The 113,122-nt window shown below is 47.1% G+C and overlaps 10 protein-coding genes across 19 annotated transcripts in view; 5 read left to right on the top strand and 5 right to left on the bottom strand.

Moving 5' to 3' along the window:
* Positions 1-11,383: 11,383 nt before the first annotated feature.
* On the top strand, positions 11,384-16,886 carry mmp9 (matrix metallopeptidase 9). Its single transcript, XM_018746924.2, has 13 exons — positions 11,384-11,655; positions 13,034-13,272; positions 13,415-13,563; positions 13,651-13,779; positions 14,016-14,189; positions 14,275-14,448; positions 14,620-14,793; positions 14,882-15,037; positions 15,192-15,402; positions 15,504-15,643; positions 15,843-15,993; positions 16,156-16,259; positions 16,416-16,886. Exons 1-13 carry the CDS (start codon positions 11,524-11,526, stop codon positions 16,538-16,540), a joined length of 2,058 nt encoding a protein of 685 aa, XP_018602440.1. The 5' UTR covers positions 11,384-11,523; the 3' UTR covers positions 16,541-16,886.
* A 4,817-nt stretch (positions 16,887-21,703) lies between these two features.
* On the bottom strand, positions 21,704-30,045 carry LOC108931246 (transmembrane and coiled-coil domains protein 2-like). 6 transcript variants are annotated; one of them, XM_029249934.1, is made up of 9 exons: positions 29,500-30,044; positions 29,305-29,376; positions 28,608-28,848; positions 27,467-27,991; positions 26,216-26,566; positions 25,583-26,133; positions 25,351-25,486; positions 23,341-24,483; positions 21,704-23,216 (listed from the first exon to the last, which is right to left on the bottom strand). In XM_029249934.1, exons 3-8 carry the CDS (start codon positions 28,797-28,799, stop codon positions 24,184-24,186), a joined length of 2,055 nt encoding a protein of 684 aa, XP_029105767.1. In that variant the 5' UTR covers positions 28,800-28,848; positions 29,305-29,376; positions 29,500-30,044; the 3' UTR covers positions 21,704-23,216; positions 23,341-24,183. The 6 variants fall into 6 exon arrangements, with proteins under 6 accessions (XP_029105767.1, XP_029105769.1, XP_018602426.2 ...); XM_029249936.1 differs by having other exon boundaries at positions 29,812-30,044; XM_018746910.2 differs by lacking the exon at positions 29,500-30,044 and having other exon boundaries at positions 23,341-23,761; positions 23,900-24,483; positions 28,608-28,884; positions 29,309-29,325.
* Positions 30,046-30,060: 15 nt separating this feature from the next.
* Positions 30,061-33,788, top strand: uqcc2 (ubiquinol-cytochrome c reductase complex assembly factor 2). Its single transcript, XM_018746913.2, has 4 exons — positions 30,061-30,254; positions 32,339-32,413; positions 32,989-33,058; positions 33,156-33,788. Exons 1-4 carry the CDS (start codon positions 30,117-30,119, stop codon positions 33,263-33,265), a joined length of 393 nt encoding a protein of 130 aa, XP_018602429.1. The 5' UTR covers positions 30,061-30,116; the 3' UTR covers positions 33,266-33,788.
* Positions 33,349-37,801, bottom strand: tspo (translocator protein). The gene is made up of 4 exons (XM_018746912.2): positions 37,613-37,801; positions 35,646-35,820; positions 34,851-34,989; positions 33,349-34,732 (listed from the first exon to the last, which is right to left on the bottom strand). The coding sequence occupies exons 2-4, from the start codon at positions 35,816-35,818 to the stop codon at positions 34,559-34,561; spliced, it is 486 nt and encodes a 161-aa protein (XP_018602428.1). The 5' UTR covers positions 35,819-35,820; positions 37,613-37,801; the 3' UTR covers positions 33,349-34,558.
* Positions 37,802-38,347: 546 nt separating this feature from the next.
* On the bottom strand, positions 38,348-53,679 carry LOC108931251 (bcl-2 homologous antagonist/killer-like). Of its 3 annotated transcripts, none has more exons than XM_018746916.2 (6): positions 53,348-53,679; positions 46,402-46,503; positions 43,496-43,631; positions 42,916-43,059; positions 40,563-40,743; positions 38,348-40,454 (listed from the first exon to the last, which is right to left on the bottom strand). In XM_018746916.2, exons 2-6 carry the CDS (start codon positions 46,478-46,480, stop codon positions 40,350-40,352), a joined length of 645 nt encoding a protein of 214 aa, XP_018602432.1. In that variant the 5' UTR covers positions 46,481-46,503; positions 53,348-53,679; the 3' UTR covers positions 38,348-40,349. The 3 variants fall into 3 exon arrangements, with proteins under 3 accessions (XP_018602432.1, XP_018602433.1, XP_029105647.1); XM_018746917.2 differs by having other exon boundaries at positions 53,353-53,679; XM_029249814.1 differs by having other exon boundaries at positions 40,372-40,743; positions 53,348-53,678.
* A 4,217-nt stretch (positions 53,680-57,896) lies between these two features.
* tomm6 (translocase of outer mitochondrial membrane 6 homolog (yeast)) lies at positions 57,897-59,755 on the top strand. Its single transcript, XM_018746898.1, has 3 exons — positions 57,897-58,025; positions 59,097-59,231; positions 59,631-59,755. Exons 1-2 carry the CDS (start codon positions 57,928-57,930, stop codon positions 59,191-59,193), a joined length of 195 nt encoding a protein of 64 aa, XP_018602414.1. The 5' UTR covers positions 57,897-57,927; the 3' UTR covers positions 59,194-59,231; positions 59,631-59,755.
* Positions 59,756-63,797: 4,042 nt separating this feature from the next.
* On the top strand, positions 63,798-74,600 carry LOC108931237 (uncharacterized). 2 transcript variants are annotated; one of them, XM_018746895.1, is made up of 7 exons: positions 63,798-64,015; positions 67,052-67,123; positions 69,052-69,319; positions 71,408-72,023; positions 72,135-72,198; positions 72,325-72,559; positions 73,541-74,600. In XM_018746895.1, the coding sequence occupies exons 2-7, from the start codon at positions 67,097-67,099 to the stop codon at positions 73,609-73,611; spliced, it is 1,281 nt and encodes a 426-aa protein (XP_018602411.1). In that variant the 5' UTR covers positions 63,798-64,015; positions 67,052-67,096; the 3' UTR covers positions 73,612-74,600. The 2 variants fall into 2 exon arrangements, with proteins under 2 accessions (XP_018602411.1, XP_018602412.1); XM_018746896.1 differs by having other exon boundaries at positions 63,798-64,023.
* A 1,465-nt stretch (positions 74,601-76,065) lies between these two features.
* c2h1orf74 (chromosome 2 C1orf74 homolog) lies at positions 76,066-79,189 on the bottom strand. 2 transcript variants are annotated; one of them, XM_018746902.1, is made up of 3 exons: positions 79,043-79,189; positions 76,907-77,096; positions 76,066-76,810 (listed from the first exon to the last, which is right to left on the bottom strand). In XM_018746902.1, the coding sequence occupies exons 2-3, from the start codon at positions 77,072-77,074 to the stop codon at positions 76,271-76,273; spliced, it is 708 nt and encodes a 235-aa protein (XP_018602418.1). In that variant the 5' UTR covers positions 77,075-77,096; positions 79,043-79,189; the 3' UTR covers positions 76,066-76,270. The 2 variants fall into 2 exon arrangements, with proteins under 2 accessions (XP_018602418.1, XP_018602417.1); XM_018746901.1 differs by having other exon boundaries at positions 76,066-77,096.
* A 12,684-nt stretch (positions 79,190-91,873) lies between these two features.
* On the top strand, positions 91,874-97,061 carry guca1b (guanylate cyclase activator 1B). The gene is made up of 4 exons (XM_018746900.1): positions 91,874-92,074; positions 93,739-93,888; positions 95,753-95,867; positions 96,934-97,061. The coding sequence occupies exons 1-4, from the start codon at positions 91,874-91,876 to the stop codon at positions 97,059-97,061; spliced, it is 594 nt and encodes a 197-aa protein (XP_018602416.1).
* A 13,051-nt stretch (positions 97,062-110,112) lies between these two features.
* LOC108931238 (G-protein coupled receptor 37-like 1) overlaps positions 110,113-113,122 on the bottom strand; it is a 3,504-nt gene continuing 494 nt past the window's right edge. The window contains exons 1-2 of the mRNA XM_018746897.2: positions 112,833-113,122; positions 110,113-112,573 (exon numbers count right to left, since the gene is read on the bottom strand). The exon at positions 112,833-113,122 is cut by the window's right edge and continues 494 nt beyond it. Of these exons, the coding sequence (XP_018602413.1) occupies positions 111,704-112,573; positions 112,833-113,122 (1,160 nt within the window). The 3' untranslated portion in view covers positions 110,113-111,703. The remainder of the gene's footprint in view (positions 112,574-112,832) is intronic.

Here is a 113,122-nt window from a genome sequence, read left to right as displayed (position 1 = left end):
CAGAATATATAAGTGACGTAAGACTCTTTTTAGCTGGGGTTCAAGGTATAGTAATGTGGGCCTTGCAGGCTTTAAGGGATGTACCTGCCACGTGTTATAATCAATTCTCAGCTGATGTCATTACTCAGATATAAAGTTTATTCCACAACTATATGAATGTTATTATTATTATTATTGAGGGGGGTGCAGTGGTGCAGTGGGTTGGACCAGGTCCTGCTCTCCAGTGGGTCTGGGGTTCGAGTCCCGCTTGGGGTGCCTTGCGACGGACTGGCGTCCCGTCCTGGGTGTGTCCCCTCCCCCTCCGGCCCTACACCCTGTGTTACCGGGTAGGCTCCGGTTCCCCGCGACCCCGTATGGGACGAGCGGTTCTGAAAATGTGTGTGTGTGTATTATTATGGAGAGGGGGCACGGTGGCGCGGTGGCGTAGTGGGTTGGACCGCAGTCCTGCTCTCCGGTGGGTCTGGGGTTCAAGTCCCGCTTGGGGTGCCTTGCGGCGGACTGGCGTCCCGTCCTGGGTGTGTCCCCCTCCGGCCTTCCGCCCTGTGTTAGCGGGTAGGCTCCGGTTCCCCGTGACCCTGTATGGGACAAGCGGTTCTGAAAATGTGTGTGTGTGTATTATTATTATTATTATTATTATTATTATTGCATCACATGGCTCTATAGCAAAGCAGCATGGCAAGAACATTCCCATGATCACACCATTTTGTATTACTTTTTGCCTGTTTCCACATAACATGAGACATGCTCATTTGTAAAACATCAAATCTCTGCTTTGTCCTCACCCTAAGACTTCCACCTTGGAATCATACACACATACACACACACACACACACCATCTGAACCGCTTGTCCCATACGGGGTCACGGGGAGCCAGAGCCTAACCCAGCAACACAGGGCGTAAGGCTGGAGGGGGAGGGGACACACCCAAGACAGGACGCCAGTCTGTCAAAAGGCACCCCAAGCGGGACTCGAACCCCAGACCCACAGGAGAGCAGGAGCCGGGCCAACCCCCCGCGCCCCCGCGCCCCCGCACCCCCCCTAAACAACAGACACATTTTCTACTAAAAGGAAAAAGATGTAGAAAGATGCACAAACAGACACATAACTGTTACCATTAAAAGCTGCTTTGGCTCTATTAATAGTCAAGCTCACCAACTGTGGCAGTTCTGCACTCTGCTTCTCCGCACACAAAGGTCACACAGTGACCAGATAATGGTAACGGGCCGCACCACAAAAACATCCCAGAAATACACCATAGTGTCATTCATATCAGCAAGTCCTTCATATATATTTTAATCGCATTTCAGGATGAAAACCTCTGATTATGTCAAATGTTTTTGATGGTTTACAAAATATTGAGTTGCTAAGAGACTGGTTTGCGTGCAGTACATGAATGTGTGTGTGTATTTCAGTTCCTTTAAATACCCTATGTGTGCAGATAGCAGGCTGACAGCTAGCGTCTCTGAAACCCTTTGCTGCGGTAAGGTGTTCATGATTTACTTCACGCAGTATCTTGAAAACTTCTTCAAACAGCTGGATATTGTATTCAATGCATTCATGCTCTCTATGAACCACAAGCAGATCATATGTAGACCGGTAACCATCAAAGCGCATCAGCTGCACAGTTGCACACGTTACCTGAAGGTGTCTTGGCCTCTGTCCAGTCATTTTGACATACCTCACGTGCTTACCATTGACTCATGCTTTTTTTCTATCTGAAGGAAGTGGCAAAGACATTGCAAAGAGAAAAGGGGCATAATAGCCAACGCCCTGCATATCCAATGCTCTTTCAAATCAGTCGTGCCGACAAAAGCGCACTGCGCTTGGCATCCTGGCCGGGGCTCCATTAATTGTATGGATGATGTTGCCTTGGAGGTGCACCGGTTCATCTGGGCCCATCCCTTACTGAGGTCCAGTCTTCCGCAGTCATACACGAGCAGAGTGATGCTGTCTGTTCAATCAAACGTCATCATTCTTGCTTTGACCAGTTTGACAACATGAAGCACACAAGGGTCTTCATGCACCCATGGCAAAAGTACTTCCCCAGCTGTCTGGTCACAGGGTAGTGAGTAAATGGCAGCACTGCATGTCAGAACGGCTATAACTGCTCCTTCCTCCTTGGGATGCCCAAAGCAGAGCCAAAAACAGCATTAGAGGAAGGAGCAGTGGAGTCAGAGTGGAGAACGACTGAGACTGACTAAGTCACAGTACAGCAGCACCGCAGCCATTCTGTTAGCAAGGTCAGCTTGCTCCAATGCTATTATTAATAAGTTCATTTGCAATGTGGTTTTAATGTTTCTTTGGAAATACTGTCAGCTTCCTTCAAGTTGTCCTGTCAGAGAAAATGGTGTCCAGTTTATTAAGGAAAGAGTCGGGTCGCACGTTTCTTGCGTTGCTCAGGTGAGCAGGAGGACAGGAGGGCAGGTGGGCAAGTGGGCAGGAGAACAGGAGGGCAGGTGGAAAGGTACGCAGGTGGGCAGGATGGCAGGAGGGCAGGAGGGCAGGAGGGCAGGAGGGCAGGAGGGAAGGAGAACAGGAGGACAGGAGACCAGGAGGGCATGCTGGAAGTGCCCTCAGCAGCAGGGAACCAACCCCAGGGTGAAGGTGGTGCCTCTCCAGAGGTGTGTGGGAAAAGACGGCAACTCAGTTCCCTGACAAGCCTTAACGCCTGCCGAGCCCAGGTGTGAGTCAGCGCCTCGCAGCTATCACCTGCCTGTCCTTTCCGGAGCTGGGGCTTTCCCATTGGCTCCATCCGCCCCCCGTGAACATTCCAGATCCATCTAGCTGCAGGAACAGAGAACTGACAGACAGTGTGTTTCTTTCTCAACATCCTTTCTTACACATCTCACAAGAAGTTAGTGTAATTTTTCACAGTCCAGCCTACCAGAAAACCTGGTCTGTACAAATACGCAAAAACACACGAACACTGCGTGACTAAGTGACCGACAGCACGTAAACCTGAAGGATTTTGATTATATCTACATCACCACTGATAACAGCCACCCGAAAGCAACGTCTGCTTCAGTGGAGACACACAGCAGTGTTGGCTTTTCTGACTCTGGCTGTAATAACTTACAGGAAGAAGAATTCTTAATTAGAAACAGGCTCTGCAGGCGTGGTCCCACAAACCAGTTTGCAGAAGCAGTAATATCTGGGCCGACGCGGTCTGTCTGCCGAGTGACACCGTGCATCCCACCCCGAGTCCAGGAGCAGCCGCTAGCACAAGCACCATAGGCCCCCCGAGTAGTGTGCTGACCCCATTGGCCCCTTCGCAGAGCTGCACTGGCGTCACAGTGAGGGCCCAAAGTGGACTACAGTGTCATGTACGTTTCAAGTGCTGGCTGGCTTTTTTTTCCTCTTATCCTGTGACTCCTTGCATTAATTATGCAAAGCTCTTATTGCTTTTAATAGCTAGGTTGCTTATTAAAAAGGGTTGTTTATGGCCTCAATCTTGTTATTATTATGTAGTGGTGAAACACACCGCAGCTGCTCCTTCCTATGAGGTATTTGGGAGTGGAGGACATTGTGTTTAGAAGAGTTTACTGCCACTACTGCAACAAACCCCTTTATAGTGAAGGACTTAGTGTCTCTGTGCCAATGGCATGTGGAACATTGTTCCCCCTTCGGGGCAAAGAATGGACAGTCCTTTCCTCTATTCCATCACTGCAATGGATGCCAATTCCTGAACTGAAGTAAAGAACTGTCCCTCCTTTCATTGGGTCCATCAGTGTGTTTCCATTTTGCAGCAAAGAACACACAGTCCCACTGTGGTCTGTCATTTCTTCTCCCCCTCCACACCCCCAGGTAAATCCTAGCATTTTCTCGCAATTATGTTTAGTAGGACAGGATATGACACAGGTGTCTAAGTTAGAGCTCATTTACAGTGATGACATCACTGTGTTGGATACTGCTTTCTGCTTTGGGGTAAAGAACAGTCGGTCTCTTCCAGACCATCACAGCACTAGGTACTGTTATCTTTTGGTCAACTACTCTGCTGGATGCAGAATTTTTTACACTGATTCCGGTTTGTCTGCTCTATATCTGCTGTTTATCTGCTTTTCCCCTGCTATTTAACTATTACTTATTCATATCATTTATTTTCATATGGCATACTTCAAACTGATATATTAATTCTCTTGTTCATTTGCATATGCAAATTATTAACATTCTGGTGATTACATTTACATCTATTTATTTAGCAGATGCTTTTCTCCCAAGCGACTTCCAATGAACTCTATGTAGTGTTATCAACCCACACACCGTATTCACCAAGGTGACTTACACTGCCAGATACACTACTTACACTGGGTCACTCATCCATACAGAGATTAAAAAGTATCCATAGATTAAATTCATAGAGTAAAAAGTAGCTATATTTTATTTTATAGAATTTATGTTACATATATATGTAACACACATGTAAAAATGTATATATATAGACATATACATAGTATGTCTGTGAGTGAATAGGTGCAACACCCCTAGGTTACTGTCTAGTGATTCTGGGACAGGCTCCAGATTGCTGCAACCCTAATATCTCTCATATCTGTACATATTCCGTGCTTTTCACTTCAATTCACTTTTCTCATGGACCACATTCATTCTCAGTGAATCTTCACTAGAACATTGCAACCATGGACCTTCAGTAGGAGCTTCAGGAAATTAAGACAGTGGTCCTCATCGTATTCCCACTGATGACTTATCAATGTTGTGTGAGGAACGATTTCATAATTCAGTGGTCCTAAGTCAGACAAGGGAGCTGGATCCTGACTTTGGGACTATGATAAGAAGACTATTGTAACACAGAACATAGTTTCATATCTGAGCGGCGAACAGATCCTCATACAACGAACCGTAGGGGATTTCCCTATGATGACACCATCACCACATCCCATCTCTGCTTGAACCCACTTAGCCTATTTTTATGAAAGTCTACGTCTTTAAAACAGCCCCAAGTGACACATTTTGACAGGCTATTTTCAGCACATTCTTTCCTCTTTGTTTTTGCAAATAATAGGACATACGTCTGTCACCATTCTGCAGAAAATCTCTGTTAGGCTTGAATTAAATCAGTACAATCAGAGTTAATTAGAATAAACGTATAACAGAATATATGAATACATTACATTTACATTTACATTACATGATGAGTGACCTGTTGCAAGTAGTGTATCTAGCAGTGTAAGTCACCTTGGTGAATAAGGTGTGTGGGGCTAGTAACACTACATAGTATCCATTGTCGCTTTGGAGAAAAGCATCTGCTAAGTGAATAAATGCAAATGTTAATATATGAATAAATGTAAATGTACATAACTGTAAATACTACAAATACTTTTAATTACATTTACATTGACAATTATTCATTTATCAGATACTTTTCTCCAAAGCGACGTACATCTCAGAGAAAATACAATTTCTGCATTACATTAGGAGAAAGAGACATGGCTGCAGACGTGATTCTTAAGTAAACCTAGTTTGTTACTTTCCACTTTATGCACCGATGTTCATCGCTCAAGTAGGTGCACAAAATGCAGGATAGATGAATCCTGATAACCTTCCTCCAATTTTTTTTTAAAGGTACACAAACATTTACATACAGTACAGGAGTCAGAGCTGTGTAAAGGCTTATCTGGGCATGATCATAAAGTTCCGGTGTATGAACATTTACACCATAAATGAGCTTGAGAGATCATGGGTGAAGTCAGTCTGAATAAGGTGAGTTCTCAGACCCTTTTTAAATGTGAACAAATATTCAATAGTTCTGAGTGAAGAGGGGGAGAGGGCGTTATCAACAGTTATCTGGTTCCTGGTCACATTTATGTACCTCGCTACTTCGTGAAGTACCTAGGGCCAGCAGGTAACGTAGTGGTTGGAGGTGCTGCTTTGGGACTTGAAGATCACAGTTTCAGGTTCAACTTGAGCAAGGTAAATATACTAAAGTGTTACTGTAAAACTGGCCAGCTGTTTAAATGAGTAAACGGTTACAGGCAGCTGAACACTGTCACTCACTTTGATGAAAAACATCAACTAAATGAATAAATGTAGTGTCTATAAGCCTACTCTGAACACAAAGGCCAAATTCCACTGAGAGACAATCTTTATAATTTATTAATGTAAACACCATGGGCTTGAACTCAAACCATACAGTTCGATGCCATGGCAAATAGCACAGTAAATACTGTTTATAAACGTTTACGTTACAGTTACATATATTCGTTTAGTAGACTGTTTTTCTCCAAAAGCGACTTGCAGTGAGTACATTACACCAACAGAACAAGAGATTTGGAAGCAGAAACTTCCTTCTTGATTGCAGTATAGTGAGGGAGGCAATCGAGATAGAGAAGCACCCCAACAATATCAATCGGGAAGAGGGCTTCAGACTTTCAAGTGCCTGGACACCACTCATCTGACGTCTTCGCGCCGGTCCGACAACAACCCGACCGCCTCTCATTAAAACTCGGTTCAGCGAGCCGCCCTGTAATATGAAGGAAACAGCGCAAAGGGAAAAGACAGCGGGGGTACCACCTATTAGGGCAACCTGCTATGACCTCCGACCCTGTTCCCGCTTATAAATACACCTACCCTCGTCAAACACGCCATTTCACATTTAACTTCCACAAGATGTGGTCACACCCTGACGATGCTTCCAGCAAGAGAAGCGAAACGTTGGAACCAATGTCCCACACGCGGTTTAATCCAGAAGAACAAAACCTCCAGTCAGAACTGGTTTTGCTACTTTGAGAGAAGGACAGACTTGAGTCAATCATTACTTCCAGTCTCTTAGCCAATGAGGAAGATGAGGGGATTTTTTCTCTGATGAACAAGGCAAAATCATCAGCAGTGAGAGAGGAGAAGGAGGAGGAGGAGGAGGAGGATAGCGTAAAGATGAGAAGGTGGCGAAGAGTCTGTGCATTGTTCAATGCAGACTGCAGTGTGTTGTGGAACAAGGTTGTCTTAGCTGAGGAAACAGCAGAATACAAGGTTGCCAGGAGTTCCTTGTAAACTTCCAGTTCTGTGAGAGTCTTTGAATTCTGCCATCGTCGTTCTGCAGCCTAGAGCTTGGTCCTGTTGGCATGCAGTGCATCATAAACACTGTTTCCTGATCCCAGTTTAAATATGAAGGCTTGATCCCACTGTCAATACCATGTTTTGGTTCCACCATACACATCTGGGCTTGATCTTACTATGAACACCACAATGAGATGCTGAGGTAAACACCAGAGTAAACACTGCTTATCAACACCGTTTCTCAATCCCAGTTTAAATATGAGGTCTTGATCCTACTCTGAGTATCAGGGCTCGAGCTCACCATAAACCGTACAGTTTGACCCCACTAAAAATAGCATGGTTTAATCTCACCATAAACATTAACACTTGCTCTAACCATAAACATCAAAGTTTGATTGTTTACATAGACTAAGATGTGGTTTAGTTTTAAAAAGTGTCTCTGTCCCCATTCTACAAAGTCACAATGTTACTTGATCAGCATCTACATATTCACCTCTGGCAGTTGTTACCATTGTTGAAGCAAATCTCCGATTGGTTTGAGTGAAGTTGTTGATTGTAATAAACAAACTATCTGGACTATCTGTGCTGATCAGAATATTTAAGTGCACTGACAATAAATGATCAATGTCAGTTGGACAAGATTGTTTTAAAATCGCTGTTGATACCGTATGAGTCAGCATGAGCAACTTCCTTAAGGGCTCAAACACTGACACTGGTTCCCATCTCAGAAGTGGAGGGGCATGTGTCAGCGAGCACTCGTAACTTTCCTCCACACTCCTCGCTGCATCCCAGAATCAAGGCTACATTTCCACTCTTGTGTTTCAGTGTGGATTTTATGGCAAAATATCAGAGACACAGTGGGGCTTCAGGTTGCTGCTCTCCGCCCATCTGCCTCTCTGTAGCAAGACCCTTCATCGGTCATCATCTTTCTGTTTTTCTTGTTTTGCAGACTTCCCTCCTCCCATCCTGTTATTTCCCATATAATGTTGTCAGTTCCAACTGTAATATTTTGATGTTTTTCATGTTACATCTACCGCAGGGCTGTTAGCTAATAGTTGGGGGCATATCCCCTTTTCTTTTCTTATTTCTTTTTCAAACTCTCATCCAACTGAAGCTTTCTCTGAGAAAATGTGTTTCCAAAATATCCTTCTTAGCAATGAAAAATTGGAGGTGCAGTACTGGCATGGAAAGCAATGCTGATTTAAGTCTCCAAACTGTGTTCTAATGGGACGTATTGAGTTTGGGCACTTAGACATTCTGCATGTAGCAACAGTCCCATCCGGTCAGCTTGGACAGTGTGTGTATATTTTGTGATATTCTGGTTTGTCGTCATGTTTCTAAAAAGGGAAGCACTGATGCTGGAAGTGGACTCATCAAAGCGGACGGATGGTTAGCCACATATTAGCTGTTTTCGCAAGGAAAAAAGTCCCGCTTTGAAATCGCTGGTTTTCGTGTGGCCACTGATGTCTGTGCAGTTGCTCGGGCGAGGCCTGGCGCACGCCGCACACTCTGTTGTGGTCCTACAGATACCATGGGAGTGTGTTTTGGAGAGCCACCGCTGGGCACTGCCAAGCAGAGAACGTTAAAAGGACAGTGCCACAGCCAGTAAAAAGGCGTACCTCGTGAATTTGCTTTTGTGGGACAAATTACCCCAAAAGTTGCTTAATGCAGGGCTTGAGACGAGACGACTGCGCCATAAAGGATGTGTGGTCAGAGTGTTTGTTTTCTGGGAGCAGAGCCAGCCAGAGTGTGTAAGCCGCTGTGTCTCTTTGGTGTTTTTCACCGAGGCGGCTGTCCATCGGGGAATTGCGGTTCCACTTTGAGCAAACGTGGTAAAATGTAAGACTTGGGTCACAGAACTGCAAGCACTGTTTTCATACACATATTTTTGTAGCATTTTTACTCTGTGTATCCTCCTCTTCAGGCGATGAAAGGTTTCTCCACCGCCGTGCACGATTCCTCCATCAGTCTGACCTGCGGCTCTTGCACTGCTCTAACATTAATCCCACAAATGCTTGAGAGCACCAAAGTGCCTCTGCTGACACTGTCATCTTGCTGTCACCCGTGGACCTCTTGTCTCCCATGGAAGGAGCTCCGCTTTCCTGACACACAGACTCCCAGATATTACTGATCTTTATTAGTGACACCATTGCTTTCGAAGCTTAATGAGAACGGCCTTAGATGAAGTACGGTACTGCAGTTCACTCACAACCAGCCTGGAAGAAGTGAATAAAAAATAAGAAAGACAATGTCAGTCTGAAAAGGATCAACCTTTCAAATCATACTTGATCAGTATATTACAAAATTAAGGAAAAGCACAGTGAGGCAGTCGTGTTTGGTAAAGGGTGACGCAGTAAACAGAGGTATGTATTCTGTATTATCGCTGTTTTCTATGTTTGTCTCTTTGTTTTCATTTGTTTTCTTAATAAATGCAATGCCATGTGCAATGAGTGTAAATGATTGCACAAAGGCCACTCATCAGGACATTTGGCTGCTTTTTTATGACACATCAGGATGTTTCATCAGCGGACAGTGATGTTATAATTTAGTTTCATCATTTCTTTTCTCAAGATCGCAAATGATGCTTCATTGACAGCTCTGCGGTTCCCACACTGCAGAAGCTGTTATAGAATCGCGGAATCCAGGGGAAGCAATGTGCTGCAATAGGAAGTGATATAGCTCACTTGCCATTTGTTTCCCACAAACATTGAGTACATGGCGTGCGTTTCTTCACTAAAATTGTTTCTCTCATGTCTCAGTGTAGGTGGATAAATGGAAGACAAAATAATAGTGGGTTAAATTACACTGCAGAACACCAACTGCTTGGGAACTCGGAGCACATGAATACAAACCCGTCAGTGAGAAAATATTGTATTCAGCTGCAAACATGAAAAAGATAGAGTGAAAATGACGATGCTGTATTAATAGGTGAATCATTGTAAGTTCTCATACCAGCCTCACTTTGGGTGAAAATACTACACTCCAAAGGACCCAGGTTTGAATCCTACTTCCTGTAGTAACTCTAATCAAAGTATCCCCCCTGAACTGATATTGTCAATGTGACCCTACTCAATGGGTAAATCAGTGTGAAGAACCTCACGCTGTAGTTCATTTACATTGTATTTATTCATTTAGCACATGCTTTTATCCAAAGCGACATACATGTCACATTCAGTTCAACTTGGAGAAAAGCATTATAGAAATGAGTTATTTTTTTAAAAAAAAACTACAACTTTGTGTTTTTTAATCCATCTTTGACCGCTTTCTTTTAATTGTCTCCTTTTTTCAAGTTTCCCACTGAAGCAGAGTTCACTTTACCACTGTATGAGGACAGATGCAAGCAATGATGTGTTTTGGGTTGTAACACAAGGACACAGGTTGCGTAATGTGAAATCAGTGCATCACGGTACATCGGACCAGAACTAAGCGGTACAGCCTAGTTGTGGTATGGGTTCGGGCAGCTTTGTCTGCCCATCATGGGATAACGAGACCATTTATGTATGTGTCACAAGTGATGTGCGAATGTGAGCGCGTGGTAACGTGCGCACTGTGACGGTCCTTGTCTGACTGATGACTAAATGCTGCTCCGGGGGATGAGCTTTGCAGACGGACTGACTCGAACCCTGGTTGCTGCTGGTCCCTGAAAGTTCCAGATGCGCAGACGAGACAGTGGATGAGAATGTTGCCGTGTCACCGCTCTGCAGCTCGGCGCAGTCACCTCTGTCCTCTTTTCTCACCCAGACTTGTACCCTCAGACCTGAAGATATTCTACGTTTATTCTTCTGACACTTGTTTCCAACGTGCCTTACAGTGTGAGGTTTGTACACTGAGCTACTTACACTGATTTACCCGTTTATCAGCTGGGCAATTTTTTACTCTATCATTTCAGGGTAAGTACCTTGACTGAGGTACTACAGCAGAAGGTGGGATTCAAACCTAGGACCTTCTGATTACAAAGGCACAGATCTAAGTACTAGGCCACCTGCTGCCATCAGAACAGCACAGTGTAATTGTAATTTTCTTGCCCTCTTTTATGACAGTTCGTGTCTTACTGTGTCTCTGCACTCCACAGGTAGTTGGGCTGCTTCACCCACCTGTAAACAGGTGCCCCGCTGCCCCCCACACCTCCGGATGTGCTCCTCAGCTTGTGAAGTCCATTCCTTTTCCTCAGCCCTTCTTGGACCCTGACCTCAGTTCCTTGGAAAGCCCCTTCTGCAGAGTATGGGCCGGTTTGTCAAAACATGTGTACACAGGACTTCCTTCAGCCCCCTCCGCTTTCCACATCTAACCGCAAGGGAGGCTTGGCCACTGACAAAGGGGGCGAGGCAAAGTGACTAAGGCTCTCCGGAGTGTTTAAAAACTCACTGCAGCAGCTGTAGAGGTATAGCAAAGGGAGAAGCGAGCATCTTCAGAAAAAGGACCCCTTCAAAGGTAGCTCCAGCTACGATCTGACCGTCGCACCTCCGTGTCTGCGTCCTCCTCCCAGGTCCGCAAGAGCCCTTCACTCTGCTCAGGATGAAGTTAGAACAGCTGGCACTGCTCATCCTGGCCACCTGCTCCATAGGCTTTGGCCGGCCCCTCAAGTCCGTCTTCATCACGTTCCCTGGCGACATCATCAGGAACACGACCGACAGGGAGTTTGCTGATGTGAGTAGCCCATTCTTGCTTTTCCGCTTCACATTTATCTGAGATGTCAGAGCACCAGTTGTGGCTCTGCAGCTCCATCCCTTCACTGCCCTTCCTGAGGCTCAGGACTGGTGGCAGTGAGTGGGAAATGTGCACATTAGTGCGGTGCTGTGACATCTCTATACGTCTGCTGAGCGTCTCTGTGGCTCCAGCAGTCAGTGTCAGTCAGTGTGTCCAGTAGCTGGGCACAGAGCAAAGCCCTGAGAGATGATTATGGACATTATGATCCTGCACTTGCAAGATCAGCAAAGAATCAGAATCAGAATCCAATTTATTTGGCCAAGTATGCACACACATACAGGGAATTTGGCTTCGGTTTCCAGTGGCTCATAGTACAGTGTAGACAAGAAAAAAAACAACATACACATACACACATGCATACACACACACACACACATTTTCAGAACCGCTTGTCCCATACGGGGTCACGGGGAACCGGAGCCTACCCGGTAACACAGGGCGTAAGGCCAGAGGGGGAGGGGACACACCCAGGACGGGACGCCAGTCCACCGTAAGGCACCCCAAGCGGGACTCGAACCCCAGACCCACCGGAGAGCAGGACTGTGGTTCAACCCACTGCGCCACCGCACCCCCCCACATGCATACAGTGCTGGAGAATAAGAGAAAATAACGAGGGATGGAATAAATAAAAAGGGATGGAATAAGTAAGGGGAGACAGATTGCACAGACTAACAAACAATCAGCTGTTCATGGACATAACAGTGTTGGGAAAGAAACCATTTTTGTATCTGGTTGTTTTGGCGCACGGTGATCTGAGAGACCTGTGGAGTCGCGGTAAGGGCAATGAGCTGCTTGTGTCTGAATTTCTGTGTTAAACCTGCAATGGTTCAAAATTCACTTACATTTACGTCCATTCAGTTAGCGACTTTTTTCCAAGGACCGGGATTTCCATGTGCCATTGAGCTGGCACCTTCATCGACGGTGATTTACAGCACTAAATACAGTACAATAACAAATGCAACCCCCTGGTCACAATCTCCTGGCTTACGGTCACTTAACCATCTATATAGGAGAAGCTCACTTCCACTGTTTTTGTGAGGTTACGACATGTCACTTAGCAGACACTTTTCTCCAAAGCGACTTCCAATGAACACAAAGTAGTATTACCAATCCACACCTTATTCATACCTTATTTGTGCTGCTGACAGATATTAAGGTCAAATTTTTATAAGGTTTATGGCATAATAGGTATTTCTCACACACACACACACACACACACACACACACACACACACACACACACACACAAACACACACCTATTGGGATGGGACTCACATCTACATACCTGACAGCCTTGTGCAATGCTGCTTCCTGCAGAGCTACCTAGAGCGCTTTGGTTACCTGAGTGTTCAGAAACGCAGCGGTCTGCAGTCGGCTACATCCACCTCCAAGGCCCTGAAGCGTTTGCAACGGAATCTTGGACTGGAGGAGACAGGCCAACTGGATGAAGCAACCATCGAAGCCATGAAGCAGCCGCGCTGTGGCGTCCCAGATGTGCGCAACTATCAGACCTTTGAGGGAGACCTTAAGTGGGACCACACAGACATCACTTACAGGTGGGCCATGTGCTTCCTGCGCAGTGTACAAAGGTGTAGATGTAGGACGACAGCTGTACTGTGCTCAGTATCAGTATGTTCTTGGATCAAATATTTGCATTTGCATTTCCTGACAAGTGTGGCGTGACACCGTGTTCTGCAGAATCTTGAACTACTCGCCAGACATGGAGGCCTCACTGATTGATGATGCCTTTGCTCGAGCCTTCAAAGTGTGGAGCGATGTGACACCGCTGACCTTCACGCGTCTCTATGATGGGACAGCCGACATCATGGTGTCCTTTGGAAAAGCAGGTAAGCATGGAAACTGGCGCGATGGACACCGGCTGAAGTGTGTGCAGCCGTGGCCAAGTAGTGATCAGGAGGTTGCATGTGTTCCAGATCATGGGGACCCCTACCCTTTTGACGGCAAGGACGGGCTTTTAGCACATGCCTACCCCCCTGGTGAGGGCATGCAAGGTGACGCCCACTTTGACGATGACGAGTTCTGGACCCTGGGCACGGGGCCTGGTGAGTGGGGCTTCCACATTTATAACAGTTTTCTTAAAACCATATAATAGCCAGCGTATGATGCCCAAGAGAGGCTCTTTGAGTCTAAACAAATACTCTGCACTTTCTGTTCTGCTATAAGTGTACCTTACCATGGTACTATGGCATCCTCTGCACTATTGTCACTATTCTCTGCAGGTTAAATATATAGTCCGCTGGGCTGCCACACATTCACACTTGTGTCTCTTGTCCCACAGCGGTGAAGACTCGCTATGGCAATGCTGAGGGAGCTATGTGCAACTTCCCATTCATATTTGAAGGGAAGTCTTACTCCAGTTGTACCACCGAGGGGCGAACTGACAACTTGCCCTGGTGCGCCACTACAGCCAACTATGACAAGGACAAGAAGTTTGGCTTCTGCCCAAGTGAACGTAAGTTGGAGAGAGACGATTTCCAGTAACTGTACCGCTAACGTGGGGTACGTCAGACCCCCTCATGGGGCTCTTCTCTTTGCAGTTCTGTACACAATTGGCGGGAACTCGGACGGTGAGCCATGCGTCTTTCCCTTCGTGTTCCTTGGTGAAACCTACAATGGCTGCACCACTGACGGCCGCTCAGACGGATATCGCTGGTGCGCCACCACCAGCAGCTTCGATAGCGACAAGAAGTTTGGGTTCTGTCCCAGTCGAGGTGAGGCCAAGTCACAGAGAGGTTCCAAGACCTGGAGACCCTTTCGACAACAAAACTATAACGTATGGTTTCCTTGCGCTCAGTAACTATACTTTGACAGTAATGTATCGGAAACATGCGAGACTGACCGTTGGAGATGCTAGTACTGACCTTGTTTCCCACATGACACAGACACGGCCGTGATCGGTGGAAACTCAGAGGGCGAGCCATGTCACTTCCCCTTCAAATTCATGGACGAGACGTACCACTCCTGCACGAGCGATGGCCGCAATGACGGCAAGCTGTGGTGTGCAACCACTGATGACTACGATGATGACAAGAAGTGGGGTTTCTGCCCAGACCAGGGTGAGGAGCACAGCCTGACATGAGGCACCGCAGTCATCATGTCACCAGAGTGTCCACCACTAATTGTATGTGCCATTGTGTCCTGCAGGCTACAGTCTTTTCCTGGTGGCAGCCCACGAGTTTGGCCATGCCCTCGGCCTGGAGCACTCCAACATCCGAGAGGCCCTCATGTTTCCCATGTATAAATATGTGAAAGACTTCTCTTTGCACAGTGATGACGTTGAGGGCATTCAGTACCTCTATGGTAAGAGAAACCTTCATGGGAAGTTGCAGAGTTGAAATTAATTTTCTGAAAATAAGCTAACATGTTAACAGGTGCCTTTTGCATCATCACTCATCGTACATCTGCTCATCATACCATTTCTTCATTTGCCCCAACAAATGTGGCTCTCTTCCAGGGTCCAGACAGAAGCCAGACCCCATACCTCCACAGCCCACAACTACTATAGTCAGTCCTGTCACTGACGAGGAGACTCTGGAGCCCACAAGCACCCCCACCCCTCCTCCGGTCACTACAGTCCCCATCCATCCTTCCAGTGATGCCTGTCAGGTGGACAAGTTTGACTGCATCACTGAAATCAAGGGAGAGCTGCATCTCTTTAAAGACGGGTAAGATGAAGTAATCCTGTGGTGAGGGTCTCTCTGCTCTGTAGCTCTTTGCTGAGTTGTAATGCTTGTACCCGGGCCCGTGACCCATGCTTCTATTGCAGGCAGTATTGGAGGATGTCTTCTGAGCGAGACGGTGACATTCAGGGCCCATATCGCATATCGGAGAGGTGGCCCGCTTTGCCTGACACCATTGATGCTGCTTTTGAGGATCTGCTAACAAAGAAGATTTACTTCTTCTCAGGTACTGAGCTCAGCACTGGCCCCCCAGCACTCAGATGAGTGCGCACACACACACACACACACACACACCCACCCCCACACACACCCACACCCACACGCACATGCACATGCACATGCACACACACTACAGCTCCCAACGATCACTGCCAGTCCCCAGCTCTTTGTCAGGCCTAAGCGCTTGAGTTTTCCTTGCCCCCTAGGCCGGCGTTTCTGGGTGTACACAGGGCCAAATGTGCTGGGGCCCCGCAGTTTGGAGAAGCTGGGCTTCAAGAGCAATGTGGAACGCATTGAGGGGGCCCTACCAAGAACCAAAGGCAAGGTGCTGCTTTTCAGTGGAGAGAACTACTGGAGGTGAGTCCAGCCTGGGGTCATGTCCTGGCTGTGTACATTTAGCACTTTGCCCAGTACTGCATTTAACTGCTATTTATGGTCAACTTATGAACCTCCCTGTATTTTTACTTCCCTTTCATTCACACTGATTGATTTCTGGGCCAACCTTATCTCTGCCTTCAGGCTGGACGTGAAAGCACAGCTCGTTGACAGGGGCTACCCACGCTACATAGACCTGGCTTTCGGAGGAGTTCCCGTTGATGCTCATGATGTCTTTCTGCACAAGGGTGAGCATTTGGTAAACTCAACATAGTCCTAAGCTGTCACCATCGATGCCCACTCGCCCAGGACAGAGGAAAACACTCTGTAATAAGAGGAAATGTTCCATGGCTTTCCTCTTTTACTGCTTTGTAGTAGTAAAAGAACCTCTTGTTGCGCTGCAGGAAACATCTACTTCTGCCGTGACCGTTTCTACTGGAGGATGAACTCGCGAAGGCAGGTGGACCGCGTGGGATACCTGAAGTACGACGTGCTCAAGTGTCCAGACTTCTCGCGTCACTCATTCTGAGTGGAACAGCCTGGCTCACTGCTGGCCAGCAACCGACATTGGACTTCTTCCTTTAGACAACATTCGTCCCACAGTGCGTGAGTAGGACCAGAGAAGGGCAGGTCACCTCGGAATGAAGTGATGTCCTGGTCATGGTCTGGGTCTGAGTGAACTCACCTTAAGACATGAAATTCTAATATTGGCCCTCTTTGTAATAATAATCACAGCCAAGCACTCGAAAAGCATGTTCTCTATTTTTTCCCTTATAGTACAATGGTTTCTTGTGTTATGAACGATGTAGTTACAAATTTTCAAAGATACAAACATACACACACACACACACTTTCAGAACCACTTGTCCTATACAGGGTCGCGGGGAACCGGAGCCTACCCGGTAACACAGGGCGTAAGGCTGGAGGGGGAGGGGACACACCCAGGACGGGACGCCAGTCCATCGCAAGGCACCCCAAGCGGGACTCGAACCCCAGACCCACCGGAAAGCAGGACTGTGGTCCAACCCACTGTGCCACCGCACCCCCCTTTTAGATACAAACATATTCCATCTTATTTTATTTTTTAAATGAGATTTTCTTCCCATATTTACTAACTTGATAGGGGTAAAGAGCACCAAGACAGAATAGGAGTGTGGAGCCACCTTAATTCATTTTATTTGCAGTGTTCACAGCTCATAGTTGGTGTTCCTGAGTGTCTGTCATAACAAGATGAGGAACATTCTACACATTCATGGGATGAATGAATTGACAATCAGCATCAAACAGGAGTTTAAAAAGAGAGTCTGTAACTATATATTCATTTAAATTTTTTCCAATATAGGTCAAAGTGAAAATGAAAATATTTAAATATCTTACAAAGTATTTTTATTTATTATAAACAACATTTTTACAAAACCAATGCAGGGAAATCACTGACCTTCCATTGACTGTGACTCAGTAGGCAAAATGAAGTTAAAAACAAAACGAGTTAGAGACTTTCGGTCGTAGTTGTCTTCATACGCTGAGGGAGCCCATTTCAGGAAAATGTGCTTTTCGAGAAGTCTGCTGTGAGTTTATTTATGACACCCTCTTCAAGTTTCACTCATTCTTGCTTTATGTAAACAGTTGTTTCACACATGATTGTACTGATAACCTTGTTTTTGCATCTGCTACAAAGCCAAGGCGTGCTTTATAATCACAGATTTTCAGAAATCAGCCACTTACAGATACTTTTTTGTATGTTTAAGTAAAATAGGGGTCATTGTATAGTGGTACATAGTGATATAGAGCAGAGGGGTCAGAGGTCAGCCCCCATAAGTTCAGCAGGTGCCCCATCTATCATATCAGGGTATTGTTTCTGACTTTAATGGAACTGCACCACGGAGAGAAGTGGTGAAAAAGAGGGAATGTGCTGTGTGACAATATTGAATGGCGAATGAATATCGAATGAAATGGGGAAACATGCCTCTTATGAGCAGCTCTGGCCAAAGCAAAGTTTTAAACGTGTCGGCTTTCATCCCTTTTGTCCTGTATCGAGCTGCATTCGCTTGCCTGAAGCGGACCTCTTCATAGGAGAAATGCGTTTGCTTCAAATGTAATGATCACTTAAATTAATGTTTTATATTGTTAATATTTTTTTGTTTCTATTTTAAAATGATGTGTTTGTGTCATTGGGTAAAACCAATAGAGAGATCATCACTTTGCACTGGAAGACCAATTCAAAGCTTGCGATTATTTAAAAACTCTGATGTACATTCTGTCTCAAGTGCACTAAAGATACAGTCAAAGAGAAGTGTTGTCTCGTGTATTTTATGCACATTCATTTGCTAATTACCACATTTTCCACTATTTATGACTCGGTTGTTAAAGCTGTACATTCTCAGTGCATTTACAGCCTTACCAGACTTGAATATGATCACATACGTAAGTCTAATAATCATTAAGCAGTACAAATGTATGCATGAACTAAATAGCCCCAGTCTTTCAGTCACATGGCACACATAAAGCAGCCACTGCCAGTATTTAATTCATTATAGTCATTATTTTAACTTTCACGACAATGAATTTTCTGTAATCCACCTCCAACATGTCTCAGCATCTCCATCGTGTTATAGACTTGGCAACAAGATGACTAAAAATTTATAACAAACCAGGCTAAATCTGGTCTAAGAAGGGACCAGGTGACAGATGGCAAAGGGTGGACAGTCTTCTTTTGGCCGGTTGCAACAATGACCACGTGACAACATGAGTGGGCAAAGAAAAAGAGGCAAAGAGCACTAGGTGACGCCAAAACTGAACTGGTGTGTTTCATCCTGATGGAAAGTTTTGCAGTTTAACTGGCTCAGGTTGGGAGCCTAACAGGGTTTTCATTCTTGCAACGAGAAGCTCTGCTTGAGTTCATGTTTGTATTGTACTTTTCCATGCTTGACAGGCATGCAAGATCTGAGCGAATCAAATGTGTTGATGACGAAGCCTTTATAAAACTTCAAATAACGTTTAGAAGTTTGAGGGTAAGGCAAATAAAGTGACCTCAGGTAGCCCCCATTGTCACATCAGAGACAGAACAGAATATCACTTTGTACCTTTTATGGTCATGTACTGGGTCCGTATGTTCCGATTGGCCACGCCTCCTCACGTCACTCCCCGAATTGGCCACGCCTCCTCACGTCACTCCCCGAATTGGGCACGCCTCCTCACTTCACTCCCCGAATTGGGCACGCCTCCTCACTTCACTCCCCGAATTGGGCACGCCTCCTCACTTCACTCCCCGAATTGGGCACGCCTCCACTCATCACTTCCTGAATTGGCCACGCCTCCGCTCGTCACTCCCTGAATTGGCCACGCCTCCACTCATCACTCCCTGAATTGGCCACGCCTCCTCACATCACTTCCCGAGTTGGCCACGCCTCCTCACATCACTCCCCGAATTGGCCACACCTCCACACGTCACTCCCCGAATTGGCCACGCCTCCTCACGTCACTCCCTGAATTGGCCACACCTCCACACGTCACTCCCTGAATTGGCCACGCCGCCGCACGTCACTCCCTGAATTGGCCATGCCTCCACATGTCATTCCATGAATTGGCCACACCTGTGTGTCACTTCCTGCTAGGTGCCAACAAACAACAAAAAGTAACAAAACCAGTATAAAAATCCAGCCATGACTTCAAAACTCTGTTCAACTTATATGTAGAGTGCTCTTCTTAGCTGAGTGCTGAACAATGAATGAAACAGAAGTTATAGAAACACTGATAATTACATATTTTTTAAGGTCAACTGCAACATATCTGTGAAAGAACATAAAAGCATAGGACAGTCAAATCATCAAAACAAGTGATGAAAATAAATCACATTTAACTGCATATGGGACAGTCAGGCTCTCAATTCACATTTCCTTCAACACCTGTTGTCACTATTACTACGTTAAGAAAAATCAAATTCATACCAAATAAATATCTAAAATTCACTCAAATCACAGCAAATCCCACAGCACTCTAAGATCAATATTAAATATCAGGAAGTATCAAAATTAAATTAAAATCCAGTTAAAAACCAACAATCAAGTAATTTTTCCAAAAAAATAATTCCCCTTCCTGCGCAGCTCCTAGGTGGAAGTCCATTTCACTAGGTCGAGACAAACTGCACCTAGGAGGGGACCTCCAGGACAAATCAATCACCAACGGACCTGAGTGATGTGGGGACTGATCGACTTTTCTCAGGGGGGCCCGTAAACACTGGACCCCCCGCGTGCAGAACCGGTGATTGGGAGCCTGCCTCCTGTGCCTCTCCTTCATCCTGGTTACCTTTATGCAGTCCTGTTCATTGTCCATGTGAACGGGAGCTTCCAAGTCCTCTTCTGCCGGGGACAGTACCGAAGTGTCGGGTGACAGAGAGCCGTCTGTTAACTCGAGCCCCTAGATGACAGCAAGGTCCTTCTGTCATCTCACGACGGCGTAAAACAGCTCGCACTGGGGACAGCTGAAGGAGAGATGTCTCTCAAATACACATGGTCAGCAGTGAAGGAGCAGAAAGGAGGAGGAGAAGGACGGGATGAGACAGGATGGGACGGGAAGGGAATAGGACTGAAGAGCTTGTGCAGAGCGCACACCGTACTTGATTCGAGAAGAAGGCAGTTTTCGCTGCCGAGATGGCCGAACGGAAGGACCCAAGGAGCTCTTTGTAAACTGCTGACAAGAGTAAGTAGAATAAGAGTAGCTTTATCTCAATCTCCAGCTTAACTGCAGACAGCAGAGATCACACTGAGGGTTCGTTTAAATGGTTTTATTACACATTACATTCTACCCTACAGCACATGTGTAGCCTAAATTACAGCCATGAGAGCTACACTGGTACAAAGTGGTACATTGAGAAGACTACAGGATTTCTCCACATTCCTCTACATTGGAAGCAACATAACACGAGGCACGTGATCATTCGGGAGGAACGCAGTACCTGCAGTACCAGTAAAAGTACCATCACTACCCCAGACATCAGTGATGCACCAAAGAAACAAGCTGAGAACGTTATCAAATGCGTGACACCGATACACCACATCTGTTGACTTTTACTTCCTTTCACCAGTAGTGCCTACATTCTTTCAGTTGTCTAAAGAAAATGTAGCTGCATTTCCAAGAAGGACAAGAAGCAGTAATGAAACAAAATGCCCCACATGCACTGTATGCTCGAGTGCAGCTGAAACTCACTAATAACAATGTCACTTCACAGACTTTTTGAGTGCTGAGGTCTGGACACAGCACAGGCGTTCCCATGTCACGGGGCCCGACTTCCAACTTACTTTCCAGAAGGCTGCAGAGCTTTAACCTTCTACTGACTTTCTAAATGTGTTTTTATAGACAATTCATGTCATTGCTAAATGACAGCACGGTGGCATGGCGAGTAGCGCTGCTGTCTCACAGCGCCTGGGTGATGAAAGAGGACGTGGGTTTGATCCCCGCTCAGTCTGCGTGACATTTGCATGTTAACCCCGTGTCTGCGTGGGTTTCCTCCCACACTCCAAAGAGATGCTGTTCAGGTTCCCCCATAGTGTGTGAGTGACAGAGAAAGTGTGTGTGTGTGTTCCACTGATGTATGGATGAGTGACCCAGTGTAAGTAGTTTATCTAGCAGTGTAAGTCACCACAGTGAATAAGGTGTGTGGGCTGATGACAGTACATTGGAGAAAAGTGTCTGCTAAATAAATGTAAATGTTGTACCGGAGTATTCTAAAGCAGCTTTTTATTTTCACTGTACATTCGCAGAAAGAAAGGGCTGTTAGAGAACAACAGTCGGGAGCAGTTTCCCTGAAAGCACTTTCAGCCTATTGCAGTCATTCGTTTTCACTTCTGCAAAGCAGCTGTGCACGTCAACGACTTCTATCAATACTGATATTTGCCCAGTCTTAAGCCGTACAGATGATGCTACCTGTCATTTTTGTTCACGTTGATACATGTGATTTTTTGTAAACTGTGGCCCAGCTCTCTTCAGCGCTCAAACTACTACCTGTATGGCACGTACTTTTTTCCATTTTGCCCATAATTTAAGAAGTTAAAATTAAACAATTCTGTTGGGCATGCTGAGAGGGCACAATTCGAGTCCAGCTGGGTGTCTGGATTGTGTATACGGACAGCGCCACGCATGTAACTCGGGTGCGAGGATGTGTTAAGGTTGGGGGAAACAGAACCCTTTGTTCCCGCGCCTCGTACTCCTCATGCCTCACTTACACATTAACTCCTCTTTGGTCATATAGTGTTGGTCAACAAATACAAGTATAAATACATTCAAAATAAAAATGCTGTAAGTGCAAAAGAGGTTCCTGTAAGATACCAGAACATATCCAAACAACTCATTAACATCAGAGAAGAACAGATAAAACTATAAATCTGATTCAATTAGTCTGTTGAACTCGATGCGTGACTCTGGTACCTTGTCGTCCACCTTCCCGCGTCGTCCTTACTGCATTCAAAGTGTCCTGTAGCAAAGCGCCCTTTCCACAGGCTACTCCTTGGGCGGAGCGCTCACCAACTTTGGCGAAGGAAGTAGCCGTGAGCATCTTCTGTCATGTCGTGAGGAATTCCTACTAAAGCCTCTTCTAGTGGAACGCATCACCACTGTGGACTGAGCGAGTCGAAGGGAGGCAAAGATGGAGGACAACAGACAGCGCTTAAGCAGAAATGCCAAAGAGATGCGGTGTTCCATGGACGAGTGAGACTGGGAGGAGCGATGCAGAGGAGGAGAGACGCAGGAGTGAGATCAGAAGAAAGGATCCAGGAGTGAGACCAGGAGGAGGGATGGAGGAGTGAGACCAGGAGGAAGGATGGAGGAGTGAGACCAGGAGGAAGGATGGAGGAGTGAGACCAGGAGGAAGGATGGAGAAGAGCACCTTACTGCGTTCGAGAGCCCAGTTCTACGAAACAACAGCTGTTGTCAAGGAAACCACACAACCCGTGGGACTGAAAAAGTGAGAGAGCAGCTTGGACAGGGTGGTATCAAGCAAGAGCATGATGCACAGTAGTGGGCGAAGCGAGCAGACGCCAGCAGCTCCAGACATCAAGAGCTTGCAGGGGGTAACACGGCGCTTCACGCGGGAATCCTGCCAGCGGTCGTCTTCGTGCAGTTACCGTTCTCGCGGTGTTTCCAAGGCACTCTGTCGGCCACATTCCTCACACTGCACCTCAGCTCCTCAAGGGGTTCATGCTGGGTTGAGGCTTCAGTTCAACAGCACAAAAAGCACATTCATCACAGATGGAACATTAATCCTTCCTGTGACAAGAAGGCAGGTTTATAAAAAAAAAGAAATTTTTTTTAAAAACACCTTCCGAGTGCTCTCACCTGCAGGGCCCCTCCCAGAAAGGCACCGACCACATTTGAGTTTGAAACCACGGCACCCGGCCTTGGAGAATGTGAGCCGAACGTACGTTCTGAAAGGGAACGAGCTGCAGAGCCCCAGTTGAGTGCCGCTCGCAGCTCGAAGGGCTTCGGAGTCAGGAATCGGAAAGGAAAACCTACATGCTCTGTGGTAAAGAGGCACAAAAAGTCCGCTCCTTCATCAGCGTTTCCAGCGACAGCTGTGTGGTCACCTCCTGGTGCAGGTCTGTTCACAAGTGCACAGCGTATTGCCAGAGCAGGGGCAACTTTGTAAACATACTCACTCATAGTCACTCACTTTCATCAACCACTTGTCGCGGTCAGGGTCATGGTGGCCCGAAGCCCGTCCTGCAATCGCTGGGTGCTAGGCAAGGAGGAGTACGCCCTGGACGGAACGCCAGGCCATCACAGGGTATGTAAACGCAACAAAATACGCACTGCATTAAAAAAATAAATAAATAAGTAAAATAAATACAATAAATACAGGTGGGCAGAGGAGCAGTTGGCATCAGCGAGCTGCAACCTGGGAGATGATCGAAGCATCGAAGCATCGACAAGCCGCACACACTTCTGTTCAAGTCCAAGACAGCGCTCTTCCTCTTGTGGGTTCCCTCCCGCTGCTGCTGTCCGTCTCTTCTGCCTTCCCATCACTCGTTAACTTAAATAGCGCATGCTGATGACCCTGACCCACGTTCGCTGACTGAGGGACCGAACACGCCGTAAATTATTGCACATGTTTAGCTCAGTTCTACACGTGAGAAGCCTGTCCTGACGTTCTCGTCTAGGTCTACCTTGCCACTCGTGTTCTCAGTTGGCCCAGAGCCACAGCTGCACGACGTCCCAGTGCTTCCAGAGTGAGACAAGCAGCAGCGCCAGCAGCACGCTGGCCGCCACACGCTCGCGGCTCTTCATGAGCGGCGTGATGAAGCTCGCCATAGTGGACACGAACACAAGCAGCACGGCCATGAGGGCCAGAATCACGTTAATGAGTTTGCCCAGCAGGGCGCGAGCTCCTCCATTCTCCACTCCCTCCAGCTGTACCACCTGCTGCTGCTGCTGCTGGAGCTCAAGCTTCGTGATCCGGGTAAGACACGACTCCACTGCCTCCTGTGCAGGAGAAGGACACAGGCAGAATGAGGCGGACGAACTCTTAGACACAGGCTGTGCTCGCAAAACGAGCGTAATTTTTTCCTGACAATGCGCCCACAGCATGAATGCGCAGGACAAGCTTCGTCAAAGCAAAAAAAAAAAAAGAAAAGGATGCACCCATTCTTTCGGCAAACGCGCACAGCTTCCTGCCTTACCTTCTGAAAGCTGAGAAAAAACAGCTGGAAACAAAGCCAAAAAAATCGTAGCACTAACATGGCAATTCTCACAAGGCAATGAGCACTTATCGCCCAGGAACAGTTCTGCGATGACTCGTAAAATATTAAAGAGAACATAAAGAGACGAAAGAAGAACACATAAAAACCACACAAACTCACTTGAAATGCTACTGCCTTTCAGGAAAATTCTCAAGAGAGAATTCAAAACAATCTCTTTTATTGCACCAGGTTTTAAACTGACAGGTAGGGCTTTCCTTTGCCTTCTCAACTTCTTGTAGCCCATCATGTAAGAAACTTTCTACATGACTGTTTTACGCCATGATAAAAAGCACCGAGATTTCTGGGGATTCTTGCATAGCCACACCAGCTATGAGACGACTGAGATGGAGGAGAAGGAGAACACCACATCAATCATGTTCGACGTCCCCAAGGCCAGTATTCTCCAGCAAAATCTTTCTTCTCAGAAGGCGATTTAGGGCACAATTTACAGGAATTAATTATTAGTGCTTGCAAGACCAAATTTTTATAAAACGAACGTTCTTTGTGTGGGCGAAGGCTGCACAACTACCGCAACAGATTGTTTGTCTAATGTCACAAACCAGTAGAGACGAACCACAGAGAAGCCCAGACTCTTCTCTTCTCATCTCACCTGCACATCTCTGGCACGCTCGTAGGACTGATACGCCACCTTCTCCTCCATGCTAGCCAGCTCCTGCTTCAGATTGCTCATCTCGTTCTGGTGCAGCTCCGTCAAGTCGTTCAGCTGTTCTTCCAGACGTTCATACCTGCAAAAACGTACACGGGCTCCGTGCACCGCCCTCTAACTTCGTAAGCATTCACACACATAGAGGAAGGATACACTCACAGCCATGCATTCTCACCTGTAGCGCTCCTCCTGCAGCCATTGTGTCATGTAGGAGTAGTCCCTCTGCAGCTGGGTCTTCATGTCCTCCATGGCGTCTTCCAGATGCTCCTGCCCAGCCTTGATGTCCCGCAGCTCCTCCAGCAGAGTGTCCCAGGAGCTGTCCATCACGTGCGCTCTCGGGCTTCCCATGGCCGGCCCAGCAGGGCTGCCGGCAGCCGAGCCCGACGTGGCGCTCGAACAGTCATCCTCGCTGCCATACTTTGGGCTGGACACCAGTGTGGCGCTGCCACTGAGGGGGCGTGGGGCATCCTCGGCCCGTGAGTCATCCAGCGTGTCCTTCAGCTGCGCGATGTTGTCCGCGCTGCCAAATTTGTTCCGGATGAGGCTGGCAAACTCGCGTGGCTTGGAGACCACAGCTGTGTGGGACAGGGCGGACACACCCCCCTTGACGCCCTCCACCACCCCACCCCCAAAGCCACTGATGCCCGCTCGCACGTTGGCACCCACATCCTTCAGACCCTGCTGCATGTCCCTGAGCACATCCTTGGGCTGCCGAGTTGGGCCGTTCTGGGGAGACACGCCAAGTGAGTTTTCTCTTCACATACACACACGCACACACACGCACTATATACAAAAGTTTTAAAGTAACCTGCTCAATCTCCTTCAGCTTCTTGTGGTAGTGCTCCAGCTTCTTGTGCAGGTGAGCGATGGTCTGTGCTGACTTCTGGTTCTTCTTCTCAAACACCTGCTTGATGCGTGCAGCCTGCTGCTTGTCGGCGTTGTGGGCCAGCTTCAGGTACTCGGCCACATGGCCGTCTCGCGCCTCCTGCTCCACGCGGATCTGCTCCGTCACCTTGAGCACCTTCTGCTGCAGATGCTGCACGGCAGCGCGCGTGCGCTGGGGGTCGCCTGCCTCGGGAGTATCTGTGCCCAGGCTGCCATCCGAGCCACCGTGACTGGCGGGAGCAGGGAGGCCCAAGCTCCACTCGCCTTTGTCCACCTGCAATGGCCATTAGCGCCTGGTGAAGCCTAAAAATATTAATGACTTTTCCTCGCAGAACATGTGTCAGCTGTTTGCTAACTGCAGATGGACATTGGCAGTTACAGTCATACTAAAGCCCCTTTGTGGATGAACTGCAGAATTTCACCATTCCTCTTATTGGGATAGACTTCGCATTAGCATTAACACCAGTTTATCAGCATGCCCACACTTGCATCGATACATATTGTAAACAAGTAGATGAAATATCTCACTAAACGTGAAATTTGTACACTCATTTTACCCTTTTATACAGCAGGGAAATTTTCACTGTCTTCAACGAGGTATTTTCTCACTGGCAGGTTTGTCCTTATGTGTTAGTGGGCAATACATCGATGGCAGGGGCAGAGCTGAACAGATGGACAGCCCACCTCAGCCAAACTGTTTAATGACCACCAGCTATTACTGACAAAGAAGTTTTAAGCAGCTGGTCTAACAACCTGGGGACTGACTGCTGTGGGGGTCTGCGTTGGATTTATGTGTTTTACTTACTCATTTTTTCTGTTCTCCCAGAAAAGGGCCACGACTCTACCTTACATTCTTTTTTCTTCTTTTTTGGTTTTTGTTGAGAAATAAACCATTTTGTCAGACAATCCTGCTGTCTGTGCCTTAAATCTTGCCCACGTGGCCACCTCCGCCCCACCATCGGGCACATTCGTCTTTACTTAACGTAGCAATTTCACGAGCACTTGTGTGTTCTGTAATTTCATTCACCACCAATTCAGGACAACGGCACTAGAGCTGGAAGTGGATTCGAAACCGGACACTTTGCCTGGACGGCTCTCGCCACCAGGCTACCCTCTGCCTGGCTGATGAAACTTTTCTCTCGGGAGGCCTTAACAACAGTTGCTAAGTGCTCACCCTTTCGCCTGGACGCTCAGACTCTTCAGGGCCCAGGTGCAGTGGCACTTCGCTGGCCAGCAGGGCGGCGTCGGTGGTCGAGGAGGAACGTGGGCGACTGTGGTGGGGCATCAGCCCAGAGGGCCCATCCTGTGCAGTGCGACGAGCTAGGTGGGGACTGCCCCCGCGGGGGGCCTCTGAAGCCGGGTTGCTCTTAGTGCGGCGACCGCTGGCATGCAGGCTGGCGCCTCGGCGGATGGGAGGGCGCGCGCGGATCTGCTGCAGCACGCGGTTGAACGCTGTCGGCCGAGCGGGCAGGTCGTGCAGTGACACAGCATAGGACACTCTGTGCATCTCTGGAGAGCGCTCCTTCTCGTCCGCGGAGTCGTGGTCCGAGTACGTGGCCCCCGCCGCTAGCCCGGCACCCAGCCCTGCCCCTGGCTCCTGGGGGCTCGGAGCTTCCCGCTCCCGTGAACGCCGGCGACTGTGGAACAGGTGCTTCAGCCCATGACCGAACATGGAGCCCTCGGACAGCTGCTGGATTTTCTGAGCGAGACAGGATGGGAGAACGGTGAGTGCACGCTCTACAAAAGCTCGCTGGCATACTGGGAACATTCTGCAACTGAACGTGTACGTAGAAACCGTGGGACGATTCAGAGCAAAACACTGCGTGTGTAAGACACAGAAAAAAGGCAGGTCTTGAGCAGGTCAAATTAGCATGTGAGAAATATAACAGACACAGTAATCATGGTGTAGCATAAGATGTAACTGTGGCAGGCAAGAGCCCATCCAGACCACAGCTCTTCTCCCAGACTGATGACAACATCTGGGGCGATGCCCGTTATGAGAGAACGAGCACCAGAAGCGGCCAAGCCGAGAAAAAACCTGGGAGTCACCCCAGAGAGCTTATGGGGGTGGGACTATTCCCAGAAGGCATCGTGACTGGTGGCAGAAGTGGCGTTGCGAATGTTAGGCATGTCTGTGGCAGCGGCCGAGGCTCCTCTTGCTGAGCTCCGTGAAGAAGTAAGCAGCGGGAATGTAGTTCGGGGACACATCTGGGCCTGGCGGTAAGAAAGGTGTACGCAGTGGCGTCCACACAAGGGCAGAGACCGCATTGCATGAGGAACCACCAAAGTGCAAACAGAAGGGTGTAACATTGTACCTTTAAATCGGGCGGTTTGTTCCTGGGACCTGGAGCGTGTGGATTCTGGATGGAAGAGTTCATCTCGGGGTTGTCGCTGGGCTTCACCTCCACGACGAACACGCTCGGCGTGTCGTCCTTCCCCGCGCTGCACAACGTCGGGCTGCCGCCGTCCTCCGGCGCACCGAAGTCATCCGATTTGCAGCGTTTCATGCTCACCTCTGACCCGTGTAAGACAGCGTGTGCGGCACCAGTAAATGACCTGGCGAAGGGAAGCGGCATCGCAGCAATTCATCACCTTCCCAGAAACGGAAACTGGGCTCATTATTTGCGATTAATAAAATGGAAAATGCAAACCTGGAATGCAATAACAGATGATTAAACTGACATCATTAAACCTTGAACTGGTGGGATATAACTTGTCAGCATCAGCACTGCACACGTGCATTCACTATACTGTATGTATCATGCACTGTACTCGCTAGAGAAACATCTCACGTAAGACCATGTTGTGCTTGTTCTATGTGCCAAATGAACTTACCACACATATTCACTACCGCCTGCACTCAGTATTTTTACCATATTGGTCACACAGGTAGTGCTGTACTGACTATAGTATATGTTCACCATACTGGCCAGGTACTGCACGTACTGTAGTAACTGCACTCCCACAGACAAACAGTTCATACTCAGAACACAGTAAATTCATGGTACTCACTCACTCCTGTGTCAGCAGATCTTAGATGAACGACGCCGGTGAACTGAAGTCTGAACGTCGCCTGAATTTCGGCTGAAACAACAAGACTCACTGCTGTGTGTGTTAATACTAGTACTAGTAACTAGTTGTTGCAACGTTGCATACACTACAGTGCGTTACAGTGTGTATTTGTTAGTGTATATTACTGTCACTCACTGTGTGTTACTATATATATCGTGTTAGTTCGTGGTGCTCTGTCTGTGTTTGTCTGCCTGCCTGTTGTTCGCTGCTCCGGAGCCCAGCGGCTGCCGCGCGACTCACTCCCGCGCCCCGTTTTCCCCGCTACTCGTGTCCGTTAGCCGCGCCGCTAACCCTCTATTTACTTCTCTCCATTTTTAGCATCCTTCGCTCTCAACCCCAGTAGCCGGCGCAAAAAAAAAAAAAAAAAAAGCGGCTGCTGGTTTCGTTCTGCGGGAACCCGTCCAGCTGCCCCACTCGGACCACGAAGTACAACGTTTATTTCCACACCTTTTAATCCCGAGCTCCCGACGTGAGACAGGAGCAGCTCTTCACATCTGACACCGTCTCTTAGCGGACTCAGGTGCCGCTGAGGCGGGGAACCAATCGGTAACGAGCGCGATGCGCGCCACAACCATTCGGAGCCCAGTGCGCCTCCTATGTTCGCCAATCAACAGGAGCGCGTAGTGCCATCGGCGAGAAACACAACTACCGCAGCCTAACATCCGGTCCACGTGAACTCTGACCTTCTACATCCCTACACTTCCGGTCGCTCGATAAGGCGGCGAAGCGCCGGGTTGCTGCGCCGTTGAGTCATGGCAGCCACTCGCTACAGAAGGTTTCTGAAACTGTGCGAAGAATGGCCTAAGGACGAGTCGAAAAAGGGACGCGATCTGGGTACTTTCCTGCGGCAGAGGGTGGCGCTCGCCTTCCGAGAAGGAGAAAATACCCAGGTGGGTTTGAAGGAACCTGCAGTGCCTGCAGTCAGTGCTGCCGCCGTCGCATCGGGTGTCTGACGACGTCAGTGACGTCTTTCCCGCAGGACACGTTCCCGTAAGTTGTGTCTCAGTTGGAGAAGGACCTCGGGCGGAACGGTGGTACAGTAGCGCTGCTGTCTCGCTAGGTGGTGCGAGAAGACGTGGGTTCGATCCCCGCTCGGTCGGTCTATGCGGCGTTTGCAGGACGCCTCCCTAGGGAGGTGTTCCGGGCATGTCCCACTGGGAGGAGGCCTCGAGGCAGACCCAGGACACGTTGGAGAGACTACGTCTCCCAGCTGGCCTGGGAACGCCTTGGGGTTCCCCCAGAGGAGCTGGAGGAGGTGTGCGGGGAGAGGGAAGTCTGGGGTGCTCTGCTTGGACTACTGCGACCCGGTCCCGGATTATAAGCGGAGGAAGATGGATTGATGTTAGATGGTCACTTCCTAATGCTAGTGATAATTCTTGCAGCCACATTTTCTAACAACTGTAGCCTGGAGGCTGGATACAGTCTGGTATGGACAACCTGATATTAAAGCATTAGTCCAGCCTGCTTGAAACAAAAGAATGAATCGATTTCTCAGCATCCCGCCTGCATAGGAATAGCAGGAATTTAGCGATGTTACTTAGTCAAAGCATTTACATGAGATACAAATGACAGCTCTCCGTCCAACAGGACACCTAAATCCTTGACACAATCTATACGCTTGAAACTAATACTATTTGTGGTAAAGATTGGAGTGATTGTGTCAAGGGTTTTGGCATCACCACCCACCACAAGTACTTCTGTTTTAGTGGCATGTAGAGAGAAATTTTTACTCCTCCATAGTTTCATATTGGTTAAACAATTAGCTAAAGACACCACATGTGATGGATCATCAGGCTTAAACAATATAGCTGTGTGTCATCGGCATACGAATGAAAACTCGCATTGTGACTGCGAATGTCACCCAGTGGTAACATATAGAGTGAGAACAGTAATGGACCCAACACAGAGCCCTGTGGCACACCATACTGAGTCAGAGTTGAGATGGAGGGAGTGCAGTCATCAGATTTCAGTACAAATTGTTCACGGTTACCGAAATACGAGTCAGACCACTTCAGGACAGTACCCCTTAGTCCAACTGGGTTTTCAAGTCTATTCAATAAGATACTATGGTCTACACATCAAATGCAGCAGTCCAGATCCGATTTCTTTAGTAGGGGTCTAATAACGGCGATTTTGAAAGCTTTTTGAACACAGCCACTAAGTAACGAAGTATTAACGATTGTTTCTGCAAGTACAGAAACTGCGGCTTTCAGTAATTTAGTGGGGATTGGGTCTAAAGGACAGGTAGTACCTTTCATAGAGTGAATTAGTACGGTAATTTCCTCTACAGTTACTACGTCGAAGATACTGAGATGGTGCGAACAACTAATTATCATCATCGGGACCGCTATGGGTCTATAATTACTTGGGTTATTACAGTCCAGATCCAGTTTCTTCAGTAGGGGTCTAATAATGGCTATTTTAAAAGCTTTAGGGACACAGCCATTAAATAAGGACATGTTTACAATATTAACAATGGGTTCCCCATGCACGGAAACTGCAGCTTTCAGTAATTTAATGGGGATTGGGTCTAAAGGACAGGTAGGAATAATATTTACATGAACATCTACACCCTAGGTTATGACGAGATCAAGCGTATAGTTACAGGAATGAGTAGGACCGTTAACAACTTAAGTAAAACTGACAGAATTTAAGACATAAAACTGTTAGCAAGAGTATCCAATGATATGTCTATATGAATATTGAAATCACCAATCAAGATAATTTTGTCAGGAGTAATGACTAAATTGGTTATAAAGTTACTAAATTCCTCAGAGTAGTATGGCCCAGGTGGATGAATTGAGATGGAACATAATTATGTTGGATTTCAACTTAAATTGTAGTGGTAGACATTCAAACAAGGTAAGGTTACCAGAATTTCTGGGGGTTATTTGTCATCTGTTATACACAGCAGGACATTCTTTTCAATGGCTCTTAAGTCTTCACCTTGCTTCTCTTTTCTCTTGCCTTGAAGATCTCAGATCCAGAGAAGTGTGACCAGATGTATGAGAGCCTGGTTAGGATCAACAGCAACTACTACAAAGAGAAGGTGAGTCACCATGAGCATCATTAATGTTTCACTTCAGCGTTTCCCTTCATCTGCTTACAGATGTCCACAATGTGGTCAGTACTCTGTCTCATCAACTTACCAGCACAGCTGGGACTGGATGTCTGTTTATAAATCGGTTTGATTGTAACTCCAAAGTCCTTTTTATGATTAAGTAAATATAAATGTTTGCCATCTCCAGACACCAGCAATGCTGATTGTTGAACGAATCAGCCAACATGTGAAATATTCCCAATCTCTTTCTTGATCACCCACGCTCGGGCACATCCCACACAAGCTGTACTCACTATTGAAGTGAGTTGAATTAAGGGAGCCCCACACTACTATTGTGTTTGGGTGCTCTTTACTGCCATGTGTCAGCTTGCGGGTACATGCGGGTACGTGCAGGTTGCCTTGACACTGCTATACACAGAAATTTTTAGAAAACGCAATAAAAATAATCTTTGGAATAAGTGTTGGTAAACCACTCATAAAATTAAGATCCAGTGCGTTTTGAAACTGAGTTTGATTTACATTAAGGAAAAAACACACAACTATCTCCATCGTACATCCTGCAGTTCCCTCGGGCCAAAGATACAAGTTTCACCGGGGTGACGGTGGAGGAGTGCCGAGTGCTTCTTTCCAGTGGTAAGGATCAGGGGGCCCCCACCCTCTGCGCAACTAGCAAGGGCCTGAGTCAATGCAGCTTGTGTCCAGTGACACAATGTCACCCTTTTCATGGCAGGGAACATGCAGCAGATGGACGAGGAGAAGAGAAGCCTGTGGAAGACAGTGATGCAGCGCTTCTCCTCCAAAGTACCAGAGGAGGGTGCTGAAAAGCAGCCTGAGAAGTAGCAGTGCTCACTGACCAAAGGCTCTGCTCTGTAAATAGTTCCACTTTAGTGATCACATTAACCAGTTTTTTTTTTTTTCTTTCTCCCCCCCCAGTGGTGGCACTTGTGTTTGACATTGAAAGTTAATGGGGCAACTGCCATATTGTTGTATTTTACAGTAAAATGTATGCCATTTTATGCTTCATCTCTGTGGCCATTTCCACATTTTCTTTACACAAAAGTTTGAATATTGTTGCACTTAGTTTGATTCTAGTATTTAATGAACACAATATAAAAATACAGGCTTCCCTCATATAAAAAAAGTAATTTGAAGTGTAAAATAAACCTCATTACCATCACTATAAATGCCTTTGAATATGGGGGTCTTGAGCCTGGATTTAAAGTCACATATTAGTATGTTCCTCTTTCTATTTCCTTTAGGTCACCATTTACCTAGTTTTCCTATTTCCTTTGTCATTGTTTTAATGCTGTTTATTGTAAAGCACTTTTATTCTGTATCAAATTACTTAAAACATTTTTGTAATGTAATTACAAGTTTTGAAACTCCTCCCTGCTGCACCACTCCTATGCTATCAGTTGAGGGGAAAAAAAAGTAAATGTAATTGTACATAATGCATAGTGATACTGCCCTTTCAGAGGATTCTATGCATTTATTAGATCAAGTTTTAAAGTGAGCAGTAAGGCTTTCCTTTGCCTTTGGGTCTTTTATCGCTTTAAACTTTACTCTAGCGTTCATTATTATGATAGATGATGGTTTTATACTAAGTCACAGGATTTCTGAGACATTCATGTAACACACCTGAGTTGCACAGGGGAAGCCATGCCCCATGAAGGACAGAGGCTGAAGTCCTCATGTGGTGCTTTGTCTTTCCAAGGCTTGTGTTTCACATTGAAATTGTGTTTGTAAGGCTTTTCTCTCAGATGTGAGGCCAGAGCTCATTATATAAAATTTTAGGTGCACAGGGTATTTGCTCAGAAGTATCACAGTGTCCATGCTCATTATACAGGAGAAGCCTGTTTGCTTGGGGTTCAACACCCAGGACCTTGAGCACTCTTAATGCCGTTCTTCCAGGAAATGGTCATAGCTCACCTGTAGGGAAACCGGAAACCTTGTCATGTCCTTCTGGTCAGCAGAGATGCACGTACAGAGTCTTTCACGCTTCAGCTACAGGAGGTAGTAGTGACTCGCCAATGAGGAGACACACAGAGCAACGGCATATAGAAAACTTTACTGACGTTGGAAAACTGTAGTGACAGGGTACAAAATGTTTCCATGGCACCTGTGTGGAGATCCTTAGTCCCGCTTGGGCTCAGGGTTGTCCCTCCAGATGCAGTAGTTGAGCGTTGTGGCCAGTCCGAGCCACAGGAGGTAAGGCACCATGAGCATAGTGGCCGGGCGGCTGATGGGGTACCAGGAGAGCATGGTGGCGCCCACTGTTCCGGTCAGGAGCATGACCTCAATGAGTGCCTGGGCAGGACACAGGGGGCCGCATTCTGTCAACACGCTGTCATGCTGCAGAGGGTGAAGGACTGAGCAGCGAGTGGTGAAGAAAGGGAGGAGCTTAAACAGGTCGAGAGTCACTTACCAGCTTGATCCTGTGTGCTCCGAAGAAGATGGGGGTCCAAGCCCAGTTCAGTGCCAGCTGTAGCCCGTAGAGGCCCAGGGGCACCACAGCGTCTTGGTTAAATCCTCCCAGCTCCTTCCACACCAGGTAGGAGCCATAGCTGTGATACACACACACACACACACACACACACACACACACACAATGTAACACTGGAGCAGAGTTAACGGTCTGAAAAAGTGGTGAAACTGCATCTTGCACAAGACAAGTGTTAAGTCACACCCATCTTGTGATTGTAGATTAGTGTCCATTTTCATGTAGCTCCAAGTTAATAAAAATATTGAAAGTATTTTTACATATTGTAAACATGTAGGTACAAAGTCCAACCAGCAAATGAAGAGGGATGTCCGTAGTAACCCATTACTATGGAATTAAAAAAAATTCAAACCGCATTCAAAAGGTGTGTGTGTGTGTGTTGCATGTCATGTGCCTTAGTATGAAGGTGACGTGCACCGAGTAATATGTTAATGATCAGTCTATGTTGGAGTCTTTTGGACTACCAGCTCAGAACTCCATTTAGTAGCTGATGCTAAATTAACTATTACTAATACTGACTGTTAGTCATTTTCTACAAAGAGACTTACAGAGTGAGGTTTGTACATTCAGCTACTGACACTGATTTACCCATATATAAAGCAGGATAATTTTTAGGATATCAGGTCATGGTAAGTGCTGCTGTAACCCCAGCTGCCCCTGAAGAAAGAAAGGAGGGAGTGAAAATGGGGGGGGGGGGATAAAACAGCCCCACTCACTGACCCCATGCCAGTGTAGAGGCCCGTCCACACCACGGGAAAGGCTGCGTTCGGGGGCCGCCACGATGGCTTGGTTAGGGTCTGGTACCAGGTCTTTACCTCCCTGCGGGTGATGAGGGCCCCGGCAAACCCACCCAGGTGAGGGAGGGCAGTGAAGCCAAGCACGTGTGTCCACATCACTGGAGACAGAGAGATGTTAGCATCCCTTCAGGTCCTTGCAAACAAAACACGTCGCTGCACACGTATTAAATCAACATCCCGATGCATTTTAAACTTGGTGCCGAGGCTGACAAAAGGCTAATGCATGTTTTAAAGACTAACTGGAATTGCAGTCTTCAGTGTCAACAAACTCAAACACATGGATGTGTGTGACACGCCGGGGGAGTGGGGAGGGAAGGATTCGCCACACCTGGACCAAAAAACAAACCGTATTTCTAGTCCTGTGCTTGACAGTGAAGAGAGGAGACGGAGAAGGTGGCCCAGAGCACGAGACGACGACGATAATCTCGCCCAGCTCCGACCAAACCCGAAGACCCCCCCCCCCGTCGTACCAGTTCCCACCTTTCCACCCTGTGATCCAGTGCACTGTTGGTCTGTCTCCCGGGACCAATAAAAGAACACATGATCACGCACCTGGTCTCTGGCATCTCGTGTTACAAGGTGCCTGAACAAATTTCCTCTGAAATGTGGATGCTAAAGTGCTCAGGCACTAATGGCCTGTTCATCATTAATAATTCCTGTCCATATTCATCAGACATGCAGCGTGCTCTGGGAGGAGTGTGTGTGCAGGCGCCACGACGAGGGCGGACGCGGCGAACGGTGCACGCAGACGCTACCAAACGCAGAGCCTCCTCCACTGCTGACATCCAACTCCACCCCAGAGCCACGGTGGGACAAAGTGTCCGGTACGAGCCTATCAGCCGCGCACAGACTGGGAGGGAAGGAGCTACGGGTGACTCAGCGAGGCCGGGCCGCACACGAGCGGGAAGGGCTCTTATCAGGGTACGAGCCTCGAGCGCGGCGGTGGCACCAGCGGGCCGAGTCCCAACGTCCCACCGTGAGCTCAAGTGGAAGAGGAACCCGTTTACCGTGTTTCGGAAGAAGGCGAGCGAGAGGCTGCGAGGAGGGAAGAGTCAGTCAAGAGAGCAGGGTCAGGGAAGGCTGCACGTGGAAAGACACACCTCAGAGAGTGTGTAGTCAGTGTGTGTGATCTGAGCATGCGAGGAAACCGCTGTATTGATGAGCAACATACAGTGACTGAGTGAGTGGGAGCAGAAGAGTAAAGAGTAACATGATTTGGTGTCCACCACGCATGTCCAGCGTTCACGTTAACATTGCAAGAAGAAAGCATCACTACTAGTAGTAGTTTCTTCCTCATTACTGTACAGCTGCTGAGCAAATGTGACTTTTTGTTTACGTTTACATTTATCAGACGCTTTTCCCAGTGAACTCTATCTCTATGAGAGGTGTTATGAGCCCGCACACCTTATTCACAAAACGTGACCTTACGCTGCTAGATACACTACAGTACTGACTACTACTTACACTGGCCTGGTGGGTCACTCATGATCCAGCCATGATGATGATATACACATCGGACGTGGTGGAACACCCTCCTCACGCACACCGCACACCACACACCCCGTCTTCTGGGAGTTAACCCACGCAGACGGACACAGCAGGCCAGCAGGGAGAACACCAACATGCAAACTCCACACAGACTGAGCGGGGATCGAACCCACGTCCTGTCGCACCACCCACCCGGGCGCTGTGAGACAGCAGCGCTACTCGCCGTGACGCGCACTTTCCTCCCTGCTCGCTCACTCGAGTCATGATCATGTCCTTCCTTTCATAACCGTCCCCGGAGAGACTCATTCCGCAAACCGGACGAATGAGAAGCAACGAGGTAAAAACGTGTTAAAGTGTGCGCTTTAAAAAGTGGAAACTTATCTCCACGTTTCGCCTTCTTACCTTCTGAGAGTGGAGCTGCAGAGCCTCGCGCGCCTCCAGTCTCTACTACGAAGTCACGAGCGCCGTAGCTGCGAGTGACCCTCAAGTTCACGCCTGCTTCCGGTCCGCGCCAAAGCGCGTTTAAAGGGACAGCAGCACATGGTTACGTCACTTCATAGCAGAGTAATTACGAAACACTGCAGACACTGTAAGACAGCTTTAAAACAGAGGGCAACAGGTAGGTCGAGCTGCCACCTTACACTGCGTAGATCCAGGTTCAGATCTCACCTCCTCCTGTAGTGCCATAGATCCAGCTATTCTAGCTTTGGCTAGAAAAACGTCATGTATAGAAATATGTCAACCTTAATTTTAACATTAAATCAATTCATTTGAGTGGCATAATGAGTAGCACTACTGTCTCACAGCACCTGGGTGGTGCGAGAAAACGTGGGCTCGATCCCCGCTCAGCGTGTGGAGTTTGCATAGGTTTCCTCCCACAGTCCAAAGATATGCTGTTCAGGTTCCCCCATTGTGTGTGAGTGACAGAGAGTGTTCCACATGGATGAGTGAGCCTTTGTAAGTAGTGTATCTAGCAGTGTAAGTCACCTTGGTGAATAAGGTGTGTGGGCTGATAACACTAGAGTTCACTGGAAGTCACTTTAGAGAAAAGGGTCTGCTAAAGGACACTAATTTCATCCAGTTCAAATTATCCCAGATGTCTCTCTATGGATACAAACTGAGCAACGGACACCCAGCATCATTTAACAGGATCCGATTTTATTTGGATACAAAAACCTTTTGAAAACAAGTGGGACATTTGTGCCTGAGCACAAAATTTGTTTCCTTAGAACCACACAATAGATACATTTCTTCAAGATGAACACAAGGTCATTTAAAAGTAAAGATGGAGGACACAGGGAAGAAATTGCTCATTTATCACTTATAAATCACTGCATTTTACACAACTTCTGTTCATTTTAGTAAAAAGGCATTTTGCCCTGGATGTTTCCAAAATGAGCCTCAATGGACACAAGCTGGCTGAACAAAGGTTCAGGCCCTGGCTGGCAGCTTCCAGGGCAGCTCAAACCAAGTCTTAGTTACATCTATGCACAACTGCACTGAGCCTCCATGGAGATGAGCCAGGAGAATAAACAGAATAAAAGAGCTGGAGCAGTTCTAGCAGCTCAAAAAAAAAAAAAAAATGCTGTGTAGGACAATGAGAGAAACTGCCAAATGAAACAGGCAGAATTCACCAGACACAAAACTGTTCAATAAACATTCAGAACCAAATGACTGAGGCCTTAAATTCTGCTTGTTTTCATGCTGCAGGGATTCCACACCATTATAATAACAGTAAATAAAAACATGATAGTCAAGAACTGCAAACAGGGCAGCACCACATACCACCACCCCCCCCCCCCTTCCAGACTAATATAATCAGGAAAGAGCAGGTAGGATATTATTGTAATGTCCTGTTTACAGGAAAAGTACATATAAATATCTCATTGGAATTCTTACAATCATGGAGTTTAGATCAAAACAATAATACACAAGGAAAGATGTTCAACTCCTCGTGCCAAAATCAATAAATAAAACACTATCCCCACAAGTCCTTAGAGTTTTCAGAAGTTCCAGTGGATTTTTTCATGTCTCAGAGAGAGAACGAGTAAGATCCCATCAGGGGACGTTCGCACTGAACCAAGAAGCCCCTGAATTAGTGGTGGTTCTGAAGGACAGTTCTACAGGTCTTCAAAAAAAAAAAAAAAAAAAAAAGCTCTTATTTTAGTTCATTTAATTTCTGTTGAATAAATCCAAATATTGCACAACTTCTTTTCCAATAACCATAGTGAGGTCAAAGAGACTGAATGCTAATGTGAAAAAGGGAAATGACTAACAAAAAATACAGTCCATCCAATTTTAAAGCAGGGAAAGATAACAGCCCTCTGCAGCTACTTAGTGATCGTTGCATTTTCAAATTATTGAAGAAAAATAGTTTATTTAAAAAAAAACCCATCAAATGATAAATCTGACTTTTCTCCACAAAAAGAACAAGATCCTAAATGCCCTCACATATTAAAGCATTTTACTACAGTACAACAACAGAGCAACTATGTGAGGTAGTGGTGGAGACTAGACGTTTCACAACAAACAGGAATAAAACTCTTTATAAAAGTATACCAGAGTAAAACACCAATTTGTTACACCACCCCATCCCTAGGTCCAAAGTCACTGGGTGCAGCCCTAATGCACCGGACTGGGAGGGAAGTGGACCGACCGATCTGCATGGTTCTGGCCACTGCAGACAGGCCAGACAGTGGTCCAAGCAGTCCACTTCATTGTCCAAAGTGCCAAAGTGTCCAGAGTTCTTCCTGAGAGTGAGACACACCCTGCTGGGCCTTGAGCAGACAGGGGACCATTGTTGGCACTGGGAGGAGCTGGTGTGGGTGGGGTAGGTCCCCCATAGGGGCAGAGATTAAGATGAAGGCTCCACCCATGTGGGGGACACACAGGAGCTGTGGTACTGATGGGATAGGGGAGGTGCTGGGGCTACCTCACATCTGTGAAGGCTGGGGAGAAGCTGTGTCAAGATGCTGTCTGGAGCCTGAAGGACACTGACAAGGTCAAGTAGAGGTGAGCAGGTGACACGTCACCAGCACAACATGTGGAGAACATCTGGCTCTTCACTCGCTCAGCCGCCTCAAACACCTCCCCACCTCCGCCTCCTCACCTCCTGGAACGCTGCCTGACTCCTAATCCCTTAGGAGCCAAAGAACCTGCGGTAGACAAACTGACCGAGGAGCAGCACGGCCAGCAGGGCCAGCATGTAGTTGACATAGACGTTGTCCAGGTCCAGAGCAGCCAGCTGGGGAAGAATCAGAGAGGATGCAAATAGAGTCAGTATGTGTCACTGAAGAGCAGTGTGTATAAATGTAGGTGGGGAGCATTTACACCAGTGCACCGATTCTTTTACCCAGCCGCCCTGCTGTGCAATCCACTGTGCAATGCGGTTGCGCAGCAGGAAGTCACAGATGAAGCGCACGATGCTGGACAGGAAGCCGGTGATGCCCTGCTGGAAGACGTGCAGCGCCATGCGGTATCCAAAGCTGAGCAGCGCTATAACACGCCCCCAGTTGATCCCCGAGTCAAACAGGCTGGGAGGAGACAAAGACAGGCTCAGATAGCACCCACTGCAGGAGGATACCAGTAGTGGCTGTAATGTCCACAGACTTCTCGTCCAATATCCGGCACCATGAGTACGAACTACACAGCGGTCACAGGGGCACAAGCTGGTGAAGAGTCTACATGACTGCACTGTTTGAGGGGTGGAAGGAACCAGCAGCTAAACGAGAGGGATGCGAGCTGATCCTTCCCACTCACAGATACGGGCTCCCTGACACAGGCCTGATTTGTTATGAAGATCCGCTTTTAAAGTGAATTCCTGTACAATAAACTCTGACGTTCATTTAAATGAGAAAAACGCGAGGTCAGAAAGATTCGAATTCTTTTCCATAGAACATGCAAAACTCCCACCTTAAGTCAAAAAGAGAACAAATTGAAATCCAAGTCCAGAATGTCAGAACTGCTCTAGCCTTTAAATCCAGAATTAAGACCCATGTTCCAAATCATTTTACTGAATCTGGTGAACCAATAAATGTAAATGCACAAAACACATTATGTGCTGTTTTGTTATCTTGATTCCCCACTCAAGACTTGTGTTGCCATTTTCTCTTTGCAGACTTTACACCAGCTCAACTTATGAACCAGAAATTTTATATTAACATGACATGCTTGTAAATCCAGTCACTTTTAACAATAAACTAATGATTAACAATGCAGATACCCTGCTTGTTCACTGTTTAAAATCTCAGCCTTAGGCAGAAAATTATCTGTAGCATTTTTATTAACTTGGAGCTACAAATGAATACAAATTAAAACTAAAAGTGAGAATAAAAACAAGTCATCTCTACAAACTTCTCTTCAGAGGCAATTCTTCACACTTGATAACATTGCCCATCTTGTTATTGGGGTGGCACGGTGGCACAGTGGCACAGTGAGTAGCGCTGCCATCTCACAGCGCCTAGGTGGTGCAAGAGGACGTGGGTCTATGCGGAGTTTGCATGTTCTCCCCGTGTCTGTATGGGTTTGCTCCGCGTGCTCTGGTTTCCTCTCACAGTCCAAAGACATGCTGTTCAGCTTCACCCACAGTGTGTGAATGATAGAGTGTGTGTGTTCCACTGATGTATGGATGAGTGACCCACTGCAAGTAGTGTATCTAGCAGTGTAAGTCACCTTGGTGAATAAGGTGTGTGGGCTGACAACACTACACAGAGCTCATTGGAAGTCTCTTTGGAGAAAAGCATCTGCTAAATAAATAAATGTAAATGTATTGATGACCGAAACTCAGGAACACTAGAAACAACCTGTAAACACTGTGGAAGTGATCTGAACTGAGAGACCCACATTTCAACTATTTGGAGAGTAAACACAGGTCATACAAGCACACCTACAGGCAAATTTTAGAAAAGACAAGTGAAGAAAATGCTATTAAAAATAAATCAAGTGGAAAATAATTATCTTTAAAAAATATGTAACTTTACCATTCACAAGTGTAGATGAGCATATAGTCATGGCAAAATAATGTCAGGGATTTTCTGGCATTACAAATTAAAACTGCACCCCAGTTGCTATGGGACGATTACACAACAAAGTTTCTACCTATTATTATGAAGCTGAAGAAAATGCTCTTACTAATTTATTATGTTTGTAATTCATGAACTTCAAATTAATGCCAGGCATAGCCAATTTAAAACAGAGCCATCAGGGAGTATGGCACTTCTCAAGCAGCACCTACCTGATGAGTAACACTTGGTGACTGAGTAAGTTGGAGACACTAGTCTGAACTGTAATTTGTGTTAATTTTGTAAGGTTGGTGGTGATGTTCCATCCGAATGCGTCAATTCCACCCCTCACACAGCAGCAGGCCACATGACATGTCTGAGACGACACACCGGAGTACTTCTGCTGGACATGTGTCTACGCTGAGCACCTCCCATGTGATGTAACAAAACATGTTTCACAGTGAGTGGGGCTACATTCAGCCCTGCTCCTCCACATGTGTCTGACCTGAGCATTTACCTGCACCTTCATCCCACTAGAGCAGCGGAGGCAGGAGAGAGAAGACAGAAAGAGGTCAAAGTGAGCAGAGAACGCACAGTTGAGGAGACACACCCATCGTATGGAGGAGCCTTGGGTAACGCAAGGCCAACACAGCCCAGATGAAGGCCAGGAAGTTCCGGAGACGTGAGCCCAGGTCCAGCACTAACCTGTTGGCGATCTTGCAGAAGTACTCGTAGGCATTGTCTGGTGTGAGCGCCAGCTGTGACAGCATGCGTGTGAAGTTCAGGTCATAGCGCCGGTTGATGTCGTCACCAATGATGGCCAGCTGCTGTCCCACACGGCACATAGGGCTACAGGGAGAATCAGTGGGCTGAGAGAGCAGCCTGAGGGAACCGTGCTCAGCCGACAACTGTATGCAGGAGGACCGCTCGCCTTCCGCTCACAGTCAGCACACGTACACACAGGCATGAGCAAACATGTCAGAAATACGGAGCCTCCAGTGAAAATGTCCGCAATTTTGCCCAGAAGAGAAGTACCGGAGAGCAAGGCAATGCAGTTCTTGCACTGTATTTATATTATTCTACATTAGTGGCATTTTAACATGAATAATATGCAAAATTAGCAAAAATATGATGAAATCCTATTGCACAATGTAGCAATGCACAATAATTTTTTATAGATCCATGTGTTTCTTATGATACAACATAAGGGGATCTGGAACTTATGGTACCTGTACTGGAGAGCTCTAAGTACGTGCATGCATGCGGCAGGCGTTTCTCTGCTCACTTTCTCTCGTTGGGCTGCAGTGCCATAATCTCAGGGTCAGGCGGCGGCTGCTGCTCGCCCTGCTCCATTTCCTGGTGGTATCGGTACCGCACGTAGCTGTAGAAAACCTCCGCTGTGTCCTCCAGCACGTCCTCTTCTGGTTGGGGGAGCAGACATGTTACAGGTGTATTACATGTTTTCACAGCTCTAAAGTCAGAGAGTGAGCACATGGCAGGACCCACCAAAGCCCACATGGGGATGCCACTGGGTGGTTTGTGAACAATGCAGAAAGGGGAGGATGGGGGAAACATAAAAGATAACCGCAATAAAGAGCAGGCTTGAGGAGCCCTGTGTAAGGACTGGCTAAAGGGCCGATGTATTACCCGAGAGTCCGAGCAGCAAGGAACAACCTTCATAGAGAATTAAACTGAGCAAAACACCATGCCTGGAGCAGGAGTCATTAAGAACATCTGCACAGGATTGTGTCACAGTGACAACTCATTTATCAAGTGTACCTCCAAGAGGACTTAAGAAGACATCCCTGCTGTGTGCAGTGTGTGCGTTTACATTTACATGTATTCAATTAGCAAATGCTTTTCTCAAAAGCGACATACATCTCATAGAAAATACAATATGTCTATTACATTAGGAGAAAAAGACATAGCTGCAGATGTGTGACTCTTAAGTACAGTTAGTTTCCCTCGCCATATGCACTGATGTTAATCACACAAGTAGCTGCATAAAACTTTACCAGAATATTGCCTATTCCTAATCACCTTCCTAGTAGTTTTTTTTTTTTTTTTTGAGATACATATGAACATTTACCTTACACCTGTGGACTCTGAACTGCTCTGCACATGCCCAGTTGGAAAAACCAAAAACAGCACATATCACACACTCCATTTTCACTCTAAACCAATGGGAATTTAAATTTGGAACCTCCAGTCTGGAATGTGTGCAGTGACTCCGTGATAAAGTGACTCGACACACACGCCACGTGCAACAGCAGTGTCCCCTACAATGCAGACACACACTGGGGTGTTAACAATATGTCGGCACGGGTGTGTGTATTCATGTACCACCCATGCTATCGTTTATCAAGCTCACCTGTGGTGTCATAACTGCCAAATTATGCCAAAGTCCAGCGAACTCAAAGTCCTCACCACACGTGTAAAAGCCACAGTGTAAATGCCAGTGCAGGAGGCCTAAATGAGGGTTAGTCACACTGCCGTTGAGGCCAAGTTCCACAAGGAGCAGGAATGCTACCCTAAGTAAGAGGTATATGTGGCCATTTCAATTCACTCATTTCACACAACACTGACTCACATTTTTCCTTTTTTATATGTAAATAAAGCTTGAGTGGTCAGAGGAAGCCTGATTTCACCTTTCCAAAGCAAGGAAAGACCCTGAAAGTGCACAATGTGATGGAGTCCTGTGCTGATAAAGAGGAACAGCAGCAGGAAGGGCTGGATATCAGCACGGACCCTGTGTTATTTTTCTTATTCACTTCGCACACATTCCTCCAAGGAGACATACAATGGCAACTTTGCACACTAAGCTGCTTGCACCGATCTATCAGAAACCCAGGTCCTTTGACTGTAACGTGGCAACTTCAACCACTACGCCACCAGCAGCTCCACTTACACTACCACATTATCATCATCAACGTCATTAGTATGTAATCTGCCCTAAGGTTTTATTCTGTTAGAACACGAGATGCAGTGTCATTCCTGAGGGCTCACGGTGCATGGAAAAAGCTGCTCCAGTACCTTAACTAGTACTGTTCTCAGGTTGAGCACAGTGCACATGTTAACTGCTCAGACCTCACATCTCAGTGAGCAGCTTCAGTGTGAGGCCACCAAGTGTGACCCAAGACATACTTTCTGGACACCAAAGAGCACATCTGATCATTAATATCTGCAGGAAAATCAGATTGTCTATCTTCATCTCAAATGAGGAAAGAGAACAAGGTAGCTGTCACAGTATGACTTGATGACCTGCAATGACCGTGTTCCTTTCCAAGAGCCTGTCACACAACGTCAAAAAGGACACTGCAGGTTACTCAAGTAGAAAACAGGCTGTATACACATTTAATGTTGCCAACAAACTATCTGCACACTATCAATTTCTGAAACACTAGAAATGTTGGAACAAGATTTCCTTGTTGTTCAGACCCCTGTGGTGGCAGATGACGGAGCTCCGTTTGCACTCTGTATGTGGGCGCATATTTCAGAGCACCACAAACAGAGGGAGTGCGTGAGCGCCTGTGGACTAGCGCAAGCTGGAGACAGCTGCCAAGAAGACTGCCATATATGGCACGTGAGCTGCAGCCCGTTGCTCCTGCATGACAGAGGTGTGCTCAGCTTTGCACTGCTAAACACAGCTAGGAACCCACAGCAAGCGGAGCGGCCACTAAAACCTCGCACAGCAGTCAAAGAACGTCCCACTGACACAGGGCTTCAAACCGACCCGCCTCACAGAACCGCCGCCTTGCGCACACCTTTCTTGGCACTACTTCCAACACACTGCCCTTCACACCACCTGCTTTTCCAGAAAAGTGTTCTCTTTAATGCACAGGTCCACTTAAACTGTCATATAAGAATTACAATTGCATCAGAGCTTGATTTTGCATAAACCACCAAATCACTCAATGTGGCACAACCAAAAACACACGAGTACGATTTATTTCATGTTTCAACCCTAAATTCCACAAAAAAACCCAAACATAGATTACATCTTTCTGAAAAGTTTTGGAGAATGACCACCAATTACTGGAGTAACACTGGTCAGCTCACATAAATCTGATTGAAAGGTTTCATTATAGCTTATTTGAAAAGAGCAGTTCCCAAATGCGCAGCTCTTTTCCTTGACCAGACAGGATATTAATTTAGTGACATGGTTAGAAACACACCAGAGAGAGGTCTTACCAGTGTTTGGGTGCTCATGATCCTTGCTGGACCCCCTCTCACTGGGCTTTAAGGGGTCATCTCCACCCCCTGTTGCCATGGCTCCACCCAGTCAGGTCTCCCCTACCAAAAAAAAAAAAAAAAAAAAAAAAAAAAAAAAAGCACACAGCTGTAATGATGGCATCCCCATCTGCCACTGCTGGTACAAGAAAATAGAGCTAAGATTTATAATACCCTACTTGAATTATTTATTCAAAATGAGGACTCACAGCCACTGAGATAGTGTTTTGATAAAGATGATCAGTGATGCTGAGTATCAGGCATCAGGACACTATTGTCACTCATGTATTCACTCATTCATCAACACGGTTTGTTGTATGCCCTGTACTTCTATTTCGGTTCAAGGCATCGCAAATCCTTTACCATGGTGTATAAAACAAAGGACATGTGTAAAAAGCAGTAGCGCTGCTGTCTCACAGTGCCTGGGTGGTGCGAGAGAATGTGGGCTCGATCCCCGCGCAGTCTGTGTGGCGTTTGCATGTTCTCCCCATGTCTGCGTGGGTTTCCTCCAGGTGCTCTGGTTTCCTCCCACAGTCCAAAGACATGCTGTTCAGGTTCCCCCATTGTGTATGAGTAACAGAGAGTGTTCCACTGATATATGGATGAGTGAGCCATTGTACATAGTGTATCTAGCAGTGTAAGTCACCTTGGTGAATAAGTGTGTGGGCTGATAACACTACACAGAGTTCACTGGAAGTCGCTTTGGAGAAAAGCATATGCTAAGTAAATAAATGTAACTGTAATCAAAGCTTCAGGGGTCACGAAACAAAAAGAGCATTACATAATTTGTAAACAACACTGTTACTCCCTACGTACCATACACAAGCACAAACTGACACACTCAAGCTACACAACAGTCTACTGTAGTAACTGAACCCATTTATACAGCCACATACTTTCTCGGATGTATCCAGGTCTCTCTCTCTCTCTCTCACACACACACACACACACACACACACACACACACACACACACCAGGGACCTTTGGAGATATGCAAAACTACAGTTTAAAAAAAAATTATAGTACAGCAGTCTTTGGCTCATGACAGTTTTGTACTGATGGCATCATAAGTATAAGACACCATCTGTACTGTGTTATACAAACCATAAGGATATATAAAACTTTTCATTCTTTAGATGTGGGTTACCTTAAAGTACCTGTGATCAATAAGATCTCAGTAGGAGGGAGTGCTTTAGCTATAGACTCCCTAAACTGTGGAATAGTCTACCAGTTACTGTCAGAAATGCCCCATCTGTCTCAGTCTTTAAATCCCGGCTAAAAATTTACATGTTCACTAGCATATCAGAATCAGAATGAGTTTTATTGGCCAGTGTGCCAACACACACAAGGAATTTGCTCTGTTTCTAGGTGTCTCCAGTATTTCCAGACAAACAGCTGACAGAATTACAGAATAAATAACATATTTAGAGAGTATACAAACACTAGAGTATAAATATTCTTCTGCCATCAAACCTCTGCAGCTGAAAGAGAATGCTGCTGCATGAGTTGTGTTTGACTTGCCAAAACATTCCCATATATCTCCTCTATTTGTTTCTCTGCACTGGCTTCCTATAGCTGCCTGGATCAAATTTAAGACCTTGGTTATTGCCTATAAATGCATCAATAGAACTGCTCCCAGATACTTGCAAGACTTGATCAACCGCTACACCCCAACCAGACCCCTTCGCTCATCTACTTCTGCCCGCTTGGTGGTTTCACGCACAAAAAGTAAAGCACGGGGGTTCTTGGTTTTGGCTCCCTTGTGATGAAATGACCTTCCCCTCTCACTCAGAACTGCTAAAACTCTGTTCACATTTAAGAAGTATCTGAAAACTCATCTCTTCCGGACTCACTTTGCCCATGATCTCTCAAGCTCACGTATGGTATAAATGATCATGCCCAGATAAGCCTTTACACAGCTACTACTCCTGTACTGTACGTAAATGTTTGTGTAACTCTCTCTCACACACACACACACACACACACACACACACACACACACACACACACACAGTCTGAACCACTTGCCCCATCTGGGGTCGCGGGGAGCCGGAGCCTACCCGGCAACACAGGGCGCAAGGCTGGTGGGGGAGGGGACACACCCAAGACAGCACGCCAGTCCGTCGCAAGGCACCCCAAGCGGGACTCGAACCCCAGACCCACCAGAGAGCAGGACCCGGTCCAATCCACTGCGCCACCGTGCCCCCCCCCCCGTCTGTGTAACTTTATTTAAAAAAAAAAAAAAAAAAAAAAAAAAAAAAAATTGTAGGAAGGTGATCAGGAATCGTCTATTATGAGTTTTATGCACCTACTCGTGCAATAAACATTGGTGCATAAAGTGGAAACAAACCAACTGTACTTAAGAATCACATCTACAACTATGTCTCTCTCTCATAATGTAATGCACAAATTGTATGTACATTTACATTTATTTAATTAGCAGATGCTTTTCTCTAAAGCGAAGTACATCTCAGAGAAAATACAAGGTTTTTTCCCTTCAATTTCAGTTGGGAGTTATGTTCCTTTCCCCCATAGCCAGTAGACATATAACTGCATGGATAATGTATTACTCTAGTATACAGTCAACTATCTTGTTTGTCTTATCCCTTTGTTCAGCACTGGGTCACTGTGTGAGGAGGGCCCTCTATAAACAGAATTAAATTGAATAAACAAACATTCATGAATGCTATGTTGTATAAGAGCTTTTTTCAAACTAATTTCACACATTTTTCATGTTAATACTAATATAGAATCATAATATAAACACTACAAAACCATACACTGAATCATGCACAAAGTTTTGTAAACAAAATACAATGGCTGCTGGACACCCAAATAAGGCAGATACAATACCTTGCAGCAACTACTGATGTTATCTCACAGCAGATTGAGCATTCGTTATTAATTTTAAAAACAAGTTTCTACAAGTGTGCGATATAGTGTATTCAGAGGTAACGGTTTACAAAGTGAAATGTCCCGAAACACGGAATGCGCTAAAATACAGACAGCAACCACAAAGGCCAACTGTTCAGACAGGTGCCAGTACAAGAACACTGCCACGTGACAGTAACGCCACGTTTCTTTCCATTTCATTCTCACCTTTGTAACATCACCTGTTCATATGAATAAAGTTTGTTTTAAATTATACCCTTCAGTGTGGCCACAAGGAGTCCAGTTCTGACGTGCCATCCTGCAGAATCCCCTGGGGCCCTAGTTTTGTTTCCATACTGCATACGAGCTCCAGCCACATTTACATAAAACCCTCTCGTCACAGGTTATCTCAATTAGGCTTTCCATAACACGCTGTCATCATCATCATCACCACCACCACCACCATAACATCCTACCTATGACAGGTAGGTCAACCTAGGCACCTTTATGTGGCTGTCTGCATTATATTTACATTGACATTTATTTATTTAGCAGACTATTCCTCCAAAGCGACTTCCAGTGAACTCTATGTAGCATTATCAGGCCACACACCTTATTCACCAAGGTGACTTACGCTACTAGATACACGATTTGCAATGCCTCACTCATCCATACATCAGTGGAACACACTCTCTCTCACTCACACATTATGAGTGAACCTGAACAACATGTCTTTGGACTGTGGGAGGAAACCAGAGCACCAGGAGGAAACCCAAGCATACACGGAGAGAACACAAACTCCACACACAGAGCGGGGATCAAACCCACGTTCTCTTGCACCACACAGGCGCTGTGATACAGCAGCGCTACTCTGCATGAAGAGGAGAAGACCGCAAGGAACACCAGGAAACCTTTCATTCACTAGAAGTGTGAGAATAAGTACACCCAAAATTGCCCAAAAAGGAGAGCGCTTGTTCGACTGGTCTAGGACACAAGACATGACAGACACAGCTGGAAAACACACTTAATGTCTTCCACTTATTACAGTTACTGCACAAAACTCAGCCCTTCCAAAACCAAGTAGCCAAAAACTAAAACAAAGGTTTGACGTACAGAGCCCAAACACTTACAATTACATTATTAACATTCATGTGAAATGTGGGTCTTAATCCACATTAACCAAGTAAGAGTGTATGATATCCAATGGGGGGAAAGGGGGGAGAAAGTGGACGATACTAGTGGACAGAAGTGTCAGAAACGCTGAGATGCAGCTAGAGGAGCCTCCTTTGGACTCAGAAGTCCCATTTTGAAAGCTACCTCTCACTGTAGTACCCCTGAGTAAAGTACTTACCCTGAACTGCTCCAGTAAAAATTACTCAGCTGTATGAAAGGGTTAATATTAAACAATTAATGTGTCTTCACACCACAGCATAATAGGACAAAGAAACACTAGGAGAGCACCGGAGCAACAGGTATCCTTTCAGTGTTTGTTTCCAAGACATTTCCTTCAAATACTCACGGGTGTCCTTTCAGTGTGAGCCAACTCAGCTCATTGACCATTTGGCAGGGAAGATGATGAGGGCTCTTGGGGGGGTGTCCTACACCTGAATGCCAATGTGCAGGTAGACAACACCACACAGCACGCACTACTCACCGTGCCACCATGCTGCCCCTAATTACATCTCTGAGTTACAAGAGTTTGCCTTACAAAAGATTTTTCCAGGAACGCATTAGACATTTTTTACACACATTCATTTAGCAGATGCTTTAGTCCAAAGTGATCATACAGCTCAGAAAATAATTCAGAAGTGCAGACATGTTGATTTGAGTACAATTTGTCTCATATCACTGTATAAATGCACATTCATTACACAAGAGGATGAATATAGCTTTTTTAAACAATACAGTACATTTCTATTGAGCACACAGAAGTACAGAAGAGATGCGCTTTGAGACCCTCAAGGCTTGAGTGACCAGGTCTTGCAAGTGCTCGATCGAATGAGCACTTGCTGTAGGCAAGCATTCCATTTGTAACGTGGGGGAGGACTGTACTCCACAGTAACCTAGTGCACACTGAGGAAATGTAGGGAAATGTACTCTAAAGCTTTATACCCCAAGTCAGGGACTCATTGGTACCTTAGGTACATGGAGTGCCAGGGATCCCACGAAGCACAGGTCTAAACTATTTAAAGTTTAGAAATAAAATAAACATTTTACTGTGCTGTTACCATGTCTCACCTCATTTTGTATGGAAGCACTCAAGTTTCAGTGCAATGAACGATGTGCAGTATCTTCTCTGAATGTATTTACAGACATTATTCCAGGAGGCTTGGCTTCAAACCTCTGATGTAGAGGAGGGCTGTCTCCCTACATGAGACTTGAAGAGGCCGGTGGTCACAGATGAATCCCATGCTGACTGAAGACGATGACCAATTGCCATGATGGACGAGATGTACCATGCTGAGCTGCGGAATCAAGCTACCATATAGCAACAATATGATTACTACTTGTAAACTGTCTTAGAATTGCTACTTAATCTAGAATGCCCAGGGGGGCAGTCACTGGCCACCCAGAGGTTTTTTTTTTCCCCCCCTCTCAATTTTCAGTTAGGAGTTTTTTTTCCTTTCCTCCGTGGCCAGTAGGCATACTTATAGCTCTATAAAAGCTTTATGATAGTTGGTAGTCAACTGTCTTCTTTGTTTCTTTATCTGATGCGTTTGTTTTTCTTGCCTTATGCCTGTGTTAAAGCGCTCCGTGTCACTGCGTGAGAAGAGCGCTCCATAAAAATACACTGAATTGAATTGACGTTCCGTGGTCCAAAGTAAAACTGAGTGTACGGCAGGGTACAAGAGTACGACAAAGTAGAGCAGGGTACAACAGAGCAAGACCCTACAAGCGAGTTGTAAGAATAGCTGAAAAGCTCATCGGAGTCCCTCTACCCACCATCGACACCTCATACAAAAACCACTGCATCCATAAAGCCACCAGCATGTGGATGACCCCTCTCATGGGACTCTTCGCCCTTTGCCATGTGGCAGGAGGTACAAGAGCATCCGTGCCACCACCACCACCAGCAGACTCCGCAAAACAGTTTCTTCCCTGAGGCAGTCAGATTACTCAACACCCTGCTGCCTCCTAACGTTCACCTGGCACCGTCAATCAGCAAACCCAGCATGACTCCATACGCTGTTAGAGTTCACAGCCCATGTCCGCATCCACATCCTGTCCTCAGTCCTGTGTGTGTTTATTTACTGCTCTGTTCTGCGTTGCACCGTGGTCTCTGGAGAAACGACATTTCGTTCCACTGTATTATTATAGCTGTATAGAGGAATAACAACTTGAACAGAGTAGGACGACAGGGTACCACAGTCTACAGAGCTAGTAGTAGGGCAGGGTACCACCAGAGTACAAAAGCTAAGCAGGGCAGGGTACCAGGCAGTATGGCAGAGTACCAGACCAGAGAGTACTAGTAGCTAGCCTAGGCTAGGGTACCAGAGTACAACAGAGTAGTACAGAGCTAGTAGGGCAGGGCACCATGGCATGGCATGACGGAACACCAGCACCGCAGAGTAACTAGTAGTAGTCGTCGTTGTTGGCAGCTCGCAGTCAGTAAGTCAGTCAGACACCTCTCTCTCTGTGCTCAAGAGTCAAGTGCGCAGCAGGCGGGCACTGACTGACTGAGGCGGGCAGACTCACTCTGACTCATGGAGGCCGCAGAAACACCCGGCGGTTTCCGAGCAGCACGGAGGAGCGACAATCCTGGACAGGCCACACACCGGCTCCACGGAACAAAACACGAGGTGGGCTGTGCCGCACAAAGGCGTATTTACGACGCATAATTTAACGGTACTACATGATGGCTGGCGGAACGGGACCTCCCGCGAACACAATCATCATCATGGCGGCTACAAATTCGCCCAATTCCTCAGCAGGAAAAGAGCGTTCCGACCTGAGGCTCTACTACCGTTCGAACTCGAAGCGCTTCGCCTTCAGGAAAAACTTCAAGTAAATGTAAATCACTCGAGTGCGACTCACCTCACCTTCGGAGTGCCGCCTTTCAACAGCAGTGAACTTTGAGGACGTCAAAAAGCAAGGGGTACCAAGCTGCACGACGAACCTCCACCGTTGCACTTCCGCGTGGCGAACCGGAACTCGCGCTCGCCGGGATTCCCGCCGTGACCCGAGCGCCGTCTGAACACCAGGCGCCGCCGTACGGTGGAGCGAGGGCGCGCGCGCGCGCGCGCGAGTGAGTGAACGTGCTGCCTACGTCACAGGGCTAGCAGTGAGAACCGAACTGTGGCGAAAGGGCCTGTGGGAAGAGTCCGTGTTCCCGCCTCCCAATCAAGCCCAAAATCGGACGAGACTTCTGTACTCTGCTGTACCGTACAGCGTACTACACTGCGCATTATGTACAAGAGTGGTTCACCGCTGGGCTCAGTAATTACACTGACTGATGGCGACGACGGCAGTGCCTGAGCCGCGGCGAGCTTAGTTTTGAGATCGGAATGGATTGTTGATTGCCAGAACTTTCTAGTGTCTGTTACCAGTGTCCCTCTCCACAGGTAAAATTTCTCCACTCATCTGCATTCAGCCGTTTAATATTTCTTTTGAATAAATAAATAAATAAAAAATTCCGAAAACCGTCATGCAAATACTGCAGTAATATCAATAAAAAACAACTGATGCAGAAGTCAATAAACGCTGCTTGACGGGATCTTAAACACTAAAGACTAACCCCAAGGCTGAAAAGCATAAATAATTAAAGTTACCCAGCAACTCCAGTAGCTCAAGAGGGGCGGTCCCCTGGCCTCTTACCAGGTATTACCATACCCCTTTTTACCTACTACTGTTCTTGGGTGTTTTCCTTTTCACAACACATCTCCCCTACTGACATTTCAGCATAGCAGGTGAATGGTACAAATACATATATACACACACACACACACATTTTCAGAACCGCTTGTCCCTTACGGGGTCACGGGGAACCGGAGCCTACCCGGCAACACAGGGCGTAAGGCCAGAGGGGGAAGGGGACACACCCAGGATGGGACGCCAGTCCGCCGCAAGGCACCCCAAGCGGGACTTGAACCCCAGACCCACCGGAGAGCAGGACTGCGGTCCAACCCACTGCGCCACCGCACCCCCCAAATACATATATATTAAACCAAATATACAAACACCATTAGGAAAATTAATATTGAATTCACACACACGCACTTTCTGAACCGCTTGTCCCAAATGGGGTCGCGGGGAACCGGAGCTTAACCCGGCAACATAGGGCACAAGGCCGGAGGGGGAGCGCACGCACCCAGGAGGGGACGCCAGTCCGTCGTAAGGCGCACCCCAAGCGGTACTCAAACCCCAGACCCACCAGAGAGCAGGACCCGGTCCAACCCGCTGCGCCACCGCGCCCCCGTATATTGAATTCAATTAAATTCAATTTATTTTTATAGAGTGCTCTCCTCATGCAGTGACACAGAGCACTTTAACACAGGCATTAGGTAAGAAAAACAGATACAAACAAAAAAGACACGTTGAATGACTGCCATAATGTAGTACTTTTATAGAGCTATAAGTATGCCTACTGGCCACCGAGGAAAGGAACAAAAACTCCCAACTGAAAATCGAGGGAGAAAAAAATCTCTGAGGGTCCAAGTGCCAGTGAATGCCCCCCCGGGCATTCTAGATTAAATAAGACTTCTGAGCCAGTTTACAAGTAATAATGATATTGTTGCTATATGGTATCTTGAATCCCCAGCTGAGCATGGAACATCCTGTCCATCATGGTAGATGGTCATCATCTTCAGTCAGCATGGGATCCGTCTGTCACCGCTGGCCTCCTCAGGTCTTATGTAGCACAGCAGTGCTCAACAAAAAGAAAGAATAGAGTTAGTCATTTGTAACTTAAGTCAATTTAATATGCATTTGTATAAACCATCAACCATCAAAAAGGCCCATCAATGTCTCCACTTCCTTCGGCATCTGAAGAAAGCCAGGATGTCCACTACAGTCCTCACCACTTTCTACAGGTGTGCTGTTGAGTCCGTCCTCACAGGGTGCATTACATCCTGGGGTGGCAGCTGCTCCATACAGGACAAGAAAGCCCTACAGAGGGTGGTCAAAACGGCTCAGGAAATCATGGAGACATAGCTACGAGCAGTCCAGGACACCTATACCACACGCTGCATCAGAAAGATGATGCACATCATGAAAGATCATAGTCACCCCGCACAGGCACTTTTCTCTTCCCTGCCATCTGCAAAATGGCTCAGGTCTATTCGAACCCGCACAGCTAGGTACAGGAACAGCTTTTACCCCACTGCTATAAGAGTATACAACATTAACCAATGTGCCTCCTTTAGTAACTAGAGTTGGACTGCTCCACCCAAGCACACTGATACATTACACTGCCACTGCCACTTTAAGCATTCTCATTCTCATTCTCTCGTTCTGAGTTCTCTGCCTGTCAGCTGGTATTGCTGTTACCATTATTTATTGCTATTACTGTCAAACTACTCACTGTTTTTGTCATTGTTTTGTTTGTGCAGTATTTCTATTGTCTCTGTCTTTGTCCATAGTCTGTGGAGAAGCATTCGGGAAGAATTTCATGATACTTGTACATGGTACTTGTACCTATGACAATAAGCTTGAACTTGAATTTAAAGGTGGCAAAAACAACCAAAGCAAGTGGAATTAAAAAACACACGCTAACCTACATTTATTTAGCCGATGCTTTTCTCTGAAACAACTTCCAATGAACTCTATGTAGTGTTATCAGCCCACACACCTTATTCACCGCGGTGACTTACACTGCTAGATACATTACTTACACTGGGTCACTCATCCATACATCAGTGGAACACACACACTCTCTCTCTGTGTCACTCACACACTGTGGGGGAACCTGAACTGCATGCCTTTGGGAGGAAACCAGAGCACCTGGAGGAAACCTATGCAGACACAGGGAGAACACACAAACTCCAACAAGGCTGAGTGGAATCAAACCCACGTTCTCTCGCACCACCCAGGTGCTGTGAGACAGCAGCATTACTCACCGTGCCACCATACCGCCCACATGAAGTCCATCCCCAAAACCCGGCCAGCATAAACAGGGAAAGGCCCTACCTTATCAAAGGCGCGGTCCCCAAAAGTATCCCCATGCCAGTAGAGTGGACCCCACATGTGCTCCAGTAGGACTCACCCTTCCTCCATTCACGAGAGAAGAGAATCACTTCGCGCTGGTGCTGGAGGTGGACTTCCTGCAAAAAACACAGGTTGAAGGCATGGGACCCAAACTGATTTAACAAAGCAACTCTTTTTACTTTGTTCTGAAGCCCCCTGATGTTAAGGGTTACAGTTTTAAAACCAGGCATTGGGGTTCATTGTTAAAAGAGTAAAATAGTGAAGTAACACAAAAACAAGAATAAAACATGGCCATTATTTAGTCTATTAAAAGCCTCCTTCCTAGAGGACTCAGCCCCCACTGCCCCACTGGAGTCCCCCACTGGCAGTTACGCTTCCAAGTTTGGCATCGCCCATCCTCCCTTGTTATACGACCACCGACTCGGAGATGTTGACGGGGAACTCTGCAGGGCCCGCATGGTATCTATCTCCTTCGGGGAGGAGGCTCGCTCTCGGCCGTCTTCCAAAGAGGACCCGGCCAGCAAGAAGCCCCCTCCGATGCCGCAGCCTCCCTTCTGGAATCTTCCTTTTTCGCTTCAGGACATCCACCAGGGTAGGGGCAGGACTTGCTCCCACAAACTCTTCGACCTCACCAAGGGCCTCTTCTTTGATTTTGAAATGTTAATTTAATTTTTAAGAAAAGAAGGCCAGGCTCTGAGGTTCTAGTATTGTGTTCTTTAACTGTTCATTTCATTTTGAAAAGGACGGCCAGGCTCGTGAGAGCCTGCAAAGTGGGACTTGTGAACCTTTACAATAGTACAAAAGGCAAAGCTCGGAGGTTCTCGGTTCTGGGTCCGTTGTGGCGGAATGACCTTCCCCTGTCATTCAGAACTGCGGAAACTCTGTCTACTTTCAAGAAGGGTCTGAAAACTCACCTTTTCGAGATCCACTTTGCCCAAGATCTCTACAGCTCATTTACGGTGTAACTGTCCACACATCGTAACTCCATAAGCATCCCCAGGTGTCTTATGCACCTACTCGAACGATGAACCTCGGTGCAGCAAGTGGTAGGGAACAAACTACGTTTGCTTGAGATTTTCATGTCTGCAGCTATGTCTCCTTCTCTTAGTGTAATGCATAAATTGTACTTTTGCTGAGATGTACGTGCCTCAAAGCGTCTGCTAAATAATGAATAAATGTAAATGTAAATGTACAAAAGACAGCAACAAAGAGGAGAGCAGTACGGCGATACTGTATTAATTAATAAAATCAAATAAGATTAAATAAAACCAAATTAAATTAAATTAAATTAAAGAACCAGGGAAATAGAACTACTGTACGGGCTACGGTGAACCGCCAAGCCGGTAGGTGGCGCTCATTCGCGATCTGGACACTTCACGCCAGTGAAGACAGGAAGCGTCTTTCCCTCGCTCTCTCTCGCGCTCTCTTCTCTGGCTTCCGGTTTCCGGTTTCCGGCTTCCACTGCCTCCACGATGAGCGGTTCGGTGAAGAAGCCCAGTACCCCGTCGGGCTTTCTGGACTGGATGAGCGCCGCGTACCGCTTCGCCACCGACCGCAACGACTTCCGAAGGTATCGGCAAAGAGACGCTCTTTTGTTAAGGGACTGAGGTCACGGAAAATGTGGGACGGATGATGGTCATAGTATAGACACATACTCATACATTATGATTAGTTACCCACACCGCCACGCGCGATCATACATAATACACACAAACACAAACAAAGTCCCCCTTCTCGTGCCTTAATCCTCCGTTATTCTTGGCTTGTCTCTCCGCAAACCCGAGAAACGTCTTCAGTCAGTGCCCGTGCCGTGTGTCCTCGCGCTCGCGCGGCCCTGCCCGGCGGCGTCATCGATCTCTGCGCACTAAGTCTTAGTTCCCCCCACCGGCGCGGTGTTGGCACTAACTGTTCTGTGTTGCACTCTGGGTTCACTTTTCCAAAGTGATTTGTGCGGGACGGGTTTACCCTTGTAGGGGGCAGGGTAATTTTTACTCTTACCGCTTCGGGTCGAGTACCGGCTTGATCACAGCAGGAGTGGGATTTGAACGTGCGACCTACGCGGCGGATCTAACTGCTGCATCCCTGTATTCCCTTTTCATGCTGTCCGCAGTGGGGCTCCTCAGTGAATAATAAATGCACTGTAATATGTTCTGCACTTAGAGCTACTGCCTTTGGACCCAAAGGTTGCAGGTTCAAGTCCCATCTGACCTGTGAACGTAGTGCACGTGACTGAGTAAGGTACTTACCCTATTGCTCCAGTAAAATTACCCAGCTGTGTATTTGGTAAATAACTAAGTGACTTTGCACTGTAAGTTGCTTTGGAGAAGTGTCATAAATGAATAGCTAAATGTAAATTTGCATGTCTGAGGACTGAGCACAGTGATCACAGTAAAACAGTGAGTTGGTGGGAAATCGTGGCCGGAACCTGGATCTTTGAACTTTGATCACTGATTATTACAGCGATGCCATGATGGTGACTTTCTGTCAACTCAATGCAGAAATGAAACAAAGGTTTTGGGATTCTTTGTTGGACTGAGTTCCTTAGCGAATGACCCTCCCACACACACACGCTGGTAAAATGCTCCAGTGGACCCAGCTGAAGGTGTTTGTTCAACACTTATGTCCCTTTTCTGTCCCACAGGAACCTGATGGTGAATCTGGGTCTCTTTGCCGCTGGCATCTGGGTGGCCAGGAACCTGTCGGACTTTGACCTGATGGCTCCGCAGCCAGGTGCCTGAGCACACACTCCACAATGCTGACGCTGCCGCTGCTGCAGGTGGGACTCACACAGACACACACAGAGTTGTCATCCACCCACCCCCCTTCCTGTTGTTACATTGGAGGTCATCATTGTAGTAATGCGATGTTACTGCGGTACTAGCAGATAGTACCCAGTGTGAGTCATCAGCTCTGCCGTGGCCTCTGTTTTCCCCCGTGTTTCACAGTATCACCCCATGTCAGGGCTGCTTCCTGCAGTCTTTGGCTGTTCCGGGGAGCCAGGGACGCTGCCGGCCCTCTCGCAGACCCCTCGCAGGGCCGGTGCCGTCTCGCAGCCCGGGCTCCCTGGATACAGCAGGTTTTAGAGAGGAATGTGAGTGAAACGGGAGTGTGCGCAACACCGAGACAGTTTGCTGCCTCGATCTGCACTTTTACTAACGATGCGTTTAATCTGCAGGCCGCTATGAGCGGAGCGCCCTGGTGAGGAGGACCAGCACTCCTGAGCACGAGGAAGAGGAGGAGCCTGCACCACGTTTCACCACAATACAGCTTTCTATTAACAATAAATGACGACTTAATGAATCCTCTCGGTTCTTTAATGTGAACCTGCTAGAGATGTAAGCGTTAATGTTACACTTGTGAAGCGCATGAATTTGTGTTACCATGACGATGGCTGCTCAACTTAGACATAAATAAATGAAGGAAAAGAGAAAACCAGCACTGCTGGTATTGGGTCTGTTCATGCCAAAATGGTTGTTTGCAGCTGAAATGTGTGAATTCTGCAGAGTTGCAACAAGGTGCCATTACAGGTTTAAGCAGAGTCAAAATGCTCTGTAATGGGGCAGCAGCTGCTGAAGCTGCGTGCTCTCGGGACAAAACCTCCTTAACAGCAGCTGACCACTAATACATGCAGAACGCCATTTACGCTCTAATTTACCACATTCTACCTTGATTTGTTGAACCATGGCGAGTTTCTTATACTTCAAATAAGTTTAGTTTTTGGCAGAGCCGCAGAACCTAAGGTGAATTTTAACACTGAAGTATAATGAAAAGCCATTTGATCAATATCTGCACTCGTTCCAAAATCAGAGTTTCAATCGATAATTGTAGCAGTAGTATCTTCATCAATATGCCACACGATTTTGGTCTTACTGTGGCCGAATGGTACGGGCAGGTATAGATAAAAGGTTAATACGTAATGATCAGAAATAATCTCGTTTACAGGAATAATATTTACATGATGACCATCTGTGCCGTGGGTTATGACAAGATGGAGCATGTGGTTACCGGGATGAGTAGGATCAGTAACTAGAGTGAAACCGATTGAGTTTAAGAGACACATAAAACTATTAGCGAGAGTATCTGACGACATGTCTATATAAATATTGAAATCATTCATCAAGATAATTTTGTCATGAGTAATGACTAAATTGGTTATAAAGTTACTGAATTCCTCAAGAAAAGAGGAGTACAGTCCAGGTGGACAGTAGATAAGTAATATTATTTTGGGCTTCAACTTCAAATCTAAATGTAGAACTTCAAACGAAGCAAAATGATCACGGTTTCTCCGTGTTATTTGTAATGTATTATTGAAAAGAACGCCGACTCCACCTCCATGACGTACAGAATGAGATTTATGGAAATAATCATATCTGTCCGGAGCGGCTTGTATTAGGGGAATCGTATCGGACTCACCGAGCAGATTTCAGTGAGAAAGAACAGATCGGACTTGTAACTTAGTATTAAATCATTTACTAGAGCACCTTTACTTGTTAGTGAATGAATATTTCACAGACAGCATTTTATACTACAGTTTGTCCTCGGTGGTAACTTCAGAGTATTTGGTTTAATGTATTTTAGGTTTCTGGTGCAAGCGCTCCTATCACTGAGTCTAGTTAAATGCCGCGGCCTTAAAATGGTTTGTATGTTTTGGCTGCACTTAACGCTTTTATTTAAAATTTTGAGGCCCACACTGGAAACGACACAAGAAACCCCATCACATGAGAAATGACTACTGGTACCAGAACGAGTAACAGACCCATCAATACACACACACACACACACACATTTTCAGAACCGCTAGTCCCATACAGGGTCACGGGGAACCAGAGCCTACCCGGCAACACAGGGCGTAAGGCCGGAGGGGGAGGGGACACACCCAGGACGGGACGCCAGTCTGTCGCAAGGCACCCCAAGCGGGACTCGAACCCCAGACCCACCGGAGAGCAGGACTGTGGTCCAACCCACTGCGTCACCGCACCCCCTACCTTAAAGTACCTGTGATCAATAAGGCCTCAGTAGGAGGTTGCACCTTTAGTTATAGAGCACCTAAACTGTGGAATAGTCTACTAGTTACTGTCAGAAATGTCCTGTCTGTTTTTATTTTCAAATCCAGACTAAAGACTTACATATTCATTCATGCATTTCAGATTGAAATGTAATTCCACTTGCCTTGGTCGTTTTTACCGCCTTTATAGATCTGCATATGAAATTGACTGAAATTACAAATTACTAACCCTGTTCTTTCTTCTTGTTGAGCATTACCGCGCTACATAAGACCTGAGGAGGCCGGTGCTGACAGACAAATCCCATGCTGACTGAAGATGATGACCAACTACCATGATGGACGAGACATTCCATGCTGAGCTGAGGATTCAATATACCATATAGCAATATCATTTTTGCTTGTAAACTGTCTTAGAATTGTTACTTAATCTAAAATGCCCAGGAGGGGTGAGCAACCACTGGTCCGTGGACCCCAGAGGTTTTTTTCTCCATCAACTTTTAATTGGGAGTTTTTGTTCCTTTCCTCTGTGGCCAGTAGGAAAACTTCTAGCTCTATAAAAGTACTATGCTATGGTAGTCATTAGTCAAATGTTTTCTTTGTTTTTTATCTGATGTGTTTGTCTTTCTTACGTTATGCCTGTGTTAAAGTGCTCTGTGTCACTGTGTAAGAAGAGCTCTATGAAAATAAATTGAATTGAATTGAACAGAATTGAATTGAAGAGTCCAGGTGAAGGACCAGACACTATTAGATTCCGACATCTCCTTCTGGCTTTATTACATATCGAAATAAAGCAGCTAATTCTAGAAACAGCATCCTGATCTCTGTAAGTGGTGATCTGGGGCCTCCGTGTTTGTCCTTTTGGCCATTCCTCTTCATCTCACTCCTGTTCTCCTCAGAGGCTTTTTGTCGCTGTGGCTCCATCCTGACCTGCTTTCGAACCTGGTTCCTCTTGCTCTTTGGCCACCAGTGACCTCTGTTTGGTATTACGCCTCTAGAAGCGACTGTCAGAAGGACTTCTTTTACCGCTAAGGAGGCACATCCTGCTTTTTCGTTTGGTTCTTCACCAGACACTTCTTGCAATTCCTGTGAAAACTTGCAAAATGACCACAGCAGCACACAACATAAAGCTTGCACATTTACATTTACATTTATTCATTTAGCAGACGCTTTTGTCCAAAGCGACGTACATCTCAGCAAAAGTACAATTTATGCATTACATTAAGAGAAGGAGACGTAGCTGCAGACATGAAAGTCTCAAGTGAACCTTGTTTGTTACCTACCACTTACTGCACCGAGGTCCATCGTTCGAGTAGGTGCATAAAACACAGGATAGACAAATCCTGATACCCTCCCACCATTTTTTTTAAAAAAATATTATAATATACACAAATTAGCAAGTACAATGTCAGCGTAAACGGCTGAATAAAGGTTGTATCTGGGGAATTGACCTTTACGAGTTTATCAGACGCTTTTCTGCAAAGTCACGTGCAATTCAGCGCTTCAGCAAGGGTTGAGTTATAAATGCAGAAACGTGGCTGTTGAAGCACTCAGTGGGTCCAGTACCACTCATTAGCAGCTGCCTGTAGCACTGAGTCTGACAGCAAATCCACAGATGATCACAGGAGAAGGTGTTGGACTCATTGATGGAGCTGTCACGAGCTCAGGAGACAAGTGGCTCTCAAAGACATGGGTTTGAAGGCCTTCTGGACAGAGGGAGTAGGGAGGTAATTATAAGCATATTCATATTTTAAAATAGTGTAACGACCCCGCGTTACAGTTGTAAATAATTGCATTATTTATGGGGGAATAATGTGAAAGGTGGGTGTGCAACCACTGGGGGCACTTCTGGGGAAAATGATGGGGTGACTGTATGATATCTAGAAGTCTCTCAAAACAAGAGAGCCCAGGAGGCCTAAGCAAGCGGGGAAGGATGCTTGTGTGTTGTAGGCTCAGGTCCTGAAGGAAACGGGGTCCTCAGACCATCGAGAGCACTGGCTGTTCAAATAAATCGTTCATGAATCGTTCAACGCTGCCTCTCCGTCCCTCTTCACCCTATCCAAACCCACAGCGCTGCGCGCCCCAATAGATTATAATTACTTTTCATCAGTACAGTTACTGGAGATTAGGCAACTGAAGTGGAAACATCTTTTTTTTTATACGTTTCACCACGGCGCGAGGTGCGTTCTCACCAGTTTTACCACAGTATTTGCTATATCTCAGCCTGTATTTCATTTCGTTTTACCACTGTACACCGTGTATGTGCGCACATACAATTGAACTCTTGACCATCTCGTGTTCACATGTTCAGAAGACCTCGTTTCCTTTTCGAAAGCGAAAGGAAAGGGTCCAAAGTTCGGCTCCGTCGTCGAGCTCATGTCGACCGGGGTAGAAAATCCGAAAAGTTCGTTTCACCCAGAGCAGAGGCGATGACGGTGGCTGGCTCAATAAATTTTCAACGTTACTAGAGAGTAGAGGATTAAAAAAGTGGAGGAAAGAAGAAATTCGCGAGCTGAGTGAGTGCAGAGATGGACATGACTCATGAGGTGGAGCGCGGGGTGAGTGAGTGAGTAACGTTTAGATTTAGTGTGAATAAATAAAGAAAATGAAGTAGCCATACAAAACAGGAAAATAACGGTGATGTGAAGTGAAGTACAGAATATAGTACATGATACGTACATGGAATAAAACTGGCAATCTATTCAGACCGTTTAAGTTCCTGCTGTCTAACATAATGAACGTGACACTAATATTACTGCACATAAAATATTAATACATACAAATGACACTTCTGTTTGAAGATCAAGATCAGACAAGGTAGAATGAAAGCACTGCATCCATCCATGTAAATAACTGAATCCACTGGCTGAAGCTAAAAAGGTGAAACTTCCGTGTTTTTTTGGTAGAATTCAAGCACCTGCTGCTGCGTGTTTGCAGGTGAATGATTGACAGCTCGCTGAGGTCTCACTTGAGCCTCTTTCCTCCTGTGTGTCCAGCGCCCGCTCTTCCTCATCAAGTTACACTGCCAGATACGAGTATAACTTGATTTACAAACTATCTTTATCCAAGATTTTCATATTAAAGCACACAGTCTGAAACCGCTTGTCCCAAGGTTGCGGTGAGCTGGAGCCTAACCCGGCAACGCAGGGCATGAGGTTGGGGGACACACACACACACACACACACCCAGGACGGGATGTCAGTCACACCCGTCACGAGGCACCTCAAGCGGGACTTGAACCCCAGACCCGTCAGAGAGCAGGATGCAAACAAACCCGCTGCACCACCGTGCACCACCATGCCCCCCCCCCCGTTGAAGCTCTTGGCTTGTGGAATTTATACTAAACATATTCAAAAAATGTGAAAAAGTTGCTAACGAAGCAGAACTGCAGGGACATACTGTAGGTGCCTCTGCGTTCAGATCTCGCCTGGCTAGTGGCGTGTTAGGAGTGTGAGAGTGTTGCTTTCAGAAAGAGGTGCATTATGGGAAATGTATGACATTGCATAGGGCTGGCTGGCAGCCATATTGGCTGCGTTCTTTCATTGGATGGCTGCAGAGACAGCAGGGCAATTAGCAGGAAGAGTTCAGCCGATGGTTTTTTGGGAATGCGTGTGCAATTTTGCAGTGGTGCTTTGTTTCATAAAGTCGTTTACAATAAATTTAACATACTCAGCGGAATACTGCCTCTGTTCATTGCTGGGAATTACTCTGGAGTAGTAAGTAGTAAGACTTAATCAACCGCTACACCCCATCCAGGCCCTTTCGCTCGTCTACTTCAGCTCGCTTGGTGGTCCCGCGCGCGAAAGGTAAAGCTCGGAGGTTCTCGGTTCTGGGTCCGTTGTGGTGGAACGACCTTCCCCTGCCACGCAGAACTGCAGAAACTCCGTCTACATTCAAGAAGGGTCTGAAAACTCACCTTTTCCGGATCCACTTCGCCCAAGATCTCCCCAGCTCATTTACGGTGTAATTGTTCACGCATCGTAATGTCATGAGCATCCCCTGATACAACCTTTATTCAGCCACTACACCAGCATTGTACTTGCTTATTTGTGTATCTTAGAATATTAAAAAAAAAAAAAAAAAAAAAAAAAGAAAGAGAATTGGTGGGAGGGTACCGGGATTTGTCTACCCTGTGTTTTATGCACCTACTCGAACGATGAACCTCGGTGCAGCAAGTGGTAGGGAACAAACTAGGTTTGCTTGAGACTTTCATGTCTGCAGCTATGTCTCCTTCTCTTAATGTAATGCATAAATTGTACTTTTACTGAGATTTACATTGCTTTAGACAAAAGCCTCTGCTAAATGAATAAATGTAAATGTAAACTCTAGAAAACTGCCCTGATTTTTCCAAGCATGGTCTGGATAAAAGACAGCAAAGATAACAGGTGTGATGTGTGTCTGTATTGTTTTCTGAGATTTACGTTGTGGAGAGAAGCAACTGCCAAATAAAATTCAATGCAAACATAAGTATTTTATTTCATGCTGAGACTATAGTCCGATATATTTGTGGAAATTTGTGCGGGGTTCTCAGATTGGCTGAGAATGAATTATTATTTTTCACATTTAAGATAGAGGGTTGGGCTTAGGGTTGTGAACCCTAATTGTAACCGTCTCGCCACCTTGTTGGAATTGCACTATGGGGGATATTCTCTTCAGCAGCTTGTCTGTAAGCCACCATGAAGAACGACTCTCTCAGCAGGTCCCGCTGTGCTTTCAGCTGTTAAAGTCAGTGTGTGTTCAGCGACACTCCTGTTCGGAGTTTAGACACACACCCTGGGCAGTCAGGCATCCTGCTGCATTAACCTGCACCTCACACGAGGGAGGGTGGCCTAGAGCATTATTGGAATTTTAAGGGTAAGTGCTACGGGGTGGAAGTTGACTCATAGCGACCGTTGGTGTGGTGATGGAGGGTACGGATGGGGTTTACAACACCTCTGGTCTGTGGGAGGAAAAACACGTGAACACGGGCAGAATGAGCAAATCCCACACTGACTGAGGGAGATTCAAACTCCTGCCGGGCCACCATGCCCCTGTGGGAACTTTATAAGGTTCCCTTACAAGCTGGGGAAGAGGAGTTCCTTTGGCCGTCTCCCCATGCACACAAAGACCGTCTTGGAGAAAATGAGGAAGATCAGCCTGTCGCCAGAGGACAGTCCTCCAGTGGGCCCACTGGCATCCTTCATAAGCTCTTCTCAGACAATTAGGCCTTTGTGCAGAGCTGGGAAGGGAAAATGAGGTGTGCCCCTTGCAGGCCACTGGGAGTCCATTTCTTTCTTCAGTGTCAGTGGAAGCCAGGTCAGCCGGTGCTTCAGGTGTGTGTCACTCACAACCTGGAAGTAAAACCAGTAGCTTCTCTACTTTTTCCCACCACTTGAAGACATTCCCCTTGCTAAGCTATGGAGTCACGTGGAGCCACTGTAGTGACACCCAGCTCTTGACTCCACTGACCTTTACAGAGATTAACTGCTGTTTCTGCACTCACACTGTATTTTTGTGTGTGTGTGTGTGTGTGTGTGTGTGTGTGTGTGTGTGTGTGTGTGTGTGTATACGCTCATGGCCCCCTGACTCAGAAGTGTTTCTCCCTCTGTCGACAGGGCTCATCTATACTAAACGCCTGTCTCTGATCTCCCTGGGCTGTCATGGCTGAACACGGCGAAGCCAGAGAGGTATTGAAAGACATGTTGTTACTGTAGCATGGTAACCCCGCTTTCTCCAGTGCCAATGAGGGTGCTCTTCAAGATGCTTTAGTTTACATGCCTCTATGTCAGACCTGGGCATGATGTAAGCCTCCGGGTCGCATGCGGCCCGGTGAAAAGTCCCATTGAAATTTCTTTTAGGTTATGTTACTGAGATCTTAAAAATATTACAACATTCCGTAAACTAGTTTCTCCCTAAAATGAATGTGTCTTTTATTTAGAAATGTACATGCACACAATGTAAGCACATGCGACTGCACGACTGAAACCGCGTCGTTTAATGACGCTCCGTGTGGAAATAGCGATCGCTGGAGTGCTGCAGTAACAGTATAGCCTCCAGAACGCTGCACCTTACAAAACGAGTGGCAAAAAGAGACAGGTTGGTGCGGAATGCGGGATATGTAACAGCAGCATTCTGCCCAGACAAGGAGGAGTCATTTGAAAAAATTAATTCGGCTTTCGAGACGGACTGAAATGAGGCGGGTTCAGGAAATGGCAGCAAAATGTGGACTCTGGAGCAGCAACGAAGAAGCACCTGGGACAGTTTCACTTACTGCTCATTGGGCCTGGATGAAAGTCGCGATGTTTGTGCGCGGCACAGCCCAGCTTCTCATCTTTGTACGAGGAATAACGGGAAAGTTTGAAATAATTGAGGACCTCGCCTCTGTGCAACCAGCACTGAAAGGCATGACGACTAGGAGACACATAGAGTATATACGTATTAAATTCATGCAGACAACATTTCGGACTAAAAGCTGGTGTTACGACTGATGGAAGTCTGAGTTTGACAGGAAAAAAATATGGGTCGGTTTGTTGAAAAAGATGCAGGATGAAGTATCTGAAATTAATCCAGGACAAAAATGAATATTTTTGCATTGCATTGTTCATCAAGAGATGCTTTGTAAGTCAGTGCCAAAACTTAACCATGTAGTTGATGTTGTGACCAAACTAGGTACCTTCATTAGGGCAGCAGGAACATTAAAGCACCACAGACAGGCAGTTTGCAGTTTTTCTGGAGGACCATGACTCTGAACACAGAGCTGCTCTACCACACAGCTATGAGATCGTCGGCTCAGCCTGGGCACAGTGCTGGAAAGAGTGTGGCACTTAAGCTCAGATGGAGCAGTTTGGGATGGAACGGGACAGGAAGGGAAGGAAAGGAAACGCCTGGACTAAGCAATGATGGCTGCTTGACTGACTGTCATTTGCTGTCGCTGTGACCAGCCTCACGAATGCACTGAACTTCAAATTACAAGGCACAGATGTACTCTATGTGCTCACTAGTACACTTGATCAAGTCCAGTAACAGAGAACTGAGGAGGGGTCATTGTATCTCTAAACTCCTATACACGTGTTCTTATTGTTTTTGTTCAGAAAATGTATTTCCTTCAACGAGTGCTGTAAAGTGGCAAAACAGGGTTACTGAAAGCCTAACAGCAAAGTACCTTTCACACATTTGGTGCAATAAACTAAGTAACCAGATTCAGTTTGACATGTTTTTTGGAATAGAAATGTAGGTGCTATGTAGAATACAATATTTTCCACGACAGAGCTCACAAGATGTATAGTATCTGCATGTGTTCAGCCCCTGATACCGTGGCACATTTCTGATGTAGTCCTCTGTAAAAAAAATTATTGCCCACGCCTGCTCGATGTGAAGCCACACATTCCAACTTAAACAAGGCTATTTAGTTATCTACGCTGATCTGCGCAAAATCATGTTACCATTGTTTTATAATTACATTATATGTTAATATGAAGTTAAATTCTTTGCTAATGACATTCTTATTATTCGAATACATGAGCAGTGCTTGGTGATTTTCTTTCCTTCCCCTCGGAACTGATACTAGAGGACGAGTTACAGTTGTGTGGATTAATGCCCATTGCATTGTCTTCAGCAGTGGCTTCCTGCTCGCCTGCTGCGCTGCCTGGAGGACTGCACTGAGAAGGAGCTCAAACGCTTCAAGTGGCACCTGTGCCAGCGCTTGCGAGACTGTTGGGAACCTGTCCCCCGAGGTCGCTTGGAAAAGCTGGACGAAATGGATGTGGTGGACGCCATGGTGGAAGCGTACACTGTGGAGGGCGCCCTTGAGATCACTCTGCACATCCTCAGGAGGATGGATCTAAATGAGCTTGCATTCAGACTCTGGAGAGACGCACTATGCCGTAAACATGTTTAACATTTTTTCCTAAATTTTCGAGAAACCTGGTTCAGACATGTCCAGTGAGACAGTAATGATTCCCATTATATTCAGAAAAGATATTGTATATGCAGTTTATGAGCCCTTTGGAATCATCAGGATTTCTGCACGAATGGCTCCTAAAACGTGCTTTGTCCTTCATCTAAGTCACAATAATAGATGAACTCTAGTAAAGAAAGTAGTCACCACAAGACTACTGAAAATACACACACACTGGCTGAAACCGCGTGTCCCGAGTGGGATCGCGGCAAACTGGAGCCTAACCCAGCAACACAGGGCATAGGGCTGGAGGGGACACACCCAGGACGCGCAAGGCACCCCAAGCGGGATTCGAACCCCAGACCTGCCAGAGAGCGGGACAGCCCTCCGTGCACCCGTCCCCCCATAGAAAATATTGTTTAAATATTTACATGTTCAGCAAAAATGTGGTTTCCCCATGAGCTATTTGTTTTATCAGGGAATATCTGAGGACAAGTGACTTAAGTGAAGATTAGACAATTTTAGGTACTATTCATGAAGAAATTCCCTTAATTCCAAAGGGTTTACAAACTTTTTAAATAACTGACTGTTTTAGCTCATTGTCTGATTTGCCAAAACATGTAAATACTGCACTTCATGGCCAAAATTATCTGGACACTTGACCATCATACTTATATGAGCTTGTTGGACATCCCATTCCAAAACCATGGGCATTAGTATGCAGTTGCCCCTCCCTTAGCGGCTATATCAGCCTCCACTGTTCTGGGAAGGCTTTCGACAAGATTTTGGAGTGTGTTTATGGGAATTTGTGTCCATTCTGCCAAAAGAGTATTTGTGAGGTCAGTTACTGATGTGGGACGAGAAGACCTGGCTCGCAATTGGCGTTCCAATTCTTTCCAAAGGTGTTCAATAGGGTTGCGCTCAAGTCTCTGTGCAGGCCACTGGAGTTCCTCCACACCAAACTCGTTAAATCATGTCTTTATGGACCTGGCTTTAAGCATAGGGGCACAGTCATGCTGGAATGGAAAAGGGCCTTGCCCACACTGTTGGCGCAAAGTTAGAAGTGCCCAGTTGTCTAAAATGTCTTTGTGTGCTGTACCATTAACAGTACTCTTCACTGGAACTAAAGGGCCTAGCCCAGACCTGGAAAAACAGCCCCAGGCCATTTTCTTTCCTCCACCAAAGTTTACAGTAGGCACTATGCCTTCCGGTAGGTGCGTTCTCCTGGCATCCACCAAACCCAGATTCGTCCATCAGACTTCCAGATATTTAAGCATGATTTATCAGTCCAGAGAACACATTTCTCTGGAGTGTGTGCAGCCTGCAACACGTTGCTCAGAGTCTAACGGCGGCGGCGTACTTTACACCACTCCAGCCAACGCTTGGCATTGCACATAGCGATCTTAGGCTTGTATGCAGCTGCTCTGCCATGGAAACCCATTTCATGAAGCTCCCGACACATATTTCTTGTTCTGATGTCGCTTCCAGAGGCAGTCTGGAACTCTGCAGTGAGTGATGCAATAGATTTCTGCGTGCTACATGCTTCAGTACTCAGCAGCCCCGCTCTGTGAGTTTGCGTGGTCTGCCACTTTGTGAATGAGCTGTTGTTTCTCCTAGATGCTTTCACTTCACAATAATAGCACTTACAGTCGACTGGGACGAAGCAGAAATTTCATGAACCGACTTGCGGCAAAGGTGGCATCCTACGACAGCGTCACGTTTGAAGTCACTGAGCTCTTCAGAATGACCCATTTTACTGCCAGTTTTTGTCAATGGAGACTACATGGCTATGTGCTGTAGTTTATGCACCTGTTAACAATGGGTGTGGCTGAAACATCTGATCTTGATTTGTAGGACGGGTGTCCACATACTTTTGGCTATATAGTGTATATCCCTATAAAGTGAGGAGGTATGCTTGGATTGTCCTTCCTATTACTTTCCCGATATCCGTACTCCCCCTGAGCACTGGAGAATTTCCATTAAAGACAGATGTTCTGTTGATTCCATGTGTCCACCGCCCTACCTGACTGCGGATCATGCAGATTCACACCGAGTGTTCCCATTGTGTTCCCAGCCAGCACAGAGCACAAGCCCACCCTCACAGCAGAAGCGGAAGAAGCGGATCAACAAGAGTTGGCTGAGGACTGCAGCAGTGACTCCGAACACAGTGTGTATTGGGATGCGGAGGAAGGAGATCCTGACTCTCATCCAGCCCAGGATCAAAGCCTCGCTGTGGGATTTGAGGAGGGAGGAGCTGCATCTCGCACAAGTTTTTTTGGCAAGCAAGAGGCGATACAGGCTGCACCTATCACGAGTCTTGCTGCAGGTCTTCACAAGGAAGATGCTGTCTCTGAACAGCATGAGAATGGATGTTCTGCCTTGAGACTCTGTGAGGATCCTGTAGAGCGAGGTGTTCCCCCTGAAAAGGGTCCCTCTGTAGGACATAAGAATGAACATGCTGCAGCTGCCATCAAACTCCTTGGAGATCCCGAGGTGCAAGATGTCACCTCTGAGACGAGTTTCTTTGGTGAGCAAGAAGTGGGAGTTGCTGCCTCGATCTTGAGACCCCCTGGAGACACTGAGAACCAAGATGTTCCCTCTGACAGTAATCTTTCTGGAAAGCATGAGGAAGGGAACAACAACTCAGACAGGAGTCCTCTTGATGAGGCTGTAAGCTGTCAGAGCGAGAGGTAGGAGAAGCCCGTATGACTTTGACCAGGCTTCACTGAGGCCTTGTGGGCTCATGATTGACATGTGAAACATGTACCTCACACTAGCTGTCCTCTGTCTGGTCATCGCAGGGTCCTAAGTTCAGCAGAGCCCAAGAATTTGTTAGAGGTTTTGACCCTGGAGTTAACATTCAAGGTGAACTCGGTATTTCATGCACCTTTTTCTAGTCATGGCTATTTGAGCAGTAAAGAGAACCTGTTGCTTCTCCCTTGTATTCTTCTGTGTGTTTGTTCCAATAAAGTTCGCACTTTTTGATTCCAGATGCTGTGCAAAACGCTGGAGCAGCTGCTGCAGCGTGAGCTGGAACGCTTTAAGAACCGTCTCATTAAGGACTACCCAGAATTATTTGATAGCAGCCTGGAAGAAAAGCATGCACTGGATGTTGTTAAAATGCTGCTAGAGGGTACATCCAGATCAGACTCTCTGAACATCACCTTGCAAGTTCTGAGAAGCATCGATCAGGAAGCACTTGCGAACTCACTAGAGAGGGAGAAGGGTAAGTGTTCACCTAGCCCATCCTTATCCAGTGCAAAAGCTGCAAGCTGATATAGTCACTAAGGGCCATATTAAGGAGGAAATCCATTCAAGTCCTGTAACAAAATGGTAGCTGTTAGCAGATAGCCCTTTAGTTCCCTCAGTATCTCAATATATCTAAATGTAAACAAAAAGTAGACTTACTATTATAAAAAAAAAAATAACATACAGAAACCTCGATAGTATAATAGTGTCACATGGATGATTCCAGTAAGGGTCCTTCATGCCACTTCTCATACCAGTGAAGCAATGAATGATCCTGGGAGGATTATATTTGTTCAATAGGTGTTCATTTTACACAGATACACCCATCTATTTAAAACTGCATAATGAACAACAATTCAGTTTTCTCTTTGGATACTTTCACTGACTAGTAAAGTGAAGACTGTACACTCTTCGTAACAGGGAGTGTACAGCACGCTCCTCCAAACTGCTTAGGTTCCACCGCCAAACCCAGAGTTTGTCTCACGCCATGCAACAGACCCAAAAAGCCTCTGAGACTACAGTGCCGTTTTCCATGTGCTCTGATCATGTGAAATGTGGCCTGTAGAGTGACAGTTTTGAGAACAGAATGTAATATTTTTGGTATGGTTTCCACTGGTTCGTAGTGTTTGTATATTTTCAGCAAGTAAACCATCAGTACAACAAATGCCTCTGTACCTGGAATGCATATGAAAGGCAGCCACTGAGAGTAAATATTGTATTGTACTGTCAATAAAGACACAAAATAATATTAAGGTACACTTAGACTATCGAGATAGACTGGTAGATAAAATGATTATTAATCCATGTAGTTCCATCAAAGTTCCACATCAGTGTTCATTAATGGCCCACTCTGCACACCACACACTTCTGTTCAAAGGAAATTGTGGAGAAAATGTATCTGCTCCCATGTGCGGACTATTATAGTCAATGCTCAAAGTGTAAACCTCCTCTTTTTCAGAGAATGCTATTAGAAAATTCCAGAACGAGCTGTTTTTCAAGTTGAAAAGGGAATTTAAACGCATATTTTAAGGAATGGCAGAGCAAGAAAGCCTGCTCTTGTGTGGAGCTTACAGGAAGGAGGACATGAGGATGAACACAGAACGCAGCATTCTGACAACCGGCTCTGAATCTCTGCAGCCAGGTGTCTACAAAAGACCTCTGGAGACCAACGTGGGCACTTTCAACATGGATGGGTTACCAAAGTTCACCTGACAGTCCTGGAAAGTGAAGTGGTTGCACTATAAACCATGGGTGTGCTTGGCATTTTAGAAGGAAACTTGCTGCATCTCTGCCATCACATTGTGTCCGTTTGTGTGTCACTGTTCTCCACCAACAGAGCACAGAGTTACAGCAACAACCACTGAACCGGCTTCTCTCAGAGGGGTTAAGTTTCCTTTATGTAGCACACAGTACTGGATGGTAACACCAACACCACACTCCTTGTATTACAGCCTGTCTCCCAGCAGGCTGATGGAAAGCGTGTGTGATGTGTGGCCCCAGCTTGCAGACTGAGCTCCCTGCTAATGGAGTGGGAGTGCAAATCTCAGGAATGCTGATATTGCAAGACACGGGACAAATAAAATGAAATACAAACGCAAAGCAGAGTATTTAGCGAATAGTCTGAGTAACCCTGGGCACCCTAGCAGCCCCACAGAACTTGGAGTTGGACAGAAGAGTGACTGCAGAGCGACTGCCAAACGTCCCACGTCTTGGGAAGGCGTCCTGATGCAACGCGTCGACCCGAGTGCCTCTTGAAGAAAACTCATTTTCACTGCTACTGTACATGTTAGTATCGCTTGATCTTTGCTCAGTTTAAGAATCGTCATTTCCTTAATTGCCGAAGTCATAAATCTTGTACGATGCCTCTGTTGGTCTTACCCACTGTGGAATTTTGGTTCACTGTCCCCCAAGCAACAAAATGTGCACAGAGTATTGCATTTGCTGTACATTAGTGAAAAAGGGGGGTGCGGTGGCGCAGTGGGTTGGACCGCAGTGCTGCTCTCCGGTGGGTTTGGGGTTCAAGTCCCGCTTGGGGTGCCTTGCGGCGGACTGGCGTCCCGTCCTGGGTGTGTCCCCTTCCCCCTCCGGCCTTACGCCCTGTGTTGCCGGGTAGGCTCCGGTTCCCCGTGACCCCGTAAGGGACAAGCGGTTCTGAAAATGTGTGTGTGTGTGTGTGTGTGTGTGTGTGTGTGTGTGTGTGTGTGTGTAGTGAAAACGTCACAAAAAAAGACGCTTCAAAAACAATGATCTGCATAAAAAGACAATAAATCGAGTGTGTGCAGCCTGCTCCCAAGCAGCCACACGACTGGTCCCCTGGTTTATCGGAGTTGACAAAATGCTCAACACATTACTGGTGAAGCCACTCAGTTGGTGTGATTCCTAGAGTCTAAACTTAACAGTTACAAAGTGATCTGTATCTGCATCTGCATTAATTCTTTCTCAGGGCACAGCTACTAGAGATTCAACAGTTACCTCACTCTTATCTTGCTTTCTCTGTTGTGCGCTTGGCTTTTAACAGGAAAACACTCACTCACACTGTAATCAGAGCTTGACATTAACACCTGCCACCCGCCAAATGCGGGTAGAAAACGGCGATGGCGGGTACCTCAATCACCCCCACTAGCCACTTTGGCGGGTGACGTTTTGGTGGCATGAAAAATAAAGTTCACAAAACTCTCCTTAGACGATCAAGTCAATGTCATCCTAAATAAAACGACTCCCATGAGCACTTGCTGCACAGTGTGTGCACGCATACTATTGGGCGCAGAAAAGTTGAAAATGTGGCGGCATATTAAGGGTATGAGAAGACTAGGTAAACAAACAGATAACACAGCACAAAAACAGAAGAGAGTAGATCAAGATCAAGATGAGACAAAGAAAACTAGGATTTTCAATGAAAAGTGGAGACGGTCGGAGGACGAAGACCGGTTTGTTGTCAGAACTTAGAGAGCATTGCTGTGAAAGTACTTGTCATGATGAAGTGAAGTCGTCACAGTTTGAAAAGATGATGCTGCTTTTGCGCAAAGTCCACGCGATCAGGAAGTATGGCGGACCCTTCACTCGTAACTCGTGGATAGGCGAGGAAGTATTGATCAAAAGTAACATTACTGTACTTGATTGCTGGTAACTACATTAATTTTACACATTTTAAGATAAGCAAGGTAACTTAGTTTACATGTAATACCATCGTCAGCTAGGCAGGAATTTCAGAATGTAGGCAGATGAAATTAAAAAGGTCTGAGCAGCCAAATTAACATTAAGGCTATACTAGCAAAAAAAAGAAAGGAAAAAAAAAAAAAAATATATATATATATATATATATATATATGTGTGTGTATTATATATATATATATGTGTGTTTAAAAAAAGTTACCTGTTTTATTAAGCAAGATGAAATTGTTATTTTTTTCAACAATGTGGATGCACAAAAAGGCTGAACTTATTTTTGTTCAAATAAATGATCAAACAATGCAGTTACAGGCTCCAGTTACCTTTTATTTATGTGTGGGGGGAGGGGCATTTTGGCTAGTGACTTTGGAAAATCACTAGCCACAGTGGCCGGTGAGCCAAAACATTAACATCAAGCCCTGCATGTAATCCTTTGCTTCAGAAAGTGCTCAGCTAGTACCCATGACCCTGTGACAAGTAACATGTAAACGAGGCCACGCCCATGTTCAGCCTCCAACCGTCACAGCACCACGCTTGGCAAGCACACCGTTTCCGTGGAGACGCTGAGCCCAGCAAAAGCCGACTGGCGCTGAAACTCGTTGCGAAGCCTCTTGGCCCAGAGGTCTCGTGCAGTCTGGGTCTCTGACACAAGGCCTTCTGGGACGCTGAAGGAATACAGACAGCACTTGTCGCTCCCAGAGACTGCCGCACAGAGGGCACTAGCGCGCATCACCTGCAGCGGTACCATGCCCAGGCAATTGGTGGAGTCGCGTCGCGGATCGAACCAATACGTAACAGGGTAGCCCAGCAGGAGCCCAAACAGGGAGCAAAGGTTCCAACCATCGAAAAGCTGAACATCAAGCGTGCGCACCAGTGGTGCGTCAAACTGAGAACTCTGGGCCAGCGCTCTGAAGTTACCCAGGATGCTCTGCACCACCTTGTCCATCCCAGTGGAGTCCAAGTCCACGACCGTGGGCCGAACCTGGTGCTGCCCCACGTCGACCACAGTGACTGATGTTCTGTTGAGGAGCAGCTCCTCCAAGCGCATGATGCTCAGCTTCTGGTTCACGATAAGAACACTATCATCAATTACCAGCAGATGTAGCTCTCTGCCCACAAACTCCGCCTCCTGCAGGTCGCACAGGTAGCGCCGCACCTGATCTGGACTGGCACAGTTGGTGTCGTACAGCAGCGCAGGTTTCAGCCCTAAATCTACAGCTTGCACCTGGGCTGCCAGGCCCAGACACGCAGAGGCAGACAAGCGGCTCCGCTTCTTCCCCGAGGCCAGATGGCGGCGCGCTGTGCAGACCCATGTGCACGACATGGCCGACTCACACCCAGATGCTCTGAAATTCCAACAGAGATTGTGTGAATGAACAGGCTGGGTGTAAGACAGTGATGGATTCCATCTACTAGCGTATGGTGACTCTAATCATGCTTTAAATAGCTATTTAAGTTGGTTTAAAAATCTTCCTCAATCTAGAATGGCCAGTAGGGGGCGGCCAGTGGCACCCAAACTCCTACACATTGGTATACAGCCAACCTTTTATTTGTATTACGTCTCCTGATCCTTGTTCGGCACACAGTCATTGTGCACCTCCAAATGAATTCAACTGAATGGGTTTGAATTGCACGTCCTGTACTCGTACCAAGAGTACCAACATCATCAACCCAAACAAAGAGCATCTGTACCACCAGTTTCAACCCAGACCAATATAATCAACATCATCAACACAAAGGTCTCCCTCCTCTCCTTCCTGTCTAAAACTCTAGAGTGGGTGGCCTGTGATCATCTGTCTGATTTCCTCACCCGGATACATGTCCTCGATGGACATCGGTCTGGTTTTAAAGTCGGTCACTCTTCCCGTCTCTCTCCTGCGTGATGTTCCTGCTACTGCCATCAAACCTCTACAGCTGATACGGAGTACCGTGGTAAAAGTTGTGTTTGACTTGCCAAAGTGTTTGCGTGTATCTCCTCTACTCATTTCCCTGCACTGGCTTCCTATAGCTGCCCGGATCAAATTTAAGACCCTGGTTATTGCCTATAAATGCATCAACAGAACTGCTCCCAGATATTTACAAGACTTGATCAACCGCTACACCCCAACCAGACCCCTTCGCTCATCTACTTCCGGCCGCTTGGTGGTCCCACGCACAGAAGGTAAAGCACGGAGGTTCTCGGTTCTGGCTCTGTTGTGGTGGAACGACCTTCCCATCTCACTCAGAACTGCTGAATCTGTGTCTACGTTCAAGAAGGGTCTCAAAACTCACCTTTTCCGGACTCACTTCACCCAACATCTCTCCACCTCATGTATGGTGTCAGTGTTAATGGACCGTAACTTTATGATCATCCCCAGATAAGGCTTTACACAGCTACTACTCCGGCATTGTACGTGAATGTTTGTGTACTTAATTAATTGATTGATTGATTGATTGTAGGAAGGTGATCAGGATTAGTCTATCCTGAGTTTCATGCACCTACTCGAGCGATGAACATCGATGCATCAGGTGGAAAGTAAGAAACTAGGTTTCCTTAAAAATCACGTCTGCAGCCATGTCTCTTTCTCCTAATGTATTGTACACATTGTATTTTCTATGAGATGTACATAATTTTAGAGGAAAGTATCTGATAAACTAATAAATGTAAATGTAAAGAGCATTAGACAGTGCCACCAGTTCCAACGCAAACCAACACAGCACCAATCTTACACCCTTTACTGAATTTTTTAACATGCCCTTCATTAACAAACTGCATGTTTTGTACTTTATTCATAAATACTTCACTCAGACGGTAAGAAGAAGGAGAAAAACTTAGGGCACGGTGGCGCAGCAGTGGTTCGAGTCCCTCTTGGGGGTCTTGCGATGGACTGGCATCCCGTCGTGTCCGTGTGTGTGTGTCCCTGTGTCCCTGTGTCCCTCCAGCCTCGCGCCCTATAGTATATAGTATCGTATATGTTGCCGGGCGGGTAGGATCCGGTTCACCGCGACCCCGTTTGGGACAAGCAGGTTAAGACAATGTGTGTGTAAGTAAATGCCCCAGTTTTGAGCATTCACGCAGTGGCTGCTTGGTGGACATCAGTCACTGACTCAGTGAGTGTAATAATAAAAAAAATAAAAAAAAATAAAAACCCAGCCTACGCTACAGAGTTCAATCACGTCAGAATCAACAACACAGTTTACACCAAATTCTATTATTTCATGCGCTACTTCTCGTACTACAGATAATTAAGTTTGCATGTAGTTTCGTTCATCAGTTCAGTAAATGTCGTAACTGAAACAAGAGCCGCCTCACCGTTAGCTTTCTCTTCGCTAACTTTGTCATTTTAAACACTCTTCAGAAAACACACGACATCATGGCGGCGCCTCGTCCCTTTTTTCTTCTTGCCTTCTTCGCCACGGCACTTTGGGGTTCGCCAAACACTCTGCTGCCCCCTGCAGCTCTGGAGGGCAACGACACGTTTAAGTTCGTTCGTTCGTTCGTTCGTTCGTTCGTTCGTTCGTTCGTTCGTAAGCGGCTTACAGTGCAACCCATCTACTATTATTAGCCCATTTATAGAGCTGTGTAATGATGACGTATTATTGTGGAGACCGAGGGGTTGTCGCCCTCCGCCTGCCCGCCCGCGCGCGCTGGCTGTTATACTTGTTCGTGTACAGATTTGTGCCCCGCACGTTTTGGAGTTTAATGTTCTTTATTTTGGGGGGTGCGATGGCGCAGTGGGTTGGATCAGGTCCTGCTCTCCAGTGGGTCTGAGGTTCGAGTCCCGCTTGGGGTGCCTTGCGACGGACTGGCGTCCCGTCCTGGGTGTGTCCCCTCCCCGCGACCCCGTATGGGACAAGCCGTTTCAGAAAGTGTGTGTGTGTGTGTGTGTGTGTGTTCTTTATTTTATCGTGAAGACAGCTGTGTGAAGCATAAGTCACCCATGGTTGCCTACAAGATTATATTAAATGAAGAGCTTCCACTTTTTCCGTGTCCGTCCGGGTTTATACACCTTTTTTGGAATACACGTGAGGATCTGGGCTAACTCCTTAGCCAGATCGTTACAGCTGGGTTAATGTTACTGGAGAAATTCAGGGTAAACACCTTGCTCAACGGTACTGCTGCTGGAAGTGGGATTTGAGTCTGCAACCTTTGGAGTCAAAGGCAGCTCTCAAGTACCAGCTGCCCCCTATAGTGTCCACACGCACGCACGCAGAGTTCTGTGCTCCTCTTGCATCCATAGCGTCCGCTGCGGTTGAGTCCATCCGTCTGTTTGCTTCTCGTCCCCTTCTTGTCGTTTTCCGACTTCTCCATCATCACCGTCTTTCTGAGCGAATCCGGCCGTCTCACCGTGTGTCCGCAGTACGACCACCTCGGTCTCGCCCTTTGAGCTGCCAGCGATAGTTTCGTTTGGTCCCACATCCATCGGCTTGTTTTCCTGCCTGTTCGCGTTGTCCTTACAAGCGTCCTTCAACTCCATGGCTGAAAAAAGTCCACGTTTCTCCCATTTTATTTTTTTTCTTTAAAGTCCACATTTCACGTCCGTGATGCTACTGAAAGGCACAACTGGCTGAACAATTCTCATCACAATCAGCTTCACGTCTGAGGACCTTCTCTTTCTCTGCAGCTCTTCAGCGTAACTCTCCGTGGACGGGCGGCGCCGGTCACGCTCAGGGTCCCGTGTCACTGTCCGCATTTTGCGGTTTCTTTCCGGGCCCTCAACTCCGAGCAGTTTGCCAAAGGACCCGAGCAGGAGCACCAGGGTGATGATGGACACGCAGTTCATTTAGGTTTATTCATTAATGTGACACTTTTCTCCAAAGCGACTTACCGTGTTAAACTTTCAGTTATTTTCCCATTTATACAGCTGGGTAATTTTTATTTTTTATTGGTTCATGGTCCAGCACCACCTTGGCTGTGAGAGAGAAGAGGGACAGCTGGACAGTAGGAGACACAGGGGGCTGACGGACAGGGGTGTGGACACAGCGACACACCCTTTCTGCTGTCTCAGTGTATGTGAGAGAGTGTGGGCCGCAGCACCACAAGCTCTCTGTCCCATGGGGCACAGCACCACATTTTCCCTCCGGTACTATGGTACCTCTTTAGGACGTGCAACATTTTGGAACCTAGAACCTTCTGGTAAGTTGAGGCAAAACGTGGGACAAAATGAACAGCATCAGGCAGTGAAAGATTATTATTAAACTGTATGTTTTAACTGTAACGTTCTCAAGAAACTGAAAAGGGACCGCAGACACCCTGCAGGTGGCTGACAGAACGTACCTTAATAGTATATGTGTACTATAGTAAAAGAAGAAACACAAGTAAAACACACTGTACACTCTAGAAAGATCATGTTCACTGTTTTCATTGCTGGGAGGATGTTGGGAGATGCTGGGAGGACACCGGAGAATGTTCTGAGGACAAAACATTTTGTTGGGAGCGACCTCAAGGGCTATGTCCCCCTCCCCCCAAGCTGCCGGTTGCAGGGCTCATAGCGGTTATAAGACCCTCTCCTTGCCCTTGGAGCCCTGACAGCTCTGCAGCAGGCTGTAGAACTGCTTCAGGTGGCTCACGATGTTGTCCGTGGAGATCTGCAGGCGTATGCCGCCGCTGTCGAGGGAGCGCGTCCCATCGCTCGAGAACATCTCGCTGACCATGTGAGCCATCACGGGCACCACCTGCAGTGACAGACAGGGGGCACTGTGTGGCACAAGAGCCATCTGTCACTGGCAGGCGCGCACACACACACCCTTGCTCCTCACCTGCACCGTGATGAGCTTCCTCTCACGCGGCCTGCCATCCGGCCGCTGTTCGGAGACAGGGCCACACCTGAGGAAGACGGTGCAGAACAGCTGCTGCACCCACACTTCCGCAGCACCCACCATGGACACCCACCTGTGGGCACAAAAGAAGGAAGGGAAGAGGGTGTTTCTTCAGCCATGTCTTCATCCTCCAGCTCTGTGTTTTTGTCCTCCCACGTACCTGAACCAGTGGAGCCTGAGGGCCAGCAGGGGACACTCAGATCAGGGGTCAGGTGCCAGTAGTTTGTGGGTTCACACCCCCCACTGTGACCGTGTTGCAGAATTTCAGTCACACAGCTCATGTTCATGCAGATACACCAAGGGGACATGAAGGAGTTGCTGACACACATTCCATATCAAGGTGTTATTTAAAGTGTCCCCGCATTTCCACACTGCTTTACATGTAACTTAGAAGTGCTCATTCATTGCAATTTCTTCAGACATTATCACTTTAATGTTGTATACTATCTGTAATGTCTGGTAACATCTTACGTGCTCAATGTGTCTCAAAGAGCTCCACCACCTCAAATACACATCAAATATAAATGCAAGTGTCCCTGGCCAATAAAGCGTGAGATATCCATCCGTCCATTTGTCCATCTATTGATCTTTATCCATCTATCCATCTCACCCCTCACATTAAGCGCTGGTCCTTACCAGGGACACAGCAGTTCACCGCCTATCCAGTAACCACTGGGTATAAGGCCAGGACAGGGCAGCCAAACCACTCTCACTCTCTCTCTCTCTCTCTCTCACACACACACACACACACACACACACACACACACACACACACACACACGCAGACTACGGGCTAGGGGTTGAGTCACATGCGCCATGGGTGAGCTGCCATCGCACTTGGAGGCCAGAATAGAAAGTGCAGAAAGGAAGAAAGCGTAAACATGTTTGCCAACAGAACACCATGGCCCACCAGAGACACTCATGATGGGTATCATGTCTGTCCTTTAGCCAGTCCACAATCACTCGAGTGGAGAATCACCAACTTCCTCCATCATATTTAATTGAGCGTGGTTCCTCCTATCATATCATGTTCACAGAAAATACACACCCTTCTCCAACAAGCAACGCAGTAAAACAGCATTGTGATTTGCAGTGATAACTGAGCTTCTTCACCTCTGCCCGCTTGGTGGTCCCACATTTACATTTATTAATTTAGCAGATGCTGTTGTCCAAAGCGACGTACATCTCAGCAAAAGTACAATTTATGCAATATGCACACACAGGAGGTAGAACATCAAAAGCACAAAGGTTTTCAGTTCTACCTCTACTGTGGTGGAATGAGCTCCCCTGTCACTCAGAACTGCTGAATCCCACTGAAAACTCAACAAGTGTCTCGAAACACACCTCTTTTAGACTCGCTTCTCCCCTGATCTGCTAAGTGCTCCATAAATGTGTACTGTATTATTGTTTTAAATAAAAAGCCCAGCATGCAGCTGCTTATGTGGTAGTACATATTGGTGTAGTGCTGTATTGTTGTAGTACTTTACCAGTGTAGTACCGTACTAGTGTGCTGGTGTAGTATTTTACCAATGTAGTACTGTACTAGTGTGCTGGTGTAGGACTTTACCAGTGTAGTACTGTAGTAGTGTGACACAGCCAAAGCACATCAGTAGCTCTCTACCCCCCAGGTACCACAGTGAGCTACTCTTAAGTGGAAAAAACTCAGATTTTTATCTACTTGTACAAACGGAGCCTTTTTTACAGTTCTACTGCAGTGTTCACATTATTATTATTATTATTATTATTATTATTATTATTATTATTATCAGTGTGGTTTGGAAAATGTCAGTGTTACAGAGCAGTGCAAGAAACAGGACATATTGTATTTTTTATTGTTTGAGTTGGTGTTGTTGATGTTGTGTGGGAAGGTGTTGTTTGTATTTGGTTGTCAACTTATAATTGCTGATGAATGATTGGCATTGAGTTTAATTGTACAATTTGGAATGCGATTTGTAGAACTGCCACTAGATGTCCATACGTTAATTACATTCTTTGTTTTTTGCGTAAATGCCAGAGCAGTAGGGAAGAAGAGTTTTTGCCTCAGAGTGTACAAGTGGAGCGACGGATGTTTTGTTGGCATTTTAATTAAATGTAACGTTTTTATTAGAAACCCCGGAGTCGGTCTCGTCATTTGCGAACTTGAGAAGCTGCAACGGTGTTTCGTGACAACAACAGGACATGTGTTTTCATACAAAAGTCTCAGTGCATCAGAGACACACACACACACACACACACACACACACACACACACACACACACACACACACACTGCTCAGATTGTTCATCTGGCTCTTTCCTCCACAGTGGCTTACACTGATTTACCCATTTGTACAGTGGTATCAGTTCAGGCTAAGGGCATCACAGCAGGAAGGGCATTCGAACCCGAGTCCATCCTTGTTGCTCCCTATCCAGGGAGGTGGACAGGCTGTTTTCGTGCTCACTGTATGTGTGTACGTTGTACTTTTACCGCACGCCGGTGTATTCCTGCACATAAACTGCTCTAGTGGACCAGCTACTGAGTTTGTTTCCCAAATTCTGCCATCATGCTGCACATCTGTTGTTCTGTGACACGTTTCATATTTCGAAAACTTTTCTGTTCTTTTTTGATATCTGGACATGCAGAGTGAAGCGGGTGTGTAATGTTGGGTGGTGTTTTCTGTGTGATAACTGTGTTTCTTGTAAGAGTGAACTTTAACGTTAATGGAAGTGTACATTAGGAGAGGCTCCAGTGCCCCCCGACAACAAAGTTGGAAGTTGTGGAAGCTGGAGTACTTTTTTGACCCGGTACATTTTGCTGATGCAGATTTTTTTCACAACTTCTGTACTGTACTTTTACTTGAGTATTGCCTTTTCTGGCTTCAGCCTCCTTGACTCACAGTAATCCTAAAGAAGGTTGGGCAGCAGTGCCCATAGTTCACAACCACTTAGCAGCCTTACCGTTGTTCTCACTATTATTATGGTGCACAGCTCCGTGTTTGGAAGATGACGTCTTGTTGTTGGGTATCAAAGCTGACTATTAATAGGCGCACATTTGAGACTTTGGGGTTAAGAGGGATTATGGATTAGACTTGTTTGACTCAGCGGATTTGTCAAAGGCTGCGGTGTAGGGCACACTGGCAGACAGCCGTTCCCTTGTGTTACTTAGTCGGTCTGTCGGTCCCTGTGTGACCTGAGCACACAGCATTGACCATCAAAAAGGCTCATTAATTCCTCCACTTCCTCAGGCATCTGAAGAAAGCCAGGATGCCCACTAGAGTCCTCACCACTTTCTACAGGTGTGCTGTGGAGTCCGTCCTCACAGGGTGTATTACGTCCCAGGGTGGCAGCTGCTCCATACAGGACAAGAAAGCCCTCCAGAGGGTGGTCAAAACAGCTGAGGAAATCATCGGCACACAGCTACCAGCAGTCGAGGACACCTACGCCAGACACTGCATCAGAAAGATGATGTGCATCGTGAAAGATCACAGTCACCCCGCACAGGCACTTTTCTCTTCCCTGCCCTCTGGAAAGCGGCTCGGGTTTATTCGAACCCGCACAGCTAGGTACAGGAACAGCTTTTACCCCACTGCTGTAAGAGTATACAACAATGTGCCACCTTTAGTAACTAGAGTTGGACTGCTCCACCCAAGCACATTGGTACATTACATTGCCACTGCCACTTTAAACATTCTCATTCTCATTCTCTCATTCTGAGTTCTCTGCCTGTCAGCTGGTATTACTGTTACTACTGTTACCATTATTTATTGCTATTGCTGTTGCACTACTCACCGCCATTGTCATTGTTTTGTTTGTGCAGTATTTCTATTGTCTCTGTCTTTGTCCATGGTCTGTGGAGAAGCATTCGGGAAGAATTTCATGATACATGTACATGGTACTGTATCTATGACATCCATCCATCCATCCATCTTCCTCCGCTTTTATCCGAGGCCGGGTCGCGGGGGCAGCAGTCCGAGCAGAGTCCTCCAGACTTCCCTCTCCCCACACACCTCCTCCAGTTCCTCTGGGGGAACCCCAAGGCGTTCCCAGGCCAGCTGGCAAACGTAGTCTCTACAACGTGTCCTGGGTCTGCCCCGAGGCCTCCTCCCAGTGGGACAAGCCCGGAACACCTCCCCAGGGAGGCGTCCAGGAGGCATCCGGAACAGATGCCCGAGCCACCTCAACTGGCTCCTCTCGATGCGGAGGAGCAGCGGCTCTACTCCGAGCTCCTCCCGGGTGACTGAGCTCCTCACCCTATCCCTAAGGGTGCGCCCAGCCACCCTGCAGAGGAAACTCATTTCTGCCACTTGTATCCGCGATCTCATTCTTTCAGTCATGATCCAGAGTTCATGACCATAGGTGAGGGTAGGAACGTAGATCGACCGGTAAATTGAGAGCTTTGCCTTACGACTCAGCTCCCTCTTCACCACAACAGACCGGTACAATGACCGCATTACTGCGGACGCCGCACCGATCCGTCTGTCAACCTGCCGCTCCATTTTTCCCTCACTCGTGAACAAGACCCCGAGATACTTAAACTCCTCCACTTGAGGGAGCAACTCCCCCCTAACCCGGAGGGAGCAATCCACCTTTTTCCGACTGAGAACCATGGCCTCGGATTTGGAGGTGCTGATTCTCATCCCCGCCGCTTCGCACTCGGCTGCAAACCTCCCCAGTGCACGCTGCAAGTCTTGACTTGATGAAGCCAACAGGACCACATCGTCCGCAAAAAGCAGAGACGAGATCTTGCGGCCACCAAAACAGACACCCTCCGTTCCCTGACTGCGCCTAGAAATTCTGTCCATAAAGATAATGAACAGAATCGGTGACAAAGGGGAGCCCTGGCGGAGTCCAACATGCACCGTGAACAGGTCTGACTTACTGCCGGCAATGCGAACCAAGCTCCTACTCCGGTCATACAGGGAACGAACAGCCCGTAGCAACGAGCCCCGAACCCCATAATCCCGAAGTACCCCCCATAGGATGCCACGAGGGACACGGTCGAATGCCTTCTCCAGGTCCACAAAACACATATGGACTGGTTGGGCAGACTCCCACGAACCCTCCAGCACCCTAGGGAGGGTATAGAGCTGGTCCAGTGTTCCACGGCCAGGGCGAAAACCGCATTGCTCCTCCTGAATCCGAGGTTCGACTATCGGTCAGATTCTCCTTTCCAGTACCCTGGCATAGACTTTCCCAGGGAGGCTAAGGAGTGTGATCCCCCTGTAGTTGGAACACAATCTCCGGTCCCCCTTCTTAAAAAGAGGGACCACCACCCCGGTCTGCCAGTCCAGAGGCACCGTTCCCGAGCTCCACGCGATGCTGCAGAGGCGTGTCAGCCAAGACAGCCCTACAACATCCAGAGACTTGAGAAACTCGGGGCGGATCTCGTCCACCCCCGGAGCCTTGCCACCGAGGAGTTTTTTGACTACCTCAGCAACTTCAGCCAGGGTAATGGACGAGTCCCCCTCCAAGTCCCCAGCCTCAGCTTCCTCTACGGAAGGCGTGTCGGAGGGATTGAGGAGATCCTCGAAGTACTCCTTCCACCGCCCGAGAACATCCTCAGCTGAGGTCAGTAGCGCACCACTTCCACTGTAAACAGTGTTCGTGGAACACCGCTTCCCCCTCTGAGTCGCCGGACGGTTTGCCAGAATCTCTTTGAGGCCGACCGAAAGTCTTCCTCCATGGCCTCACCGAACTCCTCCCAAGCCCGAGTTTTTGCCGCGGCGACTGCCAGAGCCGCGCTCCGTTTGGCCCGTCGGTACCCGTCAGCTGCTTCAGGAGTCCCATGAGCCAGCCAGGCCCGATAGAACTCCTTCTTCAGCTTGACGGCATCCCTTACTTCTGGTGTCCACCACCGTGTTTGGGGATTGCCGCCGCAACAGGCGCCGGAGACTTTATGGCCGCAGCTCCGAACCCCCGCCCCGACAATGGAGGAGCGGAACATAGTCCATTCGGACTCGATGTCCCCCACCTCCCTCGGGACCTGGTTGAAGCTCTGTCGGAGGTGGGAGTTGAAGACCTCTCTGACAGGGGCCTCCGCCAAACGTTCCCAACAGACCCTCACTATGCGTTTGGGCCTGCCAGGTCTGTTCAGCTTTTTCCCCTGCCATCGAATCCAACTCACCACCAGGTGGTGATCAGTTGACAGCTCAGCCCCTCTCTTCACCCGAGTGTCCAAGACATATGGCCAAAGGTCAGAAGAAACGACTACAAAGTCGATCATTGACCTCCGACCTAGGGTGTCCTGGTGCCAAGTGCACTGGTGGACACCCTTATGCATGAACATGGTGTTTGTTATGGATAAACCGCGACTAGCACAGAAATCCAATAACAACTCACCGCTTGGGTTCAGATCAGGGAGGCCGTTCCTCCCAATCACGCCCCTCCGAGTATCACTGTCGCTGCCCATGCGGGCGTTAAAGTCCCCCAGTAGAACGATAGAGTCCCCAGTGGGAGCGCCTTCCAGCGTGCCCCCCAGGGACTCTAAAAAGGCCGGGTACTCTACACTGCCGCTAGGCGCATAAGCACAAACGACAGTGAGAAACCGTTCCCTGACCCGAAGGCGTAGGGAGACGACCCTCTCATTCACCGGGGTAGACTCCAACACATGGCGGCTGAACTGTGGGGCTATTAATATGCCCACACCAGCCCGCCGCCTCTCACCTTGGGCAACGCCAGAATAGTGGAGAGTCCACCCTCGATCGAGTAGAGTGGTTCCAGAACCCAAGCTGTGAGTGGAAGTGAGCCCGACTATATCTAGACGGTATCTCTCAACTTCCCGCACCAGCTCAGGCTCCTTCCCCGCCAGTGAGGTGACATTCCAAGTCCCAAAAACCAGAGTTGGCGCCCGAGGTTTGGGTCGGCCGGGCACTCGGCCCCGACCACCGCCCAAATCACAATGCACCGGCCCCTTACGGTTTCTCTGGCAGGTGGTGAGCCCACCGAAGAGTATCTATGACAATAAACTCGAAACTTGAAGTCGCATTGAGATGACTATCTTGTCCACCAGGATAAACTCTGACTGTATGACAGCCAGCCAGGGGCTTGTGAGTATCCCTACACCTCCCTGGCGCCTCCCTCCCTGTGCAACTCCTGAACAGGAGCGAGACCACCCCCTATCAAGGAGTTTGGTTCCAGAGCAACACACTGTGAGTGGAGATGAGCCCAACTATATCTAGTTGGTATCTCTCAACCTCTCGATCCAGTTCCAGCTCCTTCCCCCCCAGTGATGTTACACTCCACATGCCAGAAGTCAGTTCCTGTTGCGGGGGGTCGCAAAGCCACGCGCCACCCTGCCTGCCCCCACTGCCTGAAAAGCATCGCACCCGACCCCCACGCTGGACTTTGTGGATAGTGGGCCTATATGGCCCCCCCCATGTTGCCTTTTCGGGCTGAGCCTGGCTGGGTTATGTGGGCTGCCCGGCCACTAGGTGCTCACATAGGAATACCACCCCTAGACCTGGCTCCAGGGGTAGGTCCTGGTGACCTTATTCCAGGCAGGGTAAACATTCTCCTGTTTACTTTTTTTCATGGGGTTTTTGGATTGTGTTAGTCTGGATCTTCGCTCCAGACCTGTTCGCCTTGGGAGACCCTACCAGGAGCATACTGCTTCCGAAGGTATAGCTCTGGAGATCCCTAGATCACGCAAGCCCTTCCGCCACACCAAGGCCCCAATCCAGGAAGGGTGTGACAACAACAGTCACTTTTAAAGTCAAGTTCCTTCTGGGCTCCAGAGATGTCAATGGCTGAGGCCTGAAAAGAACCTGACAGAAGACTATAAATGGTGCTAAAGAGACATATGGTGTGCACTGTCACCCTTCTACCTGCAGACTTAACGGAAAGCAAGTCACAGCACGTCAAGCTCTCACATGTGGTTCATCTCCTGAAAATGGCCGAATCACAAGAGGTTATGGAAGGGCCCTTGGTGGTATGAGGGAATGAGAAGCGCGAGTCCAGGCTGTTAGAATCAGAATCAGAATCAGAATCAGAACGAGCTTTATTGCCAAGTATGTTCGCACATACAAGGAATTTGTCTTGGTGACAGGAACTACCACAGCACAGACAGAATGACAGTGACAAGACAGGTGAGAAGATAGAGTATGTGAGCAAGGGATAAAAAATATTTAAAAATATAAAGTACCCAATATACAAAAATAGTCACTAGATACAAATGCAAGGGAGTGTGAGAGATATGTGATAAATAGTTATAAATATAAATATAAATAGCATTATGTATTGCACTGGTTTACTCTCTAGGGGGGATTTAGGTGTTCATGAGGTAGATGGCCTGAGGAAAGAAACTTTTCTTGTGCCTGGCTGTCCTGGTGCTCAGTGCTCTGTAGTGCTGGCCAGATGGCAAGGGTTCGAAGAGGAAGTAGCCTGGATGTGAGGGGTCTACAATGATTTTGCTAACCCTTTTTCTCACTCTGGACGAGTACAATTCTTGGACAGTGGGGGGGTGTGCGTGCCGATGATTCTTCCAGCAGTCCGAACTATCTGCTGTAATCTTCTGATGTCTGACTTCGTAGCTGAGCCGAACCAGACAGTTATAGAGGTGCAGAGGACAGACTCAATGACTGCAGAGTAGAATTGCATCAGTAGCTCCTGTGGCAGGTTGAACTTCCTCAGCTGGTGAAGGAAGTACAACTTCTGCTGGGCCTTCTTCACAATGGAGTCTATATGAAACTCCTACTTCAGGTCCTGTGAGATGGTGGTGCCCAGGAACCTGAATGACTCCACTGTTGCCACAGTTCTCTTCATGATGGTGAGTGGGGATAATGCTGAGGTGTTTCTCCTGAAGTCTACGATCATCTCCACAGTTTTGAGCATGTTCAGCTCCAGGTTGTTATGACTGCACCAGACAGCCAGCTCTTGGACCTCCTGTCTGTAAGCAGCCTTGTCACCATCCCGGATGAGGCCGATGAATGTGGTGTCATCTGCAAACTTCAGGAGTTTGACAGAGGGGTCTTTAGCGGTGCAGTCGTTGGTGTACAGGGAGAAGAGCAGTGGGGAGAGTACACATCCCTGGGGGGCGCCAGTACTGATCATGCGAGTCTTGGATGAGAATTTTCCCAGCCTCACTATCTGCTGCCGGTCTGTCAGGAAGTTGGTGATCCACCGACAGATGGAGGTGGGCACAGAGAGTTGGGTTAATTTGGACAGGAGGAGGTGTGGGATGATGGTGTTGAAGGCTGAGCTGAAGTCCACGAACAGGATTCTCGCATAAGTCCCTGGTTTGTCCAGATGTTGCAGGATGTAGTGCAGTCCCATGTTGACTGCATCATCCACAGACCTGTTTGCTCGATAAGCAAACTGCAGGGGGTCCAGCAAGGGTCCAGTGATGTCCTTCAGGTAGTCCAACACCAGTTTTTCAAGTGACTTCATGACCACAGACGTTAAGGCGACAGGTCTGTAGTCATTAAGTCCTGTGATTTTGGGTTTCTTTGGGATGGGGATGATGGTGGAGCGTTTGAAGCAGGAAGGAACTTCGCACATCTCCAGTGATCTGTTGAAGATCTTTGTAAAGATAGGGGCCAGCTGGTCAGCACAGGTTTTTAGGCAGGCCGGTGAGACACCGTCTGGGCCTGGTGCTTTCCTTGTCTTCTGTTTGATGAAGACCCGACGCACCTTCTTTTCACAGATCAAAGGTGCAGGAGGGGGGAAGGTGGGGGTTGCTGGAGGTGTTAATTGATTCGTGGAGAGAGTGTTTGAATGGGTGTAGGGTGTGAGACAGGGTTTATCAAACCTGCAATAAAACTCATTCAAATCGTCAGCCAGTTGTTGAGTTGACACGGTGCCGGGGGGTGGTGTCTTGTAATTTGTGATGTCTTTCAGGCCTTTCCACACTGATGCAGGATCGTTGGCTGAAAACTGTTTCTTCAGCTTTTCAGAGTAGTTTCTCTTAGCCACTCTGATCTCCTTTGCCAGTGTGTTAGAGGAGCACATCACCACATGGAGCTTTCTGATGAATCACATACAATCCCATTATGATCCCTCTGCAGCCTAATGGGTTCTGACAGCAGCTCAGGTGTGTAATCCGTGCTAGGGTGAACCTGAGAGCGGCGTTGCACACCTGGCTGTCGGTGGCAGTGTTTCCTGGGCAGCAGAACGGTGTCCTTGTCATCATCCTCGTTCAACAGGCCACATATCGAGAACAGAGCGGAGATAAGGAGCAGGACTAATTCATACACAAAGAGTCAGTGGGAAGTGGTGAGATACCTTCGCTTTTTCCACACCACAGGATCAGGCACCTAAGCAGTGGCGGCCAAGGACCATGAGTGTGGCCCTCCTCACCTGAAAGGCGAAGTGAGAGAAGAGAGGAAGAAGGAGTTTCCGGAGCTGCAGGATGGGCCAGCGGCTGAGCGAGGAGTCCGACGACAGGGAGATTGATGTTGCCGAGCTGCAGGAGTGGTACAAGAAGTTTGTGGTGGAGTGCCCCAGCGGGACACTCTTCATGCATGAGTTCAAGGGCTTCTTCGGTGTCACCAACAACCAGGAGGCTGCCGATTACATCGAGAACATGTTCCGAGCCTTCGATAAAAATGGGGTGAGGGTGAAGCCCATGGCAGTTAGGGTACCGCATGATCCTTGGCTGAAGTTGAGTAGATTGATGCAAAATTGTATGTATTGCAGATTTTACATTTACATGTATTAATTTAGCAGGCACTTCTCTCCAAAGCAATGCACATATCTGAGAAAAATACACTGAGTGAATTACATCAACAGAAAAAGAGGTTTGGATGCAGACATATAATTCTTAAGCACTGTTAAATTGTCTCATTCCACCACAGGAAGCAGTGTACATCACACAAGTAGCAGCATAAAGATTTATCCACTATTAATCAGTTTCTAATCATAAAACAATTAAACGTTTGTTTTAATAGTGAGGTGAATTTTGAGACCTTTCTTAAATGTAGCAAGAGATTCAGCAGTTCTGAGTGAGGGGGAGGTTATTCCACTGCACTGGAGGCAGAACCTTAGCACTTTGTACTTTTGATCAGGTATATTTATATATTTATTTACTTATTTAGGGGGGGTGCAGTGGTGCAGTGGGTTGGACCGGGTCCTGCTCTCCAGTGGGTCTGGGGTTCGAGTCCCACTTGGGGTGCCTTGTGATGGACTGGTGTCCTGTCCTGGGTGTATCCAGCCCTATGCCCTGAGTTGCTGGGTTAGGCTCCGGTTCCCCGCGACCCCGTATGGGACAAGCGGTTCTGAAAATGTGTGTGTGTGTGTGTGTGTGTGTGTGTGTGTGTGTGTGTGTGTACTTTTACAAAAATAAATTTAGTATAGATCATAATTATTGAGCCTTATTCACCCGTCACTTTTCTACAAGGTGGCTTACAGTGTTTACACTGGTTTACCTATTTATACATTTGGCTATTTTTTACTGTATCAGTCCAGGGCAGGTTCCTCTATCGAGGCTACTACAGTAGGACGTGGGATTTGATGCCACACTGTTTGCTTGCAGAATGCAGACTGTTCCCACTGTGCTATGTGCAGCTCTATAACAAGACATATTTGTACACAGTATTTTACTACATTTTAGCTGTGATAGAATACATTTAGTATGGAGTAAAAATTTGAAAAGACATAACATTATTTCTGTATGCTGATGTTCATACAGTGCTTATGTCAGGTTTAGTTTTCTTCCAGGGAATGTGTTAAAGGGGACTCAGTTTAGAGGGTTCATCGGTGTTTAAACCAACACATGTGCTTCATAAACACACCGAGCTCTGCCTTCTTTTTCATAAAAGTCACGGTAATTTCCTGTCATTGTTCCTGTCATCTACTACACTCTGGGAATTTTGGATACTGTAATCATTGCTTGGCTTACCCTGTTTTGTTCTTGTCACTTGAGACCTCCTTCCAAATATTTCACAGCTCGACTCTTTCTTGCTGCCCCCCTGAGGGTCCTGAATCCAGAGGTGCTTGTGAATGAGCAGATTTGTGATGTCAGTGAGTAGTGAGGAGCCCCATCGCCCTATGGGTTACTGTCCGCTCTCAAGGATAGCAAGCACAGCAAGGGTCCAGGGATGCGGCTGACGATTCACTTGGTCTGGCCTGTCTCTTCAAGCATGTCTGTAAATGAAGGACTTTACACTGATCATCCTGACCACGGTTGACTGTTAATATACAGGCTTTTTAAAATCCATTAAAGCAGAAGTTGCTTTGTTACTTATCAAGTACAACATCCCCTGCTATGTTCTGCAGGACAACACTATTGACTTCCTGGAGTATGTGGCTGCCCTGAACCTGGTGCTGAGGGGCAAGCTGGAGCACAAGCTGAAATGGACCTTCAAAATGTATGACAAAGATGGAAGCGGCTGCATCGACAAAACTGAGCTTCTGGAGATTGTTGAGGTGAGATGCTTTATTGTGGGCCAACCCTGAGGACTAATCCTTGAAGCAAACTCTGACAGGAATCACTGAAAACACTTTTAAGAGCGTGCCTCACACGGCAAACACATACACACGCATCTGAGACAATAAATATGAGCAGAAAGGAGAACAGTGAATGCTGACCAGAGATCTGGGCTCATGCACCACTTAGTGAAAGTTCAAGAACGGCAGTTCTTCACCTTTGCCTCTATGTTAACTTTGCTCCAGAAATGTAGTACTAAGTAAAGGAGAAAGGCTCATGTTTTCAGCGGTAAGTCATACAGCATATACGTAAATTGTATAAGTCACATGTACAAGTTGACTGTAACACGTTGTGCTGGTGGGGAGCACATTGGGACCACGTTGGTGGTGTTCCACTGGAGGACAGTTTAATTCGGGAAGGACACATCTTGGGTGACCATGACGTAAAGCGGCTTTGTTGTCCTGCTAAGCTCCTGCAAGATGCTGTTTACCTGCTGGGGTGGGCTTCAGGGGTGGGATTCGGGGGGGGGGGGGGGTGACCCTCTTGCATATCCGTGACAGCAGAAATAGGACAGGGCAGGGCATCAGTAACCTCAAACAGAGCAACTGCTACAGACACTGACTGTGAAATCCTGTTGGAAACTATTGACTGCGGTGAAAAATCCAAGGAAAAGTTCTTATATGTATGTTTTTTAGTGAAAGACAAGTTTTCTATGTGACTGATGTTTGTAGCTGTCATTGTTCCGTTCCAAAGGATGACGGACTCAAGCGCAGAGGTCTTCTGTAGTTGTTTATTATAAGAGATAAACGTAATCCAAAGGCGAAGTCGAGGGACAGGCGAAGGTTGAGCGATCGGCGAACAGAGTACAAGGGACAAGGCAAGAAGCGTGGTCGGAATTTACATAAGCAAAGGTCGAGGTAGGAAGTAGTAACAAGTAACACAGTCGGCTAGGAAAGAGAGTTGCTGAACAAGGTTCCGCATTCAGGCCTCCGTGGCGTCCCTTTTTATCTCAGTTCCCATCAGGGAACAGCAGGTGTCGCCGATGTGCTGGTCGATGGAGACGTGACAGTAGCTTAGTCACACAGAAATGATGCAGAATGACAACAAATACTGATAGGACCTGCTGATGAGCTCACTTTAGTCTGGGTCCAGGAAGGATTAGTTAAGGGTCTCAGGGGAAAGGATTGTTTGGAACTGAGCAAGAGATTCCATCTCTTATGGACTCAGTGGGTTCAGATCAATGAAGTCGTCATTTAGCATTATCTGAGAAGGCCCACAAAACACCAGCCACCAACACAAAAAAGCTTTTGTGTGCTTTGTGTTTAAACACAGACGTTTTCCTGTTTCTGTTCATTTTGAAAAGCTACGGCTAAAATTAGTAAGTTCTGCCTCTCAGCCTAGTCATTGGTCCAGTTAGATGTTCATCATCTTTGAATCAGTATTAATAGAGCAAGTAAGATAAATATTGAAGTGAAGACTATCACTAACTTGGCCTTCTTGGGACAAATCTTGATTGCCCAGGGTTTCTTTAGGGGAACCTCTCTCCAACTGGAGTCTGACTCCATAGGTGGTCTTCCTCTAGGGGAGATCTTCTTCCAGCAGAAATCTTCCTCTATGCGCTTCTTTATCAAGAGGAGAGCTTACTCCAGGGGAGGTGTTAATTGGTACTTCAGTTTTAATTGAATTATCTGAGTGGAGCACCAAGAAAAGGTACAAAAACTGCCACTCAAACTATATGCCCAATCCTGACATTAGACTTATGTTGCAATTAATAGATGTGTGTCTTTCTATCTCTGTCTTTATAGAACAGCTCTATGTCATTTCTCCGTTTCGTGTATGTATCTGAATCCACTTGTCTTGCAGTCAATCTACCGGTTGAAGAAGGCATGTCATGGTGAGCTGGATGAGGAGTGCAACCTACTCACACCTGATCAGGTGGTGGACAGGATATTTGAGCTTGTGGATGAGAATGGAGATGGTGAGGACCACCTGTGTGTGTGTGTGTGTGTGTTTGTGTGTATGTTGCCCAGAAGAGAAGAGAAGGCAAAATACAGAAAGGAATATGGCCCTTATAAAAGAAATGAACGGAGATTCGAGCATCCTCGCAGATCCACAAGAATGAAGACAAGTATTGTTCAGTTAGTGTTGTTTTCACTAGTTCGATATTGGAGGGGGACGCTGAAGAAGCAGGACAGCAAAAACATGGACACTTTTGAGCTTTCGAACAGGAGGAGACTTTAAGGACCCCATGGACGGCCAGGGAAACAAACAGATGGATGTCCGGATCAGATGAAACTGGAACTCGCAGTGGAAGCACAAATGAGGAGAACTGAGGTGACTTTACTCTGGACACTAAATGAGAAGTCTGGATTCTATCAAAAAGATGGTGATGATGGAGAAGCTGGAGGAAAGACAAGAAGAGAATGAGCAGCAATCAGATGGATGGACTCAACCACAGTGACAGCGGACACAGCCCTTTAAGACGGAGGACAGAAGGCACAACTTTCTGGAGGAACTCTGTATGTATATTGGGGCGGCACGGTGGCACAGCCAGTAGTGCTACTGTCTCACAGCGCCTGGATGGTGCCTAAAAATGTGGGTTTGATCCCTGCTCAGTCTGTGTGGAGTTTGCATGTTCTCCTCATGTCTGTGGTTTTCTTCCCGCGGTCCACAGACATACTGTTCAGGTACCCCTGTAGTGTGTGAGTGACAGAGAGAGAGGGTTCCACTGATGTATGGATGAGTGACCCAGTGTAAGTAATGTATCTAGCAGTGTAAGTCACCTTGGTGAATAAGGTGTGTGGGCTGATAACACTAAATAGTATCCATTTGAAGTCACTTTGGAGAAAAGTGTCTGCTAAATGGAAGATGGGAATGTATGTGTGGTCAACACGAGCGGACCTCAGCACAACAACACTGAATATCATGAGTGTGTGTGTGTGATTGGGTGTATTACCTTTGTGTTTATGTGTATATTATGTTGCATGTGTGTTTATAACTTCTTCCAGTGGACCAGTGTGACATTGTGAACATTTCTTCCTCAGGAGAGCTGTCTCTGGATGAGTTCATCGATGGGGCACGAAGGGACAAATGGGTGATGAAGATGCTGCAGATGGACGTCAACCCTGGGGACTGGCTTAGTGAGCAGCGGCGCAGGAGTGCCAACTTCTGAAGGGACAGTGTGGACACGTGGAGAGCACCCCTGTCCTGCTCCTTCTCCTCCTCCTCTTCTCCCTCCATCTTCCATTTCTCCTCAAGTTGCCATCCTTTCCCCTGTGACCTTCCCCATCAAGCATCTGTGTTTCAGGACCACATTCAATTCAATTTATTTTAATAGTGCTCTTCTCACACAGTGACACAGATTGTGGAACAAAGCAATGGATAAGATAAATAAGATAGATGACTATATAGTAGAGTAATACAGTATCCATGTAGTTATTAAAGCTATAAGTGCATCTACTGGCCACAAAGGAAAGGAATAAAAAAGGACCTCGGGGGGTCCAAGCGCCAGTGGCTGCCCACCCCTCCTGGGCGTTCTAGATTAAAAAAGACTTAAGTCAATTTACAACTAATAACATTATAGCTGAGTGTTTACATGATGTCCCAGTTCACTTAGGTATAGCTCATCCATCATGGCAGGCGGTCATCAGCTTCGCTCAGCATAGAGTGCTGTATGGTGGTCGGCTGGCCTCCTCAGGTCTTATTATAGGGAAACAATGCTCAACAAGAATGAAATTGTCAGTAATTGATGACTTCAAGAAATTAGAGACGTTAATACGGGGCGGGGGGAGCACAGGGAATTGCATTGCTTGTTGATATGCCAGAGTGAACATGTACGTCTTTAGTCGGGATTTAAAGGCTGCTTACTGCTTTTCCTCACACCCTGCAAGATTTCTGTCTCTGCCTCTTTTTTTTCTATTATTATTTTTGCTGAAAAGACATCAAATGTAACACATTTCAATAAAGTATCTTTACATTCAGTTGTAGGTGAGACCATAGCAGCTTCAGCTGCTTTCTAATAGACTCCTGGCCTCCCAAATGGTGGTGGTGGTACGGCCTTGACTCTTCTGCTGTTTTATTGCTCTACTGATGGAAATAAAAGCCTCAAAGTGGAGTTGTAGTGTGTGGGTGTCTCAGTTACAAAGAGGAAGGTGTAAACTGTGCCTACAACACATAGAGCTCATGACTGACAACTACAGCCCTAATTGTATGTCCATCCATCCATCCATCCATCCATTTCCATTGCCACTCTAATGTTTATTCTGCATTTTTAGTAGATGTAAGTTAGACCCTTGAGTGAAACACAGGTTTGTGGAGGGAGCTTTTTATGTGGCCCTTAAAACACATTTTCATGCCAAAGTTACAGCACCTTGATACATTGTATTTGGTACATTATGAGAAATAATTCCCAGGAAGCTGACAAGAAGCCATAAACTGCTCTGACAAAGCTGCCCCAAGAAGCTGCCCCAAGCTGCTTTCTCCTTCCTAGTGAGCTTTTGGGGAGTTACTTGCACTCCAGGATCTTCTTTATCTGTGGTCCGACAAAGACACTGGCTTTGACCTTTGACTCAGACAGCTTAGGGAAGAAGTCTTGAAGGTACTTGAAGGCTGCAGACTCCTTGTGATACAAAAATTACTACAAAAGATTTAGAAGTGAGCAGTTTTTTGAGATTTACAATTTTACTGTAAATCACTTTCACAAATCAGCACCCAAATATAGTCTCTCATCATGATCTCATTACATGTTCCTTGGTAGTGGCATTCAAAGTACAGTATATCCTGCCAGAAACGCTTACCTTGCTCCTCCGAATATGCTCCCATGTTCTCCTTGAATTTATCAAGATGAGCCTCAAGGATATGGACTTTGAGGGACATCCTACAGCCCGTTTTGCCATAGTTCTTCACCAGTCTCAACCAACTTCACACAGTTTTCAGCCTTGTGATTGCCCAAGTGGGAGCCACTGGTGGACCCCTGGAAGGTGTTGATGCCACCACTGCACATAAAATTGTGTCTTATGAAACAATTTGTCACAGCTCTAGTTAGTATAGATGCATGTTAATTTTGATTCATATGTTCTTTTTTTCTGACTTTACATGAATGAAAATATGAAAATTTGCTCCTTTTCCTGCTGGAAACAGGTATCAGCTAGTTTTAAAATGACAATTTTGCTCAAGGCAATTTGCAATGATAGACACCCTGCACTAAACTCACCTCAGCAATCATTCACACGTCTCGTTTCTCACGTGTATGCATGTTGTGTTTATGAGTTCAGTGTACGGTACACAAAAGCTACAAAAGAGCTCGCTCTCTCTCTCTCTCTCAACACTGGGGGGCAGTAGTTGCTCACAAGGCTATTTCTATGCTTCTGTCTAGAAGGAGAACCTTCAACAAGAAAACCTGCAGAATAAATCTTTTGATTTGTACTTATTATATTGTCAGAAATGAGTGAAAGAAGCCTGACGATTAACATCTGAATTTGAGTTTCTCTGGACTCTGTCACGTCCCCCGCAGCCGGCACATCGGCGACACCTGCCGTTCCCTAATGGGAACGGCAATAAAGAGGGAAGCCGAGGAAGCCCAGACGCGGAGCCTTGTTTTGCCTCCTTGTTTCCCTTCGAGCCGTGCTTCAGCGAACCTACTCCGACATGGACCTTTTGCCTGTGTATTCCCGACCACGTTCTTTGCCTAGCCCTTTGTACTACGTTTGCTGATCGCCTGACCCACGCCTGTCCCTCGACTTTGCCTTTTGGATTCTGATTCGGCTTCATTAAACATCGGTGTACGAGAACTGTGCACTTGAGTCCGTCCTTGCTGCGCGCAACCATGACAGACTCCCCCATCAGAGTTGTTGTATTGTGTTTTCTGAACTAAAAGCAGGGCAAAAAACACGTGACTCTCTCGCTGCACAAACAACCATGAAATTGAATCAGAATCAGAATGAGCTTTATTGCCAAGTATGTTCGCACATACAAGGAATTTGTCTTGGTGACAGGAACTACCACAGCACAGACAGAATGACAGTGACAAGACAGGTGAGAAGATAGAGTATGTGAGCAAGGGACAAAAAATATTTAAAAATATAAAGTACCCAATATACAAAAATAGTCACTAGATACAAATGCAAGGGAGTGTGAGAGATATGTGATAAATAGTTATAAATATAAATAGCATTATGTATTGCACGGTTTACTCTCTAGGGGAGAGATTTAGGTGTTCATGAGGTAGATGGCCTGAGGAAAGAAACTTTTCTTGTGCCTGGCTGTCCTGGTGCTCAGTGCTCTGTAGCGCCGGCCAGATGGCAAAGGTTCGAAGAGGAAGTGGCCTGGATGCGAGGGGTCTACAATGGTTTTGCTAGCCCTTTTACTGACTCTGGACGAGTACAGTTTTTGGAGAGCTGGGGGGGGATGTGCCGATGATTCTTCCAGCAGTCTGAACTATCTGCTGCAGTCTTCTGATGTCTGACTTCGTAGCTGAGCCGAACCAGACAGTTATAGACGTGCAGAGGACGGACTCGATGACTGCGGAGTAGAATTGCATCAGTAGCGCCTGTGGCAGGTTGAACTTCCTCAGCTGGCGAAGGAAGTACAACCTCTGCTGGGCCTTCTTCACAATGGAGTCTATATGAAACTCCCACTTCAGGTCCTGTGAGATGGTGGTGCCCAGGAACCTGAATGACTCCACTGTTGCCACAGTTCTCTTCATGATGGTGAGTGGGGATAATGCTGAGGTGTTTCTCCTGAAGTCTACGATCATCTCCACAGTTTTGAGCATGTTCAGCTCCAGGTTGTTATGACTGCACCAGACAGCCAGCTCTTGGACCTCCTGTCTGTAAGCAGCCTTGTCACCATCCCGGATGAGGCCGATGAATGTGGTGTCATCTGCAAACTTCAGGAGTTTGACAGAGGGGTCTTTTGCGGTGCAGTCGTTGGTGTACAGGGAGAAGAGCAGTGGGGAGAGCACACATCCCTGGGGGGCGCCAGTACTGATCGTGTGAGTTTTGGATGAGAATTTTCCCAGCCTCACTATCTGCTGCCGGTCTGTCAGGAAGTTGGTGATCCACCGACAGATGGAGGTGGGCACAGAGAGTTGGGTTAATTTGGACAGGAGGAGGTGTGGGATGATGGTGTTGAAGGCCGAACTGAAGTCCACGAACAGGATTCTCGCATAAGTCCCTGGTTTGTCCAGATGTTGCAGGATGTAGTACAGTCCCATGTTGACTGCATCATCCACAGACCTGTTTGCTCGATAAGCAAACTGCAGGGGGTCCAGCAAGGGTCCAGTGATGTCCTTCAGGTAGTCCAACACCAGTTTTTCAAGTGACTTCATGACCACAGACGTTAAGGCGACGGGTCTGTAGTCATTAAGTCCTGTGATTTTGGGTTTCTTTGGGATGGGGATGATGGTGGAGCGTTTGAAGCAGGAAGGAACTTCGCACATCTCCAGTGATCTGTTGAAGATCTTTGTGAAGATAGGGGCCAGCTGGTCAGCACAGGTTTTTAGGCAGGCCGGTGAGACGCCGTCTGGGCCTGGTGCTTTACTTGTCTTCTGTTTGACGAAGACCCGACGCACCTTCTTTTCACAGATCAAAGGTGCAGGAGGGGGGAAGGTGGGGGTTGCTGGAGGTGTTAATTGATTCGTGGAGAGAGGGTTTGAATGGGTGTAGGGTGTGAGACAGGGTTTATCAAACCTGCAATAAAACTCATTCAAATCGTCGGCTAGTTGTTGAGTTGACACGGTGCCGGGGGGTGGTGTCTTGTAATTTGTGATGTCTTTCAGGCCTTTCCACACTGATGCAGGATCGTTGGCTGAAAACTGTTTCTTCAGCTTTTCAGAGTAGTTTCTCTTAGCCACTCTGATCTCCTTTGCCAGTGTGTTTTTGGCCTGTTTATACAAGACTCCGTCCCCGTTCTTGTAGGCGTCTTCTTTGGCCTGACGAAGCTGTCTGAGTTTTGCAGTGAACCACGGTTTGTCATTGTTGTATGTTGAACGAGTCCTGGTAGGGATGCACATATCCTCACAGAAACTGACATATGATGTTACAGAGTCTGTGAGCTCAGAAATTGGTGCAAAATCAACAGTTTATGTTTGATGTACTGGTAATTTTAATTGCTAAATTTCTGAAGGTGAAGTATGTCTCTGAGACCTCTTCAGCAAGCAATACTTCAACTCATTTCTGCGAAAGACAGGCTTAATTTTATGGTTAAAAGGATCAATCTTCATCCACTGCCAGTGCTATTTCAATTTTTTTTTTTTGGATTTCTGAAAATTTTTGAACTTTTACATGGTTTATGGTTTTTCTTGCTTTTTCTTGCTTTATGCCTGTGCTAAAGCGTTCTGTGTCACTGTGTGAGAAGAGTACTCTATAAAAACAAATTGAATTGAATTGAAAAAAATTGAGATACTGATTGTGACTGATACATTTTGGCAAAAACAAATGTAATTGACTATACAGGAGCTCCACTTTGTATTGTTTTATTTTTGTATTTAATTATATTTTACTGTCTTGGTTTTTACCATCATTGTCATGGTCAGGGACAGGAGACAGGAGGTGGGTGTTTTGGACCTAAGTGCGGTTGTGTTTATTCCGAATCCGAAAAACACAGAGGCAAACGAAATCGATAGTCAGGGACAGGTGTTGGTCTTCCAGGGTGCAAACATCATTTCTGGGGCAAGACAATACTCAGTACACAATAAAGCAAGCAGAAGTTGAAAGCCAGGTGAACACAAGAACGCGAAACAGGGCGTAAGGGACAAAGCACTGAATTCGCAAGCCGAGGCGTTGCAAGATTCCGCAACCCTGTGCCGGGACAGCGCTGCCTTTTTTCCTGGCCTTGTCAATTGTTGTCAGATGTGGCTGTTTGGCTTGTGGGCATGACAGTACCCCCCCTTACCCCCCACCTGGATTGGGGGCGCTGGACAATCCGCATAGTCCTTGTGAAATGATTAGATCAGAGACGGGTCGAGGATGTCCGACACAGGAACCCAACAATGTTCCTCCAGGCCACACCCATCCCAATCCACCAGGTATTGCATGTGGCCATAACGGTGACAGAAGTCTAGGAGCTCCCGAACTGAATACGCCGGAGCCCCATCCACCACCACCGGAGGTGGGGGCCCCGACTCCTGAGGAGGTGGGATGCTTTGTATGGTTTAAGGAGAGATACGTAGAATGAAGGACAGACCAAGAGAGATGGTGGCAGTTGCAGCTGATATATCACTGGATTGATTTGGCGGACAATTCTGTAAGGACTGATGTACCTTGGGCTGAGCTTGCGGGAGGGGAGTTGCATCTTCAGGTCCCTGGTGGACAACTAGACCCACTGGCCAGGGTGGAAGGAGATGGGGTGACAGTGACGGTCAGTCTGTTTCTTGTATCTGCGGGCGCTCTGCTGTAGACGGGCTGTCACCGCCCGCTACGTCTCCTCGCTGGTTCGGTATCAGGCATTAACGGTGGAACATCAGTGCACTCTGGGTGCCAAGGGAACAGGGGAGGCCGGTAACCTAAAACACACTGAAACGGGGTGAGACCTGTGGAGGTATGAGGCAGCGAATTATGGGCGTATTCGGCCCAGGGAAGAAACCAGGCACATTGGTGCTGTTTTTGGCCGTAGTAACTGCATAAGAACATGCCCAGGTCCTGATGCAGTCTTTCCACCTGCCCATTAGCCTACGGGTGGTACTCTGATGTCAGACTTATGGCTACCCCTACTTTTCATCAGAACGCTTTCCACAATTGGGACGTGAACTGTAGGCCTCTGTCTGACACAATGTCATCTGAGAGACCATAGAGGCAGAAGACATTATGGAATAGGGCTTCAGCTATTTCTAGACCTGAAAGGAGATGTGGTAAGTGCACCAAGCAACAGACCTTCGAGAACTGATCAAGGATAGTTAAGATCACGGTATTACCTTGTGACACGGGGAGCTCCACCACAAAGTTGATTGAGATGTGGGACCAGGGCTGTGTTGGGACCGGCAGGGGTTCCAGCAGACCTGCTGGTTTCTGGGTAGAAGACTGGGCTTGTGAGCACGTGTCACAGGTCTCTACATATTCCTGTACGTCCTCCCGCAGGGAGGGCCACCAATACTGTCCTTGGATGAGGGAGTGGGTCTGTTGGTGACTTGGGTGCCCCGCTGTAGAGAATCATGCGCCCAGTGTAGGAGAGGAGGTCAGAGGCCAACAGGAATGTATTCCTTACCTGCTGGTTTGTCAGCTGGCCCTGGGTCCCTTTCTTGGACCGTCTGGAGCTCCTGGTCAAACCGCCACCTGATCGGGGCTACCACCAACAGTTCGGGTATGACTGGTTCAGGCAACCTTGGGCCCAGCTCTTTTTCATATATAGGGGACAAGGCATCAGCCTTGGTGTTTTTTGTTCCTGGCCTGTAAGACACCGTGAATCTAAACTGGGTAAAGAACAGAGCCCAGCGGGCCTGGTGCAGGTTCAGATGCCATGTCTGTTGCAGGTATTCAAGGTTCCGATGGTCCATGAGCACAAGGAAAGGATGGGCAGCACCTTCCAACCAATGCCTCCACTCTTCTAGGGCTAGTTTTATGGCTAACAGTTCCCAGTTCCCAATGTCATAATTACACTTGGCCTGTGTTAAATTGCGTGAAAAGTAGGTTCATGGGTGCAATTTTGGTGGGGTACCCTGTCATTGAGAGAGAACTGCTCCAACTCCAGCCGTACTCCCTTTCCCCGCAGCAGGGCCATCAGAGGGACGATTGCATGAATCGACGATAAAAATTTGCAAATTCCAAGAAATGCTGCAGGGCTTTAATGGTTGTAGGTCAAGGCCAGTCCAGCACCACTTGGACCTTTGTCGAGTCCATGGCCACCCTGTCAGCCTGCAAGATAAACCCTAGGAAGGCCACCTGATGCTGATGGAAGAGACATTTCTCTCCCTTGACATAGAGACAGTGCTTTAGCAGCCTCTGCAGTACTTAATGCACGAGCTGGGTCATGGTGTGTGAGTAGATGAAGATGTCATTGAGGTATACCAGGACTCAGTGGTTGATTTGATCCCCCAGTGCATTGTTGACAAATGCCTGAAACACCAATGGTGCATTGCACAGACCGAATGGCATAACAGTATACTTGTAATAACCGAGGGAGGTGCTAAAGGGGGTTTTCCATTCATCCCCTTCCTGGAGCTGGATCAGATTATATGCACTGTGCAGGTTAAGCTTTGTGAACACCCGAGCTCCATGGACCTGTTCTAGAGCCACAGTAATGAGTGGCAGGGGATGCGGGTACACACACACACACACACACACACACACACACACACACACACACACACATTTTTGGAACCGCTCGTCCCATACGGGGTCGCGGGGAACCGGAGCCTACCTGGCAACACAGGGCGTAAGGCTGGAGGGGGAGGGAACACACCCAGGACGGGACGCCAGTCCGTCACAAGGCACCCCAAGCGGGACTCGAACCCCAGACCCACTGGAGAGCAGGACCTGGTCCGCGCCACCGCGCCCCCCGGGATGCGGGTATTTCACTGTAATAGCATTTAAGCGGCTATAATCAATACAGGGACATAACCCTCCTTCTTTCTTTTCTATGAAAAAGAACCCCGCTGCGGCAGGGGAAGTGGAGGGCCGAATGATCCCGGAGGCTAATGCCTCAGACACATACTCTGTAAGGCCTGTTGTTCAGGTAGTGACAGCGGGTAGATTCTACCCCAAGGAGGAGTGGTGCTCGGCAACAGCTCAATTGCACAATCCCATGGTTGGTGCCGGGGAAGCATTGCTGCTTTGCTCTTGCTAAAAACCTTGGCAAGGTCCTGGTACTTAGCAGGGATAGCTACCAACACAGCGATATCTGAGCTCTCCACTGAGGTGGCCCAGCATGGCAGGGTTAAGCATGTGTTGGTGCACAGCAGTCTTCATACCACTAGCTTACCAGTGCTCCATGAAAAAACCAGATCGTGTTTCACTAGCCAGGTGAATCATAGTATCAAAGGCATACTGGGGGACCGAATCAGAAAGAACGAGAGATCCTCCGCGTGACAAACCCCTACACGCACACGTAGTGACTCCATATGTCGTTCCACCACACTGGTGCCCAATGGCTGTCCGTCAAGGGCATTAATTCGCAATGTGACATCGCACTCTTGCACTGGGATGCCCTGCTGTTGAGCAGAGACCGCATCCATGAAGCAACTGGAGGACTCAGTGTCTGTTAACGCCCGTGCATGTACCTGGGTGGCCCCCCAGCACACCTCTATCGGTGCCATCAACTGGGTATCTGAGCAACGTGGGGCACTCACCTCTGTTCTCTGGTGGGGGTTCCTGACAGGTTGTTTGGCGGAGCAGTCAGCTCTGAAATGCCCAGACCCTCCGCAGTAGATGTATAGTAGACATGGTGAGCAGTATTAATTACAAATAATTTTATTATGAGTAATTAAAAATTATGAATAACATGTTTATTTAACGGGGGGTGCGGTGGCGCAGTGGGTTGGACCACAGTCCTGCTGTCCGGTGGGTCTGGGGTTCGAGTCCTGCTTGGGGTGCCTTGCGACGGACTGGCGTCCCGTCCTGGGTGTGTCCCCTCCCCCTCTAGCCTTACGCCCTGTGTTGCCGGGTTAGGCTCCGGTTCCCCGCGACCCCGTATGGGACAAGCGGTTCAGAAAATGTGTGTGTGTGTGTGTGTGTGTGTGTGTGTGTGTTTATTTAACCTGTGTTTGGTGTGTTTGACCAGAATTTGATCCCAGCAAGAACATGTGCTACTGTGGTTGCTTGGTGGTTTTACTCACAGGGGTCCAAAATCAAGTCAACATGTTCTTAGACTTGGTCTCGGTGGAATGAGCTCCCTTTGTGCCTCAAAGTAACTGAATCCTTCTCAGAATTCAAGAAGAGTCTCAAGGCCATTTCTTTGAGAGCCAATTCTCTCCTGATCTCCTAACAGCTCCATAAATGAGTCCAACACCATCTGCTATGATTATCTACACTTTTGCTATTTGAATCTCAGTTCTATAGAAGCTACTGGATGGATGTGAACCAACAACATGGTGGTATCAGACAAGAGCTGTGCCCATAATCCTGTGTGTCTAAAGCTCTTTGTCTGTTTTTGATGCACATTGTTTACTAGATAAAAAGTTTTATGACTTTAGGAGAAAATAAATATTACATTTACCTGATGTTCTTCTCCAAAGCAACTTACCATGTTACTCTACCTACAATTATTTACCCATTTATACAGCTGGGTAATGCAACTGGAGCAATTTTAGGGTAAATACATTGCGCAGGGTTACTACAGCTGGAGGTGAGGATTAAACCTGTGATCTTTGAGTCCAAAGGCTACAGCACAAACCACTACGCTAGCAGCTGTCCCACAGATAAATTTTTTATAACACATCTGTGTGAAATGAACCAATCAGACTATAAATTGAATGAATGTTCTTGGGAACCAGTGTGAATGTGAGGTGAGAATGTTCATCTTCCTCTCGCTACATTCATTAGTTGGTATGGACTGTTTGTGCGTAAAGGAACAGTTCAGCAGCATGCCCTGTGGGTTGGCCCGTGCACCTGGCTGTGAGGGCTTATCCTTCAGCCCTGCTCCAGCCCAGCAGCAACAGCTCAATTAGAGCACCAAACAGCTCAGTGGGAGGGGAGTGTTTGAGAGCCTGAGCAGTGACCTGGTTAGGATAGTTTGCTTTCTGAGTCTGTCTGTATGGTCGGTGCTCCACAGCCTGATGTGACTCTCCTTGTTTCAGTCCCACTACAACTAGAAAAGCAATGTAGCTTTGAACCAAAGGGAGCAAGGGGAACCTGCCGCTATCCCATCCTTAAGAAATTCAAAAATTGCCCATCCATTAGGAGTTTTCTGTGCCCTAAGAAAAGTAGGACCCCAGGTGGCCATTGATGGCAGTGCCCCCTGCAGAGCACTTCTTTGCACCCAGTGTGTGCGGTTGTATTTGTTGACAGGTTCTCTCCAAAGCATTGCATTCATTGGAATGAGACCATGGGGGTTGTGGTAGATGCTGGCTGGTTAGAGGACTTCCCCGCCTTTTGGCACCAGGTCCGTAGAAGGGGTGAATGGCTGAAACTGTGCAGACTCGGGTCCCATTGTCCCCCAGGCATGAATCTAAAAGGGCTGTAACTGTGGGAGTTTTCCCTCACTCCATCACCCCCAGGCCTCTCTCTTCTTCCGTGTGGGATTGCAGAGCGGAACGAGGCTAGCAGCACTTCCTGCTAACGGAGCAAGCATCTGGGCATGGTGCCTACAGCCCTATAGGACCAGACTTTTTTCAGTCTCGTTTGCTCTCTCGGCAGAACCAGAGCAAGCTTGGCTGTCGGGTCCTCGCCATGGCAACCAAAAGATTTGGTCTGATGTGTGACTGATTCCCCACCCCCGTTCCCTGACCCTTCTCTCCTGGGTTCCCACCAAACAAGACAAACATTGTCCGGCACCAGGGCCAGCGGGGCTTGGGGGGCGGGGCTTTGTTGACAGGAGCTTCTCTTCATAAGCAGCACTAATGGGACACTTGGGTAGTAGTCAGGGAGTGTCACTGTGAGTCCTCCATCACCACGAGAGAGACCAGCAAACATGTTCTCACACATTGCACTCACACTCTGAGAACGATGCACTCACACGGAAACACACCAACCCCCTTGAACCCCAACAATCACAGACAAACGCATAGAGGTAAATTTTACAGTGAGTGTCTGCTGTAGCCCTGAGGTTGGGTCTCCTCTTGCTGGGGACTCCTTTTCTTCACCCTGCTGTCCTTGGAGGAGACCCATGGAGATGATGTCCTCACAAGATACAAATTTCCTTCAAATACCTTTCTTTTGTCTCTTCCTTCTTCCGGTCCTGGGACACATACACACAGACAATGACAGTGCAAGACAGATTCGAGACCCAGTCTTTACTGATGTTCTCCAGGGAAAGGCTGGTAACAGCACATTGAAGACGTACTAATAATAGCAAAAACAAATGTGACTCAGTAACTGACTGTAACTCATCCTTCTCACTATATGATGGCTAAACTGAAAGCCATTCTGTCCTAGGACGTACATTTAGAAATGTCTGCTCAAGGACAGGAGATGCGCTTCTTCTCAGCTTGAGGAGAGGTGCACTTCCTCAAATTGATTGTCACACTATTCATCATGTAGCCTGCGATGGGCTAGAACCCTGTTCACAGTGTCCCTTGTTTCACACCCTATGCTTCTGGGATTAGCTCTGGACCACTGGAAACCTGTACTGGACAGGTGGTTATAAATAGTCAACCGAATGAGCATCGGTCCAGTGTCTACATTTGCATGTCGTTTTGTAGCCATGCAGTAAGCTATTTGCGAGCTGAAGTGATGGTGGACTGGAGACAGGAGAGGCTTTCTGCAGCCCAGGTGAGGTGGCTGAAGATGGAGTAGCAGCCAGCTGAGCTCCTTGATGTGCTGCACAGGAGTTGTACAAGAAGGTGGAGAGAACCTACAGAAAGAGTGAATGGACCCTGAGGTAGCTGTGTCATGGTCAGACGTGTCCGTAGATGCCGTGCTCTCACTTTCACTCAGCAGTTTGCACTCATGGTTTTCTTGTCACAGTGTCCAGCACACGGGGAGCTTCCTATCGCTTTCAGCACTTTATTTCTGTCTTCACACTTTTCCGTATGGGTTTTCCTTCTTTCACACTACGAGACAACAGGTGTGTCTAGTTCTGGCGCACAAAAGCCCAGTTGCCGGGGAGACCAGACAGGAAGAAAGAGCAACTGTTAGGCCCCGGCTTGGCCGTTCTCAATTGAGTGCGAATTCTGGGACAGTCACTGGGCAACTGCGCCTGTTGCACCCCATTGATATTCAGAGAGGGGCTCTGGCTGGGGACACAGAAACAATGATGTTCTTATGAAACACCCCCCACCTCCCAACCCCCCCCCCCCCTCGGTCCAGACGAAGACTTTGCCTCTGAGCGAAACTTCTGTCCGGTGTCTTTCACCTGCTGGGGACTGAGAAGTGCCACATCTACTTGGCCACGTGCACCACACCTTCTTCAGCACAATTCATACTTTACCAGCCACTTAATAATCACCTAAAAATTTTATTGGACAACAAGGGATAATAGCGTAAAAGCATAATTACAGTGGTCATATGCAGGTGTCAATGTAAAGTGTTTCCACACAAAATACCATGCTTACAGCTTACAGCTCCAAAAAACACAAAACATCTAATATGTTAAACCTGTAAAGTATATACAGTATTTTCATACAGTTCTTCTATGAAAGGAATTTATATTTATCAGTTTTTCTGCTTCATTCATTATACCATTTCTTCATTTCATATGAACATCAACATATTATAGGCTAAATAAGCATAAAAATGTGTTTGGTTATTCTAAGGTGTTAAATACACTAATTTCAGATGAACTAGTTAAAAACAAATAGGTGTTTGAGAGCAAAATGTCAGTCCAATGTTAAGAAAGAGCATGTTTAAAAATATCACAGTGGAGAAACACAGGGTAAAGCAACATATCACCAATCTCCAGTCACATGACCAAGGACATGTGTCCCCCAAGTTACATGACCAAGGACATGTGTCCCCAGTCATGTGACAGAAGTTCACACTATGACTATGTGCCTGAAAAAGTCCTACTGTCCTTTTCCATTCAGGCTAAATGGCCTGAAACAAAAAGTCACCATCAGCATTTACCAGGAGGATCCGAGTTAATGCACATATATGCATATAAAATATGAGTCAGAAGTGTACTTACAAATGCTTTGTCTATAGGCACTGATGGGTAAGTTGCAGAGTAAACCAGCTGTTGCGTTTCTTTCAGTTGAAGCTGCCCCCCCAATTATTGTGATGATACACTATATACACAAGGACAGTGTCCAGGCTGTGGAACATGTTCAGAGTGACCAGAGACAGAAAGTGAGTTTACATGGACTGGTTCCATGGAGGGGATCAATACATAAAATTGCATAGTGGGCTTCATAAGGAGAGTTTCCCACTCTCACTAAAGGATTCATAAGGAAGGGTTTCCAAAGGGAGCTCCCACAGAAGGGTCCCCGTTGAGAGGATCCAATACATGTGATCCTGTGATTTCCCATGGAGAGGATCCCAGAAGAATCATGCTCTAATCCCTTCATCCCAACACAACTTGAGCAGCAGCCAGGACTTGGTTAGAGATGGAAACGCAGCCAGAACGCAAGAGAATCCAGAGCTCTGAGCTGAGGTTCCAGTCCACTATGGAAACCATGCAATGAGGCCTTCCTTACTGAGCACAAATACTCTGGCATGAATAAATACTTTCAAAGGTAAGCAACATTTTCCTCTGTGTACAAAGCATAGCGAAATCCACAACATGAATGAATGAAATACACTGTGAGTATCTGTGAGTGCAGAGGTGGAAGAACAGTCAACATGATGAAGATCATGAGAACTGCAATGTTTATATTTCTTGTATGACAGCATTTATCAATTTCATGGGTGAACATATTTATTCCTGTCCAAGTATTTATGGCAGAAATCTCACTGCACTAAGTGAACTGGGTTGGACTGTTTGTTATTATTATTATTATTATTATTATTATTATTATTATTATTATGATTATAAGAAATTCCAGAAGTGCTCTAACGAGGCATGGTGTCAGTGAGCAGCTGAAAGTAAAGTGATCGGAGAAGGTCTCCATCAGGGAAGCACCAGAAACTCAATGCTAAGAGTTGCAGACTCCGCCCCACTCTGCTCCATGCCACATACCTCTGCTATATTAATTAATACATTGATTATTATTTGTTGCTTTCATGTGAAGCAGGCTTTGATCCATGTGTACAGCTGGTGGGGGGCACTCTTAATCCATGAAAAGCTGTTTCAGCAGGAGGAACCCACGGCCAGGATGGAGGAGCTGTCCTTGGCCTTGTCGAAGAATATGGACGGGGATGTGTCGGGTTTCGGCTTGGACTCTCCTGCAGGGCCGGTAGTGGCCAGTGAACCGGGGCCAGCAGCGCCCTCCGGCAGGCACTCCTCGCAACAGCAGCAGCAGCAGTCCATGAAGGCCTGGCCCAGTGACCGGCACAGGCACAGCAGAAGCACGGGGGTGACAGATGAGCGGAAGAAGAGCAGGAACTGGTTGATGAGCGCCAGCAGCGAGAGTGTGGCGCCCGATGTGGGGGCCGAGCTATATGCCAGTGCCAGGTTGCACGCATTCTCCGGAAGCGTGCACACGCCGTAGACCACGGCGAGTGCCACGACCGTGCAGTTGAGCTGCCGCTCTCTCTGGTTGTGATGCTCTGGGTGCTTTGGGGGCACGGTCGATGTGGTCGGTGTACAGTCCTCCTGCTTGTGGGTGGTTCCATCAGTGGAGATGCGCTGTGTCACCAGCTGACAAGCCACAGTGAACAGCACGGGCAGGCAGAAGTAGCAGCCAAAGTACCACCACATGCGTGCGTCATGGTAGGTGACCACCAGCGAGTAGATGGACTCAGGGAGGCTGGGTGATGGCCTCATGGTGCAGGAGTCCAGCACACCCCCGGTGGCGTCTGGTGCCTCTTGGCTCAGCTGCCACAGTAGCAGCTCAGGTAGTGCCAGCACCATGGAGCCGAGCCACACGACGGCCAGCTTGGCCAGGATGGATTGGCATCGCTCCACTGGGCGCACCTTGGGCTGGGTGCTCGTGGCGGCATGAAAACGGTCGATCCCCAGGGCACACAAACTGAAGGTGGTCACCCCTAGGGAGGTCACCTGAGGGAAGAAACACCTGTGGTGAGGAACTGCAGCAACAGAAGAGTAGCAGGAAATAGTTTGACTGGCATGGTTTATGGTGCAATAAGTGACTAAATACCAGTGTGGCAATGCACCGGACATCAGTCACGTCTCTACAGCAGAAAAATGGTGTGAAACCTAAGAATTCGACATGGCAATGGTACCACACTTTACCCGCTCAATAGTCTGCATTCAGCACTCCTCAAGTAGCCACACAAGTAGCGACAGGGACACCCACCTCCACGTAGGGCACAACCCGGCATGAGAAGTCGCCCAACAGCCGCCGCTTGGTCAGTTCGTGGAAGATGACCACGGGAAGGCAGAAGAAGAGCACCACAAAGTCCCAGAAGGCCACACTGGCAAGGATGCAGTTCCATGCACTCTTCATGTAGTAGTTGTGCCACACAACGCACATGACGGCCAAGTTGCCCACGATGCCAACAGCGAACACGACAAGGGACAGCAGCGCCACTGCATACGCGCTGTACGAGCCCTCAGTCACTGGGTAGAAGGGGTTGTGGATGCGGG

The sequence above is a fragment of the Scleropages formosus genome, chromosome 2, assembly GCF_900964775.1.
Source record: "Scleropages formosus chromosome 2, fSclFor1.1, whole genome shotgun sequence".
NCBI classification, from domain to species: Eukaryota; Metazoa; Chordata; class Actinopteri; order Osteoglossiformes; family Osteoglossidae; genus Scleropages; species Scleropages formosus.
The sequence above is the reverse complement of the archived record's forward strand: the minus strand, read 5'-3'. Positions and strand labels throughout refer to the sequence as shown.

Coding starts and splice junctions, on each gene's coding strand:
- c2h1orf74 (XM_018746901.1), bottom strand. CDS start 77,074: ATGTCGTGCACATGGGTCTGCACAGCGCGCCGCCATCTGGCCTCGGGG.
- LOC108931237 (XM_018746895.1), top strand. CDS start 67,097: ATGGCTGAACACGGCGAAGCCAGAGAG. Junction 72,024..72,134: donor GTAAGCTGTCAGAGCGAGAG/GTAGGAGAAGCC, acceptor TGGTCATCGCAG/GGTCCTAAGTTCAGCAGAGC. Junction 72,199..72,324: donor CCCTGGAGTTAACATTCAAG/GTGAACTCGGTA, acceptor TTTTGATTCCAG/ATGCTGTGCAAAACGCTGGA.
- tspo (XM_018746912.2), bottom strand. CDS start 35,818: ATGTGGACACACGTGCTTGGCTTCACTGCCCTCCCTCACCTGGGTGGG. Junction 34,990..35,645: donor GGCCTCTACACTGGCATGGG/GTCAGTGAGTGG, acceptor TGTGTATCACAG/CTATGGCTCCTACCTGGTGT. Junction 34,733..34,850: donor GAGCACACAGGATCAAGCTG/GTAAGTGACTCT, acceptor TGTCCTGCCCAG/GCACTCATTGAGGTCATGCT.
- LOC108931246 (XM_018746909.2), bottom strand. CDS start 28,868: ATGCCGCTTCCCTTCGCCAGGTCATTTACTGGTGCCGCACACGCTGTC. Junction 26,567..27,466: donor CTGAGCGTCCAGGCGAAAGG/GTGAGCACTTAG, acceptor TGGCCATTGCAG/GTGGACAAAGGCGAGTGGAG. Junction 24,484..25,350: donor AGCGTGCCAGAGATGTGCAG/GTGAGATGAGAA, acceptor TCTCCTGCACAG/GAGGCAGTGGAGTCGTGTCT.
- mmp9 (XM_018746924.2), top strand. CDS start 11,524: ATGAAGTTAGAACAGCTGGCACTGCTCATCCTGGCCACCTGCTCCATA. Junction 14,794..14,881: donor GGGTTTCTGCCCAGACCAGG/GTGAGGAGCACA, acceptor TGTGTCCTGCAG/GCTACAGTCTTTTCCTGGTG. Junction 15,644..15,842: donor GAAGATTTACTTCTTCTCAG/GTACTGAGCTCA, acceptor CTTGCCCCCTAG/GCCGGCGTTTCTGGGTGTAC.
- guca1b (XM_018746900.1), top strand. CDS start 91,874: ATGGGCCAGCGGCTGAGCGAGGAGTCCGACGACAGGGAGATTGATGTT. Junction 92,075..93,738: donor GAGCCTTCGATAAAAATGGG/GTGAGGGTGAAG, acceptor TATGTTCTGCAG/GACAACACTATTGACTTCCT. Junction 93,889..95,752: donor AGCTTCTGGAGATTGTTGAG/GTGAGATGCTTT, acceptor CTTGTCTTGCAG/TCAATCTACCGGTTGAAGAA.
- uqcc2 (XM_018746913.2), top strand. CDS start 30,117: ATGGCAGCCACTCGCTACAGAAGGTTTCTGAAACTGTGCGAAGAATGG. Junction 30,255..32,338: donor GAGAAGGAGAAAATACCCAG/GTGGGTTTGAAG, acceptor CTTGCCTTGAAG/ATCTCAGATCCAGAGAAGTG. Junction 33,059..33,155: donor CCGAGTGCTTCTTTCCAGTG/GTAAGGATCAGG, acceptor TTTTCATGGCAG/GGAACATGCAGCAGATGGAC.
- LOC108931251 (XM_018746916.2), bottom strand. CDS start 46,480: ATGGCAACAGGGGGTGGAGATGACCCCTTAAAGCCCAGTGAGAGGGGG. Junction 43,632..46,401: donor TCATGAGCACCCAAACACTG/GTAAGACCTCTC, acceptor TCCCCCAACCAG/AAGAGGACGTGCTGGAGGAC. Junction 43,060..43,495: donor CTGCAGCCCAACGAGAGAAA/GTGAGCAGAGAA, acceptor TTCTCCCTGTAG/CCCTATGTGCCGTGTGGGAC.
- tomm6 (XM_018746898.1), top strand. CDS start 57,928: ATGAGCGGTTCGGTGAAGAAGCCCAGTACCCCGTCGGGCTTTCTGGAC. Junction 58,026..59,096: donor GACCGCAACGACTTCCGAAG/GTATCGGCAAAG, acceptor TCTGTCCCACAG/GAACCTGATGGTGAATCTGG.